Here is a 139,655-nt window from a genome sequence, read left to right as displayed (position 1 = left end):
CACCGACACACAAAACAACAACCCTGAATAAGTAAAACAGTCATCACTGATATGTATAATTCCCTAACTGAGTGGATGCAGGTAAATGCTGTGTTATCTTTTCCAGGCGCATTAGTTTTGTCTTCAGTCCTGCCAGTAATACCGACATGAATGATTGAGTCAAGTGCAATGTGAGTTGCGGCCAAAACAGTCGATTAATGTGAAGACGTCTGGTGCCACGTTCAAGTTCAGGCGCCACTTAAAGCCTCATCAATTCTATTAATCACGCTGACTAAAAAGACTCCCACTCCTCACGGCATTGCATCAGTGGTTCTCCTTATCGCCGTAAGTGGTGTTTACATAGGTGTTTTCACAGGCAGTTATTCAATGACATGCTTATACTGACGCACACACGCACACGCACACATTAGACACACAAATGCACACACAAACGCGCACACTCACACACACACACACATGCACACACACACAAAGGGTGAGTCAGTGTTATTGATTTGAAATCTTGACCATGTGACGGTATGGATTGAGGCAGACCAAGACACACACACACACACTCACACACACACACACACACACACACACACACACACGCACACACGCAGACACATACACACACACACACACACACACACACGCACACACGCAGACACATATACACACACACACACACACACACACGCAGACACATACACACACTCGCACACACACACACCAGAGAGGCCCAAAGGGGAGGTTTGACTTGTGCTGACTTCCTGCAGCACCAGTGTTATCTAGCGAGCCTGTCACCCTCTTGCACCCACCCAGTGGACAGAGAGGGTGGGGAGGGACACGTCTGCAGACTCCACTGTTAGCTTTGCATTGACATCTTAACACGGCAGTAGGCGGAAGGGACAGGTGAGAAGCCTGATGAATGTGTGTGCGGTCTGCTTGGACTGTGCACATGTTGCCTCCCACTCTGCTGATAGGTTTTAGTTTGTCAATTGGCTGCAGCCGGGGCCCTATCTAAAGACTGAGCATTACATTTGTTTAAGCGTCCTCAACCACATGCTGTTATTTACATGAAACCTCCTGATAGTGTGTGGTAGTTATAAGATGCCTGATTCGTGACCAGCAGCAGAATGACAGCCTCGTCGTCAACATTATTTTAACGAGGTGTCTCATGGGCTGAAGCGTCAAACATTTGGCAAAAGCGGTATTTAATTTGATGAAGCTAAATGTTATTTGTCGACCCCTTATTCAAATATCCCAGTAACATCCTGTCACCTCTGAGGATAAATTAACAAAAATAACACTTTTAATAGAGGAAACAACATAAAAACCTCAAGGAGAGTCACTTGAATGCATGGTTTCGAACAAATAAGAGTAGGAATAGCTTTTTCAAACCAAATTTCATTTGCATTTAATTATGGAAATTCTTTTTTTCATTTTATTTTCACTTTCGTAAGTATTTCGATATTTTAGCTCTGTTTTCAAAAACAGAACCAAACCATTTTAGAGAACATCGATTTCCACAGAAAAGGGAATCGCACATTTCAATTCCATATAACTTTGTTCATACATTTGTCAACAGTCCTAGTTACAAATACTGAGCAGAAACATGATCTGATAAGTAGCAAGGTGAATATTATTGATTCTAAATTACAAAAATGATTCCTTAGACTAAAAGCCACGTTGACCTCTGTGTGTGTGTGTGTGTGTGATCGGATGAAATCCCACCTGGAGCGGACGGTCGGAGGGGCTCCTGCGGCCTCCCCCTGCAGTTGAACGGGTCCTGTCCGGAGATGAAGTTGTAGGGGGCGAACGACCCCCCTCCGGCGGTGGTGGGCGTGCCGCTCAACTCCACGGGGGTGAAGCTGCTCACCTGCCCAGCGCTGGGGCTCGATCCCGGGTAGCTGTACGCGTACTCCTCCCGCGGCGCGTAAAGTGAGCTCCAGGCACTCGTCGGCGACGGGTCACCGTGGTGATGGTAGAAGTCATACGGAGGCGGGATGTACTGACTGCTCATTGACAGAGCCTGAGCCGGGTGTCTGGCCGACTGGGAGCTGGGGTACATGCCGGTGTCCTGGTCCCACAGAGGGGGGGGTGATTCTCAGGTAGACCTCGGTGCGTCAGACCTCCTGGAGCATGTTAGGCCTCCTGTGTTTTACTCCCGTGGCTCCTCTCCTGTCTAAGGTCCAGGACACCTGCGCTCCAACACTACACACCTTTATAGATTTACCTGTGCTGTGACGTCACGCCGTGCCTGCGCCTGCTAGTCTTGGCGACGTGAGGCCATTGACCCTAACTTGCACCTGCATGGTCCACAGGCCAAACTGTGAGGTGTGGCTGCACCAGGAGAAACATTTTACTGCTCCCAGTTGTTGTCTCGTGAAGACTGAAACCAGATCATTTGAACTGACTTCAGATCTGAACCCCTCTTAGGAGCAATCGTGTACAAATGGCCCTGCTCTGCTCATTGGATTCTTCGCGTTATCTTTAGGATAACATTTTGTTCACTTAGACAAATGTCAAATACGGTGCAGGTGTAAGTCAATCAGGTTTTATTTGGATCATAAATGTTCAGTGTGTGAGATTTAGGTGAAAGGGATCTATTGGCAGAAATTGAATATATAAATAATCCAATAGTTTTCACTAGTGTTTTTCATCTAAATTTGTACGAATAGTTTTTTTCTTTGCCTTAGAATGGGCCCTTTATATTCAAATTATTTATCTTCACATCGGTAGCAGATCCTCTGTATGGAGGTCGCCTGTTGTTTTTTTTATAGTATCACAGACTCGACATACTTAACACCTTTTGAGTTTTTATGACCACTGAAAGCTACAACAGGTTCTCTTTCATGTTTTGAAGGGGAGGGTCAGGTGAGGGGCGTTCAGCTGCAACATGCACCCTCAACTTCAGGTGCCACTAAATTCTACACACTGAACCTTTAGGTCTATATGAAGACACTCGTTCAGTCACATCTTATCATGCCAGTGCCATATCCATTCTAGGGCAGTGTTGTTTATCTTCTTCAGGTCATGGAGGATGTGTTCCGTGCACAAGGACACAGATCGTTGGTGTTGATTCCCTACTTCTGGTTCAGTGTTACAAAGTCCTTTCTGCTTAGAGTTGTCCCACATTCATTTGGGCTTGGCAGGGCCTTGTTGTGCAGCCAGCTGTCGATGTCCCTCCACATCTGCAGACTATAGGCGGCTGCCTGTGTTGAATGCTGGCTCTCAATCCACTGTAATGATTCAAGATGAGTAAATATTAGGAGAGGGAGACAGGAATAGGAGCATTTTAAGATCTTAAATAAGGATCAGGCTGAGACCAGAGGAGGGAGCTCAATTTAAGAAGTATGAGAAAATAGTCTAAATTTGAATATCAGACCCTGTTTTCTTTCCTCAGGACTGACTCTAGACTGGACTAAAAGGCTAAAAATCTTATTTGTGTTATTAATGTAGACATATTTCTTGATGTGAAAAGTGAAAGCTTGTAATCAATGGTGTTGACACTTATTACTACTGTTATTGTATTGTATGTTAAACATGTTTTATTTTTTATGGCTCATTTTCAGTTTTCATCCTGAACGACATCATCTCAATCGACTTGTAACAACTGCAATAGCTGTTTTATAGCTTTATCCATCCTCATCGGTGTTCATCAATCCTGAGTAAATGTAATCAGTTACTATCCACCACTAACACAGTAATTGGTCCTTCAGACCAAGTCATGGCCAAGTCGAGGTATGCAGGTCCATTATCCACTACTTCAATGCTAAAAACAAGCACAAGAGGGCAGCAAAACCTAAATACTGGCAGGTAATGCCCTTACTGTTTTCAAACATGTTAAAGAATCAATCGTTTAGTCTTAATCCCCCTTGCTGCTGGATTCACACACTTTCCACCTTCAGTCGATGTGCACGTGCAGGGATCTGTGTTTTTCTACTGGTCAAGCGTGTGCGTATCACTCTGCTCAAGCAGTCATAAAAGATTCATGCCAGTATGTTGGTCAGAAAAGTCATTATCAGTCATAAGAGCTGTCAGCGGGCGGGCAGCTTGTAGGAGGCTTACGTTAATGGAGAGTAAAGTCTCACAGGCCTGAACGAAGAAGCCAGTGCAACATAAACAACGAGCCCTCATATATCTGATGGAAATCTTGATGTACGTTAGATTGAATGGCTAAAATAAAGGAATGTGGTTTTTACAATATAAATGAGAGTACAAACTGTACTGAGCCATCTCTGAACCTTACGTTGAAATAGTAACAGAACTGTCCCCATACACCCTAGAAAAGACCCTTGCACTTTAAATTTAGGCCACTTGTCTGCTGCTGATTGCCAACAAATAAAAATCTTTACCTTTTTTTTCAGGCTGTATAAATCTTTAATATTTATCTAAATGAGGGTTTGCTGCAGGGGAGGGATCCATGTATAGTGATTAAGTTGAAACAGCAAAACATAAACATCGTTCCCGTCAGTCTCCATGCAGCCGTGCAGATGTTCAAGTTCATCGAGGGGGACTTATAAAGACTTTTATCCTTTTTTCCCCCCACTAATTCTAAAAGCTCACATATGTTGGAATGAGCGCTGTTGTAGTTGCCCAGACACACCCAGAGCTTTCATCTTCCAAAGTCAGGCTTCCACTTAAACCTATTACAGTTCACAAACGACCCCAGCAAACAATACTAATCAACTCCTAAACACTTAAGTTCTGTTTCACCCTGATTATCAAACACACAAAAGGATTTATGTAATATTGATGTTTCACAATAAGGATTATTCAGCAGCCTTTGGCATAGGATTGTGATAAAAAACAACGGAACAACAAGTTGAGTAGCTAATCAACATCAAATTAATGAAATTTAAGTTCTTTGATTTGATCATTGTCTGTGTTTAGACTAACTAAAGATGAAAAGGGTTTTAAATGGATGTAGGTATCATATTCATTTATGCAGGGTGGACGACATCGAGTTGTTTTTTGATGCACAAAAATAACATTATTCTTTTCTTCTTTTTTTCAGGGAATCCTTAAAATTAAAATTATTCACCTTATTTGAAGATGGACGACATGGCTTCTCCGCCCCCAAAAGTTAAATTAAAGTGTCTCGATGGCCCCCTGGTGGCTGGCTGCAACATAGATTGGACATGGATTTTTAAAAAAGTATAGGTCAAATAAATTTTTCTCTAAAGATGTTTCATTTTTCTTGCTGAAAATAGTGCAAGATGGCAATGTTCCTATCTGGGATATGTTGCCTTAATTCTGGATAGTGGGAAGAATCTTTATTTACAGTCTATTCTTTAAACCAGATGAAAGTGATCTCAATTTAATTAAGATTCTGTTTAGTCTGAGCGCTACGGAGCCAATCTCACCAAACAACAAACTCGAACAGACACAGTGAAAAAAAAAAAAAAATGGAAATTTAACCCTTTCTCTATCTGTTGTTTGTTGACATCTTCTGTCATTGACACTTTGCAGACGGAGCTGACACTTTGGAGGGATGAAGCTCCCACTGCAGGACGCCATTAGTTTCTCATGTTGGACTTTTAGTTGTTTTTTTCATCAAGTAGTTGCCTATTAATTATTCTATTAATGAGAGCATATTTTTTGCTTTGAATTGTGTTGATCCATTTTAAGTGGCATTATTTCGTTGAGGTGATATGAACAAGGATGATGATGATTGGTGCAAATGTTTTTATACTATATGTTCAACAATTTCTTATTTCTGTGGCTCGTTTACAGTTTGGAGGAGCGTCCTTCATCTGAACAACTTCAAATGGATTTGACTCCAGATCAAACGGTTTATGACTTCATCCATCTTCATCTATCAGGGGTGAGTCGGGTTCAACTCCAGGTCCAGGCCTCAGCCCCCGATGCTTCCTGCCCCCACCTCCCTCCCTCCTCTCGTGGGGGGGCCTCCAGGGGCCCGGAGAAATAACTTCCAACCTTATCCAAAACACAGCGAAGCCAAACTTGTGACCAGCATACAGGGTAGGTGCACCAGTAGCACTCCGGCCGTGGCAACGATCCAGATGAGCGGGGAGAGAAACGACTCTGGAGCTGCCAACATACGCTGGGTCTCCTGCAGCGGGAGGATTTGGCATCTAGTTTGTCACATGTTTGTGAAGATATACAAACAAACAAGGACAGCAGCCAAATTTAAAGCCATATGTGACCCATCGTGCTCTCTTTTTATTCTAGTATAATAGATGACAATAAAATGCATCGTCCGCATTAGACGTGTCAGTCTTTGCTCCCTTAAAAACTTCCACCTATAGTGTGTCCAGTTGGAGCGATGGTTTGCTGCAGGATGTTTGGACAGAGAGTGTCTTATCTCCAACTGACAAAGGAGGGAGTGTGGGGGAGTATATTTGCATACGTGAATGTGTTATTACTTGCGATCTCGTGTGGCTATACATTTTAATTGGCATGGCACTGAAAATGTGTCGTTTAACGGGGGGGGAAATTGGTGGATTTAGAGCAGATTTACTGCAGAGTGGTGTTAATTACACGGGCAGGATTATAAAGAAGTTTAGGTGGGACAGTCCTGTGTGGTGTCCCCCCCCCCCCCCCCTACACACACCCCCTCCCCCCACCCTATCTCAAACCTAGGGCTCTGTCATTACTTTTAGATTTTACCCTGCACAATTAGAGGAGAAAAAGATTACTGTCCCATTTAGCCCCAGTACCCCCCCTCCAACCCCCCGTCTGCTCCAGCCCCTTGTTGGAGAGAAAAAGACCTTGGTCAGCTGCAGGGTTGTGTTATGAATTTCAAGCCATCCACTCATATCCTGGGAAAGGAGGAAATTAGGAAGAGAGCCAATGTGGGGAAAGTGTTTGCATGGTGTGTGTGTGTGTGTGTGTGTGTGCACGTGTTTAAACGAGGAGAGGAAAGAGGCAGAGGCGGGAGAGGACGGAGGGAGGTGTTGACGTTTTTAATGTGGGTGCAAATAAAGATAAGGGAAACAAGTACGAAGCAGAAGATGAGATGCACCACATGAGAAAACTCAACTAGAAACTAAAAGTATAAAACCAAACTGTTTTTCCACTTGATTGTTGCAGAGCGATTATATAAGTGAAGCGATTTTCCTGAGAAGCTTTCATGTTTTGTTTTCAAAGCAGGCCACCACAAGCTCTGCCAAAAGCTTTTCTTTTTCTTTTTTTTTGCCAGGACCTCTCTCACTCTTTCTCCTCCTTTTCATTGTGTTTGTTGTTTCATGGAGGGGTTAGATGCGGTCCAGATTGCCTGTTGCCAATAGAGACTGTCTCAGTTCACCTCCAGTGGCTGGTCACTCCATTCATAAACAAATCCCTCCAGCCCGGGACCTCTGAGCTGCTACCTAAAGAACAACAAGCAGGACCCCCATCTGTAGTTGGAGGTTTTCTCCCTCCGCTTTTCTCCTCTTTCTCAGCTCACTCCGTTTCAAACTTCCCTCTATTATGTCTTCAACTCCCCTCCACTGTTCCCTCCCTCCTATCCTCTCCTCTCCCTCTCTGCTCTCTCTCAGCTCCAGCCGGGCCGCACTGCTGACACTCCCCTCGGTGTGAATCTGTCAGGGAAGGAGCGTGCACGTCTCCAATGGGAACACTTTTTCATGTTTGGGAGCAGTGGGCAGGCTTTGTAAAAGTGTGAGAGTGGAGTGAGAGAGAGGGAGAGAGAGAGAGAGGAGACCCCCATCGTGCTGTGATTTGACTAAAACAAACAGCCGGACCCAGAGTGGTACCTCCTCCAGCAGACTGCCGGGACAGGACGGCAGAGATTAACCTCAGACTCTGAACATCTGAAGGGATCTGTACATCTGAGGCAGCCGCCCCTGTAGAGACGACCAGCTGGAGATCTCTCCTCCGGTTTCAGAAGGAGGAGACCGACTGCTGGCCTGGCAAACCTCCTCGGACAGAGACTCGTCTGTGTGTCCCGGGTCACTCTGAAGGTAAGAGGTCTTAATTCTTCATCACTGTCAAGGGTTTGGGCAGCTGCTGTGATGATGTGCTGTACAAAATGTGGAGAATTCACTCAGCCTGCACTGGGAAACCCACTGTGACAGAGGGAATTTCATGGCTGTCTGTCTCAGAGAGGATGCCCCTCATCCTTACATCCTTCACACTGCTGCGTCATATAGAGCCTCTGAGAAATCGATCAGATTCAATACCTGAAAACAAGCTCAAAAGTCTGCTGCTGAAGTCTGTTTGGTTGTTTGAGGTTGTTGCTGGTTATTGCTAACGTGTCTGTGTTGGTGGTATTTGTAACCTGCATACTTGAATGTGTACACAACAGGAATTACAATGTGAAAGAGTGCAGAGCAACCTGTTCAAACACGAGCCGGTGATGACTTGCATCTCTGTACATAGACACCTTTTCACACTTAACATAGTGAAACTCTAACAATGTTTATCTTCTCGCTCAGAGAATGCGTTTGACAAGGCGTCCCAGGGTCCCCCCCCCCCCCACACACACACACCCACACACACACACACACGCTGGGCTTTATAGCACAAGCTGTTTGTATGTGCTCCACTTTGTGCTTCGCTGCTAAAGGGCTTGTTTATACAGCCCTCCTCAGTCACCCTGAGTGAACTGACGGTCCTCAACACCCAAGCCATCAGTCTCTTCCATCCTCTGTCCGTCCCCCCTACATGGAGAGTCTTTCTGGACCGCCATGATGGTGCAGCGAAATCAGACCCAACATCAGTCACTGTCACCAGCATCCTCTTTAACTCTGGATGGATGCCCTCTTAGTGATAACACACCGTGCGGTTTCATAGCTTCATGCCTTTGTCACCAATCTGGCATGAACCAGTGACCCGGTCTCGTCTGAGGATTGCAGAGCCGTAAAGACAATCTGTTGAATCATCTCCTCGCATTCATCACATGAGAAGGTTTTAGTACCTGGAATGAGCTACATTATGGCAATGTGAGCTGTTTCACGGCCGAGACACATGTGGCACGCATGTCTCCTCGCTCCAATCCGCCATGTGTTCTGCACCTGAAAGCTTCGCCACTTCCCGGCTGCGTACGGCTGCGGTGTGGTTAAGTTGTTAGCTCAGTTTGTTGTGTTTAGTCTGGGTAACTGCACCGGGCCTTTCTGTTTACACATTTCTAAAATGTGAGAATCTGAATTAGCATCAGTTGTGATCATAACTGCCTGTCAACACTCTTGAAGTCATTGATCATCTCTGGCTTGGTGGATATTTCTGGTCCAGGCATTGTCCAGTGCTGTTGTTTCAGATGAGCTGCTGGGAAACTGCATACATATCATACTTTTGCCATCAATGGTATTAGCCTGTACTGCATTCATACCATAACTCTACCATCAGAGGGGATGCCTGCTGCAAAACACTTTTCACAGAAACAACTGTTAAATACAATATCTATTCTGATGGATCTTAACTGAACAGACTTGTGGAGATTGTCTTCTGAGCGGTGGGGATTTTTCTGCGTGTGCGTCAGACTGCTGGTATGTACTACAGCAGAGCTCTTCTCCCTGGGCCCCGGCGCAGTGCGGCCCATTCGGCTCCATTCCCCTGGCCCAGACCTTAATCCTCCGTCATCAGCTGTTTCCTGGTTCCCCGGGCTCCCTGCATGCCAGTCGCTCTGAGAAAATGTGCTTCGCATTATGACCATGCAGAAAACATGCCAGGAGTCTGATTCGGCTCCCATGTGCTCCGATGTGTAACAGTTTGAGCTCAGCAGCGAGTTTTGAAACACAACCACTGTGAAGTTGTTTATATCCTGTTGATGAATATGGTTTAAAATCCTCTGAGCTCTCCGACATCATGCCACATGGTTATCCTTAAATTTCTTAATGAGAGCGTATATTTCATGTTTGACTATGAACATCTCTGACTCATTTCCTGGTGATCTCTCGATGTCTGATTCACGATTCCTCATTCATACTTCTGAACTGAGTCCTTGTTTCTTTGTGAGGCCATCAGCCTCTGCTTCTTTAGTGATGTAGTCAGACACTGAACTTAAGTCATATAGCTTTAATAATGAAGAGCACTAAGTGGTGCTGTGATACAGCATCCTGTACGGCTGCCCGGTCCATCTGGCCTCCCCCCCCCGCCCCCCCCGCCCTTCTTTCCCTCCCTCCCACCCACTCACATAGAGCTGACAGGCAGCTGCATCTCATCTTCAGCCGGAGAGCACGGCCACTCCTGCAGGTCCACTCCTGGAGGAACTGTTTCTGTTTTTATGAGTTGTCATACCGAAACCTTACGGGAAGAAAATCTACCAGAAAATGCAAAGAGTGGTATCATTTTGACACATGTAAAAAGAGATGCTGTCAAAATATGTGCATACAAAGGTTGGAGCTAACAAACTATGTTTACGCCGTTTATGTCAGTTTACACATCTGCTCCATAGACTGTGTATAAAGATGGTAGTCATGACTGCTCCCCAAAAGTGAAGCCAAAGCACCTTGTTCGCCTCCTGGTGGCGGACTGCAGTACAGGTCATAAACCCGCCTCCTCCGCGTTAGCAGATGGGACTGGGATCCTCTGTATAGGTCCTTCAAATGTATCTGTTGTTTGTTGTGGTTATAAAGCCTTTACTCCTGAAAAGGGTCCTCCACTCCTGTGTAGCTTTAGTATGATGATCGCCTCTCTGATTTGACCACATAAGGAAGACTACAGATTATTATCTTTTTTAGCAGGAAGTTTTGGTCTCCATCAGATCCTGTTAAAGCAACACACTTTATCTTCGGAGCTTTGCTGTCCTCGCTCCAACTAAAACAGGCTGGAATTAGTGATACAGCACAGTGAGGCAGGAGGACAGGGGGCTTTAACAAGATAAGAATATTCCACACAATTGAAAGCTGAGAGAGAATTTGGATTTCTCTCGGTTTGTCTTGAAGCTACGAGCTGCTTTCGTTTGAGGTTCAATAATGTTTAACATTGGCGCTACTGTCGATACCCATTCATAGGAAACAACACTCCAAAGAGCTTGTTGCAAATGTTAACGTTAGCTTCCCTGTGCACAGATAGTATAAATTATCACCCAGATTTATGCTTCTCTTATTCCCCCGGCTTTTTTTCCTGTGTTTAAGGAAACAGTCCTAATTGTATTCAGCTGTTTCTGGATCTGTCTTGTTGGGTGTGTATAAAGAGCAGAGGAACTGGGAGTGTGTGTAGGCGTCCTCCATTTCTCACGAGGCAGGCTGGGGGTCTATTACCCTCCAGTGTTAGTGGAACAGGAGAAATAGTCGGGGTGCGGGACCCTACGCACGGGTGGGCGATGTCTTAGAGGAAAACGTGGGCGGATGCATATGCCAGTAAAATATCTCTGATATTTATGTATTCCCACAGTGCAGAAACTGTTAGCATTGGCTGGGACTGGGACAAAGCACACACATAATTATAGCCTTAAGTGGTCAACAAACAACTCCAGGATTTACTGCTCAAGAAAAAAGGGGACATTTTACTTTAGTTACAACCGCTTCTGAAATTTTTGGTGTTTTAATCCTTTTTCTTTAATTTACGTTCTCAAATGAGGAGAAAATTAGATCGTTAAACTGATATCAAACACTAGCCACATCTAAGGATGTCATTCCACAACCGTCAGTTTTACCCTGAAGCCCCTAACGCCCCCCCCCCCCCCCCCCCCCACTGCCACTACAAACAGCATTTACAGCGTTGTTTGAAACAGTGCAAACCAAAATCCACAGGTTTCCAAACACGTGTTGCCTCAGCAGGAGCCCAGTCACTTTGGTTTGCCGGGGAGCAACGTATGGACTGAGATTTATGGAGAGGAATAACAGAGGAGAATTTTTTAATGCTCCGGAATATGATAGTACAAACTTGAGATGGCTTCGGTGCAGCGTCAAGCTCTGAAATTACAGGAAACAAGCTGTTTTTTGCTGAGACAGAACTTTTCAAAGTCCTGCAGTGCAGCTGTGTAACTGCGAGATCCAGTTGTGCATCAGTGTAAGAGCCAAAAATCTTGAAAATCTTTCTGTCAGTCAGATGACAGGATAACAGATGAAGACTTTGCCTCAGCCTCAGCCTGTCCTGAAAATAGTTACACAAAAACTTCTGGAGTCGAGAAATATTCTATGTTAATAAAGGATCAATTGACAGCCGGTAATATTAAATTAAATGTTCAATATTTGCAACTTTGGGGCCTCTTAATCCCCAAAATCCAAACAAAAACAAAAATTCAAATTTTGATGGCTTTGCAAAGTAGCATGGGATCATGGGAGTTGTGTCTCCACCACCATTGATGAAAATCTAGCTTATGCAATTCATGTTCACAGATGTGGTGATGTGTTCTATTCACGTAATGCAGCAAATGACAATGAATAATTTGGATAAATTACAAGTGACCAAGGATATTCCCACGGATAAAGCAATTATGACCCAATTAAAAGGCAAAATGGAAGCCAAGGAGATATATAAAATAGGATTTCTCATTGTTTTATATTTTATATGTTATCATACATAAATTTACCCTTTTTGGGTCTCTCAGCTCCACTGCTTGGTTTTCTGATCCATAACTTTTTTTGCTCACTTTACATTACGTACAAAGGTCCAAGTGTTTCAAATATCAGAAGTTGGTGGAGACTAAAGAAGGAGCTAGCAGAGAGTGAATATTGGGACATATCAGTTTCAAAAGTTGTTTTTAGAGCTCGTTTCTGCTGCCTCAGAGTGGGCAAAAATAGTTGATGTATCTGTAGCTTTAGATATATAAGGTGCACACACACACATATTTAGGAAAATTGTTATCTTTTACAAAAAAGAAAGATGGTTGACTGCGACACAAACACAGGCTCCAGAGGCATTTCCTGCTTACAGCAACTCCCAGAGTCTGACAGCATGTTGGTGACATGTGTGCCGTCCCAGCTGAAATCGCCTTTTACCCATAAACCTGCAGATCAGTCGGTTTCCCGTCACGTTGGATGACGGGGAGCGCTCTCTGAGGTGGGAGCACTGCTTTGCTGGGCCGCTGCCGAGGGACCAGAAGGTTCTCCTCAGGGGAGGGGGGGTCGGGGGGCATGTTGGCTGGCCTGTCCAAGAAGGGCGATAAAAATGGAGGTTTGTTTAAACAGAGTCGCACCAGGTCATTTTTTTCCCACAGAGCTCGCCAGGGCCCTGCTGCTCGGAGGTCTGTCGAGAAAACCTGACATCCTTCTGAAAAAACGAAATACAAAGACAAGCATGACCTGTGTGTGTGCGGTGAAGATATTTTAGTCCTATGATTTTAAACATGTCTTAATAGAGTATCAATGACTCTGACAGGTCATATTTTGTCTTATAGGAGCTGATGATTGTTTGCATTGGAAAGAAGTGGTTGCTAAATTGGAGATGTTTGTTTTGCACAGCTTCCTTTGCACTGGAGAGTGTGTGTGTGCTCCCTCTGCTGTCCCATTCGGTGCTTTCATGTGGTGTTTCCCATAAACTGTGCCCTGTGTGTCTGCACACTCACGTCGCTGTTCTTCCCCTCTGTCTGCTGCTTTGTGCACTATTCTTGCGGTGTGTCCATGGTTTGTCATGCTTTGTCACTGGTCTTATTGGTCTGGTTTTTCTTTTTCTTAGCACTTTGTTGGTTTGTTTTTACCCAAGATGACACAACAAAAAAACAGATTTCCATTAAACCTGGTATAAGAATGTGATGTGTCAGAAAAGAGCCAATAAAATGTTGGTCTGGATCCAGATCCAGGATTTCTTTTCATTTTCTTTTACATTGCGAGATTGGGTATTAAGGGAGCTGATATCTATGAGTGTGTGAAAGGAGGTGCAGCTTGATGAATGTAAGGGGACTGTTGGGCCTTAACAGAGGGATGGGCTCTACTGAGTGCTCCTGACGCAACAGCTACCAAGGAGGTTATGTTTTCACCTGTGTTAGTTTGAAGAGTTAGGAAAAAGTACTTGACCGATGCCATGGAATTTTGTACAGGGTTGGGGCATGACCCAAGGTAGAATCCATTACATTTAGATGTGGAAGCTTTCTTCAACCTTGTGAGATAATGCTGCTGTAACATCCCAAACTATTCAATAAAGTACATCGATCTGTCTGTCTTTCTGTCTGTCTGTCTATCCAGCCTTCCTTCCTTTCTTTCTTCCTTTTTCGTCTGAGTGCTCTTCAACTTTAAAGCTGTTTTCTTCTGGGAAAGAGTTTCATGATGTGCTGTGTGATCCTCTACTCATTGTGGCATCTGTTGTTGTCGCCGTGTGTATTTGTTTGGTGGTAGTGGTGGTCTGCTGTGTCACTGATGCATCACCGACATACACCCACACAATTCCAGAACATTTTCTCATACAGGAAGTCAGAACTCTCCAGCTGCATGTTTGGACATCTTTTTCCCTTTTGTTATAGATTACTCCTCTTTTTCCCTCCTTTCCCCCCAAATGTAACCTCCCCCCCTCGGGACACACTAAAGCAAACAGTTGGCTACAAACTTGGTTTCCCACCTCATTGAGGACTGCTTCATCACTGCCAGATGTTTAAATAAAACATGCACATATAGTATACATAGATAATCCCACAAGTAGGATTACAGGGTGCGGAGGGACCAGGGTTTACACACTCAACTGTATCCTGAGGCTGCGCGTGGGCTGTGTGCGCCCAGCTGAGGTGGATTTTAGCATTCTTCCTCATTAGCCGGCGACACGTTGAGTGTAGCTCGCTTGTTTATGAAAACCAGGAAGGGTCAATCAGCCACCAAATTCCCAGCATTTGTGGGAAAACTCGGTACAGCACGATAACAGTTTAGCCCTCACAATGATTACTGTACCATCACCATCATAAACGTTGTTTGTTTTTCTCAGACCTCCGTGATCATTGTGAGACTGAGGTATCCAGTTTCGAAGATTAAAAAGACAACAATAAACATCTGGGTTAGAAAAATGTTTTGCTGATTCTGCACAAGCCGCCCTCCTCCGACCGAGAACCACTTGACTCGACTGGACTTGATTTGTGGATATTGTGGAGGTTTCTTACTGTAATTTGTCTCAAGCACGGAATGCTTGATCGTCTCTTTGGTTCAAACACGGTGCAGCTCTTGGTTTTAGGGGGTCAAACTGCTGATAAGTGTTTTTATTTAGTGGGAAACAGCGTCACTGAAATGCTGCCAAACTTTCTTGGCAGATATCATAGTGTCCTGACTCCTTTGAATGTCTCAAATCGTTTTTTTGGTTCTCTTCTCATCCTCACCAGGATAGAGCCTGAAACAGCCATGTTTCCAATACAGTTTGAAACTACTTTGCACAACGCCTCATACATCTTTCGTAGTCTTCAATCTTGGATTAAACTCTGTTTGAAGCTCTGTGATCCCAGTCAGCACATCCCATTTCGAGGGTCAGATTCCACCTCCGAAACCCCCGCTACCCACTGGTCAACACAAAACCGCATCGTGTTGCAGTAGCCAAACATTATCTTTCCGTTCCCTTCAAAGACCCCAAACGGATACTTGAACACACCTAGATTACTGTTCAGCAAAGAGTGAGCTCTCTTTTTTTTTGGAGCTTTAGATTTCAGATGTAATTCACATCCTGTAGTAGCGCTAACACAGCAGCAGTCTGGCTTGTTACAGCAAATATCACGGTTGCAATAACATTTGTTTCTTCTCACACGGCCAAGTGACGCATGCCTTCGGCGCCACTGCGTTTGGCTGTTGTCGCTCAAAGTCATCATCGTTGACACCGAGGTTGACCACTACTTTTAGAAGCACTGATGCATGGCTTCCGTAGCGGACGGGCCCTCATCGCTGCCTGCTGCATGGGGCCCCCCCCGGGGACGAGGTGACCCCTCCGCTCTCCACCGTCATCACCAGCAGGGTCCCAAGGGTATCAGCGATCCTGGGAAACTTTCAGAGGAATACTGTGGGAACATGAACTGTACACAGGCAGCAGTGACAAAAGGGGGAAGAGAGGCAGAGGTCTGTGAGTGTTTGTGTGTGTGTGTGTGGTGTGTGTGTGTGTGTGTGTGTCTCCAGAGTTTGAGGAGGATAGGTGGGGGCTGGGATGCAACACAGCGCACGTCGCTGTGTACAGTGTGAGTTTCAGCATTATGCTGGCTCGCAGCACCAAGAGAAAACCCCTCTCTCTCTCTCTCTCTCTCTCTCTCTCTCTCTCTCGCTCTCTCTATCTCTCGCTCTCTCTCTCTCTTTCTGTTTGTTGCTCTCTCACCCCTTTTTATTAGAACCAGGAGGCTGCAGGGGAGGAAATGGACCAGTCATGTTTTTGGAGCAACTCAAGAGCTTTTGGGAGCGGAAGTGCCAAAACCAGTTAATTTAGGGAGCAACATGTATCTGGTTTGAGTCACTGGCTGTGGGTTAAGGGTCACGTATCTCATCACCACTGTCAAACTGATCACAAAAATTGTTCTCCTGTTTTAAACTTGGAGCTAAATCAATAAGGAGAAAAAAGCCAACTTGGTCCACAGTTATGGATACAAAGGTGATGCTGCCAGACATGTTGGGATTAAATAAACTGAGAAAACTCGTCGTAGTCTCAGTTAAGCTTTAGAATCTGTGTTGAATTACAAAACCCATTTTGCCTATGTTCTTAAAATAGAGATCGTAAAATTAAATTATCACGTAAATGGGGGTGAGATTTCACAAGGTGCATTTCACAATTTTTCCACCGCCTCCCCTCCCCTCGTCCTCTTCCTCCTCCACCCTCGCTCTTCCCAAGGCTCCCTCTTCCGCCCTCTCTCTCTTTCCCACCCTCTTGTGTGCAGGCCTGTGATCCATCCTTAACTGTTTCCAGACGCCTGTGCACTGCAGGCCCTAACCCCTGTTCCAAACATAACAACAAACCACCACTACCCTCTGCAGTTTTTTCCCCCTTGTGCAGTGACATCACTATCAGAGCATTTGAAGGTCTTGGGTCATGGTGGTTGACGCGAGGGTGAAAGGTATCGGGCACCTCTGTCCTGAAAAAAGCTGCTGAATTCATTCTGTGATGTTGATATCTCTCTTTTGGTGTATAACTTGATATCTTATTAGTAATAAAAAACCACAGCAACCTTTCCAATCTCAGTACACTCCTGTGTCAGCGGGTTGGGTGAATGCCCTCATTTTCACTTCTTGTTTACACAGAAAACCAATTAATGGCTCAGCACGGCTCTTGAATAGCTTGGACGCAGCATTGTTGCCAGAGAGCGTGTTGCAAAAGCTGCACACAGTGACCCGCTTGTTATTGGTCAGAATGCTGGTGAACCGGGAACAAAAAGAGCCAGACATTGTCGCTCTGTCCCGGTGCAGTGAGGCATCAAATACCTTCAGAGTGAGCTGCATCTGGACCTCAGACTCATGTGTGCCGGCCAGAAACCATTAAAGACGGCAGCCGGACAGCAAACTGGATGCTATGTGTTTGTTTCCTCTCGGTATGGGCTGAGAAGAGTTTTGTGTCATTTCCTCTGATTGGAAGCAGATTTTTTCCGACAACAGAATGTGATTTATCTCCTGAACTCTTCCAAACTCAACCCATCCTGCTTGATTTCATGAAGACGGGAACCAATTCCTTCCTACGTCAGGCCTCTTGAGATGGAGTTGTGTGTTAACCGGGGTGAACACTTTGTAGCTTTATTGAATTTTTCTATTTGGACCAAATAATCTGTGACCAGGTTTGAGAACTTTTTTTCTCATCTGCTTGTTTCCAGAACAAACCATCTGAAGACGTCCAACATGACGAGGGCGACGGCGTCCATTCTCCATCTGACAGTTACAAGTGAGAACTAACTTTTTATGAGAAATTTTTCAGGACCACCGGGAGAGAAGAATGTTAAGCCAACTATAATGTCAAGATTGGATACTTGTATGTATTTTGATAGATTTTCTAGCTTGTGACTGTGATGACTGATGTATTCAAACTGACCTCTGCTGTTTTAGATATATCTGTCACTGACGAGGCGTCATTATCCTCCCACTTACCGCTCCAGACGGCTCATATCTTTCATCGTTAAGAGATAGAGCAGGATCCGCCTTGTATTGTTGATATAACCTTTGACCTCATGCTGCCGTCTCTTTGACCTCCATCCTGACCCTTCCTTCCCTTGTTGTGTTGTGTCAACTCCAGCTCTCCTATGCCTCTGCGCGCAGCTGCATTGCCTGGAGATAACACCCAACGACAAAGAGCTGGTCCTGGCCGAGGGCTCCTCCCTCACCCTTACCTGCTCCGGCTTCAGGGAGACGACTTGGGAGTTCAAGAGGGACGATGTGCCGTATTTCCAAGTGGAGCAAGTTCAAAATGCAGGCCAAAGCTATCAAATCGTGCAAAGCGGCGCCACATCTAGCATTTTGACCCTGAAAAATGTGAGCTGGAAGCACACGGGGGTGTACCTGTGCGTTGATCGACACACTGGAGAAACTACGGAGGTTGTCGTGTTTGTCCCAGGTGAGATCTGATTTACGCAGCAACACAGTTTGTAGAAGATATCTGACCCTAACCCTAACCATATCCGATTAGATGCTATAAAGATTATTTAGTACATATTGACGTACGACTCATCAATCTTGTAAGTAATGAAAGTTGTCATGTTTCTGTCCATAGACCCTGATGTGTGGTTCATAGAGAGGTTCCATGGCATGGTAACTAAGACCAATGAGGAGAGCAGCATCCCCTGCGTGGTCACCAACCCAAACATTAACGTCACCCTGTACGAGAGGGACACTGACATGCCAATCAGAGGACATTATGTCCCCAGCGAGGGGTACGAGGCGCCGCTGGAGGAAAGGACCTACGTGTGTCGAGGAGAGCTGAACGGGGACGTGGTGGAGTCTCAGGCCTTCTACGTTTACAGCATTGCTGGTAGGTGTTCAGGCTCCTCTTCCCAAAATAAAAATGGTGATTATTGACTCAACCCCCTCCATGTGTGCCGGCACCCACAAACACATGCACACAGAGTCTTGGCCCTTTAATTCAGTCGCAGCATACACCCAAGCTACCAAAGTTAATAACGAGTCTGTCTTTTTGAAGCACCGTAAAGGATCATATAAAATGTTTGTTATGCTGAGGAGATATTTTGATAGAAAACTTTGAAAAATGCTTCAAAAGCTGTTTGAAGAAATCTGAAGAACATTTTATAGCTACGATGCTGCCCTGTGGGCGAATAACTCTGTCAAGGCCCCAAAATCTCCTCACAATCATAAAAATCAGTCCCCTAAACAGCCCTGATTTCGTATCGTCTAAATCCAAGAATTATTCTCTGAGAAATCAAAGAAAATGCAGAGAAATACCCAAACTTGAAATGTTGAAAAAGTTAAAATAAAAGTATTCATGGTCCCACCCCCCAATCTGGAGCCACACCTAAAGGTTATGGGCTCTTCCCTTGGTCATGCTCCAATTTCAAGGAAATCGGTTGAGTAGTTTTTAAGTCATCCTACCATCTAACAAACACAGATGAAAATATAACCTCCTTGGCGGAGGTAATGAACGGTTCTTCCCTGACCCAAACAACATCCGTCGACCAAGTATAATTGTGATCTTGCTAATTGCTACTAGCTAACACACACACAAACAGAAATTCCGAAAAGAAACATAACCTCCAGAGTAAATAATGTGGAGTTGTAAAATAGTTTATCTTTTTTTTAGCTTGGATGCAAACTCAGGAGCCAGCAATCAACTTTTGACACATATTAAGAGTTAAACATTAATTCAGGGTTTGTATTTGACCAGATTAGTGGCTCATCAGAACTGAAGTTTCCCACATACTGTTTTAATTAATCCTCTTCCTCCTCTCCCCCACACTCTCTCTTCCCGTCCCAGTCCCGGAGGCCATCAACGCCCACATCAATACGTCAAAGACGGTGCTGAAACAAGGCGAACCGCTGACAGTCAACTGCACGGTGCACGGAGTGGAGCTTGTGTATTTCTCCTGGGAGATCCCCAACAGACATGTGAGTAGGAGTATGGAGCAGAACGGGCGCTTTTGTTCAGCTTCTCCTTCGTGTTGACTCTCCAAGCTTCACGGCTGAGCCTAAATTGCATCAAGATGTAGAGACACACCTCGAATTTTTATCCCCTTGTGAAATTGTACTCAAAGCACATGGTGTTGGTTCCGAAAGTTCTGCTATGGTTTATTATTGAAGATGATCTACTGGATAGTTATAAAAACTGTTTTGGAGGCAGCATCGCCCTGTTTAATGGGTGAATGTTTCATGTGACCTTTGCTACAGATCAGACAATATATCCCAACACTCGTATCCAGGGGATTATACATTTCCTGTGGAATTTTTTTTTTCTCGAAGCTCCACCTTGCAGATGTTAGATCACACAAATTAAAATCCCATTCTACCTGATAATAAAACGGCAGACCAGCAGAATCATGTTCTTTTAATCTCTCCAAGCTGATTGAGGTGGAGCCGCTCACAGACGTCCTGTCGTCCACCAACATGCGCTCCTGCCTCATCTTCTCTCGAGCCACGGTGGCCCACAGCGGAAACTACGTCTGCCATGTCCACGAGGGCATGCAAGAGCAGAGGGACTCTGCCAGCGTCAACATCACTGTGCTCGGTTAGACACACACAACACACACACTCACACACGCACTCACACACGCACACACACACACACACACACACACACACACACACACACACACACACACACACACACGCACACACAACTCAAACAAACCAATGCTGCACAGATTATTATTGGGTTTCGCTCACAGAGAGGAGACTGCTTATTATCTAGACCGAAGTCAAGGTGAGGGAGTTGCTCTTTTTAAAGGAAGTAAAGATCACCACTATTTATTTCTGTTCAAAGTGTGAAATAAACCTTCAACATTGTGTGGACGCCCTGAGTGATACCTTGAAAAACCACGAGGTTGCAGCAACTCTGCATTTAGACTTTTGGAAATAAACTCCAAGTTCACAAGACGTGATCGTGTAACCGAGCTTTGACTTGAAACATTAATATACAGTAGGTTCGCATCTGAGCAGCTCAGTTGTCTTAAGGGCAGCAGACTGAGAGGGGGGAAGAAATGTTCTTCATTTCTGTCTCCTGACGTCCTCTGAATGTGTTTGGGTCTGTGAATGCTTATTCTGTACGCAGTGAGGTGTGAGATGTTTATGAATAACGTGAACCGCCATGCTTCATGGAGACTGGGACATTGTACAACTGTGGCCTGGAAGTCCCAGTGGAAAAGACAGAAGCTTACAAACAGGGCCAGTCCATGTCTATAGCCCACTATCCAGTGAAGTATAAAAAAAAAAAAAATTGTCAATCAATCAATCTATTAACTTTGTTTTGTGTAGAGCGAGAATTCTTTTTTTTACAAATCACAATTTGCCTCCAGGGCAAAACAAGGTGCGACAGCCTCTGCCCTTAACCCTCGACAAGGGCGAGGAAAAACAACCAAAACAAGACAAAACAATTAAGGAAGTGTAATTAATGCATGCAACACAGCACGTCAACAACATTTGCAACATTCATGATAAAAGACAGGGTCTGACATAAATGGAGCATTGTATCAATGTTAAACAGAAAAAAAGAATAAAACAAGTGAGTAGAAAGAGATGCATTTTGTTCTTTTTTGCCCATAGAATGAATTTGTTTGACATTATGTTCCTGATGATAAACGTGGTTTTTCAGAGCGAGGCTTCGTGGACGTGAAGGCTGCCAAACAACAGAACATTTCAGCCAAGCTGCAGGAGAACGTGGAGCTGAGAGTTGAGATTGAGGCCTACCCTCCCCCCGAAGTCCGCTGGAGCAAGGACGGTGCCACCATCAACGGAGACAAAACCATCACAACCAGAGCAGAGCATGAGATCAGGTCAGACATCCAACCAGACTCCTCAGCTGACCTTTGACCCTAAAAATACCTTGAATACCATAATGCAATTAAACACCTCATTGGCCTTGATGCATTTTAACAATTAGCACTGGTGCTGTGTGAGGGTGACGGCCTCCAGAGCATCCAGCCCCTGTCAGTCATCACCAGATAAGGCCTCCGCAGAGAGAAACACTATCCTCTCTGGAGGGCAGGACTCCGTCAATCATTACACAGGAACCCTAAACACAACATATCTGTCACAACTCACTAATGTCTCACAGAAAAACAACAATGTGGTAGTTTCAGGAACATGTATTTCACAGTTTTGCCAAAAAACACTCAAAAAGATAAAAAATAAATAAAGGGATGATAATCTTAAATAGTTAATGAATATATTAATAAAGTACAGCGTCCATCCAGTTCACTATATTTTCAGTTTAACTTCCCTAATTTCCTGTAAACATATTCTTTCTGGAGGATCTAAGACAGAAATGACATAATGCGTTAAGAAATAAATGAATAAATGTAGAAATATGTAAATAAATGAGACAATACATGTAGAATTACAAAAATATGAATATTTTGTGTAGAAATTACATATAAAAAAGTGAATTGTAGGAAAATGAAATTTTCCTCACCAAATCATATTCATGATCTATTTATATTATTTATTATATATTCATGCATTTTGTGTGTATGTTTGTATCTATTAATGTATTTAAATATTTGTTCATTATGAAGCCTCCTAACTGCTTGTAAAAGCAGTTTAGCTTATCAAGAATTTCCCAATTTTCTTTAATATTCCCTGATGATAATTTCTGGATGTAGAAAGTAGTTTAAAGCATCTCCACATCTGAAAAAACAGCATAGTTTATGTTGTGCAACCTAACAAATCTGTTGAGAATCTGCATGAAGTAGATTGAGTCGAATATCTTCAAAGAAATATAAGGCAGCTTATACACATTGAAGCAAAAGAGTAGTGAATGTTCATATTTCATTTTTAATGTCTTCACATGTTGTCCTTCTGTCTTAGGTACATCACTACTCTCACCTTGGTGAGGGTGAGGACGGAGCAGAAGGGACTCTACACCGTCCTCGTCACCAACGGAGACGACACAAAGGAAGTGACCTTTGACCTGGAGGTTCGAGGTGAGCGGTTTATCACAGCATAAAGGTGTTTTTATTAATTTCTGGTCATTCTCAATACCATTTTGGGTTCATGAAATACAGACAAATTGTAGCAGAGTATCATGGACATGTTTTTACTCACGTCAGCAGTGATTAATGAGTTCTGCACCCCCTTTGTTTAGTTCCCTCTCAGATTAAAGACCTGACCGACCTCCACCTCCCAGGGAAGAGACATTTGGTGACCTGTGTAGCTGAGGGGGTCCCAACCCCGACCATCGAGTGGTACAGCTGTGACAGCATGCTCAAGTACGCCTCCACCCGTCTTCACTTAACTGTCACACAGTGAACACCAGGGGGCTGACCATACACACAAATGTCTCTTTACTTTCAAATCATGTGCATGTGCTGCTTGGACTTCACGCCAAGCTGCTGCCACTTAAGTGAATCCAAACGTTGATCTCGTGCTCGGTTGCAGGTGTAGCAACCAGACAGCGGTTTGGCAGCTGCTGACGCCAAAGCCGGAGGAACTGAGCATCGAAACCAACGTGGGCTACAGCGAGACTCGGAAAACCAGTCAGGTCCGCAGCCAGGTGACCTTCCAAAAGCCCCAGCAGGTCACTGTCCGCTGTGAGACCAGCAACCAAGCAGGCCTTGTCGACAGGAGGGACATCAAACTGGTGTCCGGCAGTAAGTGTCATATGAATATTGTCCCGTCTCAGTGGTTTTCATATTGCCAGATGAAAGAGAAGGTTCATGTTATACTGCATGTTGTTTGAATGTTTTAAAAAAAAATCTTTAGTGTATCTCTCTTTTCAATCCTTTGTCAAATATCTTTGAGGTGTTTTTTTTTTTATTATAATATGATATATTTTTCACTATTTATATGTGCACTGAACTACTGTTAAAAAACTTACGAAGATTTATGTTGAATATAGTTTAAACTGAACAAACTCAATCAAAACAACATGTATTTGAAATCATTTTTTTTTTTTTAAATCAACAAGAAGCGTAGTTTTATTTTAATTTGAGACAACTCAAATAAAATGATCTCTGCCCCATCCTGTCTGATGCTCAGTGTCCTCTCCCCTGTAGCCACGCTGTTCTCCCAGGTGACAGTGTTGGCTGCTGTTCTCGCCCTGCTGGTCATCGTTATCACGGGCTTCATCATCCTCATCGCCGTGTGGAGGAAGGTAAGATGGACGAATTCGCCTGTCAGGTTCCTCTCAAAAAGTTGCATGTAAACCGGAGTGATGGTGAATGACATGTGCAAAGGAGTCCTTTGGTTTTGGTGTGTCATGTTTTTCCTCCTCGGTGCTCCTCAGAAACCTCGCTACGAGATCCGGTGGAAGGTGATAGAGTCTGTGAGCCAGGACGGTCATGAGTACATCTATGTGGACCCCATCCACCTGCCCTATGACCTGGCTTGGGAAATGTCACGAGACAACCTGGTGTTGGGTGAGTCTTCAGGCAGTCGGGCACCAGTTGAAAGACCCCGCAAATCTTATCAGTGTTAATACTTTGAATTCCTAAATCAGATTCATAGACATTTATAGCTATGATTAAAATTATACTGCAGCTCTCGTAGCTGTAACTTCTCACTCTTTATACTTCAAACTGTGGGGAAACAGTGCGATAACTTTAGTGTTAGGACTTGTGGTTTTTAAATGATGAGCCCTGGAGCAACAGGAGGAGCATGCAACTGTCCCATAGACCCTAATGTTAAATCAACTGAAACATCACACCATTTTTAACCCGAAAATTCAGAGGAAAACAGAGAGAGAGTTATTTTTGTTTTTTAATCTCTGTATCTCCCAAATGTTTGACACCACAGACAGACACTTTTTTATCACTGTGTTAAGCACAGTCTCTTCTCTCAGCGTTCCAACAGTCGGCCGAGCGCCAAGTGTCAGGCTAGACAGACTATTTTGAAACGATAACATGACCCTTTAATAACATGTTGACGTGTGTAAAATAAAATAGTGTACAAATATGACATTAGTTTCTACATTGGTCATCTAAAGTCAGTCTTAAATCCTCTTATAAAATCCTAAATGTGCGTGAGGTAAATGAAGCATAGACTGAAAGTGAAGCCAAACCTTCTTTTAACCTGCGTTCATTCGATTGGGTCAAGAAGTAAGGTTATGTCCTCATAAACCTCAATACAAACAGGCAGTAGAGTAGCCCCACTCTACTGCCTGTTGTATTGAGGTTTATGAGGACATAACCTTACTTCTTGACCCAATCCAACTTAAAACAGTCTCTTAGTTTTTCAGGTGATGAAAGTAATTCTTTCTCTGATGTAAGGCTACTTAAGGCTGCAGGCTGTAGACTGTTCATCATATCTAAAATTATGGTGTTCATTCTAACTAAATGACAGAACCCTGAAAAAAGACCTGTTATGTCCTCTGTTGCATATATTTTATATTTTAGACTATCTGACTAATAATTAAAGAAATTAACAATGATGTGGGATTTGAACCCCATGTCAGAAAGGAAGGTATAGAATATGATAATAATATCAGCCGATATGAGCTCATGTCAATGTTTTCAATGCTCCTTTTTTATTGTTGATCAATGACTTACGAGTCACTCTATATCCTGTTTTACAAATGATACAGCTTTTCTTTTGCGTCTGCCTCAAATAAAAAAATTCAAACCAGACTTCTATTGAGTAGTCTGCTTGTCCAGATGAAGGCAGACAGATTCTCCTGCTCCTCTCAGCAGGGGACTTCAGTGCTGAGTCGAGGTTAGAATAATAAACTATGTTCTGTGTTAAGCTTTTCTTCTTGGCCTTAGTCCCTCTTCATTCTTAAAGCTCCTTTTAAACCTTACCCCTCTATTGCCGCATTGTTGTTTGTCAGCTGCTCCCGACAAACAGCTTCCCAAGCCAACTGAGTCAGACGTCTACTCAACTCATCATCTGTACCACCTTTAATAAGCTACAGCTTCTAATCTCACTCTATTAGAAACATATTTACAGTAGCAACCGTCATGAAGTGAATGTTGTTCTTTTTCAGCTCTGATGTGCTCTGTTCACACTCTGTCCTCCTGGGATCTCTCTTTGGATTTCAGGTCGCACTCTTGGATCAGGAGCCTTTGGCAGGGTGGTCGAGGCAACTGCGTACGGTCTGGCTCATTCCCAGTCCAGCACAAAGGTGGCAGTGAAAATGCTGAAGTGTAAGAAGCACACAATGCAAAAACATAGTAATGAGCCATGTGTGTGTTTGGGTGGACCGTGCAGAGACCACAGTGGAGTCCTCCTGCATGGCCGTCAAACACTGTGACCAGGGTGGTGTGCTCCTCTGAGCTCGGAGAGCAGTGCCACGCAGAGCTTTAGTGTGGCTGCCACCCTCTCAGCCAAAGGGTCATTCAGCAGTTTGGCAGCGTAGTGTGTCCTGGTGTGTCCTGGTCTCAGCATATTTAGTTCTCCTGTTCTCACACCCGCCTCACACTGCTCTTCTCTTACACATGGTTCTCTCTCTGTTCCTCCAGCCACAGCCAGGAGGAGTGAGACCCAGGCCCTGATGTCCGAGCTGAAGATCATGAGTCACCTGGGACCTCACCTCAACATTGTGAACCTGCTGGGAGCTTGCACTAAAAATGGTGAGCGTCACAGTGAGCCACAGATTTTGTGTTCAGATTTAATCAAAGTTAAACATTATATCTAAAATATCAATGTAAAAGCTAACGGCTGAAATTATCAAATCAGGAGACAACAGGAGACAACACGTCAGTTACAATTTGTGACTTCACAGGTTGTTGGGCACAATACAGATGTGAACATATGGTGGAATTGCTGCTAACAAACCATTGTCATAATGGGAACAACAATTAAATAAATAATTGATTTATCGTGACCATGTAATGAAAAACTATTCTAATTTAATTAACCCTTTATTGTAAAGACTAAAATAAGTATGTAAATAAACATTGTATATGATTTCCAATGAAAACTTGTGTTGTGTGACAAGCTAGGTGTGGCCTGTCGAGGCGACTTGTTAGTGTTTCTTTGTGAAATTCCCATACCATGAATTGCTCCTCCTCCACCAACCAGGGCCTCTGTACCTGGTGACGGAGTACTGTCGCTATGGCGACCTGGTGGACTACCTTCACAGGAACAAGCACACGTTCTTGCAGGACTACGCTGAAAAGAACCAAGATGACGGCTGCCTCATCTCGGGAGGAAGCACACCGCTTAGCCAGAGGAAAGGGTGAGAAGAACGAGTTGTACAAAAAAATCCCCATTCAGATTCACACAAAGGGGCGTTCTGTAAGATTTACAGGGGGGGAGTTGGGGGTAGTTGGGGGTAGTTGGGGGATTTCTGAATGATATATCTGGGCTGTCTCACACTAAGAAATGAGCAGAGTCAACCTTATTATATACAGTTAAGTTTAAATATGATGTGCAACCATGAATAAATGTGGATTTAGTTCAACTAGTGCATTTTTATCCGTATCCATCCAGCTATGTATCTTTCGGAAGTGAGAGCGATGGAGGCTACATGGACATGAGTAAAGATGAGCCCTCGATCTACATGCCCATGCAGGAGCAGATAGATACCATCAAGTACGCAGACATCCAGCCTTCTCCATATGAGTCTCCCTACCAGCAAGACATCTACCAGGAACAAGGTTTGCTCTGAGCCACATGTGTCTCAGTTCATGTAACCCTCACGAGTATTGATGATGATCTGATTACTGATTAAAACAAGTGTAAAGAATTTAAGCAAGCGAACACAGGAATAGTTTGATGATAAGAGGCCAACAGTAACAATCTGTCTGCCACTCACAGCAAGAGGAACTTAAAATAATGAAAATTGTCTGTATGTTTGAAAAGCTTTAGTTTTAAATCAGTAAAGTTGATAAAGTATTGACCAGATAAAAAATGCAAGCAGCAGTGAATGAAGGGGAAACAGGCAGGACGCTGGTTGATGCAGCTGCGTTGGATGTAGAAGACTTTAGGCTGAAATCTGGGTCAGATTGGAAAACAAATTGACAATGAATAAAGAGTTAATAAGTAAACTTAAAAAAGTGAAATTCATGAATTGTTTTGGCCTCATGTATGAGTGAATACAGTTGTTCTTTTAATCAGATTACGTACAAACACACATAATAAGAGCACCAGCTCCATTTGAGCCTGTTAAACTCTCACTCAGTCCATGAGATTCTAATCTCTCTCTCTTCCTGTTGTGTTTGTTGTCTCTTCTTGTTATCGAGTTCAGATGACAGCAGATTGGACCTAGCCATCAGTGACTCTTCCATCCTCACCTTCGACGATCTTTTGAGCTTCAGCTACCAAGTGGCGAAGGGGATGGAGTTCCTCGCCTCCAAGAATGTAAGTTACTGAAATTGAAGTTTCATAGAATTTAGCCAGTGACTAATCATCAGAAAGTCAGATGGAGAAGTAATTTACTGTTGTTCTGAAATTTGGAAGCGAGGATTGTTACAAACACTACACGTGTGTACAAACAAGTGTAAAAACAACAATGTCATTATTTGTTTTATTCCTACACAGTGTGTCCATCGTGACCTCGCTGCCAGGAACGTCTTGATCTGTGAGGGCAAACTGGTGAAGATCTGTGACTTCGGCCTGGCCAGAGACATCATGCATGACTCCAACTACATCTCTAAAGGCAGCGTAAGTACCAAAGTAACTGCGGGTACACACACATGCACATTTGTTCCACTAACCCCATGCGTTCACTCATTGACATGATCGATTACTAACCTTAACTATTACAAATGAAAGCTAATACTCGGCCTGCCTCTATGTAGTAAATCTAAGGCACTTTGCTACACAGAACAATGCACAGTATAAAGACACATACATACACACACACATGGAGCATCCCCAATGACTTCAAACATCTGTGAGCTGGACTGTCTATAGTTTAGAAATAGCTTTCAATCTGTCATGGAATGTTTTTTTGTTTTGTTTTCGTTCCATCAGACCTTCCTGCCCCTGAAGTGGATGGCACCTGAAAGTATTTTCCACAATTTGTACACAACCCTGAGCGATGTGTGGTCGTATGGCATACTTCTTTGGGAGATCTTCACACTGGGTTAGTTCAAACACACACACACACACACAAACCTTGTCTCTCTCTCTCACACACGTTTTATATCTACATAGTGCGGACTCTCTTTGGCATATTGCCTTCCCTAGCCCCTTACTCTAACCCTAACCAATCCGTACTAAATGCCTAGCCCTAACCCTAAAAACAAATCTTAACCCTGAAACAGTCCATTAAAGGGGGGTCAGAAAGTGAGGACCTGCCAAAATGTCCTCACTTTCTCAAAATGTCCTCACTCCGTAGGTTGTAGGCTCCCCACTAAGAAGCTGTACAAGAACACACACACACACACACACACACACACACACACACACACACACACACTGACAAACAGGTTTCAGTTGGTTGTAATATGATCACTCTCCACTAGATGTCAGTAAACCCTTCAAACTCTCACAGTATATGGGTCACACATAAGTGTCTAAAATGAGAGCAGCACAAGTCGACAGCCAATTTGACACCAGATGGTTGGTATGTGCTTCAGCTTGAAGACTCATAAGGGGTCTGAATCTTATTAGGCACAGTCAAGCTCATGAACTCATTTTCTTCCCACGATATTTTTGAAACTAGCATCAAAACAAAGGGAGCTGTTTATAGTATATGCAGTGTGAGCCCGAGTGAAGGGAAAACAAACTGACAATCCAGCTTCTGTGAGTGATAACCAAAAGTTGCCTGTGCTTCGCTGCTTCACTCTGACCTTCAGTGGACTGTTCAGATCCATTCCTCATTTGAATCGGGGTCAGAACAAATACTCTCAGTACACAACAGATGTGATTCAGATAATGAATCTGTGTTTTTTGCTCTTGGGGACAAACTGATATTCACTAATAATTGCAGTTTCTCCTAGGTGCATGGCTCTTAAATATTATGGTTTCATCATCACAGTTGTCTTCTAGCCAGTGCACGACTTGAGATCTCTAACGGCTGAATTATTTGAACTGCTGTCTGCAGGAGGAACCCCCTACCCTGATCTGCCTATGAATGAGTTATTCTACAGCGCTCTGAAGAGAGGTTACCGAATGACCAAACCCGCCCACGCCTCTGATGAAGTGTGAGTCTCTCTGTCGTTTATTGTTGCATCTCCATCAAGTCTTCTGACCGTATATAACAAATACGAAATAAACACATTTTTATTCTGTTTGTGTTGCAGCTATGATATCATGAGGAAGTGCTGGGATGAGAAGTTTGAGACGAGGCCTGACTTCTCCTTTCTGGTGCACAGTATGGGGAATATGCTGGCAGACGGCTATAAAAAGGTACTTTATTTATACATCGTGTCCTTACAGGCCTTCTGGGCTGCCTTATTGATGCTGAACTGCGAAGTTGGATTTGGAATATTTCAGATTTTTTAATGTAACTTTATATTTTTGGCCATTTTCTTTATTTAGTATTTTATTCACCTCCTCACTGTCAGCCTGTCAGTCCCCTACAGGCCTATTAACCAGGACACTTTCGTAAAAAAAAAAAATGGAAAATCAGTTATGACTTTTAAATATTTAAAATAAATTTACATTGTCATAGTATTCGTTTCACTTCAGAAAAGGATGCAAATGCTTTGACTTTGTTGTGTAAACAACCTTTAAGTGTTAAATAGCTCATATTATTTTGTGTGTGTATGTTCTGAAGCTGTTGCAAAGAAATCGAGATACACACCGTAAAGTTAAATACAAAGTCCAGATGTACAACGCTGGTGAACTGAATCTACTGATCATATGTCTGATATTCCGAGTACATATACCTGTGAGATAATGCAAACCCCAGTGTCACCACTCAAATGATCGAACCACTGTCTCCTACATAACAGAGATACAATCAAGTCAACGACAACTTCCTGAAGAGCGACCATCCGGCTGTTGCCCGCACCAAGCCCCGGCTCTCCTCACCCTTTCCCATCGCCAATCCATCATTTGGCTCCCCCGCTTCCCCCGCCACCCTCTCCTTCCCCCCGGACCCCTACAACCAGTACCCGGGAAACTTTAGACAGCAGGCCGACGCGCAGGACGTCATAACCTCATACAACGAGTACATCATTCCAATCCCAGACCCCAAGCCGGAGGAAGCTTTCACTGACGTGCCATCAGAGAGCCCTGCCAGGTACCCAGCCGCTGACAACAGGACGCAGATGTGCACCAAATGCTGCGGCTGCAAGAGAGAGGAAGATGTATTTACTTAACAAGAACATTTATTTTCCAACCACACACCCACTCATCCAGATGTTGAGCTGGGACAATAGCTGCACTATGAAGGCACACAGGGAGAAGAGTTTTCTATTGCACACATTTAAATACACAGTCATGCAAAGTTGACTCTTAAGACCAAATGAATGTCTGACCATACAAAGTCTGGGCATATTCACATGTAAAATAATTTATGATTTCATAATTAATTATTAACTTTCCTCACTGATAACTGGATCACAGATTATTCTTCTAACGCTGTGTGTGGGAGCCCCTGGACTTTGGCCTCCACCAGAGGAAAAACTGAAAAACTGCAAAACCAGGAAAAATAATACATTTTAAATCAAAACTGGAAACCTGAGCAAATCAATAAAAAGATTATTCCATGAACATCCTTCCAATTTTCTTTAAAAACTGTGAAGATGTGCCCAGAACTGAAACAGATCATCAATTAATCGATAAGTAGATGAACGGAAAATGATTTAATATTTGTCACAATTTAATGGACCAAAACTTGTTTAGATAATCAACAATTTAATAAGAAAATCACTGTAAAAACATTGCATTAGTTTCAGCTGCTTTATGACCTTTCAAAGTCAAATCTTTTTCATTTGAGTTGTATAATTTCAATTAACCCATGTGAAGAAGTCAAGTCGGATTTATTTCAAAAATGCGTATAAAGAGCAAGAGTTGAAAGTGCTATACAAACATGGAGAAGAAAAATAATACAAATATGGATAAAAATAAATAAAAACAGTACGAGAAAGATGCAGACTCACAACATAAAAGTTAATGTAATAAAGAAGACAGACATAACAGAATCCTTACACAAATCCGACTAAGTTCAAATCAAGATTAAAACAAATATTTCTTTATACAGCCATTTCAAAAATGAAAAATTTAAGACAAACAATAAGAAACAATTTAAAGCAATTTGAATATCACACAGCAAGAAAGCACAGAAACATATACATTTATTACAGATGTAAAAAGTGTGTGCTTTTAGATGAGAGTATTAAAATTGTGTTTAAAATTATCGACATTAACTTCTACAAACAAAAAAACCTGATCATTTTGTGCAAGCGTACAGCGAACATTCTTCCACACAAGAGATGACATTGAAAATAAGCATTTCTTTAAATGTGATTAAAACAGATCTGTAGAATCACTTCATATCAAAAAGCAGAGAGCAGAGAGAAAACAGGGACAATAGATCTAATGCAATTTAATAAATTTAATAATGTAAGTGAACAAACAGCGTCAGTTCCCTGCATAGTAAAGAAGTAAGACATATGACTTAAGCTGTTTGGGCTGAAGAGAAGATGATGAAAATTGGAAGAGACATTCATAGAGACTGACCCTGGTGACACAGTACACAGAGTAAAGTTGTGTTTTGTTCTCTCCGCTCTCAGCTCTGAGGCTCTGGAGGAGGAGAGCGACTCCGTGTCTCAGGACACGGCGGACACCCTGCCAGAGGAGGACAGGCTGGAGGAGACCAGCGAGAGAGACGCTCTGCTGGGCTCATCCGGGACGCCTGAGGTAGAGGACAGCTTCCTGTAGCCACACTAGCCTGAACCCTGAGAGAACGCAGCCCTTTTATGGGGATTTCTTTTTAACATGCCTGAAAAAGGGAACGCGACTAAACTAGAATGTAGCAAAATGGAGACCGAGAAGGCAACCTCTGTATTTCCACTAAGCACTCTAAAGGTTTTGTCCTTCTTTGAGTTTTTGTTTCACACCTAATACCTCTGGGATTACAAACGGTTACAGATAGCGAGCGTGATGTTATCAACCAGTCATTTATTGAGAGTTGAATGCGGTACACTCCTCACACTCCTGTAGAATCAGTTTACAGTGAGTGCAGAGGTGTTCACTGTATCCTCCAGTTTAGATTTATGAGGCCTTATGAGACATGTGCTTTATTCCTTGCACACATTTAGCCTTATGCCCTTCGTTGGCTTTTCACATTAAATCCCTCCCACCTTCTCAACCGGTGTAGATTTTAATGAACAGTTTTATCAGTTGTAATAATACAAAAATGATTAACTCAAAAATAGAAAATGTACACACGTTCAAAACTAAGTAATAAAAGTTCAATATGAATGGGAATCCTCAATATTAATTAAACTTTTAGTAAACCACCACCATTAGTCATGGAATTTGGATAATTAAATCAAAACTTATTTTTTCCTCCACAGCTGTTGTAAAGTATTTTTGTAAAATCTTATTCCCGGTATATGAAATGCAGACAGAATCTACATGCACTGTTTTACCATCAGATTATGTTTTTTTTGTTTGATATGCATTAGAGCCAGCATTCTCCCATTTTCTCTTTTGTTTTCAGAGATTTTTGAGATGATATCAAATGTATATGTCTTTCGTGAAGTTTGAATAGCGCCCTTTGTCTTTGAATACTTGTTTCTGTGTAGGCTTTAATTCATAGTCCTGTGCCAGATTTGCACTTTATTTAGAAGAGACGCTTCATTATAAGGAAATATAAAATTACACAATGTTACAAAAGAAGAAGCTGAGAATTTATTGAGGGAGATTGAGTTTTGCTTTTCAATGTGTGGCTGTGAGAGATAGGTAATGACTCCCGGTGTCTTGGAGGACAGGCGGTTGTCAAGTGAAAATAATAAACCCAGCGTATCACTGCCTTAGCACAAGATGGCACACATGGACGCCTTTGTACAGACTGAGATATTTGTTTCTGCAGCTGAAGCCGCGCGCTGATATGAAGGGCTATACTGTACTCAAGGAACCTAGATAGCCATATGTGCACATGTAGAAATTATGCTTCTGTTGCAATGTTTAACATTCACTTACACGATGTCCACTTCCATTACATAATCCACCATTTAAAACGACACTAGTTTTATTTCCTGTAGCATTTGTTCCACATTATTAAATGCACATCACAGTATCACAAGCTACGGTACCAAAGCTCTTGTTAACGTTTACAAATGTATTTTTATATATATGTGTCATTTTATATGTTGTAAATGTCAAAATAAATGTGTATTATCATAGTATTGCTGGTGGTATTGTGAGTCTTTTTTTTTAACTCGTTTAACTGCAGAAAAATACTAAATCACTAAAAGTCTGAATTCTGGTAAATATAATAATCCCTGCTTCTCTTAATGATACAAAGCTTCAGTCAACTGCCCTCCACAGCTCCTGGTTTACAGCTGACTCTTTTTGAAGAACCCTCCTATAACTTACTGATAAGATGCTTCTTTCATGATGTGAAGTGCAACTCAGAACAGATCCCCTCTATCCACAATGACTTGTTCTCACTCCACACTCTCAGATCTCTCTGCGCCGCTCTCCTATTCCTGGGTCAGATTTCTGAGAGCCCTTTGACTGTCCTCCCCTCTCGAAAAAAACCCCCCACATTATTTCCGCCGAGAAAAGCCTGGCAGCCATGGTTCCACAGTGATGGAGGTGATTAGTCTCATCTCCATGGGTTTCTCAGGAGAATTGTGCCTTTCTGTGGCAAATTGGCACTAGCTCATTAATTAGTTGAGCGTGATATGTTGATCCGCCTCCGCCCACACACACACACACACACAAGGATCACTCCACCCTCCACGCTCCACCACTTGCCCTCTGAAAGATTGCATGTTTGCTGTGTGACTCCTGCGGTGGAGACACTGTCAACAAGCAAGAGGGGACAAGAGGAACAAGAAGAAGTAGAAGAAGAGGAGCAGAGGAGAAGAGGGATTATTATGCTCCTCTGCTGAGCTGCTACTCATCAGCAGGTGGGTACATTTTCGAAATAAATGAGTGATGCTGTAGTGTAAATTAAACCAGTGCCATATTCCATACACTGGTCTGCTTTGTTATTATATTGTTCACCAATGAGAATAACCATCACAGTGGACTGCGGCTCAGCATAGGTTCATTTCTTTACAAGGCGCTGCTGCTCCGACCAGTCAGAAAAGAGGAAGGTAATTAGGGGGATGACCGTTGTGTGGTGGCGTTCTCATTTCTGCTTCTCCAACGCCACAGATCATCACAAGAAGAACTTTTTTTTTACCACAAACATCAACCTTCAGGCTGCAGGTTTGGAGCTGATCCAGGATGCAGCCCTACCTCGCCCTGCTGCTGGGGATCGTGGCCTCAGCTGCTTCTGGTAAGGCCCGGAGAACACTGACTGTTAATCCTATTGTGACTTTCATTGTTCTATTTAGTTTTTAATTGAAAGCTACTGTAATGATAAACCAATCCAATTCAAATATAATGAAATGAAATGAAACAAAAAGAGAGGCAGACCCTTTAAGAAAGGCCACGCCATGAAAAGTGAGTTTTTAACACGATGGTTTAAAAGCTGTAAAGTATCACGTGTTGTCAGTGATGGAACGAGCTCCTAAAAGTTTTGCTAAGTAGTAAAACCAACTTGAAATTAAATCCAGTTGCATTAAGATGTTTTTATTTCCATGACGTGTTTATCTGTGCCAACACAGACCAGTGATTTATGTCTAGCTCCAAAAATGTCCTGTTAAACGTTCTTTGTGAATAAAGCTCTAATGAGTTTATCATACGTTTCATGGCATAAACTCGTGGTCAGTGCCGAGGAGCAGGGAAACAGTGTGCGCTTCTCCATCTCACATCTGACACGCTGTTGTGTCTAATGAGCAGAACAAGTGCAGCATCATGAGTTGTTTCAGGGTCATTGTTGAGCTCTACTGTGTTTCTCAGTCTCTTTGTCCCGCTCATGTACACCACACACGTATATGCGGGCCTCGGCCGTCTGGCTTCAAATTGCAATTTCATGTATTTGCATTCAAGGACATAGAGGCAACTGTTGTTGGGTGTAATTATGGCTGAACGAATCCACCATGGCTCCACTGCTTTGCTTTCTGGTGTGTTACTGTGTGAGGTGTAATCGGGGTCATTTTGAGGTTGGATGAATAGTTCATTTAGTCGAGGGACTTTGGGTGAAAGGTGACTGTTTACTCGGGAGTCAGGAAAGCCCAGACGAAAAAAACTGAATAAAATGCTGATTTCTGGTTTCAGACTACATTTTGTTCCTTGTCTCTCGACTTGATTTTGTGTACTGTGGTGAATAAAAAAAAATGCTGAACATTGAATCTCAGTTCTGCTTCAAGCTCCGAAAAGAAACTGAACGAATAAATGGAAACTTTATAACCCTTATCAGAATCAGAATCAGAATTCTTTTTATTGCCATGTATATTTGCACCTACAGGAAATTGCCTTGGTGTGATTGGTGCATCAAATGGTCATTTCAATACTAAGTGATGAAAAAGTGCACATTATCAATTGCGTTTCAATGCCTACATGCTGAGTTTCCACGATATTCCAAAGCCTCAACAAAGTCATCAGCGAGCACTTTGTCCTTCACCCCTAAGACTAACTGTATTATTCTCTGAGAGATAGAATTATTGATTCACTTTAACATTCTCTAAATTGGTGTTAAATGTTAGGGCCTAAGTGAAAATTTAACAAAAAAAATATGAAGCTTTCCATATTTATTTTCATTTTTTCATTTTTCAGCTTTCCAGTTTTTATACCACTAATGTTGTTATGGCCACATGGTGAAAAGCAGAAGTGAGACGGTTGGAGGGATGTTATTCTGGTCCAAGTCTTCAGTCTGCTTTTCAGAATATGTCCACTTCCAAACTTCCAAAGATTCCTTGAGCAGACGAGACGTATCTGAGATCTCAGTTATTTTAAAATGACCAAAATCAGAAATTATTATGGAGCAACAACACAATGGAGCAAAAATACTGTCAAGGGAACTTATGCTGCTGAGTCTGTTCTGAGTCATTTGTTGTCATACTTTTCCTTCTGTGTTTAATCCCTAAAAAGTCAACAAATATATTTCTTTCCCAACTCCTCCTCCTCAGCAGTATGGAGGCGTCCAGTGATAAAGTTCAACTCCAAGGTGGTGGGGACGTCCGAGGTGGTGGTGACACCCGGGAACCCTCTGGATCTGAGGTGTGAGGGCGACGGGTACGTCAACTGGCAGACCAGGCTCACCAAACACAAACGCTTTGTGTCGAAGGGCAACGGGAACGTCCGCACCTTGAAGGTGGAGCGTCCCTCTGGAGAATTCACCGGAACGTACAAGTGCTATTACACGTCCGGGTCCCTGCACGGTGGCCTGACCTCCTCAGTGCATGTGTACATACAAGGTGAGCTCAGATGAATGAAAGTCTCACTGTCCCATGCTTTCTCTTGTTGTTTGGAGCATTGTCCCCTCCGCTCATACCTTTGTGTGATTAGATTTCCTTTGTGCAATTGTCACATTATTAATTCGTTTTTCAATCTAATGAATTCTCACCATTTCTCTCCCACAGATGCAATCCGTCTGTTCTGGACCAGCAGCACATCCCTGCGGGTGGTGAAGAAAGAGGGTGAGGACTACCTGCTGCCCTGCCTGCTCACCAACCCGGCCGCCACACACCTGGGCCTCCGCATGGACAACGGCACCAGCGTGCCACCAGGCATGAACTTCACCGTCGACCGGCACCGTGGTATTCTCATCCACAACCTGCACCCCAGCTTCAACGCTGACTATGTCTGCACGGCCAGGGTCAACGGAGTGGAGAGGACGTCCAAGGCCTTTTCCATCAACGTCATTCAGAGTGAGACCTATCTGCCTGTCAGGAGTGTTGTGGTTATCGGAAGGGTATGAGGGTTTTCAATTTGACCCACATTTATTGTTCCAGAGCTTCGTTTCCCTCCTTACGTCTTCTTGGAGACGGATGAGTATGTGCGCATCGCGGGGGAGGAACTGAAGATTCCCTGCACCACACACAACCCGAACTTCAACTACAATGTCACCTGGAAATCCACAACTAAGTCGGTCAGTAGCAAGAACTTTGGGGACCTTTCTTGAATGTGGCAGCAATCATTGATTTTAACTTTTTCATTTCTTTTTGTCGTAAGAAACCAACCATTGAGGAGCGGGTTCGCTCCAGTGGAGAAAACCGCCTGGACATACAAAGCATACTGACCATCCCCACCGTGGACCTCGCAGACACGGGAAACATCTCCTGCATTGGCACCAATGAAGCAGGGGTGAACAGCTCAACCACGTACCTGCTGGTTGTGGGTAAGACTCAGAAACAGGCACACTTGCAGCGACTGATACTGAAACGCTCGGAGCACGTTTCCAGCACTGATGAATGACAACAAGCTGACAGTATGCACCTTGATTCTCCTGAACAGACAAACCCTACATCAGGCTGCTGCCCCAGCTGTCCCCTAAACTGTCCCGCCAGGGTCTCTTGGTGGAGGTGAACGAGGGAGAGGATCTGGAGCTCACGGTGCTCATCGAAGCGTATCCTCACATCATAGAGCACAGGTGGCACACGCCAACGTCTCCCAACAGGTCCACACATGAGCAGAGGTTCATCCAATACAACAACAGGTACGACACCGCGGCCAGAGCTGGTGCAGTTCAAACCAATGTGTGTGAAAGCTGCTGTCTTACATGCTTACACAGTGTAAGTTTAAGAAAACAATCCAGTGTACTACAGGAAGGAGAAGCTACTCTGAAAAAGTGCTGTCGCTGCATTTTGGGTGAATTTGACAGGGAACGCCAAGGTCACTGTATTTCCTCAGGTCATGAAACCGTTTGCGGAGGGAAGAGTTGTTTTCTCCTTTTAGAAGGTTGACGTACTCTGAGTCGATACATGGGAAATGTCTGAACTCAAACCGCAGAATGTGTCACTTCGGATTCTGCAGACATTCCTCTTTTTCTCAGCTGGTCTTTTTTTCTTCTTCTTCTAGATACCATGCAACTCTGCAGCTGAAGAGAATGAACGCACAGGAGCAGGGCCAGTACACATTTTATGCCAGGAGCGACTTGGCCAATGCATCCGTCACGTTCCAAGTCCAAATGTATCGTAAGTGATGGACGAAGTAAAAACAAATGTTTTACTGTTTGTTTAAAGGACGTTAAAAATGTCTTAATCCGATGGAGGAGTCGCCCAATTTAGCAAAACTGAACATTACATTTTCCCTCATTTGTCTTCGCTGGCAGAGAGACCTGTTGCTGTGGTGAGATGGGAAAATGTAACCACACTCACTTGCACTTCATATGGATACCCCGCGCCCAGAATCATCTGGTACCAATGTTTTGGGATACGGCCTACGTAAGTATCCCTGCCCTGGGAACGACAGTAAGTTTGGTGTGTTGCATGTATCCTCTCTCTGACTGAATCTGTGTTTCAACGAGGCAGGTGCAATGAGAACAACTCGGGGCTGCAGTTGGCGATCCCTCTCCAGGCTCCCACCGTGGAGCTTCAGAGGGAGGAGTACGGCGCCGTGGAGGTGGAGAGCGTCCTCACCGTGGGGCCGTCCACTCAGAGGATGACGGTGGAGTGCGTGGCCTTCAACCTCGTCGGAGTCAGCAGCGACACTTTCGCCATGGAGGTCTCCGGTGGGTGTTTGGAAGATGTGAAGCCAGTCTTTGTGCTGTGTTAATCATGCTGTCACATGGACCAGAGTCAAATGCAAATCTAATTTCTCCATTGAGAAATTGTTTTTCTAATGGTCAGCTGCTCCCTTCCTTTGTAGCCGGACGCCTAATTAAACTGTATGAATCCATTCTAATCTAATCTGATCTATTTTTGAAAAATCATACTTGCAAATAGCATAAAAATTCCACAAAGGCGATTAAGATAAATAAGCTTGCATGAAACAGGGTCAGCACATACAAGTTCAACTGTGTATGAATGTTGTTTTTTCTTGGAATGGACAGATAAACTCTTCACTTCCACTCTGACTGGAGCCGCAGGAATCCTGGCCATCCTGCTGGTGCTGCTGGTTTTCCTCCTTTACAAATACAAGCAAGTAAGATACACGTTTATATTCTATTTGATATATTTATACAAAGTAGTGGAATAGTATGTAGATATTCTAATTTTCCAGAGAGATGTGCTTTTTGTTTTGAGAACACTCTTGACTGTGTCTTCACTTTTCTTTTTTTTCAGAAACCCAGGTACGAGATCCGCTGGAAGATCATAGAGGCCAGAGATGGAAACAACTACACCTTCATTGACCCCGCCCAGCTGCCGTACAACGAGAAGTGGGAGTTCCCACGAGACAAGCTGAAGCTAGGTTTGCAGCTTTTCTCTTAAACTGACTCAATCAATCTTGAATGTTAAAATAAAAAATCCTGGATCTGCACCCTGAACTGGGTCGGAACCAACATTTTAAGGGTTTTACCCTGACCAATGCAGCATCTGTCCATTTCCATCCAGTTTCCTGGTAATCTGTCCATTAGTTCTTGTGCAGACCTTTCAACTAACAGAAAAACTCTAATGGAGACATATCGTCCTTGGCAGTGTTCTTGTTGAATTTATTAAACAATTAGGTACATATTATATTAGCTTTAATTGAATAATAATAATAATAATGATCACATATTATGCTGAATATGCGACTCCACATGACTGACGGTGTCATATTTCCTGTGCGACCAGGAAAGATCCTGGGTGCTGGAGCTTTCGGGAAAGTCGTCGAGGCCACAGCTTACGGTCTGGGAAAGGAAGACAACGTTTTGCGTGTGGCTGTGAAAATGCTCAAAGGTTAGAACCACGACCGAACAGAGACATATTTGTTTACAGAAGTTAGAGGTGACTGGAAAATCCGAGGATGGTCTGGTCAACGTGAGGAAATATCTGATTTAGGCCTTTGAAAATGTGCCCTAGCAACATCCTAAAACATTTGTTGTGCGTGATCAGATGCAATAATATGACTCTACGATGACAATCTGTATCATGCTTATGCAGCCAGTGCCCATTCCGATGAGCGGGAGGCCCTGATGTCTGAGCTGAAGATCCTGAGTCACCTGGGACACCACAAGAACATCGTCAATCTGCTGGGAGCCTGCACCTATGGGGGTCAGACACGTTTCTGAAAGATTCCTCAGAAGCTATTGAAACATCAAGCACAGCAGAGATAATTTGTTGGAAGTGTCATGACGTGGTGTGTTTCCTCTTCAGGACCAGTGCTTGTGATCACGGAGTACTGCAGCCTCGGCGACCTCCTGAACTTCCTTCGCCAGAAGGCCCAGACGTTTGAGAATTTTGTCATGAACACGCCCGACATCATGGAGAGCTCCAGCGACTACAAGAACATCTGCAATCAGAAGCATTTCATCAGGAGGTACATCCCTAAAAACATCTGCATTAAAAAAAAGGGACTCTGGGTCAAAATCTGTTCCTGATGATGTTTCTTTCCTCCCACAGTGACAGCGGGATCTCCAGCGAGGTATCGAGCAGCTACATGGAGATGAGGCCCAGCCAGCCGCAAAGTACGGAGCCAACTCAGGGTAATAATGAAAATACAGTCGCTCAGCCGAGTGCTGTTCAAAATCCTTGGTATGTTTGCTTCCTGTTTCTAGGGAGTTACTAATATTATACTTGTGTGACTCATGCTTGAAGACACTGTGTGTGAGGAGACGGGCGACTGGCCCATGGACATCGACGACTTGCTGAGGTTTTCTTTTCAAGTGGCTCAGGGCCTCGACTTTCTAGCTGCCAAAAATGTGAGTTACATTATCGTAATAGTTTTACAATTAACTTGATCATAAATCTTAATGCTACATGTCTCCCTCCACTGATCCCATTGTGTGTGTCTGTGTGCGTGTGTGCGTGCTTGCAGTGTATTCACAGAGACGTGGCTGCCAGAAACGTCCTGTTGACCAACCGCAGAGAGGCCAAGATCTGTGACTTCGGCCTGGCTCGTGACATCATGAACGACTCCAATTACGTGGTGAAGGGCAACGTAAGCATTTGACTTCATTTGAACCAACGTTTGCTGACAACACACACGAGGTGAGCCTGGTAAAGAAAAGCAACACTTCCTGTCTGCAGGCGCGTCTGCCAGTGAAGTGGATGGCTCCAGAGAGCATTTTCGAATGTGTGTACACGGTGCAGAGCGATGTGTGGTCCTATGGAATCCTCCTGTGGGAAATCTTCTCTCTAGGTCAGAACACAAACAAATGCTTCCCAATATACACACAAATTCACTTTGCTAAATTAACAGTGTGTGTCTCGTCTATTAGGCAAGAGCCCGTACCCCAGCATGGCAGTGGACTCCAGGTTCTACAAGATGGTGAAGCGTGGCTACCAGATGTGCCAACCTGACTTTGCCCCACCTGAAATGTAAGTTCTATTCTTCAGCAATAGGAAGCCAGTCAACGTTTATGTCTTCTCTTATAAAGGTTCTCATCACATCATATCAGGAGAGTTGTTTTCAGATTGAGAGGAAACATTAATTTGGAATAACTGCAACAAAGACTGATTCATAAAAACAAATTATTCATCCTAAGATGACTCCACAGTTCAAACAGCATGATTCCCAAACGTCCATGATAACGGAACAAAGACCCTCTTCTCTTTTCGTCTGCTGCCCCCCACCCCCCCCATCCAGCATCTCAAATAAATGACAAATGAGGTGAACTCATGAAGTGCGTCCATTATACCTGATGCAAACACCAAAACTCCTCTTTACCAAGCCTCAGACTCCAAACTTATCAAGTGGCCGAGACGAGTAAAATAAAGGGAGAGTTCTTTCCCAGTATCAGGAGGCCTTAACATCTGTGTGTGCTGATTTGGCATGTCTGTCACACCACCCGGAATAACTGGTGCTGTGGAAACCGAGGGGACTGAATCTGAGTCAGGGCCTAATCATCTGTTGTTCTCCTGTGAGTCAGGCCTCAGTTCTGCCTGTTAGCCACATGATCTCCAAGCTAGGGAGCCATGTAACTGCTATTTCACGGCAGCAAAATGAGACTGGAGGGTCAGGGGCTCTTATGAAGGAGGCTCTCTTATCAAACTGCGTCACCGCCTCCATGAGCCCCCCCCTTATTTATTTATCTGATTCGGCTTCATGCTGTTGCTCAATTTCTCCGCAAAAGCTGAGCAGTTCGCCGTGGAAATCGAGTGCATCGAGGCCCCGGCCATGAAAACATGTGTAGTGCAACATCACAGTGTTTTGTGTGGTGGATTTGTTCGGCAGGAATCGGCCTCTTATTGTACGTTCTGCTTGTGTTTCAGCTACGGGATCATGAAGATGTGCTGGCACCTGGAGCCCACGGAGCGCCCCACGTTCAGCAAGATCAGCCAGATGATAGAGAGGCTACTTGGGGACCAGCCCGAGCAGGAGCAGGTGAGTTAGTGGGAGTTTGGTTTGGCTTCATCAAAAAGCTTCCAAAAGGAACATAGCAGGTGATGCTGCAGCCAAGATGTCCTCAGGAAACCCAGAGTTTCAAAAGGGAATTCTCCCCCAAAAAGGCGACAGTTCTAGCCACGTTTAATTCATTGGATTTTTTGTGATTAAACGTGTTTGGGTGTGGTTACCAAAGGAGATAATCAGTTTGAATGCAGGACTTCTTTCACTTGTAACACCATAATATTTAGATGAAGATGAAATTTGGCCTTTTCCGTATCGACTCTCACCGTCGCAATGATGCTTCTCCACAGCTAATCTACCAGAATGTTCAGCAGCAGGTCACAGAGGGTGAAGTGTGTGACGAGTCCAAGTGCTGCAACGGCCCCTGTGACCAGTCTTGTGACCACGAGGAAGAAGAGCAGCCTCTGATGAAGACCAACAACTACCAGTTCTGTTGAGCCCGGGCCCCTGACCACCGCCAAGCACTGACCCGAAATCAATCGCTCAATCAACGACAAGCCTTCAGGAGAACGGGGTCAGCTGCCGTCTGTGGCCCGAGCGCGACAGCTTGTTCCAGCCGCTGCACGGTCGCAGAGAGTCGCCTCCACAGCTTTTTTCTGCTGCTTGTGCCCGAGCGCCAGACAGACGAGCAGCTGCAGCGAGCATGTGACTTGCTTCTTTGCAGACCATGACTAGATATTGCCGCGTCTCACACCGACTGCAGACGGGAAAGCAGGAAACATGTCGACAAAACCACACAAACATCCCCAGCAGTGCCTTACCCTAAACGCGACGCCCTCACGGACTCTTTATTATTCCCCCTGAGATGTATTTTCTGCATAATCAAGAAGACAGTTTGTCCTTTCTTCCGTGTTCTTAATTATACATTGTACACCATGTTTATCACTTTTTCTTTTTTTTACTACTGCCCTCGAGAGTGCATGTGTTGTTCCAGCTCAGTCACTTTAGTCAGCAGCTTCACTTCCTTTTCATCGTTGTATCGTATGTATGCTTTTCTCAGTGGAAGCAGCCAGACAGTCGCGAACACTGGAGCCATTGAGCCACGTTTTCATGTGGTGCAGACAAACCCGATTTCATTCCCCGATCACCTTAATTGAACATCTGAACAGTGCAAGTGTTTCTCCCTCCCCTGGTTGAAGCGCGCCCAATCAGCCATGGAGAAGGCAAAGAAGGACCACGTTGTTTTCCCCCTTTATGCTTTGATCAGAGCCGCATTTCTTGTGACACACTTACAGTAGCTGTCAGTTGGTGGCAACATGTGATTGTTCCACTTCAGTCTAATTAATTAACCAGTGTTTAGTCTGATTTAGGAGCAGGGAATACAATTGAACTGAGCAGGGAGATCGGTGGATCCACGATGGCTCTGAAAATGTGAACGTTGTAATTATTATTTTTATTATTATCATTACGTGTGTGGCACAACTCAATCTTCTTATTTCCTGTAAAGCAGAAGAATGTTACGCTTCACTGATGTCTATATGTAGCGGTCAGCCTCCACTGCCATCAACCTTCACTGCCATCTGTATGAACGTTTTAGGAATAGTATATAAGCTATGTGAGAGATACAGACGTTTCACTCGTGCTTGCACCTGAATGCAGCACGAGTGACACGCCTGATAATGTATATATCTCGTGATGTAAATCAAGTGTCCACTTTATTTTCGCCCGGACATTGTGGAGAAGATAGTAGTGCGTCAATATTTCATATGCTGTATGTGTTTTTTTTTGGAGCAAACATGACAATCAATGCAAAAGCTGCCAATTCAAATCAGAGAAAAACTGCAGAGGTGTTGAATAAAGTTTTACCCTTGAAGTTTACTGGAACAGTGAGTGTCCTGTATGTCTAACTCTTATAGTAGTTTTCTTTGTGTCACGCAAATGTGCTGATAGAAGCTAAGTGACCTTCTGTCCTCACTTCCTATTTTTATTGGATAATGTCCAATCTGCATCTGATCCGGGACATTTCCCACAGTATCTGTCTACATTGCACAACTCTGAAATCTTTAAGGGGAAGTGTTTGTCCCATCACACAGAGTCGAAATGCTTCTCCTCCTCCTCCCCCCTTTTCCGAGGTATATGGTCTTTAATGTGTCTTTTCACAGTTATTACTGATTGTGAGTGAGTCTTTGTTCCAGTATTCTCCTTCCGACACACCCTCTGTCTAAGTTATTATTTCTTCTCATCACTGTCCAAATCACATCCCACATCACATGCCATTTTAGTGGGAGCAACAGCACAAACAAACATTCCTGGGCTTTGTCGCTATGCGTCCTCTTAATGAGCCTCTTGATATGACTTTAATTTCAGTGTTATACAATAAGAGAAAAGTTTAACAGAGTTTTATAGATGTAGGAGTTTTCTAGACGGAATTCGTAAATTCAAGCCATGGTTCATTCTTACGTTGAGTAAATATAAAGACTTATTAGCAGTGAATAGACAAACAAACAAACAACAACTGAGGTCATGTGTCCTCCATAGTGATGCTTCATATTGTAAAGAAACCAAGTATCATAAAACTATGTTTCTCACACACTCCTAAATATCAGTCCCCTAAACATGTCTGTTTTCATCAGATCGAAGAGATCAAAGACAATTTTTAGAAACACCTTTTCTCACAACGTTTAAATAAAGTGAAAACAAAATTCCAGGTCCACTCTATAAAGTTTTTTTCGAGTTCATCCTTGGGTCATGCCGCACTCCTCCACAAATTCCTGCTAATACACAAACGCAAACAAAAAGCTAATCTCCCTGACAGAGGCAACGATTATTAATCAATATAATTGTCATCAATAGCTATATTACAAAAATCTATAATAAGGTTATACAATTCTTATGCATTGAGCAAACACATGACTGATCTAGTTCAGGTTTGGAAAAGTTCTGTCTGTCTCTTCTCATAAAGAAGAGTTTAAACCAAACCTTCACTCAGGGGAAAAGGTAGTCTTTAAACTTCAAAGAATTAATAATATGACTTTTATTGTGATAAATATCCACCCGCCAGTCTGTTACTCCACAATCCACAGACTTTGCAATTAGGAGCAGTTTGGTGCTTTGACTATTGTCCTTATAGAAGAAACTTAAGATCATGAAATATATGGTAATCATGGTAATTATTGATGCAACAGTTTCTATTTGATTCAACAGAAGCATTTTCCATAAAATGGAGAGAAGTGAAAGCGTCTCCGCCAATTTAGAAAAAGCGTTGTACGTGTCGGAGGTTACTCTGCTTCAAGTTAACATCAGAGGCCGAGAGAAGCTTCCTGATCTCCTCTTTCCACAATCTGGAGCTTTTCCCGCTCTACGCCGCTCAAGACGACCATGACATGTGTGATTTTTTAAGCCTCTCATCACGCGACTGATGCAGGAACTACAGTGATTCTGGCGGCCAGCTTTGATGAAGATACGGGGAAGAAACCCACTTACTGCTGCTAAGCTTCGAACCCACATGGGATTATGTGTGCGTGCGTCCTGCCACCACCTCTGACCAGTTATAAAAGTGTATTTCCCTTTATATTTTTAAATGCTTCTAGAAGCTTCATGTGTAACTAACAGTAAATTAGACAATGGTTTATATTAAAGTAGATTGGACTCCATTCATTTTCTTTATTTGAAGCATCCGCAGCTTTCACTTACAGGACTTCACTGATGCAGCCATTTATCCACACAAACGGTTGTGCGATGGTTTCCTTGAAGCCAGATGTGTCTCTAGTGAACACCTGAAGCTTCAGTAAATGATCCATTCGGTAGATTAATCATCAAAGCACTTGACGATGGCAGGTCCACTACACGTCCTCAGATTATTCTCCATGTGAAGATAACTGCATGTGTCCTTAAATGGATCTACACAGGCCAGATGAGCCCAACTAAAGCAAAAGGCCACGAGGTCCATCGTCATATTATGGTATTAAATAAACAGATACACACATATTTAATCAAACCTTTAAAAAGCAAACATCGCTCACAAAGGCAACAATTGGCAGGTGAGAGGTCAGAGTGTGAAGCACAAAGCAGAAATGTCTCTGGACTAATATATTAAATTAAATACAACACACTGCTCCGGATTAAATATTTACATTTATACTCAACTTTAAATTAAAATCCTTTTTAAATCCTCACAGTCACAGAGAAGCAGGACTTAAACTTAAACAACCGATACATGCACTTTCACTTAATTTAACCCTGGGTACCATCCTGCTGATGAATCCAGAAACATGCGTCTCACTGTCCTTCGAGTGTCCCTCCGTTTATAGAACTGTTAATACTTTGAGGGTCGTGGGGGGGAGCTGACAATCCCAACTGACATTAGGCGAGAGGCGGGGTACAGCCTGCACAGGTGGTCAGCGTATTGTCCAACACACACAGACTCACAACCACTCATTTCCACTGATCTGTGTGTGTTTGGACTGTGGGAGGAAGCAGGAGAAACCCCACAGAGTCACTGGGAGAACATGCCAACGCCACACAGAAATATCCCAGCTGGGATTTGGACCAGGAACCTTCTTATTTATCTATTTCTTTTTTAGTACATTCACTCTCCACTATTAATCATCACAGCAAACACCACTGATCACTCTACAGTTTATCATCAGCAGTTCAAACTGTCAACTCTTTCACATGCAGCCATCTTGACATTCAGTCCATCCCTGCGCCTGCTCTGTTGATACATCCTCAACATTTTTATTCAGACACAACAACCTGATATATCTCTGTCCCTTCCTCTTGTGTCTGTGCTTCATTTCCAGATCCTTCTTCTTCTTCTTCTTCTTCTTCCTCTTCATGTTCTTTCTCCGTGTTGATCTGTGCCACTCCCAGTCGGTAGAGTGCATCCCTGATCACCACCTCTCCCGGCTGACAGGCCTTCACCACCTGGTTGATCTGCTGGCTCACGATGTCCCTGCTGGTGAGGAAATCGACCAGACGGTTGTACAGGTAGTAATAGGCTGTGTTGCTGAACACCACCGGTGGCCACCGCGCACAGCTTGACGAGGAGCAGTTCTCTGATTTCTCTGTGGAGTCTTTGTCCAATTTCTCTGTGTGTTCCTTCTCTTTTGCCTCTTCATCGTCCTCCTCTTCCTTCTCTTTCCCCAGCTCAGCCACCAGGCTGACATACGGCTCCAGGTCTCTGCAGAGGGACATGGAGTGGTGCTCTTGAGAAGGAGGCTCTGTGGGCTGCTCTGCTGCAGGAGGGTGGACCAGCCAGCAAGAAGAAGATTTGGTGATGGGGTGGACCTGCTGATTCTCCGCGACCAAGGACAGGTCAGCACTATAGGGCTGATCCTGTAGCTCAGCACATGACACAAACTGAGAAAGAAGATGGAGATCAACACTAATGTCCTTCAACATTCAAAATAGATGGATGCAATTAAAGCAAAGTCTTTGATCTAAATGTAGCAAACATACGGAAATTAGCTTTTTTCCACACATGGTCTAAAGAATGTTTTACAATTATAATTTTAACACAAGATGAAGACTAGAGTTACCACCCTGGGGTTGTATGACTCCACCAACCATTGCAGTTTCAGTCTAAAATATTTTTTTCACACTCATGTGACCTTGACCACTGAAATCTAAACACTTAATCTTTGAATCCACGGAACAACTGGTCAAAATTTGAAGAAATTCCCAGAATGTGATATTCAAGAGGCCAAGAACATGTTTACTGAGCCCACCGTGACCTTGACCTTTTACTACCCATATCGAATCAGTTAATTCTTGAGTCATATCATATCAGGTCATCCTCATTTATAGATGTGTTTTATAAAAACTTTTTTCTCATCAGAAATTACAGTTCCTTAACGGATAAGTGTGAATACAATGAGGTCACTCACCTCTGGCTTTTCAAAGGGGTCACAGAAGCAGCCTTGGTTCCTGCCCCACATCTGTGTTGCCAGTTCTGGATACTGCATGTCTGTACAGAGCGCCACCTGGCGGGCACAGTCACTAACATAGACCGGGGGCCAGTAGCGCGAGGAGAGCAGCAGGTCCACATGATCTCGAGCTGTCTCTCCTCTCACCAAGTACTTAGAGCCGGACACCACCTGATAACATGGATAGGAGAGAAGAGGATGATGGTGATACACAGGGGAGACTTTAGATTTTTAGGTTTAAAAGGGGATCTATAAAAGGGTGAAAAAATGTGAACCTCTGCAGAATCTGAGCTTTGGCGTAGAGAGGTTGTTCGTTTGAATAATGAGTCGGTGTTTTTAAATATGGTTTTACCTTGTGGGGGCAGACCTTCGACAGCTTGCCAGCGGTGAGGTGTGGAGGGGGCTGAGGGGCGGTGGAGAGACCACTATGAACAAGTGTGTACATGGAGACCAGAGACGCCAGCAGCTCATTCTGTCAAAGATGGAGACAGAGAAGAGGCTTTTATTTAAACAGACTCACACAGAGATAAGTCATAGATCAGAGCAGCTGAGGCTGCTTCCAGACATGCACTGAACTCTGAAAGGGAAGTATGTGAGAACACAAATGTTCCGGACATTTTCCAGAATATTACCAGTATATCATTGGAATGTCTGAGTGAGCCCATGCGAGAATACAACAGTTTAAAAAAGAGGTGCCATACATGTAGAAGATGCTGACAAAGACGTGTCATTAAAGCTTTTAGTGATAAGGATGCCAGTCTGGATGTGATGTAAACAAAAACATGTCATGTTCTTCCTTCTGCATGCTCTAATTTCTTTGAGGAACACCAGCCCTCACCTGAATGTTGTGAACATTTTCCTTTGTCTATGAACGTGCCTATCCGGGACTATCTCCTGCTGCATTCTTCATAGGTGAAAGGAAAACCTCGAAAAATGACTGGACCCAATTTTCTTGAGTTCATTTGTGAAAACAGAATTAAATAAAAGGATGAAGAAAATGTTTTCAAGCCAAACTCAAGTAAACCGACTTGCTGAAATACCTCTGGGACCTTTGAGCAAGTCTCAAAGCCTCATCACTCGAAAGGTGCGGGGGAGGGAAGGTGGATTCATTCTTCTTTAGAGCAACACCTTATCACATGATCTGTATCTTTGTTCCAACAGGATCACTGGTTGTCTACAAAATCATTTGACAGTTTACATACTCACTACAAGTCTCTAACATACAACAGCAAAAACAAGAAAGCTTAACAAGCGCAAAGGCACATGCTTCTCAAACACACATACCTTGGTGGAGCCTGGGGGGGCGCTCGCCCCGCAGCCACTCAGTATTGTTCTCAGCTCGTCCTCGTTGTGTTCCTCAATCTTGTCGAGTCGCAGCTGACCGTCATGAATGAGACGCACCAAAACTGATGGATCTCCTGAAACACATGATGGAAACTGTGAGTTAAAAAAAGAAAGAAAGAAGAAAAACAGGATCCGCTGCGACCAAAACAAAGCTTATAATAGCTATGCATAAACCAAAGCAAAACAATTATACACATGATTGTCTCGTTCTTATAACTGATATAAAAATGTTTAAGTGTTCTGAGAACCTACACGATCTGGATAATCCTGATTCTGCTCCTTAATCTGCTTCCTCTTCAAGGAAGCAGATTCCTCTTCAAGGAAGCAGATTGTTAACACAATTGAAACACTTCATATCTTAACAAGTTGAATGAGTGAAATTCAAGACCGATGTCAGGCCCCAGAACTATTGACACTTCCTCATAATAGAAAATAAGGTGATGTAGCCTATAGAATTACCCTTGAAATGTTATCTCATAAACTACAGACAGAGAAGGATGGTGTCCAAGTGTTTGTTGACTCAGTTATCAGTCAAGACGTTTTAAGACTCTGATCGGACAAACAAACAAATGGGTGAAAACCTAATAACCTTGGTGGAGGTAAAAGGTACACAGCTTATAGAAATCAATAAATAATAAATTAGTACAGCATGAAACAGTAAAGTAACACAACGCTAACAAGGTATTAGTTGAAACTGGAAACCCTGAATGAAATGTAGATACAGTATAAATGTATATGTGTATAATATTATGATCTTCTACCCATAATAATCAAAGCATATCCGTGCTCTGAAATCAGCTATCTCTATCTCCTATTTGAACTTGTTTCTCTCTTAGTCATCATTTGCAAACAAAAAAAACTCAGCAGTGACAGGATGAGTTTGTATCAAGGCAGATTCAGTAGTGGTTGAAAAGACTCTGTACCTGAGGGCTCTGGCGTGTGTGACGAGGCCTTGTCTTTCTCTGTGTTGATGACAGCGGGACTCCTCATCAGGGGGGGGATGAAGGGGGCGATGATGGAGGCGTCCACACGTGTGATGGGGATGTCGGTGGGAAAAGCCGCCTGCTCAATAGCCTCGCTCTCCATGGTCAGCCAGAAGTCATCCGTGTGCACCTCATCGGCGACTGTGTACTCTGGCCAGGTAAACTATAGGAACAGTTCAGAGGAAACATAAGAAGCCGTCGCTGCTAAATACACAGATGTAACAATTGGGTTTGATTTTGCACTAATGCTGCAGTGAATCTGTCACCTCCACATTCTTGAGCTCCAGCACATTGTTCGTTTGTCGTTGTGCGATCTCCAGCTTGGGAGCCACACCACAAATGCCGCAGATCATGTCATTGTAATCTCGCACCGTCAGACACTCAAAGGCCCAGTAGCCGCTCAGGAGAAGCTCTTGGATTTGAGATGACTCCTCTGGACTCAGTGCATGGACTGATGCAACAGAAGAAAGACCCAGTGAGAGTCATAAAATACGGATGGATCAAAAAAGGGCTAATTACATTCAACACAAGACATTTGGAGAATTCATGTGAATGCAATGTAATCCAGAATTTACCAGGGTGATTGGGGAAGTGGTCTAGTAAAGTCCTGGCTGCCTGAGAGGGGGCGTGGCCCAGTTTGATATTTGCCCTCATCTTCAGGAACAGGTCGATGCTCACCAGGACTTTGTTCCCAATGTTGAACAAACCTGTCAAAAAACAACACCGACAAAAAAACAGGTATAAAAAGTAAATAACTAGAACGGTACTGGGTAGAGCACACACCCATCAAGATGCAACAAATTTCATATTCAGAAATATCAGCTCCGTGAATCATTCCCTTGGAAAACTGTTGAATCAGGGAATGTTAAAGAAAGTAAAAAAAGAACTCTGGATCTGGATCTGTCCCCTGATCTGTATGTTGATCACTTAGATTTCAGAGATTCTTTCCTGACTCAAACCACATCCTGCAAAGTTTTGTGATAATCTGTACTGTTTTTTTTGTGTAATCTTGCCTAGATACAAACAAACTAACAGAAAACAAACAGAGAGGGTGAAAACATATGAGATGTAATAACTGTTCTGTGATCTTTTCTTTCAGTGCCCCCTAAATAGCAAAACACACACAAGAGTGAAAGTACTAATATTGTGGAGAATGTCCAGGTCTCATATATCTGACCTACTGCTATATAAGTTTACATTTTTTTTTCGGAAGTGACCATTTAGATTTTGAATAAATACCTGTTTAAACAATTAATGCTTCTTTGTAATCGATTTATTCAAATATGTGGGGACCAATCTGCCATGAGAGCGGCATTAAATGGTTTGATAATGTCGCCTCTTTGCTTTTCATAGCTCCCACATTTCAGGTCTGTTTAGGGACCTATAAAAAGGTATAAAGTGTTGAGGAGCAACAACCAGAGCACATCAGAGACGAGTCTATTTGCATTAGAGAAGCAGTTTCATGAATCAACAGCTTGGCAGGGATCTGGAAAATCTACTTATTTGGGGAGAAAAACAAATGATGTAGTAAAAGATTTGTCTGTTATCCTTTCTAGAAGCTAATAAAGCAACATTTTACACAAAGCTGCCTCTGTCTAATTTTGTTTATGTCATCTATATTTATTTTTTAATGAAGTATGTGCATATAAGAAACCCCAAAGTCCACAGAGGCAGCGCTGTTGTTCAGTGATTGTCGCCAACTCTGGCATTTGGTGTGAGACGCCCACTGTCTGGCTTTGTCTCATGCTCTCACGCTGCCTGAACAAATCTCACGCCAAATAATTTGAAGCCTTAAAACCACTGTGGAAATACAGCATCATTATAAATAGACTTTCCGAACATCAGACCTTTTTTTCCCACATTTCAGCAGCAATATTGGTCTATAAAGAATACAGGGTGTAAAAAAATAAACAAAAACAAAACATCAGGCCTCCAATTGTGTCACTGTGTCTAATGGAGACTCAAGTGTAAATTTTTGCTATAAATACAAATTTGAGCTGAACTTGCTGAGTGAGTGTGGAACAGGTTAGATGAGGCTCATCAATCATGTCTCCTTTTGTCACTGAATTAAAGAAAAAATTGTCAGAGGAAGCTGAAGTTTAGTGCGTCCGCTTGCACAGAAAAGAAAGACATATATAAAACCATATGTTACTGTGGTTAGATAAACTGTCCCGACACATTCTTTTAAAGTTATTCTGATACCATTTTTCCCTTCCTGATATGGACTTGGCATTTGGACAAATACCGAGAACAGTTTCAATACCAGTTTATTTAAAAAAAAAAAAAAAATCAACTTACAACCAGTCTCAATACAGCGCAAATACTCTTAGCTTAGTTTAAGCTGCTGGTTTGGGCATTTCTGATGCTGGTATCGCTATATGAAAATCTCTAGTTTTAAAATTAAAGATTAAACGACATACTCTGTAGAGAACACACCTCTCCGCCAAGGCCCAACAGTTCCTTTATGAAACCACTCATAAGTATCAGTCCCCTGAATATGCCTTAAAAAAAAAATCCAAGTAAATTGTATGCGATATTCCTGAAAATGTGGGGGGAAAAATGCACTAGCTCACTGTTAAAGAAAATAAAAATAATGACACCAAAGGTTAATGGGTTCTCCCTTGGCCTGTACCACACTCTGGTTCAGGAAATCTATTTGCATGTGCTTTATCTATTTATTTGTATGCGTCAGTATTTCTAGTTTTTCAGTTTTTCCCCTTGTTTTTGCAGCTGCCACTGTATTCTGCCTACAAACAATGATGATGCCTACTTAGAAGTTTCTGTCAATACACTAAAGATAAATGATGATAATATTATAAAATTATAATGATATAATAGTTGCAGTGTTTGCATAATAATGACAGTATTTACTTGGCACGTGCAACAGCTAAATATTAGAAAAGACTCAGCATTTTCCATAAAAATAAGTCTTCTTATCTTGATATCTGTTGTAGTTCATAGTTCATAGTTGTAGTGCCCCCCTGTGGACAGTCAGGAAACGTTTCAACAGAAACACTGTGTTTGGTTTGCAAACAACAAGCCTAAACAAATGCAGGGTACCACTGCAAATGGTAGTGCTATATATACCCATAATCTGATCTTTGGGAACAACATGTACAGAGTCATGTGTGGCTAGACAATGGACAACAGTGAAAACGTAGAAATAAAATGTACAGGCTGTTGTGAGTGCTGATAAGTGATTACCTGGATGCAGGTCAGTGAAGCTGTGCAGAGCCAGACACTGAACGTTCAGACACACCTTGAGCTGGAGAGAAGCCGTCTGCATCAGTGTCTCAGTCAGCAGCCAACAGTCCTCCTGTCCCGCTACAGTACTACAACACACAAGACACAAGACACAATGCACAAGACACATACACCAGTTTACATTTAAAAACCAAGAGGACTTGCTACTAATAAAATAAGAGTTGTAGGAACAAGAAATATGTCAACCAATAAAAGTCACAATAAACAAAAACACTGGCCTCTCTCTCATTGTCAGACGGATCAAAATCTCTCCTTGTTTTCATCCCGATTCCCATTTCCTCACCTCTGACCTCCTTTGAACAGAGGGTAGTTACACAGGCCACAGTGAGTAGCCGCTGATTCATAGAACTGAGGCCACCCAGTCTCCACCAGTGTCTCCGTTCCGACGCCGTCTTCGTGTTCCTGATGAGACGGTTGAACCAAGATGATCTGGAGACTGTTGAGCTCCTGGATGAGGTTTAATGTTTCCTGAAGCTCTGCGTCACTTTCAGGAATCTGCAGGAAACGGCGCAGGAGCAGCAGTGTGTTTTGCCTCTGCATGTCCCTCTGGGCAGGATTCAGGGCCTGGTATGGATCCAGAAGAGTTCCAGACTGATGAAAGGCAGAAAAGCAAAATTAGAGAAAAATAAGAAGCAATTTGCTGATGTGTTTCCATTAGGGTATCTATTTCTGTAATATTTTATCTTGATGTCAGGATTAATATAATTATATTCACTAGTACAAAACTAAATATAATACTTTACAAATCTAAATATAATACACAAAGAGAAAGACAGTGTTTTTAATGTTAAAGACAGCTTCAAAGCCTCAGAGAAAAAAAGCTAAGATTTATGACTCAGCTCCAAAGGCCTATTGTCATTGGTATTATATCTAGATTTATGAAGGCCAAGAGGAAGCTGCTCTGGGTTTCAAGGTTGTGCTGAGGCTCATAAACGGGGTCAGGAGGTCGGAGATAGAGCTGGAAACTAATCTTACAGTATCTGCACTTCAGAAAAACTTGGCGGACGTAAGCTTTCACCTTCGCTCCCTTGGTGTTCTTCGGGGTCAGCTCACAGCCACATTTAGGGCACGTCGCAGGTTTGTGTCTGTTCTTGTACATGTAGTCACAGGAAGGGTTTTTACAGCGCCCCCTGCCTCGCGCCGTGGACAGTCCCAGGTCCTACGAGAATAAAGACGAGAAAACAAAACATCAACAAACAAGACAAAATAGCATCTCACTTAAGAACATTGATAAAGAAGGAGACAACACAAATAATAGTTGTGTACTGACAAAGCTGGAGACAGTGTGCTGTTTGAACGGCACGACTGACACAATGTTCACCCTCCCGTCAGTCAGAGCGGAAACCGGCTGTCGTCCATCTGCTGAGTCAGGAGAATCCTATGGAAAGACATGCTGAGAGTGAGGAGACTGGAATAGATCTGCATCTTCTGTGTGTTGACGTGTTTGTGTGTTGTGTGTTAACCTGCTTGGCTGTGGTTTTGGGGACCGTCTGGCCCAGCTGCTTCAAAGTGCTGGGTTTGAGACCTGAGAAACTCTCTCTGGGAGCTGTGCTTGGAAAAACAACCTCATCAGCTGAGAGAAGAAACACTCCCCTCCCTACATGTGTTTACAAATACCAACAATAAACACTGGAAATAATAAAGATAAGACTAGAATAAAATAAAAAGATAAGATTGAGAAAATAGATTCAAAGATAAATTATGCACAGTACCAGGTGAGGATTTGTTGTTGTTTGCAGTCTGGTGTTTTCCCTTTTCAGGTGGGACAGTTAGGATCTGAAACAAAGCTCGTCCTACAAACATAATCACAAGTAAATATCTAAATCCATATGCTGACAGATTCTGTCACACCATGTAGCAGGTTTAATCTGACCTGTGTTGTAATAGGCTGGGAGGATGGGTCTCACAGGCCTCTTTGGAACAGTGGCTGCGCTTCTGTCTTGAACTTGGACTGAAGCATCTTTTGGGCTGTCATCCAGTGGTCTACTCCTAAACAAAAGGGAACAAGTAAAAACAAGCTATTCTCAAACGTCATAGTCCTATTAATCCTATCCAATTAATATTTTACACTTCTACGCATTTCAGCTTTTTAAATAAACATAAAAAGTTTTGAAGAGAGATACAAATAAAGTGAATATTACCAAAAAGATGATCTAGACACATGGAAACTGATCTATATTTTTGTTTAACAATTTACACCAGCATTAATGCTTCAGTCTGCAAATAGGGTCCTTGCACATTGTGAATTGATCTCTGTCCACAAGTAAAAATATATGACATTAAAAGCTTTTACATGGACTCAAAGCTTAAATCATAATGGAAACTTACTTCGGTTGTTCCTTTGACTTGGTGCTGCTGCCCTCTGGTGCCTTTCCACTGAGAACTGCACGCTGCTTTCTGGAGCAACCGTGAACTTTTCCCTCTTGTTTGCCCCCACCAGCGTTTGTTTTACTGACATCAGCATTCCCGTCCTGAGCAGCGGGCTGTGTGGGTTGACAGCCTTCACCAGACTCGGTTTCAGCTTTCTGGGGAAACTGCTTAGATGCTGCTTCTTTCTCTTGTTTCTTCTTTGCCTGATGTGATTAAGTTGATAAACATAGCACGCAGGTCAAAACTGGGGCAACTCACTGAAACAATACTAAAAGATTTAGCTCAACACTCACTGCAGGTATCCATTTTCCACCCAAGCTGCTCCCACATTCAGGGCATGTTGGTGGCTTGTGGCGGGTGACGTACACAAATGAACATCCGGGATTCAGACACCTCCCTCGACCTCTCCTGGTGTATGTCTTCACAGACTAGAGAGAGGAGGGAAAGGACTTAATGTCTCTTACAACAACACACACTAACAGGACTGGTATTCAATAGAGTGCACACACCTCCGTGGCAATAATAGAACTAGAATAACTGCTCTGGGGTTGTTTGCTTCTGCCAATCAGTGCAGTTTCCAACAACAGCTTTTTCCGGACTCAATTGATGTCACACTAACCTTTGACCACTGACACCTTATCAGTTCATTTTTTAGTCCAAGTGACAAGTGATCAAAATGTGATGAAATTTCCTAAAGGCAAACATGTTATGTGAGGCCACCCTGAACTTGACTTTGGACCTTTGACCACCAATCACTTTATCTTTAAGATTAATTGATCATTTGGACCAAATTTGGAGAAATTCTGTTTCAGTGTTCCTGAGATGGTGAATTCTCAAAACCAACCATTGTTTTAGACAACCTGAAAATGTGTGAAGCCACCGGCTGTTGCGGTGGAAAAGAAATTAAGTAATATGATTCATGATTTTTGGTGCAAATGAGCTCAGCGCTTTGTGTTATCCTGCTGACAAATAAAGAAAAACGGACTGACGGGGTGAAGACATAACTTCCTTGTCTGAGGTTATAATCAGATTATTCAGAAATAGATATTTAATTTTTCTAATTTTCTTTTTCTGAACACAACCTATTCCTATGCGGATATCAATAAAGTGCATGAGTACAACAGGTTCTTACCATTTTATATGAAGGTTTGTCACTTTGTTCCACTTTGGCTCCTACAGAGACCATCATCACAGAGCCAACACCTGCCTTGGGCTCCAGTAGATTCTGAAGTGAAGGAGAAATCATTTACCTATATAATTTAAACAGCTTTGTCACTTAAATGGTGAAATATGTAAATTTCTACATGTTAATTTGTGATAATCTCACCTGGGAGGGTATAATGGCAACCACCTGCGTATTCTCCCCCTGTACTTGTTGCACCATGGCCCAGCCATAACCACTACCAGCAGCTCTTGTCTCATTTCCTTTCAGTGTGACCCCATTTGCCGTAAGGTCAGCGGAGCCCTGGGCCTCTGCGGAGGATGGGGAGGAAGGTGGGACTCCTTGTTGGGCTGTGGGGCAAGACACCGTTGCTGATTCCTCTGCCATGTTATCAACAGCAATGGGCAGCTCAGAAAGTTCCACCTCGCCGGCCAGACCTAGAGTTGTTAACTGGGGCTCTTGGGTGAAGGAGACAGAGGACAAGCCTCCTTCAGCTGGAGGTTCCAGAGATTCCAGGGTCCCCTCCGACTGAGAGCCTCCAAGATGCTGATTTGAAGAGCAGCCTTTGGATAAGAGGAAGTAGCTGGCTCTGGGAAGGATCTTGCGGAAGCCGGGCGGGTCTTTTGAGGAGCTGAGTGATGACTGAAGAGGATAAAAGAACCTATTCATATGTAATGATGTTGCATTACAGTAGACACCAGTGAATCAGGCTGGTGCAGAAATGCAGCAGGAAGACGTATCTTTGCTGTGATAATTAGTGAAACGGGTCACTTCATTCTGACTTTATCTGTAGTTGCATGAGCCAAATCTATTGAAACAAATAAAATACTTTTTATTGCATATGAGTGCACTGAAGTGGTTAATCATTAAAAAGGACTCAGCAGCTCAAACTAAAACCAGCCCTCCATCACCCACAGACCTTTTTAAAGAAGATTGGCTTGGGTTGACTGCTCAGCAAAACCATTAATGTACCACTATATGATCTACATGTTTTTAGCAAAGAGAAAGTCATCATACATACAGGCTCTATAAACATTATTTATTTTAAGTTTTAATTATTTGTTATTTTGTTGATATTCCCTCTTACACATCTCTTGCACTTCTGCCAACCTGGGAGAGTGATTCAGATTCAGATTCTCACAGAAACTGCTAAATGCCATTTAACTATGAGCACAACAATAGCATAGACATTCATGGGGACACCCAAATGATTGTTTACATTACAAATGTTTGCATTGTTAATGATTTGTAACAGGTCGTAATGTATAGTTCAAAATTTTCATTAAAATAGGCCGGTCTATTCTAGAATTTGTGGTTATACAGGAACTTTTTATGTGGAGGATTAGTGACAAAGAGGCTGCACAGGTACAACACTGAGTCAGTATGTATTAAAAAAGTTGGTGCAGCTTACTGTATCCAGCCCTTCCTTCTCAGTCTTGGCCTTTTCCAGGTAATAGGCTTTTTCAGCCACACTGAGTCTTTTCCAACTCTCGCTGATTCGCTTGTTGATCTCCGACTGTGGCAGATTCGGTACTTCCTGTTGCATAAGCTGGTGAACATCAAAGTAGTAGAGCAGGTAGGCAGACCTAAGACACACAGATCCCATGTGTACAGTCAGTGCATGAGGATGAGACAGACAGCTTGGACTTGTGGAGGCTCAATCCCTCCAGAGCCCTTCTCTCTGCTGAGATGATTTTAACAGTGGTGTGTGAAAGTCCTACAGGCGATGTTATTACCTGGGCTTCTTGGTTTTTTCAACATTGTCTTCCTGAGCTTTGCTTTTCCTCTTTTTCGGGGTGGTCACCTCTGTTGGGTTGTAGCAGCTTTCCACCTCATACACTTTCTCCATGATTTCCAAAGATCTGGGGACAACAGCATGTGATCATATTTGTTGGAGGCGGACATTATCGCAGAGGTGTTGTATTGAAGTGCATTAAATAATATCATGCATCTAACAGACTGAGTTGCCTCCCCTTTAAATGCCAGCAGCAGTGAAATTCTAATGCTTTTTACAGGAGCCATATAGACACACAGAACATAGGGGCTAATGAAAGCTGATGAAAGTAGGACAGGCTTGTTCTTCAAGCAGACAAAAAACAGCTCTGCAACATGACACACAATGGGAACTCTTCAGGAGACACAACATGTCCAACCCACTGGTCCTTCCCTGCTTAAGAGTAGGTGTAATGGCGTGTGTTTATACTGCCTGTACCGTCTCCTGTTATCCAATGAAAAGCCTTCTTGTTGAAACCTTACCCACGACGGCCCGAGCCTCACAAACTTCTGTCAACAACCTTTAGGAGTCGCGGAAACACTCCGACATGATCTCGAGGGCCGCTGCAGCTGAGCAGGCTCCATTCTCCATGTTGTGTGGAAGCTTTGAGGAGAATTGGAGTCTGTTAACGGGCTGCGTTTCTCTTCGACTTGTGCTAAACATGGCGGCTTCGTTGCTATGGTCCTCGGCCAATCAGAGGCAGGAATGAACAAGTGCAGGCCAATCACAGGAGACGTTTTTGACACGTGAAAGTACGGCGTGCGTTCCGTAACACGACGGTACAGATCGTGGCCACCAGAGAGCGCTGTTTTTATTTATTACCATTATTATTATACTAATAATTTATTACAATGAAACGCCATCAAAGAGACCAGGTAAATCAATGGTTTTCACCGAGTCCATAAAATTATAAATTAAATTCTGAACGACCTTCATATGTACATATGCACACTACTTAAGTTTTTACTAATAAGACACATTTTAATTTATATGTTATTGAAATCTTTGAGAAAGCTGGCACAATAATTTCGTTAGTAATGTCAGTATATCTTAATTTGATTGCATTTATTGCATAAACAGGGGAGAGGTAAATAAAACTATATTGCAATTAATTTCAATATTTAAGTAAAAGCGCCATCCAGGGCAAATGCGTCGCTTTATAAACACAGATACTTGTGAGTGGTATGGAAGCTCATTTCTATTATTAATTTCTATTTGTATATATATAACTCCTTTATTTTTCTCAAAATCTTCATTCTTTCAGGGACACACTTTATTTCCTACAAGACAAAACTGCGGGCGTAACTACTAGAGTAGACCACACTAGTCGAGCACAGGCGGTAGCTCAGGCCGTATGATCCGAGCACCGATCAGCCCACTGAGCAAACATGGCGGATGACAAGGTGAGTGAGTGTCCGTGCTCCGGCTTTAAACGTCTTCTCCTCACTCAATCGCACCGCCTTATTTTGAGGAAAATACCCGAAAGAAAGACGGTTTATTCCAGAAAGAGTTGCTTCTGTGTTGGAGTCAAATAATCCGGACGAGGCCGAGTCGCCCCTGAACGAATCGGTCGATCCCTGATCAGGCTGAAGTTTTGCTGTTGTTAGCTAACGAGACAACTTGGAGAAATCCTGCTTAGTTGGACGAGCGCTTCGTGTTAAAGTGTGTCATTAGCTGTATCTGTGTACACACAAGACGGGTGTGTGGTTCTGCAGCAGCGTTAGAGAGCCTCATTCTCAGCAGTGTTGTTCCTCAGTTGCCCTTTACACACACGTGACCCCCTGTGTTGCCATGTGTTTCCCTGTTTTCCAGGATCCTCTGAAACAGTTGAGAGATCTGACGCATCTCAAATCTCAGCTGGAGGAGATCCAGAGGCGAGTGGAGAGCGAGGCCTCTTTAGGAATTCCTCAGGTGAGCTGGCTTCACAACTTTTTATAACTGATCTCAGAACAAGTTATTAAAAGACACTTAATGGTTTCTGCTCGTAGTTTACAGTTTTATAAACAATTTGAAATGACATGTCTCAGCTGAATGTTATAAAGTCCAAAAGTGAAGGTATTTGCTTTTTATATCCTAGTTTAGATGTGTTTATCATATTAAAATCTTAAGAGAAAACAATAACACTTTTATATTTTGTTTATAAATCATCCAAAATGTTTTCAACAATCCTAAAACCCTGGTGACCGAAATTACATATTCTGCGTTAAACCATGTGAATAATTGCCTTGTTTGTTTTATTGCTTTGACAATATCATGAGATGTCCCCTAACTGTACATATGTCCAGTTTTATACATCTGTATTTCCTGTCCTGTGCAGGGACACTGCTGTAAATCCTGTTGTTACCTTTTGTCTTCTCTCTCGTAGGGAGGCTCAGTTTTGGGATCTCCACTTCTGAAGGGCTTCCTGGCCGGCTATGTGGTGGCCAAGCTACGCTCCTCTGCCATCCTGGGAGTGCTGCTGGGAACTCTAACTGGCATTTACGCGGCACAGAGCTATCAAGTGCCCAACATCGAACGGACAGTAAAAGATTATATGAACACCTTTAAAAAGGGACCAAAGTAATCTGGGCCGACTGCTCGTCCTCACCGTGGCAGAGCAGACACGAGAGGAAGTGGTGTTGCAGCTGCTCGACCGTCAGTGGCTTGTGGCAGATCATCAAGATTTCCTGATATAACTGGATCTTCATTCGGGACTTAAAGAGTGGGGTGCTGTTTTCTTATCAGTATTATTGCTTCATTTTTCCAGTTAAATGCAGATCTGTTACTTCTTCACTTGTAATCGTTTGATCTTAAGACAATATGTAATACTTTGTGCCTACAAGGTTTGGTCCAGATAATTTCACAAATCATCTTTGTTTTGTTGCCTGGAGCAACTTTCTTTAGCCCATTATATTTAGAATCAGCCATTTTAAAACAGGCAGCAATGTTTCCGAACCTTTTTAATTGTTGAGCTGAAGTAACATAAACAGAGTTATACAGATAATGGTACGTCTAAAGTATATTATGAATGCTTTTTAACTGGTTGAGATTTAGAGTTGTCCATTTTTTTTAAAAAGATGGTCTGAAGTGTGGGGTTTTGCACTGTAGCTAGAATTTAGATTAACTAGGAAGTATTTATTTAGCATCGCTGAGGATGATCGTGATCCCGAATGTGGGGACGAGTTCCCCGGCGAGGATCAGGAGATTTTGGGTGAAAAGGATTCAGTGGGGTCTTCTCCTCGGGCTGATGGTCGTCATCTATGGCTCTCACGCGCCACTCATCACTCTCACCAAAGTAGACGGTCGAGTTCCTTTCAATCCGTCGTCGTGTGTCGTCATGATTGAGTTAACCAAACTCCTCATCTCGCTGGCGACTCTTGTTCTGACCGGGGGCACGTCCGCCTTACGCGCGCCTCCTCATCTAGTCCTCGTGGCTCCCTATGCAGTCCCCGCCATATTGTACGCCCTCAACAACAACCTGATAGTCGTCATGCAGGCCCACATGGACCCAAGCTCGTACCAAGTCCTCTCTAATCTGAAAATTGCCTCCACTGCTCTGCTCTACTCGGTCTGCCTGGGTAAGAGGCTCCGGGCTGCCCAGTGGTTAGCCCTGGGGCTCCTCATGGGGGCCGGGGTGTGTCACAGTTACAGCAGCTTGGATACAGGGTACCCTGAGAGGGCGGAGGAAGGGGAGGGTCCCCGGCTTCACATCACAGCTTGGGGGCTTTTTCTTGTGCTGGTGTACTGCTGCGTCTCAGGGCTGGCAGCGGTTTACACAGAGCGGGTGCTGAAGAGCCAGAAGCTGCCCCTCAGCCTGCAGAATCTCTACCTCTATGTATTTGGTGTGGCCATCAACGGGCTCTCCGCCTTCTCCTCTGTAGCGAGCGATAAGAGCTTTCTGGAGGGCTACTCGGGGGCAGTTTGGCTCATCATAGCAGGGCAGGCAGCTAACGGACTGCTGATGTCTGTGGTGCTCAAGCATGGCAGCGGGATCACTAGGCTGTTTGTCATTTCCTGCTCCATGCTGGTTAATGCTCTGTTGTCTTGGGCGACTTTAGGACTGCAGCTCACTCCTCTTTTCCTGCTGCCTGTTTCGATGGTTGCACTGGCAGGTTACCTTTACTACATGTAGATGAGACCGGAACCTCCAGGGCCGTTCAGCCCAAAAAACAACTCATCACATTTCATGTTTTGTTTCTTCTGCTGTCTCTGCCTTCTGAGTCTTGGACTGAACGGGAGTAAATAATCCAACACATGAGAATTTGCATCACATTTCAGAGTTTTATTTATAATTCTGTTGAACTCAATGCAAGTAAAGATCATGTTATCTTCAGTAAAACGTGTCTGGAGAGTGCTGCTATCGTCATGTTTTTTCTGGTTTGTGTCACATTCTCGTTCAACATCAAAGATAAAGTGTGACATGGTGTATAAAAAATGTTTTTGAAACAGTTCTGTGTTTCATGATGTGCAGTGAGCGTGCTCTTTTATTATCAGTCATTGTTTTGATAAGGGTTCAGTCTTTGGATCAACTCTCACAGCCAGAGCATCCTTTAACTCTCCCAGTGCTGTAGAAAGAACAAATTATCATCTCTGGGCATTTCTTCGATATTTTACATCAGTATCTGTAAATTTACAGTCGCTCTGGTGGAGGTTAAACCCACACTGACCTCTGTGGAGTTGTCTGTTGTCGGCCTGCAGCTGCTGGTTCTGTGCAGAGAGGTAGACGGCGTCCTGCACAGCCTCCAGCAGCACACATCTGTATCTGCCCTCTGACGTCTTCCTGTGCTCCTCGCTCACCTCACGAAACGCCCTGAACACCTGGAGACCAGTGAAGCGAGGCGCCGAGAGGCCTGGGTTTAGTGTGAGAGCGATAACAGCCACGGTGCTTCTTTTTGCAAACATTTAACGGCTGTCTTCATGATTTACAAACAATCAGACAACAAATGAGAATCTGTGTCCTTGACGTAGTGTTAATTTGCAAAATCCTGTTAACTAATTATATCCAGTGCAATTCAGTCCTTAGATTTGAGATTTCAAGGTGCGCTCTGAAGACTTTAAATTTCAAATGCCCTTTCTCAAGCACTGAACCCGCTAATCTACCAATAACAATACTATAAGAATATGAGACGAAAGCTAATTGAAGATATTTTTCCCAATTTATGAGATTCAATGAAGGAAACGATAAATTAATACAATTGAACTGGTGAAGTGTTGGAATCACTGCTGATCCAACAGCCTCCCACCTGCAGACTCTCCTCCCTCAAACAGCACAGCTCCTTCTGCTGTCTGCGATACTGGTCCTGCAGATCTCGCTCTGCCTGCAGGGCCTCAGTGCGTAGGGCCTCCATCTGCAGCACCAGGACCTGCCTCTCTCTGGTCAGCACCATCAGCTCTCTCTGGGGACCCTCTGTCTAGCAGGTGAATGGATCCAATTTATTTTTTATAAATGCAAGGAAATAACAGAATTAAGTTGCAAATGCAGTGGTTTCCTCCATCCGCCATAAATCTAACCCTGCATTAATTTAAACTGACTCAGCATCCCCAGCTGCGATAGATCACAAGCTGCATAATGTCGAACAAGGGCATCTCATTATCTCACCGGTAGCTGCTCCTGCGCCAAGTCTCTCTCCATCTTCTCCACCTCCTCCTGGATTAATCTCCCATGATCCTCTTTAAGTTGCCTCCTCCGCTCCTTTGCTTTATTATCTTCCAATTGAGACTGGTCATTAAATCGGCAAAACAAACAGCTTAGCGTGCGTTGGCCACTCAAGCGCGCACAGATCTCATTTGTATGTTTGATGGGCTATTCACACAGCAGTGCATGCTTTCCAGTCAGCTGTAAAGGTTTAAAATATCAAATAAAAAATGGCAGAAATTATACACAATGCTTTACTTGTTGACACAGGTCAGATTTCTCTGTAAGGGCCCCGTTCTTCAGTGTCTCCTCTCTGAGAGCCTCCTTCAGCTCCTGGATTCGAGCCACTCTCTCCATGACCTTCTCCACGTTCCCTTTACCCTCTGCGAGATATAAGAAAAACACGATATCATCAATGTTTCCAAAATTACACGCTTTTCATTTATCACGGCACATTACCTCTGATGTGTTCTTGCATCTCTAGTTTCAGTTGGTCTTGTAAATACTTCTTTGTGTCAGTTCCCTGTCTGTGATCACTGCTGTGCCAGTTGGGGTTCGGGGTCGATCGACGCTCCTGACTCAGTGAGAAACAAAACATGAAGCTTATCTGGTTAGACTGGAAACACATGTCAGATGTTACTGTTTTGTTTAACTTGTGAGTGAAGAGGAACCTGTGTTTTGCTTTTTAATTTCTTCGACTCGTCCCTCCTTCTCTCCCATGACTGATTCTTCACAATCTGTTGGACAGATCACAGACTATGTTTCAGTTATAACTAATTTGGTCCCTACAGGTACAGGTATATGTATACGTGTATGTATAGGTATAATTATAGGTAAAGGTTTATGTATATGTATAGGAACAAGTATATAGGGACATGTATAGATACTTTAACAGGTACAAGTAGTGGTCAAGTTATAGGTACAGGCACTGGTAGAGGTGCAGGCATACTGGTACAGGTCATGGTAGAAGAAGAGACATATGTATAAGCAATCATAAGTATAAATAAATGTGTATAGGTGTAGCTATAAGTATAGGTAGAAGTACATGTACAGGTAGAAGTAAAGATATAGATTTAGGTATTGTTATAATTATAGATATAGGTATAGGTATTGGCTCATGTAAAGAGTTACCTGTAGGTTTTGAGTCAGCTCTGCCAGCCTGTGAGTGTTCTGAACTTCACTTCCACACTGTGACATCATCATGTTTTGCAGTCTCATGATTTCCTCCCGGATCTCCCGTTCGGCCGCTCTTGGACTCCAGCGACCAACAGTGGCTTTATTCACTAGGCCCCTCACCTTCTGGGCCAAAGCTAAGGCAGAGGGGGTCTCATTATCCAGAAGGCCTGGTGGGTAAGAAGGAGAAGAGGGAGAAGAGGGAGTTCCCCATCAGTTCAACACGCATGTCCATGTATAATGAAGTTGAGGATTACTGACCCTGCAGGTTGATGCAGTAAATGAGGACCGCTCTGCTGTTTCCTGTCAAGGCCTCGTTAAGGAGGAGAGGGAGGAGCTGGTCAGCTGTCGATGCTCCGCAGGTGATCTGGTCCACAACCTTCACCAGTGGACTGACTCTGGGGAATATTCAGCTTACCATTGAGTCCAACACATTCTTATGATGAGCTCATCATTTCCCTCTGTGTATTGTATTGCGATAAAGCAGTGTGCATGACTAGCACATACCTTTGGGTACACACACATTCAGACATTGCTTAGAATTAGTATGTAGTATGGGTGTGCGACACAGGGAGGGGTGTGAAGTGAGAATTCTTTTTTTTTCATTTTTATGTTGCATGAAGTTGCAAGGCTCCTTTATGCAAATAAATTACTTGATTTGTTTGAATGTCACAATATCTGGCAACATAACTCTGTTGGTGAAGTAATTAATGTGACCTTGTTGCCGATTTCACTTAATTTTGACTTGACATGGAAGGAAAAGCACCGGTGCTCTTTAACAATGGCTCTGTTGTATTGCAGTGAGTCTGCATGAACAAAGCCAGGTCCCTGAAAGTGACGCACCGATAAATGTAATTTAATTATTATTCTGTTTTTTTCATTTGTTTAGAACTGGGTCTCTCCTGCTGCGACAGGTCTGCCATGAAAAAGCCTGTTTTAGTTTTCTGTCATTTGACTGGTGTGTTTATCCTCCTCCATCATCACTGTATTGTAAGGTTTCTATAGGAATTTTTGCTATATAGCAACAGCCAAATTGACAATGATTCTTGTGATGACGTTATCAAACCCAGAAACAAAGAAATGTCATTAAGGTTTGATTTACCTTTATTATAAGTATAGTGGCACATATTGGCACACATAAAAGCACATACCAATATGTCTATAAAAGCCAAAATCTTCCAATTTATATATGAAGAGGATTCTAGTACCTAATATTCTTCAGTGATGCAAACGTGCAAATACATTTTTAACATACTAAAGGATAAAGTGTTACCGGTGCCCAGAACAGAGCTGAGCAAGCGATTCTGGTATGAATCCAGATATAAGTTATCACAGCAGACAACTGAACTGTGTGTGAGTATCAAACTGACCCTCTGAGGTCCGTCCTGCTCGCTCCTCCTGCCAGGCTGAACAGCTGCAGCCGGCTGCGGCACATCTCCGACCCCTCCTCCTCCTCCCGATGAAGTTTCCACTCAACAGCCACTGAGAACAGGAAACTACATCTGAGGGAGAAACACAAGTTCACATGTTCGTACATTTCAGGCCCAGAGCAAAATGGCGATGATTAGAAAACTCCTCACGTGCAACAGTAAAATGCTTTGCTCTGTTGAAATGAAGCCAGTTCGAGGTGATTCAGTTGATGTTCTACATGGACAGAGTTCATGTGAACTACCTGTTGGACATGGAGTCTGCTCGGGCCTTCAGTGTCTCCCTGCAGGTTTCATACAGAGCAGAGGCTTCCTCTTCTGAACACACACACACCTCACACACACCTCCTACAAGACTGGGAAGATAAACACACTTGGGTTATGTTTTATACACATGACAGTGCATACAGGGTATAAGTTTTAACATAATCCATCCCAATTTGTATTTGTTACTCTGGGAGCAGGGTAATGTTTTCGCCCCTGTCTGTAATCGAGTGTGAGTGGCCGTACGAAATACCTCAACACTGCATGGACAGATTTAGACCAAACTTGGTAGAAATGTTGTAATTTATCTTATTGATATATTGGTGCCATCATTAGGACTCACCTTCCAAGGACTGGGTGCGTGACAAGTTTTAAAGTCTGTCTGTTGGGGCTGAGCACATCCACAGCACTGCCATCTGGATAAAACTGAAACACCAGAAGTTATCCTGCACCACATTGTGCTCAATAGGGATTTATAGCAACGCCGTGTCAGACAAGGACAAACCTGGAGGAACGACACAGAGATGAGCGACTCCTCTTTCACCTGCGACAAGATGCGACTGAACAGCTCTGCCAGGAGCTGAAGGGAAGTCAGGAGGAAGATTAACGGACAGAAAATATCTCATCTGGCGACGTGACTTGCAGTTTGGATTTTGGGGGCTGCACCTGTTTGATGACGCTGTGGTCAATCAGAGAGCGAGTCCTCTCTGTGGGGACTCCACATATCTATGGAGGACCATACATGACATAAGTAAAAATAAATAAATAAATAAATGTATAAATAAATACAGAAATAAATAAATAAATGAATAAATAAAAATGGAAATAAATAAATAAATACAGAAATAAATACATAAATATGTTAATACCAAAAGAAATGTCAAAAGAAATGTCTTAAATATATTTTAACATTTATTTTTTCCCTGATACATTTCCTTTGCATTTGCAGTGTCCTTATGCTAATGAGAAAGGCGGGCCTAACCGCAGTCTCATGCAGGATTGGTCACAGGAGTGTAATGATCCAGCCCTACTACTTCTGCCTTTCAATGCTGGTGTCCAGTAGCTGTTTGCAGCGTTGAGCCAGTTCACACTCAAAATGAACTAGTTCAAGTTCAGAGGGTTAGTTAAGGTTATTTTTTATTGGGATGATTTAGGTGTCAGTAGTCCTGACTGTGAGCGTCACGTCTCGTGTTGTACTGAGCACAAGGAGCGAGCCGAGAGGAGGAGGAGGAAACAGAAACTCCAGCTCGGTACAAACCACCTGCAGCTTCTGCTGTGATCATGAAGCCGCTGATCTCTGAGCAGATGTGACCAGAGAAACTCTGTGTTTCCACTGTTTCCACTGTTCCACAGAGTCACTAACTGGCTGTTGCATGGTGAAGAGCTCAAGTCTCAGTCACTGCCCGTGTCTCTGAGCGAGTGTGTGGCACAGCGCAGGGGCTGTGTGTGTGTGTAGCTCAGTTGACCAATCCTGCTCGAGACTGAGGTTAGGCCCGCCTTTCTCATTCGCATAAGGACACTGAAATCGAAAAATAAAAGTTGGAATAAATGTGGAAATAAATAAATAAATATGGAAATAAATGCAGAATTAAATAAATCAATGTCTTAAACTTATTTCCACATTTATTTATTTATTTCCACTTTTATTGCAACTTTTATTTATTTCCACATTTATTTATTTCCACATTTCAGTGTCCCTATGCTAATGAGAAAGGCGGGCCTAACCTCAGTCTCGAGCAGGATTGGTCAACTGAGCTACACACACACACACAGCCCCTGCGCTCCGTCACACACTCGCTCAGAGACACGGGCAGTGACTGAGACTTGATCTCTTCACCGTGCAACAGCCAGTTAGTGACTCTGTGGAACAGTGGAAACAGTGGAAACACAGAGCTTCTCTGGTCCCATCTGCTCAGAGATCAGCGGCTTCATGATCACAGCAGAGGCGGCAGGTGGTTTGTAACGAGCTGGAGTTTCTGTTTCCTCCTCCTCTCGGCTCGCTCCTTGTGCTCATTACAACACGAGACGTGACGCTCACAGTCAGGACTACTGACACCTAAATCATCCCAATAAAAAATAACCTTAACTAACCCTCTGAACTTGAACTAGTTCATTTTAAGTGTGAACTGGCTCAACGCTGCAAACAGCTACTGGACACCAGCATTGAAAGGCAGAAGTAGTAGGGCTGGATCATTACACTCCTGTGACCAATCCTGCATGAGACTGCGGTTAGGCCCGCCTTTCTCATTAGCATAAGGACACTGCAAATGCAAAGGAAATGTATCAGGGAAAAAATAAATGTTAAAATATATTTAAGACATTTCTTTTGACATTTCTTTTGGTATTAACATATTTATTTATTTATTTCTGTATTTATTTATTTATTTCCATTTTTATTTATTCATTTATTTATTTATTTCTGTATTTATTTATACATTTATTTATTTATTTATTTTTACTTATGTCATGTATGGTCCTCCATACATATCAGCAGAGCTCCGTTATAACCCGCGGACATGCAGTCAGTGAGAGGCTGCAGGAGCTCAGCATGGACACTCTGCAGATGGCAGTTTGCACCAACGTCACAATATTTAGAAGTGATGGAGAGATGTAGAGAACTTTGGTGGATTGACATGAATCTGAGGTCAGAAGCTGTTTGGTACCTGGAAGTTGTCGACAGTCACAACTTGGTCAAAGGAGAAACACGATTCTTCCTGGTTGAAAACAAACATACAGCAGTGAGAGTTTACAGAGGAGCGCAAATGGCTCAAAGCTGATTGGTGACTGTGAGGAAATGTTCTACCTTATTTCTTCCTGGCGTGTAGCTCAATTCATGTCCGTCTTCACTAATAACAACACAGGCTTCAGCCTCTAACAACACAAAAGAGCTTTAGAGTCAAACCTCCAAGGACGGCGTACAATATAATATATTTCACACGTATGTTCTTACTTTACCTGAGAGTCCACTGAGTACAACTCCCACTCGTGCGGTTTCAGCTCCCTCCTGCGTGAGGATCACATCAGAGCGATCAACGAGAGACTCGTGAGATAACATGACACACTTCATCTCCCTATGTTCTACAGTCCATTCACTGACACACACTTTCTGAGTTGTAAAAAGAAGACAGTACTCACAGGTGCAGTCATGTTCACAGTGACGTCCCGAGCTTGTGTCTACTAGCTGCAGGGTCACCTGGATTCCATTACACAGGGACTGGATTATTAATGAGCCTGAGTCCACTTTCACTGGTCTGAGTGATCAGGGTTCAGTTACCAAGTGCCTTGCTAGTCTTCATGACCACTCAAAGAGCGTCACGGTACAGTTTTACATTCATACAGTGCATCTACATGCAGCACTTTCTGTGGAGAATAAAACACTTAATGATGAACTTGAACTTTTGCTATTGATGAAAATAGCATTGTGATAATTATTGATTTTGTTTAATTGCCCAGTCTCAATCCAAACACTTGGTTGAAACAGTCCAATTTGCCAACACTTTTCCCAACCTGGCTTTCTTCAATGTTTTACCTTTACATCATAATTATATTATTAATAAACTTGAGTTCAGCCTTATAGAGGTGTTATGTTTTGTCTCTCTATACATTGCAATTTGATGGTGAGAGGTCAAAGGTCAGGGCCGCTGTCAACAATCTCATTTTTGAGCCATAACTCAAGAATGAATCTGCTAGTTTCGAATGATCACAATTGCATGATGGGTCAAACCGATGAAGCGATGATGTTTTCTATCCAAAGGTCACCCACACTGTGATATAGTGTTCAGCAAAAACACTTTTCAGACCATTTTCCAACGTCATAACTCAAACAGATGAGATTCGGACCATATTTTCTGGGACTTGACTGTTTGGTGGCGGCAAACAACTGCGGGGCAATAATTCTGGTTGGGGCATTAGTTTCACCTCATAAAGTCCTGATAAAGGCTGCCTTGTTAGAACGGGAAGTGGAGAGGTGAACATTAGCAAAAATAAATCAGGTCACAACAGTGAGCCAATAAATGGCATCAAACGAAGAGGAGAGAGAGGGTGTGTTGTGTTCCAGTGTTGAGCTTCACACTGAATATTTACACACACACACACACTTCCTACTACTTACCTTAACTTCAGAAAATACAAATCTTCAAGTCGAGCCTGAAGTCACTTCTGCTTTTTATGACCATGTGTTGTGCTTGCTACATGCATGACTGAATATTCCCTCAAGATAGTTTCTTTATAGATGGGCGACATGACTGCTGGACTGAAGACCGTGATGTTTCGGAGAACTTTATTCATCATTCTTAACACAAACATCTTCATATAAAGGTCACTGTCTCATATGTGCACAACCCGAAAGGCTTCCAGTTTCCTTTCTGTCCAAACATAAATATCAATCTACTCCATCCGTCCTGTCGGGTCAGGTATCCACACTCTGATGTGAACATCATTAAACAGGTTGGATCATGCAATTACAGCCAGTTTTATTGAAACTACTTTAATTGGAATCGGTGCCAGTGACAACTTTCACATGTGAGGTCTACAGATAATCACAGTAACAGTGGACATTGAGTCTTGTTTCTTTATGTGAATTTTTATTACTGTAAGCTCCTTTAAACAAACACATTATGTAAGTGGTGAGAGGCAGACATGTTTTACCAGGGTGACCTCAATGACTGGACAATGGTATTGGACATTGAGAGAAGATGTTATTTTTTGGGTTATCCGAGTCATCAAACTATTTAAACATTTTTCAAAACACATCTACTTTAATTTGCTACAGATTATATGAATATCTAAGTTAAATTGTCAATGAGAAACCCCCCAAATAAATCAGAGAAAATCAACTAAGTTTCACATCCTGACACAGCAACAGGCCTTTGGTTTAATTTCAAGCAGAAGGAGAAGCAGAGGAAACCCAGAGATTACATGGAAGGAGAAGCGATCAGGTGGTTAAACCATTGCTGTCCGTAGCAGAGCCAGATCCAGCGGCCGAGCCGTCGTGTCTGTTATGATTGCTTGAGGAGAAGAAACCCTTTGCTGCGGACTTTGCTTCATTGGATTCACTGACCTGGGGAAATTAGAAACACAACAAATGACGTGTAGCAACCAACGGATCACTGAGAATAACCACACAACACTGATCTGATCAAACTACCGAACATCCAAATGTGTGCATTTAACTTTGAGGCTCTCACCATCAGTGCTGAGGGCCTCAGGAATCAGCATGGGAGCGAACTTCCTACTGCGAAGAGCTAAAGAGACAAAACAAATAGGACAATTAAGAGGCTTTCATGAGCTTCACATGAAAAGCAACAGATGGAGCCATGAATCAAAAGCCCTTTAATCGGTGTCCTCTACCAGTTGGGCAGTCGGGATGTCCGCGGACGTTGGTGCCAGGAATGGGGACGCCGTTGACATCCACACACCAGCAGAAGCCAATGGAGGACCAGCACTGAATGGGCAGGTAGCGGCCGCTCTCGTCACACCTGGGCTTGTAGGCACCGATCTTCCCGTGCGTCGCCTCCATCTGGCATTTGCTCTTGGTCTTAGAAGCTGGAGAGATGGAAAGAGAAGAGGACATTTAATTAAGAATTGAATTATAGCAATAGTTTGACTTAAAGATCAAAGAGAGTGGTTGACCTCTAATATTCACACATGACGCTGACAGATGAGCATATTTGCTAAAATGCCAAACTATTCCTTTGAGGCTAAGTATATAAGAAAGGTGGATTTAATACAGCTGTTTATTTGTCTAGAGGCAAGATATGTTATATATATATATATTTGTGTATCATATTGGACTCAAAGCTGAATTTTTAGGATGTGTTATTAACTGTATTAAATCTTTTAACTTTCACCAAAGAAATGAATCCAAACTAAAAAATTATATTGAGAGTTATCTCAAGCCAGTGGTATCCATCTTGTTATCACACTCAATATTTCTTTATTACATTAATATTGTCCCAGTATTTGATCACATCCTTACATCCCTTTAACCCCCCTGCTACTATATAATGGAAATGTATCGTGTGATGTCACAGCACCGGTGGATAAGAACATCAGGTCGAAGAGGAAGTTGCACTAACCTGGCAGAGAGGTGGGGGCTGCAGGCATCTGCTGGGCCAACTGGAAGATGAGCCAGTGACGCATCCAGGACTCAAAGCCCTGCAGACACACAAGATAATGTTGTTCGTTTCCTATTTATTGTAATTCTTTGAGTTTGAGTGAGTGTGAGGCTTCACCTTCCACTCGCTGTCCTCCATCTGCTCCTTCAGGCTCTGCAGGTTGGGTCCGAAGGTGTCATTGAACTGTGGCAGGTGGGGATCCTGCAGGAGATCCGTCAGCTGCTTCTCCAAACTGACAATGGTCGTGTCCTGAAGTTTCTGATGGGAGAGGACAGAGGAGTCAGATAATTCAGTTTACGTTCATCGTGCACCAGCCAGGACAGATATGTGATCACCGGGTTACAGTTATGTTGTAAATATTCTCATTTTGTTAAGGTTCTTTGTTACACACAACATATTTGCACTTCTGTCCATCCTGGGATTCCTCATCCCTCTTTTTTTCCCTTTCAGTCAAATTCTGATTAGTGAATATGGGCTGTTCAAATAACATTGATTTGTTGATTGATTGATAAACTAAGCAGATGAAAAAACCCTCACGGTCATGGGCGTCTTCGCTGCTGTGTCGTCGTCGGCATCCAGAGTCAGATCCATCATCAGAGGCATGTTCTTGATGGGCATCCTCATTGAGCCCACAGCTGAAAACAAAGAAATCAAATGAATTCCTTCATAACAAAGTCAATAAATTGGAATTTTTTTCTTTTTTTTGTGAATTTGTGAGAACATTTGAGAAGAAGAAGAATAAGTTATACAATGGGGTCAAAAAACATTTGGAGCCAAGATAAAACATTTGAGCTAAACTTAGTTTTTTGGTATAAAACATACACACAAATACCTGGTATATGATTATAATAATGATTAATATACCTAAAGCTCCACAGAATATGTATAAGCTGAGGTCAAAGCAACTTTTGGACCATAAATGTTTATCGCAGGAGCAGTGGACGTGTTAAATGCTGACTAATAAACTGTAAGATATATTGTATGAGGGGGAACTCCATATGACACCACCTGAATTCTTATAATTACAAGATTGAGTTAAATAAAGTAAACTGATGACTTCTCCCCTGTATGATTCACCAGAAAAACTTTCATTTCTCTGTCTCGTGTTCAGGTCAAGTTCCTTAAAACCAATCTCTCACTTCCATCTCCACGTCATTTCTACAACCCGCACCCCCCCCACACACCTCCCTCCTCCTTTTCCTCGTCCGGTTCTGAGGAAAACTGTTGTCTGATGATGACGTCACTATCGGCGATATGTTGGGTTATTCAATGGCGTCCTTTACCTTGGGAGGAGCGGGTCAGCTGCTTGGCCATTTTCTCGGAGTCCCTCTCCAGAGAGTTGATCTGCTGCTTCTGGCCGAACACCATGTATGCAGTGAAGACCTGGCTGGCCAGCAGCAGACACGCCAGCGTGGTCAGGCCAGCGATCTTAAAGGCCCGGCTGTTGGAGCCCCTGATGGAGGGAAGGGAAAAGGAAAAACATGTGACCTGAAGAGGATGACGCAGTCAGGGGAGGGGGGAGCAGGATACTAATGAAAGACACTGGAGCTGGGTTGGAACTTTGAGGAAATATTTCAAGGTTTAAATGTTGAAGTGTCACTAGTTACTTGGCAGAGTACACAGCCAGGTGATTGGCTGAGACCATTTAAAGCAGGGGAAAAACTGTAAATTGATTATTCGCTCATAAAAGGACAAAGGTCACAACATCTGTCATCCACTTATAATATCAACAGTAAAAGTTAAATACACAACATCTTCTATGTATTGTCCATTAACAATGTATAAGGACGTTTTTGAATTAGTTTTGTTTTCTCTCTCATGAGAATATAATCAAAATATCAGATTAACACCTCTGGAAGGAACGTCGTCATCGTAGTGAGGGACACAACAGGTTTCATTTATCTCTCACAAGTAACACCAAATAAATGTTAAGAGAAATAATTACGTTCTAACACCTCTATGTGAAAATGTCTAACTTAACATTGATCAGGATTGATATTAAAACTAACATATAAAAGTTTTTCTCTGCAGTTGATTATGAACCAATAGGAATGACAGCAGCATCATGAGTTACTAGGTAGACAACTTCCCCCGGTGCAAAGGAGTTCTATAGTAAGAAAGTAAAGATGCCTTAAGGAAAATTTGTCAACTCAATAAAAAGTGATGATAGAATAATTTGATTTGACTGCATTATTTATTATTTATTTTATTTTAATTTGATTTATAACTATTGCAAGAAAAAAATTGCTTCACTAGCAGCGATTGTTTTTCAATGGCACAATCGAACAAAAAGCACTGGTTATAAAGAAATGGATTATTACATTACAGGTTCCTCTCACCTTCTGGGGGCAGCAGGGTTTAAAAGGCCCACATCACTGCCTGCCAGACTCCTTTCTTCCTGGGAAGGGTTTTCTCTGTCAGCCTGGTCCATCGTGATCTCTGAAGCTTCTTCACAGCAACAAACTGGAGAAAAGTCCAACTGGTCAGACTAATAAATGGTCTGTAAAATGAGGAAGGAGCAGTGGACAGGTTCCTCAGAAAGGTGAAGGGTGTGGAAAGTCCCTCTAGTTATAAAGCATTGTGGGACGGCGCAGTGGAGCTGTGGCAGAAAGGGTGAGCTCTGATTGGTCAGACCCAAACAGCATCACTTGTTGATAGAGGCAGACTACAGTGAGAGGAGCCGAGGTTTATTTACAACCTGTATTTCATACTTTTATCATAAAGTGTGTGTGGGGATCTTACTTTGGTCTATTAATGGAATTGAAAATGTGTTAAAACTTTTATATTTAGATACTGTTTCAAGGTATTGTATTTGCATTACTAAATATAGAATGAACTTATAAATATATACACACTTGTATATTATTTTTCTCTGCTGTACTTACAAAGTGCTTTATAGAGTAACATGACTAATATGCCCTTTTCCTTCTGACACATTTGTCAGTAATGAGTAACCAGAATGTGAATTACTTCTATTTTTCAATATTTATAATCATAGTAATTTATTGTTTACTCCCTGAAACAACAGGGGGATTGCTTGTTTGGCAGATTAATTCCCCCCCTCCCTTAACTATGACTAACAAACACGGCATTCATGTACATTTCTTGTTAATTTTGTCCCAAAACTATCTCATCAGGAAGTGAAACCAAAAGAAGAATCAATCAAGCACAGTAAAAAGAAAAGAGAAATGCTTCTACAAATGTCCTCACCAGTTGCAACCTATTACAGCAGTTCTTGCTCGTTTCTTTTGTTACATAGTCACAGCCAAATCAATTCAATATCATTCAACTAGAATGATACAAACCTCTGACGAGACCAAACTGTCTCCTTAAATTCAATCAGGCTGAACCAAATAGCACAACCTATAAAATATCAGTTCACTAAATGTGAAAAATATAAATCCACGAATTATACCCTGGGTTAATGATTAAAACATTGTGAAACTACTTATTTCTGAATGTTGACAAAAAATTAAAAAAATCCTGGATCTGCCCCCTGATTTGGATCCACACCAACAATAAATGGTTTGTTCCCTGACTAAAATCACATCCTTCCTCATAGGTTCCATGGTAATCTGCTCAGATGTCTCTGTAAGAATCTTTCTCACAGACACACAAACACATGAAATGCCCTTCACAGTGGCAATAAAGTTTGGTTTGGATTCAACTTCGATGAAAAAAGCACACTTCTGAAAAATACAGTGGTGTTTTATTTGCAAATTAAAAAGCACCGACAATATTAGTTACACTGTAAAAATTATTGACAACAATTACAAATCTTTATCATACAGTCCAGGAGATTAGTACCATCATTGCTGTTATGTGTTATCACTTAATACTTTATATGGAGAGACTCAGTACCTCTGTACAATAGTTGGCAGTGAGAGGACATGAGAGGAAACAATCTTAGCGACACATGAAATGATCCAGACTCCCCTCAGCACAGCACTGACGTTTCACACTAGAGGAATGGGCCGATGGAGAGCGTAAACCCAAACACATTCAATAATTTAGGTCTACCCAGGGGGGGTTTGCGTAATATGTACATTACAAAGTCAGGAAATAAAAAGGACCGACATGTGCATTTGTTATCACATCAGGACATTGTACAAAACTATTGCAGTAAGAGCAGCTTCTTGTTTTCTATGCTTGACATCTAGTTGCAGTGGTAACAACTTGACCGACAACCTAACATCCGAACGGGGACATTGTCGGTTTGCCTGGCAACTTTACATGTTTTTCCCAGAGACAGCCCCCCCCCCCCCCCTCTCAAAAAACAAAAACGAATATAGTAAAAGAAACAAAATAAAATATAAGACAAAATATACAGTTTTGAGGGGAAAAAAAGAAAAAAAAACATGCCGCAAAGGGATTTTGAGAACCACAGTCTGGTTCTGTACACTGTCTGAGTCTGTTGACTCAGATTGCTTGGATTAAACATACAGTAGCTAGCTTATGATCTTCTTCACAGATTATAGTAGAAGCCGGTTTTGTTAGTGAGTGTGCTTTCCCGTAACCTGTATACGCTCAGAGTCAATGTTCACTTAAATATTGTGCTTTCGACGTCCATCCTGCTGCTCCGGCTTCCGCCAACTCAGTTGGAAGTGACATAAGAGGCGGCTGAGGTGAACAGTTGAACTAACTGTACAGTACATGTGGCCTATAGGGAGAAGACTGAACTAAGATGTTTAGTTGTGGTACATTCTACAATAACGCATTGCTGTCAGAATTACAGAAACTTTCAAATTAAATCAGAGAAAAAAAGAAAAAAAAAGGAAAACGTCTAAAAATTGTAAAAACAACCCCTCAGACGTCCATGTGATAATAGTTAAATAAAGACTCTGTCCTGGCACTTGTAAGTGTGATAACTAGATTCTACTCAGGCCTATCAAGGAAGGCTACAACATGCAGCCTGAGTCAAGACGCCAGATCTCCCATTCTCCGCTCATAAAAACATATATATCAAAGGCATTTGCAACCAATGTCTCTCTAGTAAACCAGGCTCTCATATATTTAGTCACTGTTACGTAGCGTGTTCTCATGAGCTCCAAACAACGCAACTCATAGCCGGAGACAGCGGCGGTTCTCGTTCGCTGCCCTGTCTTTCCAGAGCGGACGTCTCCCGACTGCTCAAGCTTCAGACATTTTTATTCCCACCCTCTGATTTTCCGGAGGAAGTTCATGCGAAGAAAGAAGAGCAGGGAAGTGATTATCAAACACTGAAGGTCCCTCCTCCTTCAGGACACAGTGGAAGCCGCCAGCGTCACCATCGGATACCAATGGCGTCTCGAGGCGGGAGCGGTCAGCCGCTCAACGCAGCTGTGCTCTCCTCCACCTCGCCCTCCACTGTTTGCTAGTTCATTTTGGAAGATCACAGTAGAAGTGTTGAGTTCTCGTGTGGAGTCCATTCCTCAACTCTCGAATTATTTCCGTTTCTTTAGAAAGTGTTCGGAATCTTCAACAGTTCAGGACCGCCTGGCCCGTGTCCGTCAGCAGGGAGAAGCAGGGGTTCAGTGTGTTGAGCTGTAGGGCTGCCCCTTACGTGGTGCTGCTACCTGGTGTGGACCAGCTCCTCTCTGAGCCAGCTGGGCAGCGGCTGGCCCATCCTGTAGAGCAGCTTTGACAGCTCAATGTTGTGATCCCTATAGTATTCCCTGAGGAACCCCTGGGACTGAAGGAGAGAAAAAAAGATGAAATCAAAAAATTCAGCAAAGAAATAACACAGGTGAAATATCGAGACATAACATTTATCTCTTGCTAAGGATCTTACCTCAGCGTCCATGTCAGGGTACCTGCGCCCTTTACTCTTCCCCAGACACTTGGTCTTCCCTCCCTCCAGCAGCTGACACCAGAAACCTTTCTTAGGATCGAACCTGTTCACAAAAGAGAATAAATGAAGTAAATAGGGGAAGTCTTATTCAGATCCAAAGCAGCATATTTCACTGCTTCCATGTTGTTCTACTTCCTGCTGGGGTCTGAACGCCAAAGTCTATTCCTTTGTTCACAATACATTTTATTTCCTTCTGATTCACTCCTGATTGAAATTACATACATGATTACTTATTAATGTCATCCCATAGTTCCTTCACAAAACATTTTACGACAGTGACCTTCTGGTTGTGTAAATTTTTCCATGGGCCAAGGAGAACACTCAAGGTTCTTTTTTAAAATCATCACGTATTGAACAGTGACTCGGATCTAACAGATCTGAACAACAGCTAATATAACCCATAGAGCCTAAAGGTATAAATCAATCTGAACATTCATTTGTAAACCTGCCAGTTGGAGACTTTAAACTGTGAAGGAATGAGAGTGAAGGAGGATACTCACGCTAGGATCTTGTGGTAGTTGATGATGTTGGTGAGGCTTAAAAACTTCTGGATTTTATCCATGATTGAGGCGGGCTCCGTCTTCAGCATCTGTCCATCTAAGACCAACAGCTGAGTGAGACACAAACAGAAACATATATTAGAACAGAAACAGGAGTCGAGTAGGTAAAACTGAAGAGTTTCTCTCATCTTGTTTTCCTCATGTTCAAGAGGGTTTAAAGCACTGGTGGTATCCACAATGTGCATGGAAACACACACTGTACCTGGCTGGAGTGGTAGTGGCTGAGCCAGCGGTCCAGGTGGATGGCGTACCAGCCTGGCAACAGACAGCGATTCTGGAGGACCCGTAGTTTGAGCGGAGCATCGTGGCCTGCAGTGATGACGTCGTGGAAGGAGTATTTCAACGCCACCTGATCATCGTGGGCTCTTTGGTGCTGAAGGCGGACGGGGATGTGAGTCATTTCAAGAGGTTAAGTATGAAATCAATTCCTGATACATTATATCATACTGACTCTTATTTAAACTAGCACATGCATTCATCTGGGTGACCTGTGTCTGTGACTGACCTGGTACCAAGAGTAAGCTCGGTCTGCAGGGTTGATGAGGATGGTGACGATCTTAGCTTTGGGCAGGAGAGCTGCGGCACGCTGAGCGGCCACTTCAGAGTCAAAGTAGTTGGCACTCTTCTCAAAGTAGTAGTCTGAACTGGTGTTGGAGGGCAGAGGGAAGTACTCCATGTACCTAACACAAAACATGCAAAGTGTTGCAAGCAGTTAATCTGGTGATAAGTTGGCTCTCCGTAGATCAGCATCATTTCTCTGCTGCCTGTGTGGGTGACCGGCCATGTGCAACCGCTCGGCACCTCACGTACTAAAATACATCGAGCAACACCACACAATGTTAATGTTTGGTAGCGGCCCACTCACAGTGCAGCCTGCCATGTGAATTTTGCATTCGACTCTTCAGGTGCTGAGTGTGTGAAGTCACTGATGCATCTTTAAAAATCAATTCAACCTCCAGGAAACTCAAAATAGATAATAAAAAAATAATAAAGTTAATTGTTTTTGCAGCTCTCGTAGCGGTTCTGTTGTTGTGTGGGGTCCTGGCATCATTTGCAATTTGATTCTAGATTTTATTCATTTAAACATAAACATTCCATCTGTTGAATGAGAGTCAGATTAAACTATAATGTTTTTAACTCTAAAGGATTTGCACAATTTCCTTAATAACAGTTACTAATAAAAAACTGTATTCTGAACATTTAAATTACATTGCAGCAAAATGGGTGTCCATTATTTATAGCACCTAAACAAGACCTTTGTCCTCCATTACTTAATGTACTTGTGCTAATACAATATTTACACATTTTGCATTTTGACAAACATGTTGTGAACTCATCAAATTAAAAGCAAAAGAAAGATTAAAAACAATCATTAAAAGGTATAATGTGGGCATTTCTAACAGTGTAGCTAAGCGTAGTTGATGCTAACTGCTGCCTCAGCACAGCCACGCTACAAAGTACCGAGGTGCCTTTGAGGTTTCTTACCAGTCGATGCCTCTGTGGTAGTTGTGTCCATTGAAGAACTGGATCTCCTCAAAGGTCTCCTTGCTGGGGTAGTTACTGGTCAGGTCGGGGTGCATGCCAAGAAACAGGTAGAGTGCTGTTGTCCCTAAGGGGGCGAAGACCGAACGGGGTGTTAGATAAGAGGGAGAAAATAAAGGAATAAAAGAGCAAGATGTTTGACACAGTGCATATTCTGTCATCTATGATATTCAGGCCTGTACAACATTATTCTCTTTGTACACACAACAGTCACTCTACTGCACTATTAGTGTGTTTTTTTTCTTTCAAAGAAATAATCTCAAAATAAAACTGCTGAAAAAACTGTCAATCGACTTCTACTTTGAACTGAATGAGAAGCCTCGTTCTAATTTCCAACTCTGGCCTATAGGGGGTGCTGAAGTACCGCGCCTCACCTGTCTTTTGAGGGCCGATGACAAGCAGTTTGGGGAAGCGGTCACATGTTTTCTCTTTGGACCAGATGTCCTTGTGCCTTTTGTCCTCGCAGGGATCCTGTAGCCACAGAAAGATAAACAATCCTTTGTTTTAAGTCTGGTTTCAAGCAAAAGTGAAACAAATATGTGAATTATTAAAACACAAAAGTAACATTGTTAACCTCGGTTTACCCAAATGATCTCCAGGCACAACAACAAAGGAAACACCCAGGTTAGGATGAGAAAGGGCATCTATCCAGGCCCAGCGACAAAGCAATGCATTGTTCATGACCGAAGCCACACACACACTGTGTCTGGATATGATCTGCATGCAAAGGCTTCAAGCTATTTCTGTGTCATGTCCTATTTAACGTGTTCTCTAACAGAAATATAAATCAGCTATATTCTATTTTTATTGCAGCAATCCATTACCGAAATGGAGGCTATCCACCTTACGCAAACTTTGGCGTTAGTGAAAACTAAAATGTGTTGGTTACATTATGTCATCGTCAGCCCGTTCTGCTCACCTGCCAGAGGGGGTCCCTCTCAGAGGGGAACAGGCTGAAGTACTTCTGAGCCAGTTGAATAGGAGGCAGCGTCTGCATCTTTAAATTAGTCCACGTCTGCACGAACATCACCAGGCTTTTAAAGGTGTACAGGCCGAGGCGATCGTTCCCATAGTTGGACAGATGGGTCATGAAGATACTGATCTGTGGATGGACGGAACGAGAAGAGAATGTTTGATTCAAGGAGATGAAGATGTTCCCTGGTAGAAGCTGTGCGGTGTCACACTGACATTCAATCATGTTTTGATTGAATCATTTTTGTTATGTGCCTCTTGCACCTTCTGTGCACAGCATTAAAAGACTGACAAGACTCTAATATTTAGAAAAAATACCCCCCAAAAAATAAAGAAACCAGAAACCAGAGCAGGAGCATTAATAACAAAAACAAACAAATAATCCATCCTGACTTTGATTTTTCCAAGATTTATAAACAAAGGTAGCCAACTTATAAGCATTAAAATTAAACCACCATTCCCTTCTGTTGTCAGTACAGCAGAGCATTTCTGGATTTTGACATTTAATGCAATATAGATTTTCTTCACTCCCCCTCTCCCCTATCTCTCCCCTCTTTCCACCCATCTCCTCCCCATTTTCCTCTACTCACCCCAACCGCCCACATTGAATCTGGTTGCTCATTGTGGGAACTGATGGTTTCTCTGAAAATGTTGAAGTCTTGACCTTCTATGTAAAGTGTCTCGTGATAATTATATTATGGTTTGGCGCTATACAAATCAAATTGAATTGAATAATAAGGAAAACAAACAAACGTTTTCATCAGTGATAAATAGAACGACAAAGTGCTGAATATTTGATGGTTCCAGCTTCTCAATTCATTATTTTATTAGCCATATATCAGAGCACATTTATTATTTTATCTTTTCTTTACAAGGACCAGCAGATTATGGAGGGGTTTGAAAGGTGTTGCACATATGGTTATAATAAAAGTAATCTTTTTTTTTATCATCCGACAACAAAACATGCTGATGAATAACAGTCATTTTACTGGATGTATTTTCGACTCAAATAAAAGGAACTTTACCACTGGTGAAAAATGAGAAAGCATGACATCGACGTCAGTGAATGAGACACCGATGAGTCACTGTTCTCTCGCTCATCTGAATTTTACTTTAGACCACCATATAATGGGTTTTCTATGTGCATGAGACAAATGCTTTTGTCGTGAGCTTGTGTTATTTCACTCACTGGATTCAGCAGAACGGTTTGGAAGAGTTCTCCTCCGTTGATGAGTTTGTCTAGTTCATTGGGACTGCTTGGGTAGTCTTTGTAGAAGATAGTGTGTGTGAAAAGGCCGCACGTCTGCCTGGGCAGCACCTGTGATACAAACAAACACAATGTCACCTAAAAAAGAACAACAAAAACAAAACTAAAAACTAAAATCACAAAGCAGCGCATTCAGCAATAACACACAGAGCACCAGGCCTCTGCTGGGAGCGGAGCGGAGCCGTCACTTCTCCAGGCAGTTACTCCACACATTGTTTGCCTTCAATAAAAACATTCATATTATGCAGCTCATCTGGCCAAAGCAAACCCTTTATTCACTGAATCTATATGAAAATTCATGGAAAGGCTTCTGCAGTTTAAAGTGTCAGGGGAACTGAATATCAATCATCAGTGAGCAGTGGAGACTGTCCATTCATACAGCACTATCTCAAGGACGGGGACAGAGCAGAGAGACCACACAGGCCGACTGAATGCCAACGCTACAAAGGAGTTGGACTGAGGCTGCACTGTTTCCTATCAGTGCTGAAGGTCAACCTGGGAAAAAGAGATAAGGATTTTTTCTCCCTTCCTTTGAGCCTCATGAGTATAATATTCAACTTCAATTTTGTTCTCATAACTGTATTATTCAGCACCAGCTACTGCTGTGAAGCTAAATAAAGTGCAGTTTTTTTGCCTGACATTTCGCTGTTGACATTTCGGTGAGTTGTTGTGTGCACGCTCCACCTATGCTGTTGCCAGAGATGTCAGTCTCTGTTATGGCGCTGAGGCCTGCTAGGCAGCGCGACCCAGACAGGTGTCTCATGCAAGACTGGTTCACTTGACTACATTACGTCTCCCGCTCCTTGGAAGAATACAACAGCGCGGCCAGACTAATGAGATGATTCGCTTCTTTTGGGACTTCTGTTGTCTCATTGATATATGGTAAAAGAAAACAAGATTCCACTGTGCGTCTTTGGGGACCAGACGTAGTCAAGGAGGAATCGAGGATGATGGACAAACGCAGGATGGAGAACGACCGCTGGCCTTGGGATAGGAATAAATACAAAAGAACTGGAGGAGGTGGAGATGGAGTGATACTTAATGAATGATGGATAGCATATGGAGATGGTAAAAAAGAACCCTGAAAGGGATTACTGGCTGAAAAGTAATGGGTGTTGAGAAGCAAAGTGGAGGAAAAGCAACAGGCTGGAGGTAACAAGATAATGAGGCCTGATGGATGCCAGGGTGTATGAGTGGTGATCTTACACTAATGCCGCTGTGGATGAAACCTCGCCGGAAGCGAGCAGGCTTCAGGTGCGGGTACTCCTCTGTGCTCGTCACTTTGATGCCCCACACCTTCTTCCAGGCATCGTACAGCTGAATGTGGACAGGGTAGACGCCTGAGTGGTGTGGCGCTACCGCGTAGCCCATGTTAGTGGGGATCCCGTGTTCCTGGGGGATGGAAATACACAAGCGACAGTTAAAGAGACAAGATGAGGAGAGAATGGAAATGTGCCAGGAGCAAGACTCACTAAAAACCATGATATTCACCTGTGAGTAGGCTAAAATTATTTTCAAGGCATCTGACCCCTTTTAATATAATTTATGATCAACATTTTATTTTGAAGTGGCCATTCTAAACTGGCCTGCTTGGAAATGGTTGGTTATTTGGCCTGTTCTGATGCTGGTTGCAGCTTTGTTTCTGTAACTGTAAAAATGACCTGCAGTAATTGAGCCGTGGTGAGTAAAGACTCCGAGGTCCACAGAACCCTGAAGCTGCACCACAGCTGATGAACAAAGAGCTGCCAGACAGTTTATTCAAATTCCAATGAAGCAGACATAGTACAAAGAACCCTGAACTGGAGAATCAGTTGTCATGAAGACGCTGTTGTTGCGATCGTCAATGTCACTCACAGTGATGAGTCCCAGCCACCGCTGCTACAGAGCGCTGGTCGCCTGATTATTTAAAGTTTATTGACATGAACATGAATGTATCATTCAAAATTCAACATTGCACTTCCTCAAGCCCTTGACAAAACACAAGTCAGGTGTGAAGCCGATAAGATATGTGAACCACATTCAGACAGACATAGATTTCCAGACTTATAAGATAGATAACAGGTTTTAACAGCAGTGGCAGATTCCATCATGCCCGTGCTGGATTCACACTGCCGAAATAAGTATGAGGAAATCAGATGAAGAATGATACAGGATGTAATCCTATGTTATTTGATTTTATTGATACAAACCTGTTTGCCGCCTTTATGCTGCACCTGAGCTGTTTCACAGCATCAACTGGCCTTTATTGTGAATCTTGCTCTGCATTGCACTTGTCGCCACAATTTGGGTTGACACTGATCGTTAATCAAAAATAATTTTAAATACTGAAACAAGTCATTTTCTGCAGTGTTTTTAGTTTGAGGATCATTTTTAAATAGTGCACGTGAGAAATTGAACAGGAAGCAGCAGCCAGGGTGATGAAGAGCTGAAGGCGACAGAAAACACACCTCCAACTCCGCAGCAAAGTAACCAGCTCCACTGTGCTGCTTGCCTAAGACTGAACAATAGCATATTGCTCACCCAGAGCTGTGATCTGAGCCCTCACCCCCCTCGACTCACCATAGCAAATTTCTTGTTGAGCAACATCTGCTCAGCCAACACCGACTGGTTGTGGAATAGATGTGGTTGCATGTGGCTCCACATGTGAGGAAACCACCAAAACTCCTTTACGTAGGAAAGCAGCAGGTCGTCTCCCAGGTCCTCCTCATCAGAGCCTAGAGGGTGGACAGTCACACGGGAAAGGAGGAAGGAGATAGAGAAAGAGACGAAGGAGTGAAAAGATAAGAAACGGTCAGATATAGGGAGAAGCAAAAGGTGAAAATGAGTCCGTGATGATAAAAAGTGAGGCAGTGAAAGTCAAAGAAGAAGTTCAGATATGGAAGGGAGGAGTGTGGGGGATGACACGAAGTAGAAGAAAAGCAGTAGAGATATTAAACTATCATGAATCCAAACTCTATAGTGTCAGAAGTTTTATCTCTTTCAGTCTACTGCACGCTCATATATTTCCGCTTGAGCTAACAGCAGTAAAGGTTCTCTTCAGAGGCCACATCTTACCAGCGTGAAAGAATTTCCCTGAGAAGCCCAGATTGAAGGTGAAGTTGGGCACATGGGTGCGCAGCTCCCGCTGTGTCTCCAGCAGGGCCTGAAACGTTGGGAGAAAAGAGCAGTGGGTCAATCCATGGTGTGCGCTCGCACTGGTGCACGATCGCATTGATGAGGAGGCGAGAGCACGCAGGCAAACGCATGCCCACATACATATTTCATTCTGCAAGTTTCTTTCAGTAAACATCCAACATCCACTCCCAGTTGCTTCACTGCGCTCCTCCATTCTGTTTGATATTTTGCTCTCTTCTGATTTGGGTGTTTGTTTCATTTGATCTCCGCGCTGGATAATACTCCCAGCACACACCCTCTCTCACTCTCTGCGTCTTGTCGGGGGGTGATTTGTTCCTAAAAGCTGTTGCGAGTGAGGAGGCCTTGATGCTTTTTCCATAAGTATTTCTTACACCCTCTGCCGCCACATGCGAGGGGGGTCTGTTTTGCTCTGAGGGGACACAAGCAAGGAACTTTTCAACATTCTTTGTATGTGTCTGAGCCCCTGAAATATTCATTGCTCTGGAGCTTCTGTGACAGCGTGAGCAGTGGGGCCTGTCAGCTTTGAGCAGCCTACTGGGATGAACGCATTCAAAAGGAGAAGAGGAGCAAGAAGAAGGGGGTTTCTTTATGACTGGCTGAGGATAGCACATGCAATGTGTGAGGCACTTCTTATTTTTCTGCTAAGGGCTGTTGAAAACACTGTTGATGAATACATTAGTGGGTTCAGTTCTTATTAAATAACTTTCTTAACGATTCAAAACGGACGCAGCGCACTCACAAACTCACCTTTACATCAGGCACCTTCATGCGTGTGCCCTCTTTGCCCACAAAGATGTCATCTATGTCCACCAGCATGTAGCGCTCCAGGGACAGCGAGAGGCGCTTCCCTGTCAGAAAAGCAACAGCATCCACAAACACCAGCTTGTGCAGCCAGAAGACCAAGTTGTTACCGAACAGGACCCTCTGGATGCCATCATGGAGTCCAAGGTCCTGCACCACAGATGGGAGCAGGGCGGCGTTCTGCCCCATCGACGGAATGCTCTCGGCCGATTGGGTCTTGGCCAGTAGCACGGGCTCGTATGTTGAGTGGTTGGACTGGAAAACGGTCCAGTCATCCCCTGGGAGAGGACCTGGCAGGGGCTGCCCCGATCGAGTTATGAAGAGCAGAGGGGACTTGGGGTTGACCGTGCAGTCCTTCAGACCCAAGTTAGAGTGCAGAAAGAGGGGGAAGCCTTTCAGTTGTGCACTGAGCAGACTGTTTTCATTGGCCTGATCAGAAGAGAGACAGAAACAAAAGAGAAATCACACAAATTCATCATACACCAGAGTGATGAAGACAGAAACGTATAAGATATAATTCCCCCAATTTCTCCAATCACGTGTGAAATAAGGAATGTCAGGCCTACTCATATGTGAAGGCATGAGGCAGCTTCTACCTGCTAAGCTCAATCTGCTATGCTCCGAGATTGCACTCAAAATGAATCACCTCCTGCCGTGTCCTTTAAGATTCAAAGACGGTTGGTTCGGTGATTATTCATTGAAATTTTCCCTCCTACATTTGTCATTCTCTGCGTCTCTCTCATACCACTACAACCGAGGATATACAAATTCCACCGTCTCTTGCTATTTCACTTTTGTATTACTTAAAATTTCCCCACTGTGCGTGTGGCCGTTGGTGACAGCATCATTAAGTTAACACTGATATGCACTGGTCGGTGTCCACACTGGGGCTGCTGATGTTTGTGCATTGCGGAGACCAACCATACTTGATTTCTGAGGCACACAACAATATACATATTATACTGTAAAATAATGCATTCTTTTATTTTAACTTCAACTTTCTTTCATCATTACTATAGCCCCGAAGCTGCCATTGTTGTATATTTTACGAAAAATCCAATATTTCCAACAAATAGGACAATAAATAACGTTCCATGTTGTGCCATTGGTTGTTGTTTTTTTTTGTCAGAAATGAATTTCTTCTATTATATATATGTTTTCACCCCCGGCTGTCATTCTGTTTGTCAGCAAGATTTCACAAAAAATACTAAATGGATTTCCATTTCTAGTTTAAACCAATTTTATATAAAACAATAACCATACATAAAGTAATTGAAACACCAGACAACACAGATTAAATTATCATACAGTTGAATCACAATCTCTCTTTAGTTTCAACTAAATGGAATAATCTTCACAATGGTAGAATTTGTATCAGAACGCATTTATCTTAGGTGGGTGTACCTAATAAACTGAACTCTACACTGCTCCAGCTCCACTGCAAACAGTTTGTTCAGAAACAGAGCTCGGTGCTGAGTCCAGGTCATTGGGATGTACGCCCTCGCTCCGCTTCCTCCTCTCCCAATAGATGGTAAATCCCACCAGGCTTTCCTGACCTTCACCTACACTGCCTGACATCTCTGCACCACCATCTATGCCTCCATATCTCTCGCTATATTCTTTCTAGGGCTCAGAGATGGTGATTAAAACCATAAGACCTGAAAAGTGGCCTTGGGCAAACAGGCTCAGCTAAGGATTACTGATAGAAAAAGAGAGAGAAGGAGAGGGGAGTGAATATCCAGAGCAAATAAAACAAAAGAGAGAAAACAAGGAACGAGAAACAAGAGACTGGGCGAAAAGAGGGAAGGAGGCCAGACTACAGAATAAACAAGACAGATTGAAAATAAGAGAAATAGTGCAGTGGGATTGAGGCAGGTCCTGTGAATCCCATCTCCTTAGAGACTGTGCAGCCAGATGGATAGGGCAGAAGGTGTGAGAGGAGGGAGGGAGGGAGGGAGGGAGGCAGAGTGAGTGTGCTGTTGTCCTAACCTTGAAGAAGCCAATGATGCCCACTCCATATTCCACGCAGTATTTGTCCAGCAGCTCTCGGTTCCAGGCGTCCAAGTTGACATACTTGAGGATGTTCTCATAAATCACCAGTGTGAAACGGCCTCGCTCTTTGTCTGTCAACGTGGGCATGTCCCCTTTACCGGGAGAGATCTCAGTCCGGTACCTGAACCGGCCGGACTCCAGAATGGCCACAATCTCCTGACCCAGTTGAGAATACTGGCTTTCCACAAACACCAGAACCACAGGATCTGTCCTGGCCCCTCCGGGATCCACCCCGGGGCCCCCGGAAATGCCCTGGAGAGGCAGCAGTCTGGACGGCGTGACCCTCGGGTCATCGGAGTCGGCGGACGCACCTTCGGCTCCGGACACGCCCCCTCCCGATGGCTCCAGCTCTCGCTTGACGCCATAGAGGAAGTAGGCAGAGATGCAGACGCTGACAGTGCAGAAGAGGAAGAGGAGGAGGAGGGAGGTCTGCAGGGGGAGGAGACGGACCAGCCGACGGAGGCGTGTCACACATCCCAGCATCGTCTCGCGCCCACACCGCTCCGCCCCACCGGCCCAGCAACACGCCTAGGGGGCAGTCTCTCTCGGTGTGCGTAGAAAACAGCGAGCAGCGATTTTTCACAACAAAGCGAGTCTTGTTATGGAGCGAAATACAAATGGCGTTAAGGTAGCAGCTGCAGCAGCTACTGGAGAAAGAAATGAGACGGTCTCACGTTGGCTCTCCCTCATATTGCAGCGCTTCTTATGTCACCATGGCAGAGAAATGGGGGGCCTCAGACCACTGGTACACACTGATGCCTCAGAGGGAGGTATGGCAGGGCGAGTCACTAGTGCAGAAAGATGATGGAAGACTCCATCACCTGTCCATCATGCGAACCTGCCAACCATGTGCCGACTAGATTTTGCTGCAGTCTTTTGATTGGAGAATGATCTCGGGAGGAAAGTGAGGTCACCCAGGTCATCTCAGCAGCACCATTTCCTCAGGATTGAAGCTCCTGACCTAGAAAATAGTGACACAGACGCAAATAATGTTAAAATATGAAAATATCAGCTTCTATAGAACAAACAACATATTGCTTTCTTTTATTTTGCAGGTTTAGCAGCGTGTGGGAGATGTGTGCATGCTGACAGTGCCAATGCTCCAAAAATTACTCAAAAGTAGTCCTTGCTTTCACCTACACAAAGTAAGAGCTGCCAATATCCCCCCTACATGCAATCACCTAACCCCTGTACACACACACGCAGAGAGAGAGAGAGAGAGAGAGAGAGAGAGAGAGAGAGAGAGAGAGAGAGAGAGAGAGAGAGCGAGAGAGAGAGAGAGAGAATAAATCACCCACTCATGCAGCCTCCACACAATCAATAAGCAGAATGTGAGTGACAACAAAGCCTTAGGGCAAACCAATTCCCAATTCAGTCCAGTGGTGAAGCCATCACCCGTGCGGACACTCGTCTTCCATTTCCCTAAAATCCTCACAGCATCGTGACACAAATGGAAGGAAAGGGACGGGAGAAAAAAAAAAGGTGATGGGAGGGAAATTATCCAAGATCAGAGGAGTGGGTGACAGTGACAGACAGACCTGGCAACAATAAGGGTCCTTCACTCTGGGAGAATTACCCCACCCCCTTATCACACTCTATATACACTCCTAAAAACCCCTCTTTGCAGGCCTGTGGAAATATACAGACCCTTTAGTCCGTCTTCATCAAGCAGAGTGTGAAAAGTACAAGATGCAGCATGAGAACAGTGCGAGCTAGTCACTTACAAAAACATCATTTCTCCATTTAGAGGCCTGTAGGAGAGAATGAGACCAAGCACACAATACCGTTGCATGGAATTACTCTGTCTACACACTCACACAAATATACACACACCCTTTTATAAAACCCTAGATACCACATTAGAGCAGAGTCACAACCCTCTCAACACAGACACATTAAACGGTGACCACCAAGCCCATAAAGACTCTTCAGACACAAATCAGACATAAAATGGATTTGATAATGTCATCAAAGGGTTTATTCGTTTCTCTATAAACCAGGATTTGATTAAAGGTGACCATCATTAAAAATACAAGAGTGGCCATACTGTGCTCAGCGTAGCAAATCCTGTGGGCAACGATCATCCATCTGACGGCATTATGATCAATACAGTATTGATTTTACACAGCTTGATAGGAGATCATACCATACATTTTGTCCAACAGAATTCCAGAAAGATAATCCCTGGATCGCTGAAGTTATCATTCATTTGCACACAGGGCTACGAGGACCAAAAATCGAACTCCCATAGTGTCCCTTTAATGTGATGGAGGTCAGCCTTCTGCCGAACATATCTGCCCCCTCTTGGCCTTCCAGCCAAGCTCAACAGGACGCCTTAAATCTGCTTGCCAGTGCAGCAGGAGAAACTCTCACCCCCTTTTCTCTGAGTCTCGTCCAAGTCTCCTCTTCACAGGGAGGCAGAGTCTAATGTAAAGCGAGGCCGTGAAAGAAACAGTGGGCGTTCAGAGAATGTATCGCAGTGGAGCCGACAAAAACCAACAGCCCTGGTCGCTTAAAGATCCCCCGGTACCTTGTTTGTTCATTTCGGAGGGAGCCGGGGTTCGTGCCATGGCATATCAGCGAATGATTAGTCACAGGAAGTGGCCGCTGCTCCAAACAGTGAAGCAGAGAGAAGACGAAGGGAATAGACTTTCAACATTACAGGCTCAACTGTTATTTCAGGTCACCTGGGTCCAGAGCATGTGCTGTTGCCTAAAAAAATAGAACAAATTCCATCGATAATGTTTATCTTTAACAAATTATATTTATAAAGTCTGAGGCAACAACTCATTAGATATTTCAATAGCACAATCTATAGATTGTTATTTTCATCAATCTAATCTGGTAGCTATTTAATTGAATGGTTATTTATCTGTTCAGCCTTTATTATAAATGGACTGCAACAGAAATGGAACTAAACAACGGTAAAAAGAGAAAAGAGCCGCTACTGATTACATATGAGATGCTGTTTGGAAAAGTTCCTTGACAAGTGACAAAAAATAGTCAAGTGTCAAGGTTGTTGGTTAATTTCAGTTTAGTTTGATTAAGAACCTGATGATTTACCAGTTGGCTGATAGGAGTTGACCAAAATGAGCCTTTAAGGCATATCAATATCAGTTTTTGTTTACCGATATGCACCAATATGAAGCTCTAATTTTACAGAATAAACAATGCAGGAAATATGAGGATTTATGTTAATAATCATTGCACAGAAAAATTAAATGTAAAAATATCAAGCCTCATATTTCTTTCTCATACGGGTTAGATATCACCTAAAGAATCATCAATCTATTTTTTATCTAAGCCCCAACATTCAAGAAAGAATGTGTTTAGGTTCTTAATGATTAATCAGAATGAAGATATGGCCGACGTCTGCAGAAAGACATTGGGCTCTGCCTTGACTTTTAACCACACTGCTGACATGGCTTGGGAGCAGATTAAATGGTGAGACAACCCAAACACAGCAGGGACACAGAAAGGCTCCTTTCTTGCCCAATTTGCAGCAGTGATTACGTCCTCCCAATGTTGACCTTCAGTCTGTGATGCAGAGAGCGACAACTGAAGGAAAAAGAGGAGGGGGAGATGTGTGATGCTGGCCAGAGTGTGGGGAGCAAGAGAGGAGCTGACACTGAGAGCTCAAGGCCTAAAGTGTGAAGCAGGATGGCTAAATGGAGACTATAATACATTAGACTATAATGGAGATAAGGATATAGCACAGCCCGAACAGAATAATGGCTAATGGATCTCAAATGTCTGCTCTTCTATACAACCTAATGCGTCTTCTACTTTATGTGCCATGTATAATATACACCTTAGAAGTCGAGATACAACCACAAATGCTCCTCAGTCTTCCTCCTCTCCAAAATAATAGATGCAAAAATGCAGAGCAGGAAGAAAATGGAACATGAATATTTCATGTTAAGCAGAAGCTCATACAAGGTATATCCAGCAGACATAGTCATAAGGTATAGAGCAGCCAAAAGGTGTGCAGAGCCTGAGACCCACATTTCAGTCTGTCAACGAGAATCAGTGTTTTAAGTCATGCATAAAGGAGTGGCAGATGGAGACTAATGTGAATCGGATAGCCAACCTTTTCATTCCCAATGATGGAAGGAGCTCGGACTGAATATGAGTGCTGTAATTGCACAGGTGGATTATAAGTCTCCCTAAATGGAGCCGGCAGATCGGCCGATAAGAGGAAATAGCAAATGCAAAGCAAAAAAAAAAAATATACTCAAAAATATTAAGTGGAAAGGAGACAAAGGCTGAGGAAAGGGAGAGGATGATGCATAACAGGAAAATGGTGCGAGATATAAGCGTGAAACTCAGCCCCAAGGGCGATCATTAATCTTGCAGCTTTGAAAACATCAATTAAAATAAATACCTCCTGATTTTATAGCAGCTGAATGACGGTGACGGAATGAAGTGGCGGAAGAGTAAACAATAGCAGGTGACGGCCGAGAGGACGGACAAATGCATTTCCTCCTGGTGGGTGGTCACTCTAAACCTGCTCGCTCTACATCATGGGAAGCAGGCCAAGACCATACTGCTAGATTAATGAGAGGCGATGAGGAACAGGAGGACGGAGCCTGGTCCTCAGCTGTAACAACTCTCTAGATAAACACCGGTAAGGTTGGCCATATGTAGCTTCGCACATCCCGTCTCCTCCGTCCCCCTCCCTCCATGACACTTCTTTTTAACAGTGTGAATAACACTAAATGCCCCAGGGCTTTTGAGGAGAGCCAGTACATTAACACTGTCAGGCGAGAGTCTGCCTGGCTGGAGGTGATCCCTTCAACAAATAAACTTGTAAAGTAGAGCTGGACCCTCTGAGCCCCTCGGGTCCCGGCTCTTCCCCCTTCTCCCCCTGTTTCCCCGCTGCCCGATCCGTCGCCTCACCGCTGAGTGACAGAAATAAAACGACGACCCTCTGTGTTCAATCTCCACAGGCCTTGGCAACCGCACGTTCTCCATGGAAACACTGAAGTTGCGTCGTGTTCAGTGGCATGAAGAACGCGCAGAAGGAAAAAGAGGGAGAACGGCTAATCCACTCATCAAAAGGCTACTGTTGTTCCTGCTACTGTCACTTTTCTGCCTTTGTCTGTGTATTGATGCGCTTGCACCAAAGTGGCTTGATCACAGCGGACACCGACCCGAGAGACTCATTAGAAGATCTACAATCCAAACGATCTCAAAAAAGAGCGCACAGGTTTTGTTTGTGGTTATTCCTGAACAAATATGACTTGATCTTTTGTGCAAACACTCAGGTCTCACAAACACACAAACAGGCTCGGGATGACCGTATGAATTGTTCCAGCGGGGGGCAGGGGTCAAGGTTAAATGGGTAGGAATGACGCCAGTGTAATCCCTAATCTGTAATCCTGTTAATCTCGACACTGCAAACAGTACCAAATGTGCTTATGCCAGCTCTGTTACTGTGTGCGATGCCTTGAGGGGATTAAGAAACAAGACACAATCGAATGAGAGGAGGCGAGGACCGAACATTATTTTAAGAGAGGTGTCAAATGCTATGAGTCTTCACTCCTACTCTTATTTTTATGGTGCATGTGTTGTTCATTTAGAGGCCTTCACTAAAACCCAAGGCGACAAACTCCACAGTCTGAAGGGTTGAGGGCTGCTGTCGACATCTACAAGAGCCACTGTGTTAGAATTCTCCACCATAAGCAGTAAGAAGCAAAGCTAAAGCAAATTTCTGCATTTGCATTCAGCCTCCTACCCTCTCTTGTGAGAGATTAAACTTCAAAAAGCAAATTTTTCATATTTCTTTTGAAGCACATTTGAAGCAACAAACAGGCACATGAGAGGAGCAAGAAATCGGCTTCTTTAAGGGGTTTGCTTTATTTTCCTTCGTCTTTTTTATGCTTAAGCCAGCCCTGGCAGTCATCAATATAGAATCAATCAATCTGAAATTTAAATTCCATTTCATGCATTCATTGTGCTTGTTGTGATTAAAGGCTCAGGCCGTGAAATAGCGAGGAACGTGTGGCGGCGTATCCTCACTACGGCTCCTGCCTCCCACCCTTCAGCAAATCTGAATGCTCAAGCAGGCAGTTTCATTTTAGCTGCAAACATTCACACCGACACTTCCCCCTCTCTCTGTCTCATCAATTCATTTCATGCCACTGCATGAAGGACAGTGGACTCGGGAGGGGAATATAGTTTTGCCTTCTAATTCTCTAGAAAGTGACTTTCAGACCATTTCCTCTACCAAACCATGCGGCTGAATTATCACATCATTTTTCAGTACCTCAATTTACTGTCCCCAAGACTGAGGCAATTTCACAGAAGAAAAACGCCTTTTCTCAGTTCGCCCGTGCCCCTCCAATTACATCTCAAGGCCCTACTTGAAGACCTCGATCCCAGCGCTGTCATAATTAAAATGATTGCAATGTTATTCGTCGAGACACTAATGGGACAAAGAGGCAGAATCATCTTCAAATCCAGACAAAGGAGTGCAATCTTTTCCCAAAGAGCAATTAACAACAGAACGGAAGACCGCAGAAGTGTGTTCAAACACAATCGGGAGAGAAGTGGGGCATCTCTGTACATTCTCCAGCAGATTCCACCTTTAGACTTCCATTAGAGGGATCATGTCAGATCCCATCATCACAGATATCCTCATCCAAGAGGATAAGATGAGCAGGCAGGCATAATGGTGCAATCCTTCATTCATATAATGTGGGGATGATTAGGACCAAGATGAATAAAAACAGAGGGCAGAGAATAAAATATACATGGCACTCTCCGAGTCTTTTTCATCTTAGATAAGACTCCCAAACCTCCCGTCCTCTTCAAATCTGGGCTCTCGAGCAGGAGCTATAGGAACAGGAGGGATCTGAGAGTGTAAGGTAGTGTAAAATGGATTACCTCACAGTGGGAGAAGCAGAGTGGATGAGCAGTGGGAGCTACTGGGAAAAATGTGGATGTGGAGGGGTGGAGACTAAGCAAGGACAGGACGTTAGGGAATGGTAGAGAGCCAAGATGTGAAATGGAATCTTTCCTCAATGGTATTACCCCCCTGGGCTGAAGAGAAGAGTGGCTAGAGAGAAACCATCATCAATAGCCACGGCCACCTCCATACAGCCCATAAAAAGAACCGCACACACATATACACATAAACACCTAACAACCAGCAGCTCGCTACCACAGTAAATCTATTTATAGACACACTGTGCCCCATTTACAAGCATGGGGACACTGGATCTGTACAATAAAAAAAAACAGTTGAGAACATGGAAAACATCATTTGTAAACTGCAGCCATTTATTAGCAGTTGTGAGGTAGTCAAGGACGACACAGATAGAAAACACTGCAGTGAGCTGAAACTCCGTGAAGATGAGTCATTATTCACACATGACGACAGATCCCTACAAGCAGAGGTGTCACCTACGAATCTATCTCGGAGCCCATCGGCTACCATTCGATCACCAATTAGCGTCGGTGGAGGGTACTGCCAATATGTAGGGCTTCCGGTGTAAAGAGTGGATATCAAGGCCAACACTCTGTCTTACAATCGCTGTAAACCGGTATCAGTTGGTTGAGTCGTCTGTTTCTCTGCACAGAATACAACACACATGAGGATACTTTGAGATGTTTTCGATCCAGATGACATTTTGACTAATCGACATCAACATCTATCTGCATATGAATGCAGATAAATTATAGAGGCGATGCATTTCAATTTGTTGTGTTCCGCTTCTTTTGCTCTGCGCCTGCGGGCAACCAAAGCCTGCTCAAACGTGATTGGTCAAACTGGAAACAGAGACCAGAAGGCTTCCAGCCCCTAAATGTTGTCCATCGTGTACAGATTCCCATATTCACATGTAGCATCTGTTTAAACTCCAACTCAATTCATGTGATTCCACGCTTGACAAAGTCATCACACACATATGGAGCGGATGGACTGCATGGGCCGAGGACAAAAAGAAACAATTGACCCCACTTTGATGCCTCCGCATATGATTTCCTCTGAGTGACAATGCAGACGTTTAGCCAGCAGCCACCCAAGTTAATGTGTCACTGAAATAAATAATAATTACCTTTATTCGTCCCTTTCGATGGTTTGACATCATGCATATGGATGTCCTGTGGCGTTGAAATTACACAAGTGACATGTTTATGTGTGGAAATTATAGGAATGACCTTAAAGCAATGAATTACATCCGCCCCATCCCCTCCGCACTCAACTTCCTCCCTGCTAAAAAATTAAAACATACACTTCCGTGATAAAGGGGGAGCTCACTCTATTGGGTTTGTGAAAGGAGAAATAGGCTTGTAGTGTGTCGGACAGCCAACGCAGGGCGCAGGGAGGTGGTGGCAGAGGGAGGAAGGGGTTGGTCATTTATCACTTTTGTCAGTCCTGGTGGAGAGGGGAGGTGGGGCAGAGGGGCTTTCATATAAATTGAGTGTAGGTGGAATCAATGTGGCGTTGTTGGCGAGAGCAGGGAGGGGTGAGGGAGCCAGATCAATGCTGCGGGGAGTGACTGTTTGTTCGCTTTGTTTATCTACCGTCATCTCAGGACGCGGCTGAAGGACAAGGGAGCGTGGCGGGCAGCACAATGTCTCCGATGGGACTGAGAATTCGTAATGGTTCTCCCCTTATACAGACAACATACATCAGTCAGAGGTGAAAGCTGTACTCTTCGTGTCTGTGTGAGTGAACGTGAAGGTTCGGGGGGGAAGGGTTCTAAGTGGGGGAGGCCAGTAGAGATAACAGCAGTTGTCAGTTTGGTTTCATTTCACACTGCTGAGTCTGCCGATCAAATCAACTGCCTATTCAGCGCAGAGAACCCATGCAGGGAAACTCTGAATTAAGGCTAAATGTTTTATTAAGACTGTTACACCTGCAACGGGAGCAGCAATGACGGACGTGCTGACCTGACGTGAACCAGAGATGCTATCAAACGACAACAATGCTTATGGCGACCGCATGTGAATAAAAGCAGATGATCAAACAAATGATAAAACCCCAGGCATGCTGTAATATGAGCTGTAGCACACACAAACAATTCAACTGTCCAATTTACTCAATCGGTCCGTGAGAGGCTGAGGGAAAAACAGCCGAGCAGAAGATGTAACCTCGGCCGTAATAGGGATAAGTATAATTCCTGCTCATGAAATGATGATGAACTAGATTCCAGAGGCCGCCCAGTGAATTTCAGGTATTATCATTGCCAGAGAAGCCCCTACCTCTCTTCCTCATCCCCCTCCTCCTCCTCCATCTTCCCTTCTTTCATGTCCAGATAAGAAACAGCCCACACTGATCTGACCGTGATTCGCGCAGCAGAAATGCGTCCCCATGGGAAAATCACGGTGCGGAAGAATAGCTGACACAAGAGATGAGATTCTGTTTTGCTGGCCATATTTTTGCCTGCGAGATCAAACAGATACGATTTTTCCTCCTGCATGAAAACGTACTGATGATCATCAGCTCGCTTTTCAAAGTGCATCAGGAACAACAGATAAATGGGTGGAAGTGGACGTGGACATCTGTTTAGAGGGCTGTGTATATTATGTTTTACATAAACAAACAGTACACACTTGACACATGCCCCCATCGAGGTAATTGCAGGCACTAAATGCGTGAAAACTCCCAACTGCAGAGAAATACCCAGCCTTATGATGGTCTCATTGCAATAACAATAATTATACTCCCAACTGCAGCACCAGTCATGAATCCTATTACAACTCCTGTGGAGTATTTAACTGAGGCTCAGCTCCGACATCTCAATGCTCTCTTGTACTTTCTGCTTTCGGTCAACACTACCAGAGTCAACCTGCGCTAAATACAGTTTTCCCAAATGACAGCATTAAGCCGCCTTGGACTGTATGGCATTCGTTTAACTGGATGGCAGTCACTAACCACAGTGCCTTTAAATTCAATCAAGCTGCACAAAATTGCAAACACTCTAAAATCCATCATTTATTTAATGGGAAATTGGTGAAATAAAAAAACAAAAACACCTTATCTCACAACGTTAAAGAGAAAAAAGTGAGTAAACACACCCCTTTGTCCAAATCCACCCTAAAATGTTCTTTCTTGAAACATGTTATGTCATTAAAATGTCATTAGAATGTGAAAAGGAATTAAGTACACACCCATTATTAAATATTTATTAAACACACCCATATCTGGATGATACAACAACCCTATTATACTAGGGAAAAGGACACTAAACTATGCTTTGTTGTACAGTGAGGTCAGCCATTAGGAATGTCTAAATCTGTGTATCACAGCTGTGGAAAAGCCTTCTTCAAAATCTGACCATCTCTGCTCTGAGTACACCAGTGTGAAGGCCACCAAAGGGTCTGTTGAGACTCCACAGGGTTTCATGGCTGAGAGATGGGAAGACGAGTGTTCCACAACAGTTGCCTTGGTGATTAACCAGTCACTGTCACTGGCAAAGAAAAAGCCACAGTTAAAAAAAACACTGACCTGACATCTCAGCTAGTTTTTGTCTGGAGGCATGTGGCAGATTCTGAAACAAGGCTGACTTTTATTGCGAGGAGACCAAAATATTGACTTTTTGACAAGACAAGGAAGATTGTAAAATGAATGCAACAAAAACAATGAGAAACCTGCTGTAGTTTGATGGAAAACTGAGATTTAAAAGACAAAGAGACCTTGGGCTGCACAGTAATACCACAAACACAACAATGAATTAACATTAGGACTTCAAACTTGCAGTTTAGGAGGCTTCACACTGCCTATGCATTTTTGTACTAGGTCTATATGTGCCATGACAGACCTTCCACATAGGCATAAGCCTTTGAAAGTGATAATTATTTCAATCAATATTGTTAGTCCAATAGTTGCATAGGCATAGTTTTGGGATTGATACAGAGGTAATCTAGGGATATTAATTTATCTTGAAGATGCACAGAGTTGAGAGATAGTGACATCTTATGTGCTTTTCTTAACACTCAACCCTAGTAATGTGGATAGATGCTGCGTTCACAAACCAACAGACTCATCGTCTTTTACATGGCTGTGTTTATTGGCAACATTACATCATGGGTCTCTATAATAGCTGCTTTTATTAGTTATACATTAAAAAATTATATTTGGAGAGAGCTATAGCAGCAAGGCAGATCAGGAGCTGGTGCTAAGAAAAGGCTGTCGGTTGTGTGGTTGTGGTTCGGGTACAGATTCACATCACAATTAAAAAATGCACAATAGCACAACAACAGCAAAACAAATAAACAAAACAACAGCGTGACAGTTTTAAAATGTATGATGTCCGTCAAGGTGAACTTCAAATCGTAAACGGACAAGGCCAAATTTTGTCTCAATTCCCAAAATGACCGTCTCAAGTTCTCCAAGCAAGAAAATAATGGAAGCCATAACTCTTCAAAAGCATGTCCACAATTTTATTGTAAGAGTTTATCACACTAGAGAGTCTGAGAGTCTTTTGAGATTTGATCCGAGAACATTGTAAAAGTTGCAGCAAGGGAGTCAGACCATTCTTAAAGGTTTAGTTTGTTCAATTATTCTAACAGTGAACTGTCAACAATAATTCTGACATAGTAAGTCTATTAAACCACCTTAAAAGGAAGCAGCCGAAGGAAGTTGCAGATTGTTTCACTTAAGTCAGAATCCCGACACATTCGAAAAACAACAATGAAAGCAGAGATTACTATGCCACCAGTTTGTAACTCTTTGGGAAAAAAAGAGTTAGACTCAGGTTTTAATTACCGCCTTGGAAATAATGCCTTGAAAGCGATATCGAGTTGAGATAAATGCATCGTTATCTAATGATTTGGATTCTAACTACTTTATTCAATCCATTGTGGTTTAAAGTGCTAAAACAAAATAATCGTGTACACTTCTTGGTGTGTACCACTACCTGCTCTCCCTTAGTCACCCCATGTTGCCGAGAATAAACATGGCTCTGCCATATCTCGCCGTTATCCCTTTCTCAGCTTTAGTCTTCGCTCTGCCATTGCTCCAGACTCAGGTCTATTTCGGCCCCTTGCCTACAAGCCCCTGTATTTTTACAGCCGAGCTGCTTTCCCCTCCTCTGGTGTCATCCTGGACCAGAGGGTGAGGCATGTGCAGGTGTCACGAAGCTGACAGGTCTATCAGGCTTCTGTCTACTGTGCTGGCTCTTACCATTTCCCCTCTTCACCGCCGCCTCTACAGCTGCTGTGCATCCTACCGTGACACACACACGTTTAAAGAAGGGGGGAGCTGAAGACTGCCCACAGGGTCAATCCTCCATTGGGCTGAATGCATGCCACAATGCAGCATCATACACACAAACTGAATTACACACAAACCTAAACTTCTCATGTATATTTGTGGTCATGTGTGTCACAGACTCTGAGACGTGGTCTGTTTTACCCACATAAAATCTAAAATCTGCTTCCTGCCACCCTTCCATAACCAACAGCTGCCAAAGCCAGTGCAGTTCAGGCACACGCCGTCACCATAAACCCTATGCAACACATTTCTCATTTGATACGCCTCACAGCCATTTGCTCAGTCACAAGCCCCTCTCAAACACACACACACACACACAGAGATTGGTGGTGTGTTTTATCTCCTGCTAGCTGTAACAGGTGTGCTGAAGGAAGTAGGGGGGCAGGATGTAGTAAGCTGATCCAGCTATGAAGAACCGCTCCTCACTCATACCAAAACATCCCCAGCAGCTCCAGCCTCCAATCAGTGTGGCAGATCAATACACCCTTGCCTCAGGATATGAGTCTCCAAAAGGTAACTAGAGGCACTCAGGGAAAGGCGAGCCTGCATTGATCACAAAGGGTTAATGAGACCTTTGTGCTGGCTCCGCTTTCTTGGTCACTGGAAATGCCAGAATCAGTCCATTTATTGATACAAATTGGTAACCGACCACACATACAACTTGACTGCTGCTGAGGATTTATTATGACTATTCCACTTATCAAAGGCTTGTGTTTCAACATTATCAGTATACGCAGAAGGTGAGGTATGATTCTAGCTTCTCAGAGGCAAGCATGGTGCCACAATGAGCCAGCGCAGACTGAATCAGACAACTAGAAGAAAAGCAAACTGATGAATCTTTAATCTGAAAATACTGCGTACGATAAGGTTCAGGATGCCATGACATCTTTGCTCCGGTATCTATTATTCAGCATCGCCTTTTCTAACCCTTTAATTATACATCAATGTTAGAATAACAAAGACGAGGGACACTCACTATGTTTCCTGCTGACAAAGGCTGTGACACTGAAACCGGATGGGAGAACTTTAGCCTTTGGGTGAGGGTGAGAAGAAGGCAGAAGCACAAAAAAAAAGGCCTTCAGGCTGCTGCTTTCCTCTGCTGTCGAGCTGTCATTTATGATGTGTCCGCCTCACCCACTATGTGATCAGAGATCAGAGGGTTAACTGAAACTCTGGCCTATAGCCCTGTGCTTACATTATTCAACAGCTTGTTACAACAGCCTGCTCCCTGATCTCACACACTGGGAGACAGAGCTGGAAACTCCAGGGAGGGGAACGCTGGGGACGAAAAGCCAGATTAGGGAAAAGGGGGATGACAGAGAGGCAGCGAGGCAGCAAGACCGGAGAGAATAAGGCTTGGACCTGAGAGATGTGGGAAAAAGGTAACATGGGGGGGAAGGGAGGGCGGGGACTCAGTGGGATAAAAAGAGGTATTGATAAATAACAAGGATGAGAAGTTGGTAAAAGACAGTGAGAGAGCAGTGGACATAAGGGAAGGGCTGTCCATCCAAATCTGCCGGTTTCCTATCAGAACAACTAAATGTGGATGTTTAACCTTTGGCCACATACATAATTTGTGAGCTCACCTCCACATTTTGTCTGCGAGGAGGAGAGGTTTTCAAACAACATCTGAAATGTTTATTTCGCGGCGCAGTGGAGAAAATGCCACAGTCCATTCATCTCAAATATGATGAAATATAATAGTGAGAAAAGGCGTTTTGTGCTTTTCTATCAAAAAAGTTCAAAATCCATCCCTTTCTTATACTCCTCCCTGTCAATATGAGACATGGATGCATATATATTGACTTGGTTTTGGGCTCCAACAGGTAACATATAGTAGCTTTCTAGTCTTCTGTACTCAACAGTGCTCAAATAAACACATGTGCACAATAAAAAATCAAAACAACATCCATCCGATGAGCACTCAACTGACAGCGACCATGTTTTGGGGTGCACCCTGTTTATAGTCCTAGACTCACACCGCCGCTCAGTGAGCGGGCTCCTTTGTTCATTAATTGATTGGCCTTGCCTGCTGGGCCTCAGTAACTAGGTTACACGGATCCATGAAAGAAGAGGATTGCGCCCCCCCCTCCCTGCGCTGAAAGGCGGACAGATAGACGACTCCAGGGGAGGAATCTGAGTGTTAATATACTAATGGAGAGAGGATGACAGTGACTTTATTGAAATAACCCTCATCTAATTTGAGCAAGAAGCTGATGAGAGCAAAAGAAGAAGGCTGGATGCCATTATGCAAGGGGTGATGTCACCATTGCATCAAGTGAATGGGTGAGACTGCTGATAGGTGAAGTGATGTGGGGGGGGAGAGGGGAAGGGAGAGAGAGAGAGAGAGAGAGAGAGAGAGAGAGAGAGAGAGAGAGAGAGAGAGAGAGAGAGAGAGAGAGAGAGAGAGAGAGAGAGAGAGAGAGAGAGAGAGAGAGAGAGAGAGAGAGACTCATCATCCAGGTGTCTTGTATGCACTTGTAGCCTCAGCAACAAAGGAAGGGGTGTTTTCCTAAAATAATGGATGTTTGAAAGCAGCTTATTTGGGCCTGTGAGACAAGGGAAGAAGCTCAGATGTAACAACGAAGATCCAATGACTGTAATAATGTATCCAATTCCAGTTTGTTTCATTATAATGAAAAGGTAAAAAATATTTGCAAATTAAAATCATTTGTAGGTCCCATCCCCTAAATCCATTCTGCTTGTTAAAGTAAGTTGTTATACAGTTTGTTTATGTACAGAATGAATAAGATCACTGCGACTCCTTGGAAAACTTCACTTGTTGCTTATGTCTGATGTTGCTGGGCAAAAAAAACTATTTTGTTTAGTAGTTTTTGGTCAGAAAAACCCAAATGTGTTGATGCTGATTAGTGGGAAGAAAAAAGCCACCCAGTCGTCTGCAGCACATATGAGCTGACCTCAGACAAACCACACCGTCCAACGAAACCATGACCACAAACCAGCATCTTTCAAAAACTTGGTTAGAGTTGGGACTGTTTAGCGTGAGGACTTTGTAAGAATGGAATGGAATGGCTGTTTATTTATCAATAAGCAACGCATATGGATTCAAACAAGGTCAAATAATATTGCCCCGGCTAAAGGACCACCAGGATTCTGACTTGAGATTTACGAAGGCATTACAAGCTCCTTGCAAAGAGTAAACATCTTGTCCAGCTTTATGACTCCTCCAATAACAGAGACGGAGACATGCTGTGCCCACCCCGTCTGCACAGGCAACAACAGCTGAACCAACGGAGGATCGGTATCTGCGCTGCATAACTCGAGCACACAACGTATCCCTCAGGTGACAGCCATGAGCCCTCTGAACAGACAGAGATGGACGCAGGCATGCAGGGTGTTGGGCAATGTGTGCTTATGCCTGTCAATACAGGGGTGGAGCGCTGTGTGGACATCTTTGGCAATAGGTCAGAATCCAACATAAAATCAAACTCAGCCTTGGGCAGCCTTTAAAAAAAAAAAAAAACACTCCCAGAGTGTGACTCTGCAGAAATTTCTGCTGGCGTAGTACTTCTTAACCAAAGTGGCGTGTGACAGCTCGCAACACAATCTTAATATATTATTTGATCTACCCGCCCCTGAGCGATGGAGGAGTCATAATGCATTACTAGCTCCAGCGAGGCTCGAGACCCTGAGTGGCAGAACAGTTTGACCACTCGTCGCTGGAGACGACTCTGCGGGTCACGCGAGGATACCGCCGTGGAGATGAGGTTAATATCTCTGTCACCAGTAGCCGGAGGGAGACAGACAAGAAGAAGAGTACAGGAGCAAAAATGAAAAAGAAATCAAAAAAAATTCATTTGTATTCCTTTAGACTTTGACTTTCTCAGCAAATTGCAAGGTAAAAGCAGTCCACCTCCTCCCGTCCGCCCTCTCCCTCTAATGGTGTTGTCTTTAAAACCTTTATCACTAATTCATTACTTCTGATTTTCCAGCAGCGAGGGCTGAAGCTTTGTCTACCGTCTAATTGAGAGCCAGATGCTACAGGCTGTAATCAGTCAAACCTACTAACAGCTTTCCTCAGAGGAGTATGAAGTCAAAAACAGCATTATTGTATCAGTAGGCCATTTGCTATGTTTGCAACTTAAATTACTTTGATTTCAGACTCTCCCAGATGGTGATTTGTGAGAGTGTGTGTAAAATGTCAGGCAGTAATGAAGGTTGAGGGTTTTCCCCCCAGTTGTCTCTTACAAGGAAGTGGATGTTGTCATTAAACAGCGCGACATTCAAAGAATAGGCCTTGTATTGATGTTTTTGAAGTAACTTTCACAAACCGTTCACCCAATTAAAAGAAAGCAATTTTCTTTCTTTCTTTTTTTTTTGGCATATTACGTCCCGCTCCCTCTTGCTTCGCCCCCGGCGCTCCCCTAACATGGAAGCATACACAGGTCTAATTAGCTGTTGTGTCCCTTGATGACTCTGCCATTTCCTCGCACTGGGAAGACTAACCACCACTACACTAATATCAACCTCCAAATCAACACAATTAGGTGAAGAGTGAAATGTGAGGAACGTTGTCCATTTTCGCCCCGGCTTCCCAGGGGCACCCAGACAGACAGGCTTAGGTGGCACTCAGCAGGTGTACATGGCAACCTAGAGTGTCGCCATGGGATGTGGTTAGACATTGTTCTAGAATACATTATGGCCAGGATTATTACTGGAAGTGGACATTATAAAAGCAGCTCAGAGGCCAAGCTCAATTAAGGTCAGACTCCTGTTTGACTTGGTTTGGACCTGGTCAGGATGACTGCCAATTATTAAGAAAATACCTAAATGGTAGGTTTGTGTCTACGGTGGTAATAGCTCATCCATCTTCATTAAATGTTGCAAAGTACTGATAACCTTTGTAGGGGTTTATGCATGTTTCAGATCAGGGTTAGACCTTTGCACTGAACCAAAGTGATTAGATTAGCCATTCAGTAAAATCCCAACATCATTAGGTAAAAGCTACCCAAAGCTGATACCAGTGGAATGAGGATATATCCTCAGGTTTAGGGCTGACAGTCTATGAAATAAAACTAGTTTTTGACTCATGCTATTTTCAGACGTGAACTTTGTCTTTTATATAAAAAGAACACAGCAGGATTGTAAAAGTCAGACGAGTAACAGCAATGGGAAAATTTCAGCGACAATCACGCAAGGGGTGATGTCTGGGTAGAACATACAGGAGGCAGAAGCTGACGTATGAATTCCGCTGCGGAAATAACATTGTTTGTGTTTACAGGACATTGACAGAGGCATTGCCAAAAGCTCTCGAATCTAACGTTAACAACGTCATCAACACGCCCTGACTCGTAGGAAATTCTCTGGACATTTTCTTGTTCTCACATAGGCTCCTCCGACAAACATTGGTAAAATGAACAGATTTCAGCTGCTTGAGGGTCCATAAAGAGTTTTAGGTGACTATCATTTCGAAGAACTCCACGTTGATCATTCCACGTCAAGAATGTTCTCCACAAGTCATCTCAAGAGGCCAATACTTAAGAAAGTCAGGAGAGAGGCATCCATACAGTTCAACATGGAGCCTGCTGAAGACAACCCATTGTTTAAAATTGCTTCCAGATGCTGTGCTTTAAAACGTTGCATTTTCTGGCGACGATTTGTCATTCTTTCAGTCAATCTTGGGGCTTTTCTATTAGTTCCCATCAGCCAAGTCACCACCCAGTGCAGTGTCAGTGAGCAAGGGAACTTCTCCGACCTGACAGTGAATACCTTTTCCTCTTTTGTTACAAGAAATCATTCGACTACTGCAAATTATGATAATCAGTGAACACAACTAAGCTCTGACACACAAAATAAGAAAAAAACACAATCCCCCATGGTCCTCATGCTGTTTAATAAACAGCTTATTTGTGCCAAGAATACATTTCTACAAGAACAGTGAGTGTTTGTCATTTCATGGAATATTCTTTTTGGCATGTTAATCTACAAAATTACATATGAGGCTCAGAATCCAAAATCTACTAAACAGATGGACAATGTTCCACCATGATCAACATGATATATTACGAAAACATGGCCAGTTGCACTAACGATGTCATTAATTAAAAAGGCACAATTTGTCATGTAAATCCAAACCGGAGAATAGCAGCCTCATCATTAAATCTCAAACACTGAAGTGGAACCTTCCATAAGTCATTCATTAACAAGACATAAACTACACTGAACAGCAACGCAGCCTGACCTGTTAATATCCAGTCATGGTGTTTTGTTTACATCAGTGTATTAGCAGCTTGAATAATGAGTTGATTGATTATTTAATTTCGAGGCATTTTTCAAGGAAAACTCTCAAACTTGCAGATTTGCTAGTTCCAGCTTTTTAATTGGAAAATGTTTCTGTTTACCAGAAAGCATATATTCAGGATATCTAGATTTTTAAACTGTTGCTTGGACCTTTATGAAAACATCAGCTTTGGGTTGCTGAACGTACAATGTGGTAAAACTTTACAGTTCAATTTATCAACTGTGGGGTAAATAATGATCAGCTTACTAATGTGGAGTTAAATTATGGACTTGTTGTACCCTGGATGAAATGGCCAACAATTATTTCAAGGTTAAACATTTTTATATTAGCCGATATTGATAATTAACATGATACATGTCATTGACCAAATTTAACGTTTAAATACCGACTTTTGCTTATGAGTGAAAGTTGTGGTTTTAAACTCTTAGTTATGAGCAGAAAATGTGAGAGAACAGTCAAACACTTTAAAAATCTGAGATAGAGTAATTATGTGTTTCACCTCCTCACTGGTCATAATACATTCAAGCAATACAACAATGTAAGTATTGAACCTGTTATATGAGTAATAATGAAAATTGTATGGACATAATTATTGATATTGTTTTATTGTCCAGCCCTAAAGATATCTGTAATGTTTATGTTCCAAAACAATATTAACTCGATCACTATGAAAATGACAGACTTTATATAAAGTTTGTTTCTTAAAGCAACAACAAGATGCCACACCAGCAATATAGAGTCCTGCCATGTACTATGATGACGGAAATATCTGACTCAACCTTCAAAATTTGTTGTTGCTTGCTCCCCGTGTGATGTTTTCATTTATACCTTGAGACCACCTAAAAATGGTTCCATAGCAGGGAAAACTTGGCTTCGCTGCGAGAAGAATTGACAGGAAGACAGGGATATCCTTACGATCGGATAAGCTGTCAACTGACATTAGAGCACACAGCAGATATTTACAGCTTTCTGGAAACATCTGTAGGCTCGTAAAGGACTGTCAGACAGGCAGGGTAAACAACATGCTTACTAGCATCTCACACCCCCATGCTACCAGGCCTGTCAATCACATGAATCAAGCAAGAGCCTGCGATTCAGATGTGGATGAAAGAAGCTGGTAGAACAGCCCGGCATGCATCTCCGCCGCGTGACTGAAAAATGCGGCAATTAATTGCTTAAGACAAGATGTAGAGATTGTAAGACTGAAAGACACAAAGAAGAACACAACAAATGTTCGGCTAATTGAGATGTTTTGCTCAAAGAACTTCAGCTGATCATTTGCTGATAGCTCGACTAGCAAGTTCAAAAGTATGTAAGACAAGAAGAAGAAAAAACAGAGAGATGAGAAATCCGCCACTAAATAGACACATACGCAGCAGAGAAGAAAGCACGCAAAGTGGAAAACAAGAGAGCAGGAACAGAGGAAGCCTAACAAAAGACAACAGAACATAGTCGGTACACTGTGGAGTCGAGCACAACACACTGGAACAGGCTGTAATTGTGTTGTGCGGGACTGACCCCAGCGCATCCCAGCAGGCATTGCATGATGAATGGGCCTGGCGATGACTACATCCCACATCCCTCCACCTCCTCCTCACATGCTCTTTTCTCTCCCTCTCCTCTGTCGCCACTATTAGCCCTCCTTCTGTCCCTCCCTTCGCTCCCCTCCTTTCCCCAAAACCCCACTCTTTTCAGCTGCTGCAATCCCACAAGATTAATTTGCATTCAGTGCACTTAGTCCACGTATTGTGCTCTGACAAAATGACATATTACAGTGCACAGCGCACCTATTAACCATATAGTCTAGCTTGAGGGACAATGCTTTTTTTTTGCAAAATGGTTATGATCGAGTACAAATGTAGAGCAAGAAGCATGAGGGTACGGCTTGATCAGATCTGAACACAGAGAGGCACTGACACACGAGTCACAGCGGAATCATTACAGGAACAGTTAGATAACCTCAATTAATGATTCACTAGACCCAAACTAATAAACTGGGTCAGACTGTGTTAGCAATGGTAGAAAGAGCAAGGAGACCTTTAGGTGAGACTGCTTGAGAACGAATAGCTGCAGTGAGAGCAAGATGGGGGGGAGAGGGCGAGAAAAAGAAAATTAAAAAGAGGAGGGGAAAAAGCGATAGAGGTGTTGGTGTTATTCCGCGATAGACCCTCAGGAAGGAGACAGTAATGCATGGGAAATGGGCTTTTTCCTCCAGCTTTCTTTGCTCCTGTCGTCTTTCTCTGTCGTGCCCATGTCCAAGGGGTGCAAAAGAAGGAGACCAAATTTAATTTGTTACACCGTCTCTAGCCATCACCCTTTGTGCCTGGGGGCAAAATATATGGATACTGGAATTTTAAAAGCTCTGTGACATAAAGAAATAAAACAGGGCACTCATGGAAAGGCATCAGAGACAATCGCACAGGAGGTGGTGAGGAGAAATGAGAGCAGAATTTGAGGGGATCAGTGTGTGTGGAGGGAGGGGAACGTTATGTATGCCAGATATTAACTGTATGCTGATCATAAACCAGCACAGAGGCTGGGCCATCTGGGAAGACCACAGGGTTACTAAAACAATCAGATTAGGGTGCCGATAGCAGCCACTGCTGCCAGTACGACGTCCAAACATGGAGGTGGCTGAGGGGTTAACAACCCATTACCTCACTCGGCTGAGCTCCTTAGGGAGACACAGTATGGGGTTGCGGCACCGGAGTGCGAATCTTCCTCAGAGCCCAAAGCGCACCTTTGGGCTGTTAGTCAACAAAGCGGAGCTCAGCAGAGTGACATCAGCACAGAGCTGAGGCCTATGTGCCGAAATAGAGTGGGAAACCAAGGTGTAGAGGATGAAGACTAGGGTGGCAGTGGACTATGTGGGAGTCATGTTACTCCCCTCTAGCTCTTCTATACCTGTCACATAAGCACTTTGAGGACTCAACAATGAAGCCAGAGACTTGACAACTTCAAACGCCTGCTTTGCTGAGGAAGATCAGAGGCAGCAGAGGGATAAAGGCAAGAACAAAAAGGAAGAAAGAGGAATCTAAAAAAGCATCAGACTTCCTCAATGTGTAGCCTCCACATTGTGTTGTGGGATTTCATTATCAGATCTAGTCAAAACGAACTCAAATTCACCCACTGCTCAACCCCACTGCAGAAGAGAATAAGAGGGGGCCTCCAACCAGGCCCATTGAGAACCAAGAGCTTTGGTCGAGCCACAGCAGAGAGTTCGGGGGCCATTACGAAGAGAAAACAAACAGAGACCTCTGGCTAGCCACACACAGTGCGGCCCAGACACCTGTGTCCCATTCACCAAACATATCCGGCCACTTAACACTGCACAGAGGGGGTAGGGAGTTTGTGTTTGCAGGCTTGCACATCCCACTATGGTTCCCTTAGTTTTGCTTCTTTGCCCAAACAACCTCTGAGTGTCTCTGTATGGACCAAATGTTTGCGGCTGTGGCAAGTCTCCCTGAGAGCAGCCAGCCAACCACCTGACCGTCACAACTGACCCCGTTTAAAGCGGCACCCGCCCTCTGAATAAAACTGTTCAAGACCTGGCAAAATAAAGCTCATTCATCCTGTTGTCATTTGCGGTTTCCAGCCATCCCCCTGTCTAGGTGCCCTAACTGCACTTGGACTGACCTCCGGGTTGCCAACACCTGTCCTGCATAGACAGGGACAGACACACACACACACACACAAACACACACTCACCTCTCTACCACCCAGGATGGATGAGAGACAGCAGGCTGGGCAGACACTGCATCGCCTCGGATCAGTGGAGGGGGATACACTTGGAGCTAAAACTCGGGTCAGCACCATTACAGTTCTTTCCACCACAGCAATTCAAAATGGAGAAGAAGTATGCCATCAGCTGTGGTCAGTTTGCTACGGTGGATTCACAAGGCCCTGGTGCAATTTAATGAATTGAAATAGAGACGACCCAGAACCCTGGCAATGCATTCCTAGTTTCCACCCAAAGATGGAGTAAGGTAGGCGGGCAGATCTGTTTAGATGTTGAGGATGTTCACATACCACAATGCTTTGATTGCAGCGAAGCCAAATGCACTCACAGATGGTAGCAGAGTGGTCACCAGATGACTTTCTGTGCTGTGGTGGCCTGGTCTACTTTGGGGCTAAGAGGCAGGGGAGAGAGGGTAGAGAGCAGGGGCACTGGACACCAGATGCCCTGCTCAAGTTTACTCAGCTCTGTTGTCCTGGTGGAATGCCATAACGGCCCGGCCCGCTCTGCTCTCCTGCATCAGGACAGAGGACAGGGGGAGCGCGTTAGAGACGTGCCTCTATTTTGTAATGTACCATCGTCCAGGATAACAAGAGCCTCTGTGATCATGAGTTAACAAAGAAAACCTGGAACATCTATGTGACCTTATGTAAGCGCTCACTCGCCAAAACTGAAATGTGATGCAAACACAACCTTTAGCAGGTGAACACTGAACATGGGTTTCCTGACAGCATCAGGTTCACAGCTGTAATCTTGTTTAAGCACCGGGAGGAACAGTCAAACAGTGAAAGCAAAGGCCACTGTTAAAGTCAACTAATATAAATGTAATAGGACACCTCAAGGTGACTTTAACATCACGATTAGAGGCTGTTGTACTGTATTACATTATACAACTAAGTGTAGTCATCATGTACCGTCATTATTATATAAGAGACAAACATTTCAGGTTCAGAAATATATAATATTTTACTCAGTAAAACTGATATCGACCCCTTAAAATCCATATAAGTCAGGCTTTAAATAGTCAAATGTGATCAAATATTTGACTAATTAAGCTTCCAATTCTTGCTATTCAAATATGTGTGCAAAACTGAGGATTTTGTTCTTGAATACAATGTGTTACTAAGTGACAAACACACAAACAATTTACATTTTCCACTTTGGTCTGCTGTATACTTTAAAACCACAACACTGTATACAATTTGAGGCATGCGTGAGTGAAGGTGTACACACTTCAATTTTACAGAAGTTATCCGTGGTGCAGTCAGACCCAGTGGCGGCCACCAGACAACTGGGTAAACATAAAGATCCCCCAACCCCCCTCTCTGACCCACCACCTGTCTGCCCTCGATGCTCATACGGAGCTTTTAGCACCATGCCATAGGTCCAGTGATGTTAGGCTAATACACTGGGAGAACAGCCTTCGTCACAGATTTCCTTTTTTTTAGTGAGAGTACAAAACTCTTACACCAATGCAACATGCTCAAAGTTTCTCAGTAGAAACACAGTGCATATCTCAATGCAACCCTGAGGCAGCAAACACACGTATCACTACCTGGAGTCTGGAAAAGAGGCCTCTGAATGGCTAAATGGACAAAGGAGATTAAAAAAAATCTAAATATCAGATGACTGATAGCACTTATGTTGAGGATGGGTTTAGAATATCCTGCAGTGGAGTGGTGCGTTCCCATTATTGCATCTCTCCATCTCTGAAAATGGCTTCATTAACGGACCAGTGCTGAGAGCTCCCTTGCCGAGCATATGAGCATGCCGTACCCCGAGGGTCCGCCGGAATGGCTGAGGTGAAGTCCATTAACACCCGACAGCTTGTTTTTTGACCACTAAATAAAACAGGGTATTTTTTTCCTGTGGCAGCAGCAGTATAAATAGCTTTCAGCTCAGGGGCTGGGGAGGACTGATTTCTAGGGTTGAAAACTCAACGAAGAAAATTGGACCCACAGATTTGGCTGCTGATACGGTTTCGTCACAGGTGTTGGTCTTGAAACAGGCAAATCTGTAAAATCTCAAGGTGCATGCCCCAAGAAAACAGCTTCATGTCTCAACTTGTCTAGAGCCAAGCCAAGCCGTACCTAATGACTTTTTGGTTATTCACCATCAGCAGGCATTCTGCTGTCTTAAATTGTATTATTAAGTAAAAGATATGGGCCTAATCAGTGCACAACAGAGAATAACGTTATAGAGAGAAAAAAGGGTTTTCCCACTGTGTCATTCATTGTAATTTGATAATGATCAGAGTTTTCACTTCAGTGTTTTAATGTCAATCTCTGTATCTAAATGGTAGCAAGGGAAGAGTGGGTTGTCTTCTACAAGGGATAAATCCATATCACACATAACCCATCCTGCTCCTCTGACATACTTCCTGATCCCTCCAGGCAACCAGAGCGAGCTACCTCTGAGCTTGTGACATAGCTCTTACTTTCCCAGCACTTATGCTCCAATCACGTGTCACCTGATGAAACACTACACCCTAGTCACCATTATTCGTCTGGATACAGGAGCCTCTGGAATGTATCAGATTCCTGCCTCAGGGGGTGAGCACCTTGGAGACATGGTCCTACCTCCACCAGCAGCTAGCCTGACCGGCTACCCCCGCACTCGCTCTCTTATTCCATCTTTCCATTCTGCAGAATTCCACTAGAGGCCTGCTTGATTTACGCCGCATCATTGCCCATCTAACACGTGCTCACATTTCTGATGTACATCTCGAAATAGCAGGGACATTTTAGAGCTCGGCGACCGTTTTGCAGCTTCCTGCTGGTCCCAGCTTAAGTGCAAAGATCACATTAAACGTTACCCTTTGCCCCCAGCCACTGTCGATGCTAGGTCATCCATACGCGAGAGTAAGCACCAGAGCTTAACCAGAAATTCAAATTGAAATCTATTTTGTCCTATCTCCCCTCGCCAGAGAGCAACAGTTACGGGGTACAGCGCTCAGGGCTGTAGTATTGAGTATCTGTGAGTCACTGGCCTGCATAATTCAGTCTTGGGAATTATGACAGTGGAAAATCATTTCCCTGGGATGGGGATAGAGGCCATGGCTAATCGTTCAGTAATCTGATCTGCCTGCATACTGTAGCATTCAGCCGAGCTGCTAGCCTAGCCAGCCGGTCACACATGTGGACACCCCCGGTGCCTGCCAACTATCTGGTGGAGGCTAGTACTATTCAAAAACAACTCTCCAGGTTTTCCTGAGGATTACAGATGCTATCGGATAATAATTTGCTAATACTCAGCTGTGCTGTATAGAATATATTTACACTGCTGCTGCGCTCCAATATCCCTCACGATAGCACAACCTAATCCAAAAACTGCTACAGCCACATTCAAGACAGAACAGTACATCAATACAAACTTGATACTTTTACATGGCGCAATGGTACAATCTGCTTCTTGCATTCTGGCATATTAATCCCCAAAAATGTACTTAATCTGAAAACAACTGGGTTTGCTGGTTAAACAGCAGGCTATATTGGGTCTACATCCCATTGTAGAGTCCAGTGTCTTGTGGAACCAGTAGATTTTGTCGTAGTGTATGAATGAGAAGAACCATAGGGAGCAGAACTGTGTCACAAAGCGATGCTTATACCCAGCAGAGAGGGTTTGGGGAGGGGGTGATGACTGCTGAGTTTTGGAAAGATGCCTGGTTTTAGCCCCACTCTAAAGAGAGGACTGCGACCCCCCCAGACACACACACACAAAGTGTGGCTACAAGGGGCACTGAAATGAAAAAATAAAAGAGCCGACATGTGTTGGCCACTGCAGTTTCCCAACAGTTGCCTTGTGTGGCATTAAATGTGACGGTATAGTTGCTGCAGTACAGTTAAATTTACATCCTCCTCTGTGCGGAGATACGAAGCAGTAAAGCAGTCGAAGCTGTGGCTGACAACCAACCACTTTCCCTCTTACTCTCCCACCATTCGATCCTAAAACCTGAAATGATGAATCGTCTGTGATCATGTCTCATTCTGATAACTGGCCAAACCCCCGCTCAGTGACATGATCTATCATTCACCTCATGTTATCTACCTCTATGTGTAGGCACTGTAACCTAGTCGCTGCATTTAACCGGCATATCTAAGTGTTGAGATGCTGATATACGATCAAATGGCTGCGGCAGCAGTGGCAGCTTTCGTCAACTGGGAGCCCTACATCACAGCATGTTTGGCAGCCAGCGGGAGCAGTCAGATGGAGGGTTAGAACAAGCAGACCAACAGTTGGCACGGATAAATAAAACTCTTAAGGTTCAGCTCTCCACAAATTTGACAAACACATGACAGCCCGGCGGACACTCTTAATTTTAAATCAAATCTGCAAATGGAATAAGCCCCTACATTTTTCTGTGTGTGCGAATGCAGGATAGAACATGTGATAAACAACACATGGCCTGGGAGCAGCAAAAAAATGTGAAGCGCTGGTGAAATTAATCTCATGATACATAAAAGCAGAGGGACAGCATTTTTCACTTACAAGAATGTCTTGTGCAGCCGGGGCGAAACGCAGGGAAAGTCCTTACGACTTTGCCAAATACATTCTGAGCGTGAGTCATTCTCCTTGAGTAATCACTTACTCACATAGGTGCACGCTTGCTTGTGTGTACAGCCCGAGGCAACAGATTTCAGGCAGGTCTGAACTGTTCCACCCTTCCTTTTTTTCTCCTACAGACCAAGTCAAGTGTTTATAACATTTAATAGACTCAGCTGTCGTAGTGGGGGCCGACGTTTCGTCTGTTTCAGACCACAAGGCAGTCTCCTACAGTGAAGAGCAGACGCTGTGTGACTCGTGCATTGTGCAACCGATACACACAGAACACGCTTAGAACTGAGTGCATCTTTTTAGACAGTGCCTCCCAATCTGTGAATGAAAATTCAAATTGGAGAAGAGCATTGCAAAGTCAGCATTATTCATTTGTTTGTGTGTGTGTGTGTGTGTGTGTGTGGTTTGAGAGAGATTGTTATGAAATCGTATGAGCCTCATCAGTAATAACCCGTTTGAAGAGGATCCCTACACATAGTAATCTGATGGACCATGTGTCATAACACAGCGTGCCACCATCACTGCTGATAATGAACCCAAGTTCCCAGAAGTGATTTGGACCCAGTCATGTCAGGGGCAGTGCACGGAGCTCTCCCGAGGGGATCTTTTGTCCGACTCTGTCAAGTGCACTGCTGTTGGATCGGGTGGCAGACAGTCCCATCGACCTTTCATTACAAATTTGCTCAGAAAAATCGTTTGGCCTCATCACCGCGGGTAGAGACACATTCGGAGGGTAGATTGCTTCATGGCTGCAGAGCAGTCGAAGCTAACTTGAGGCGAGGATTTCTCGACCTGGCTGCCGCTGCTCCGAAGTTACACAAACAAGTTAGTCGCTGGTACCGGGGCTGCAACACGGGATCCGGCCGGAGAAAGGAATTCCGATATAAACCCACAGAGCCGAGCCGCCGGACATGGCTCTATCCTGGGTACAAACTTCGACATGGTAACGCTAGCCCCCCTCCACCGCTCCCTCCGTGCTGCCTTAATGGAGCCGAGAGCGGCACCGAGCCCCCGCCACACACCGCCTGGGCTTTATGCTTCCAGCCATCGGGGAGAGCCAGGCCGAGAAACCGGCCTCTTCCGTCTGCGCCAGAGAGAGCTCACTAGCCGGGCCTGGGAGAGCGAGCGAGCGGCGGGGCTCTCGGTGCTGGGTCGTGTACCGAGCGTTGCTTTAATAAAAAAAAAACACACAAAACCCGCGGACCACGCTCGTGTTGTGTTCGGTTTAACTCACCTTGTGTGGGCCGAGGGGTGCTCGGGACAACGCGGGCCGCTCGTGGAGGACGTGGGGCTGGAGCTCACCGAGCGCATGCCGTCGTCGTCTCGGTTCGCTGTCGGCCGTGATGTGGAAGCGGCGCAGCGGACTCGGCCGGGAGAAGCAGGGAAATCTGAGAGTGCCCCTCTCTCTCTGCAGCCACCGGCAGTGGCCCATAACTGTCGACAGGAGGCGCCAGCACCGCGCGTTTATGACTGACGTGCTCACACATGCAAGCGCGCACCACACGCACGGCTCCTCGGAGAAACGTGAGGTGGGTCCTCTGCAGGGGTTTGGCTGCTCTGAGGCTTATTAGTTTACCTTGTGAGTTATTTCCGTACATGCACAATTCAATTGGGCTGTGATTACAGTGGAAGTTTATGATTCCTGTCTCTTACAGGAACAGTAAATCACAAGATCACACAGATTGCACAGTTTGTTCCCTTCCAACATGTTGTTGTCACATTTTTGTTTGTCTTCGTTGAATTTACAGAGTTGATCTTTCAGTACTCTGCCTCTGTTTGTGTCTTTCGTTCACCTTAAACTTAAAATGTATTGTCAATATCATTTGAGAACATATTTCTCATATATGAGACTCATATTAACCTTTTATTATGCTTATGCTATTGTGTTTGATTGTTTTGTGTGATACTGGATGCCTAAATTTCCCTTTGGATCAATAAAATGTATATCTATTTATTTGTCTATCTATCTATCTATCTATCTATCTATCTATCTATCCATCTATCCATCTATCTATCTATCTATCTATCTATCTATCTATCTATCTATCTATCTATCTATCTATCTATCTATCTATCTATCTAACTAACTAACTAACTAACTAACTAACTAACTAACTAACTAACTAACTAACTAACTAACTATCTATTTTTTATTTGAATATGTGTAGGCTTTAACCAGTTCTGCATGAATTGTCAAATATAAAAATCACCCCAATATTCCCTGGGGAAATGGTATGTCTCTTTGCATTTAATAATCGTGGTCTTATAATACTAACGCACTGATACTTTTCCTTCAGCGAAATGCAGTTTTCCTCTGATCCACTTTTACTGAATATGGTAATCATCTTTAGAGGTTAATGTATAACATTGAATATGTCAAAATATAACAATATTTATGATTATTATCATAGCTACAAAAAACGAACAACAAACATGGTTTTATGGTGACAAACATAAAAGAGGCAGTGGTCTAGTGGCAGAAACTTGGACTATGGACAGAGAAGGTCTCTGGTTCATCTCTGGTTCGACTCCACGGAGAGACAACAAAAGACGAACCTGGATTGATCTGTCCAAAAATCCAAGAGGATTCTCCCTACCCTGTCTAGTGCCCCTGAGCAAGGCACCTTACTCCCCCAACATCTGCTCCCTGAGCGCCGTACATGGTTGCTCACTGCTCTGTGTGTCCTGCACCAGATGGGTCAAAAGCAGAGGTTAAATTTCCCTACCTGCATGAGTGTGCCTTTGCAAGTCTGTGCATGTGTTTGGGACGAATAAACGCATCTTAATCTTAATCTTAAAACATCCTATTGATGAATGAGAACTGTTGCAATTGACCTGAATATATGAAATATACCTCAATGTAAACTATGGTGAGTTTCTGGTGTAGACATTACAACCCTTGATGCCAGTCTGAGAGTGCAACTTGTTTCAATTGAGGTCTGAAACATCTACACACCTCCATGTCCCCTGACCCTGTAACTCATGAGGTTGGTGATTTTGATTACGGAAAGGGCTAAATCCAAGACAAAGCCTTCCTTCAAAACGCTCTGGCTGTCTCTTCCACATCACATGATAGAGGAGACAGGGTCAGACAACTCATTAAGAGAATAGAGGCGATCCCCACAAGGTTTACTTAAGTGTCCCAGGAAACACAGGGCAAGACGCAGACAAGAGACATTCAAGAAGGAGATTCAAGTTCAACCTTTGTTCATGAAATATGATCAACTGTCGATCAATGCCCATGTGAGCCGATGAGCATGATGCAGCTGATTATACCTTGATTCACTGCATCTGAATCAGCCATCAAAAGCAACAGAGGAGAGTGGTGATGTTTCCTTTCATTCACATATGGGGGTAGCAGCATACTTTCGTTATGACCTCTCTGATGGCAGCTGCAGTATGAAAGAGGTGCCAGCTCTTCAGGCCTGCGTTTAATCCCTGTCTTTTGACTCCACAACCTCAGCCTGACCTTAACTAAACATTAGAGGCTCAATGCTCATCCGTAATCTCAAACATCCGTTACCCAACTAATTGGAGTTTCACACAGTAAAGACACCCTGACCTGATTTGGAACAGGTGGGTAGATAAACTGTAAGTGGACTACACAATTGGCTTACACAAACTCACTCACACGAGCCCATCAGTCAGTGTTTGTACACACACACATACACACACACAGACACACACACACATACACAAGTATTAGTTGCACCACCACAAATTAGTAGGCTGCTTTGTTAGTCAAGTACAGTCAATGTTATTTTAAAATCCGCTGTGTTAAATATTGTAATAAAATAAATTTCTGTATGCAGAACTTCTCTTAACAGCATACTATATACATTTGGGGCTAGGCAATAAAATGAATGAATAATTATCACATTGCTATTTTCAATAATAGCAAAATAACAAAGATATTCAATATTTATCAATATATCGCTTATACATTGTGCACAGTGAGGAGGTAAAACAAATAGTTGATCTATCTCAGTTTTGTAAAATGTTAATCCACAACCTTCACTTAGGAGCAGTGGAACCTATTTTAGCAACTTTATACTTTAAGAACTATAGTTTTAAATATGAAATATAAATATATTACTGCAAGTGGCGGCTTTTTCATAGATTGATACAATCAGTCAGACAAACATGAACTCTGTTTTAATTTAGAAAGTGCTTAAAAATGCATTATAGACTGTTGCTGTTATTACAATTGTGCCATAATTTACTTAATATGGTTTTCAATAAATTAACAGAAAACCGTAAGTCTATGACAGTGGTTAGTAATCTCCACACTGATGTGACATTCATTCAGTTGAGATTTGTTTGCTACACCTAAAGTTTAAAAGGACAAACTCTGATTATAGACTTTACTGTATCAAGGTGGCCCCACCTGGCCCTACCTGGCCCCCCTTAGCAGCACCACTGCACTTAGGCGCATGACTCCGCTGGTCAACAAGTGACCCTGGACCTCTGATGCTTTCTAATCATCACACGTAGAACAGATCTTTCTAAGAAAATCTGCCGAATTCATATTAATGTTCCTGGTTAAAAGGGGCGTCATTTCTTCTGCAACAAGGAAGTCAAAACACTGTGTTTTGTCTTAATCTGAGGGTCAACGCTAAAACAATGGAAGTAGTGGTACACATGAATCAACTGGGACTGGCCTGAACTATCCTGGTCTTCCAGTTTAACTGGGGATCATGGCAACTGTTATGAAGAATACTCACGTGTGGCCAGCTCCATGCAAAGTGCTTTCGTTTGACGCTGGTGATCGTTACAATGCACAAGCACCAAACCCACGTCATAGGAAAACATCCCTCACATCGATGAGCTCCTGCAGGGTTTTTGTGTTGTCAAGTTGGTGAACGTGATTTTATTGGACGTGTCAAGCTCCATGTGTCCTCCTATTGTTGCTGGTTAAGTCAACAGCCGTGGTTAAAAGATGTGCTGGATGTTTTCGATATTGAAGTTCAGTCATCTGAGAATGAAATCAACCCATAAGCTCACCAGAAAATGCTGTAGTTGTTTTTTTGTATTTTTGATAATGCAGGTGTTGTTTATCTGTGTGTAATCAACAGATGATCTGTCTGAAGTGTGTCCAGCATGTTGTCAACATGACAGGTGTGATGAGGCAAATCTGGAAAAATCATCAAAGGCATCTTCAATGTCATCAAAGGCTCCTTCGATGACATTGAAGATGCCTTCTGCATTGAGGAGATCTGGATTCCAAGACATGCCCAAAACTCCAGGTTGATCCTAGCTTGATCCATGCAACTTAGTATGGTCAATATTTCTCTTTCTCAGTAGTTATGGTATGTATAATAAGAGTAACATCAGATGTGCAAAAGCAGCCTTATGAAATGTATGGTAGCCATATAGTGAATACATACTGTATGGGCCACCTCACAAGCTTCCACCTCAGAGATGTGAGGGATGCATGTACACGTGTTGGATGTCTGTACAGTCATTTTGGTGGTAAACTACCAAACCAATGTAATCCAGAATTTGAGGTTTTGACACAACTACCGGATCTTGCTTTTCAGTTCACTGTTTGAACATCAAGCAACTATATTTTTCACCTACCTACCTCTTGAATGTTCCTCACACCTAATATATCAAGTCGTTTTCTGTGCTTTTTATAACAGAGTAGGATAAAGTATGGGAGCGAATGCACGGTATGTTTCTTTTAATATTAAAATCATGATTATGCAGTACAAGTTACCTAACAACATGTATACATTTTCCTTCTTTGCACTTCAGAACTGTGCTCGACCGTTCACTGTGTTCCGAACGTGTCGAGGGACACGGATGCGTTTCAAGAAGATGGAGGTCTGTCAGACCTGCAGCCAAATGAACAATGTTTGTCAGACACGTCTGCTAGACCTGGAATATGGTAAATCTTGGGAAGTGACTCATTTAAATCTTTAAATGTAATTAGATCTGCATTCAACTACGGTTTGTTGAAGCATGAATCTATGTGAGCTCAACCCTCCTGTCCTCCTTTCTGTTGTACAGGTTTGCCTATCCAGGTGCGAGACACTGGGCTTTGTGTTGAGGATGAGGTTCCTAAGTCAGATGTGAACAAAGAGTACTACGCTCAGAACATGGAGAAAGAGGTTTAGTTGTTTTCTAATGCTTGCAAACGTTTTACACATCCGTAACTATTGATTAGGGAAAACAGCCCGGTCCAATTTAATTTGATCTTTCCCTTGTGAAAATTAAAGCAATAAGAAAATATTTCCTCCATCACACTTTTCCTTTTGAGTCTCATACAGTAATTTCAGATAGGAGAGGTTTTGTGAATAATTGTAATAGTAAAGTATTTTCACACTGACAAAACACTGAAAGCAAAGGCATTTTTAAACACAAATGGCATAAAAAGGGATTGTCTTTATATGGACATCTTTAACTTGGATATGATTCTGAAATTGAGATTTGTCTTTGATCTTTTTGCATATTCCAACATTTATGTTCCTAGATAGCAAAAACTGATAACACACGGCCGGTGGGCCAGTTGGGCAAGGCTCCTAACTCCAGTGATATGTTGCTGAAACTGGGCCGTATGATGACCAATTTTAAGAAGAACCGGGCGCACATCTGCTCCTCCTGGGTGAAGGGAGAGTGTAAGAGAGGGGAGGGGTGTCCCTACAGGTGAGTGATATTTTCTTGAAAGTGGTTACAGATGCTGTGAGTTAGGGGACAAATTTGAAGCTGTGAGATAAATTGTGAATTCTGGAACCGATTGTTTCTTATGTTGATATTAGTTATTAATTTAAATATTAATTTTTACATTTTTTTGAAAAACTTGCAAATATTATCAAAGGGGTTAATTTGTTCTAATGGCTCAGTTTGGCTGTAACATCCTAATATAAGTTTCAGTTGATGCCCTTTTTTGTATTTTCTCATTAACAATCAAATTTTTTCCACAAAGCCATGAGAAGCCCACGGACCCCGACGATCCTCTGGCTGACCAGAACATAAAAGATTGTTACTACGGTATCAAGGACCCTGTTGCAGACAAGCTGCTGACAAGGGCCTCAACCATGCCACAACTCGTCCCACCAGATGACAAGTCGATCTCCACCCTCTTCATTGGGGGTTTGGGTGATACTTTCACGGTTAGTGACCTCAAGTAAGAATCCACATTTCATAATAGACTCTTACACAGCTTTGTGTTTGTCCACAAAGAGCAAGATTGTCTTATTTTCTAGATATAGTGTAGATGTTACAATTTTAAACCATAATATCCATTGTTAAGGTTCCATTTGACATTTTCCTGTATTATTACAGGAGTTACTTCTACCAGTTTGGTGAGATTCGTACCATTACCATCGTCCAGCGGCAGCAGTGTGCCTTTATCCAGTTTGCCACACGCCAGTCTGCTGAAACGGCTGCAGAGAAGTCCTTCAACAAACTGATCATTAATGGACGAAGGCTCACTGTCAAATGGGGAAGGTAAGAAGTTGATCGAGAAGGTGAATTTAATCCTTGGTGTGTCCATCTCTGACCAGACCTCCTGACTTGGAATCCATTAACAGCAGCTCATGTATTATCTGCACACGATTAGTGGTAGTTCCCAGGATAGCGTGCTTGTGCTCCAGAGGCAGTAAAGGTCCCATTCTGGGGGTAAATATTAATCTTACTATGCAATCAAAACAGCTCCTCTGCCATCTGGTTACATGTTTTAGCTTACATATGGTGCACTAATCAGGGTTTACTTGGGAGGTGAAGTGAAGGTTTAAAGTGATAATTTGCTCATTAGCACCAGGTAGTGTTCAGAGAGTCTGTGTTTTGAAATTACTAATTAATTATCATCTCAGTCATCATAACTAACAACAAACTGAGATCAGGAGTGTTAAGTCTGTTTTATACACATACTGTAAGGTTTTTACCACAGCAAAGACTTAGAGCTGCAGAATAGGAAACTCTGGGCACATTTGTGCTGAGGTATTTAACAGAGTGATGTGTTGAATATTTACAACTTGTATGGTTTGTGTGTTTTTCAGGTCTCATGCAGCAAGAGGAAAGGAGGGTATCAAAGAAGATGTCCGCGAGATGGGCACCAAACTTGATCCTGTACCTGGGCTGCCTGGAGGTGAGTCTGCAACACAGTGACGGCTTACATAAGATGACATAGTATAATGACATAGCCATATACTGTTAGTCTAAATTAAAGTAGTATCTACTTTGTACTTGTCATGATTTGTTTTGATAACAGAATCATTATCCTGATGTACAGTCATAAAATAAATACATACTGCCACTTAAAGTGGAACAAAGTAACGCATTGATATCTATTGAAATATATTTGATAGATTGTTTTTACTAATTCTGAGTTTTTTCTTTTGTGCTTTAGCTCTCCCTCCACCACCACCTTTGGATGAAGAGATTCATGCAAATTACTTCAACCTGGACCCAGGCATTTCTCCTGCTGTCCTGAAAATAGCTCTGCCCCCAACACCAGGAATCAACCCACCTCCCACAGGTGAAATTATTACCTTGAGCTCACAGATGAGGCTGACATCAGGTCCATACCCAAATACATTATCTATTAAACATGAAACAACTATTTATATAATCTCTTATTTTATAATGGTATTTCGTTTTGTAATCATCAGCTGTTATGTTTTTAAACATTTACGTTTATTCACTAGCTAAGAAGATTTTAAGAAATTGGTAAATTATTGAAACACATTGAGAAAAATGTATAAAAATTTTTTTTTTCACCTGCTCATTCAGGTTTTGGGCCTCTAATGTTTCACCCCATGGCTCCACCTATGCCCCCTCCAATGAGCATGAGACCTATCTTTTTTATTCACTACCCCTCCCAGGATCCTCAGCGCATATTTGCCCATGCAGCACATGGCGCACGCCCTGCAGAGTAGCTGGTATTGAAATCATACTGTGATTAGCTTTCATTCTTTTGTGATCTGTGACCTTGATCTCACAAATAAAGCTGATATCACATCCAAAGCCAAATATGATATCTATCAAATATGAAACAAATATTGAGATAATCTCATTATTTTATACTCGCATTTAGTTTTGTAATCTTCCGCTGTTATGTTTTTAGACATTTAAGTTTGTTCACTAGCTGCTGAGAAGAATTTATTAAATGAGCTCAGGGGAAGGGAATGAAGTAATCAGAGGTGTGAGAGGAACTGAACTGACTGAGGAGACAGGATGAAAAACCAGGCATGGCAGACTGCTGTGACAAGAGGAGTCTCTGGCAAGGATAAGTCATTAGATTTTTTTGTAATTTTAAAACAGTTCATGATTTACCTGTTTTGAAAAGATTTCTGATCCCTCTGATAAGGATAATAAACGTATTTATATTGAACCCTTCAAAACACATTTACAATTGAGCTTTAGAAGTTGCAAATTAAAAAGCCAAACAATGTAGGAAAATTAGAGGCAATTTGAAGATCACACTAAAATAAAAGATAAGAGGATAAAAGTAGTCAGTAAGATCCAAGCTAGAAATCACACCTATGTAATGTGTCTGTAAAAAATGAGGATAAGCACTTTGCCATATATAAAACTCGATGTCACTCAAGGGCGTAGCCCTGGACCGCATGTGCCAACTTCAACAGGGCACCCAGGGGATGGGGAGGCTATTACAGTCCTGAATCTAATGAACTATGAAGGACTGATACGAGAAATACTACAAAGTGCTAATCTACGCTTGCACCTCTCCTCCTTTAAAAATTATAAATATCACTGATACGTTCAGATTTTAATAAACTTATATTGTTAACGTGAATGGAACCTATTTCAGCAACTTTATACTATAAGTGGTATCGTTTTTTATATGGCTGTGCATCATGTATGTTCTGATTGTAAAACACACTAATAGGAGCTACACTCACTTCAGAAATAAGGTGGACTATAAATGTGAATTTGAAACAACCGTAAGAAACGACAGAAAAAAAAATGCTTCAGCGCTGCACAGCTAATCTGCAGATTTGCCTGTGGTATATTACAGACAATGTTTCCAGGTATTTATTATTTGTCTCCCTGAGGAGATCATGTTGTTGAGCATCATCTTGAAAGAGGGCGACACCTTAAGGTGACGTGTGGCTCTCTGCCGCAGTGCATTCTGGTCCAGACACTGGCCCGGCTGGCTCGCATTCTGCAAAATGGCGACGTCCCTTGGCTCCAACACCTACAACAGACAGAACTGGGAAGACGCGGTACGTTAAATCGACATCTCAGTGTTCACAACAGGGAGGGAAACTGAAAGGCAACATTTTCCTTGCTAAGTTTTAGAAATTAACATGTTCGTGAAGCCGACCCGCTCACCACAAACACGGCAGCTTTGCCTGGTAGCTTGTTAGCTCCCCGTGAGCTAGTAGCCGAAGCGTGGCTATTGCGCTATTAGCATGTCGGGTGTTAGCTTCGCTGCTGAGAATAATAACATTAAGAATATAAAATACTTTTTGATCGGAAACCAGCTACAACGAGCTACATATTATGTACCATATTACTTGAGACCGGGCTCAGAATTATCTCTCGGTCACTGGGATGTAAACGCGTGTTGTGCTAAAGTTAGCTGCTATAGCTAATGTTACTGAACTAGCCTAGCATTAGCAGGTTAACAACACTAAAACGCATCCTCGTACTCTTACTGGAAGTGTCATTGTAAAACAAACAGAACTGCTTCAAGCTGGACAGAACCGGTTTCACGTGACCACTTGAAAAAGCGTGTTATGAATATATCTTTTTATCTCGTATCACATAACAAGTTTAGCTCAGTAGCCGCTGTGGTGAAGACGACCCGCTTGTTTGACGAGGACAAATCCTAACGTGGCCCTTAGATTAATGGAAATACCACAGTATTGTGGTCTGTTTTATTGGCATCATTCAGTTGTGCACACATGCGTGATGTTATTTGAGTGTTCTTTATAAGAAAGGATAAATCAGCCTTTGTGGTGGGAAACTACCACACCCATGTAATCTAACATATTAGCCAAGTTGAGGTTTTGACGCAACTACCTGATCTTGCTTTTCAGCTCACTATTTGCGCATCAAGCAACTATATTTTTACACAGACCACTTTAATGACCCCCACCCTTCTATATATAGGCCTCAAATCAGTTTTCTCTCCTGTAGCTTGACACAACTTGGACTGTGACCAATGTTGGTTTTTATTAACACATGAGAATATAAACTTTTGCAACCTTAGTCAATGAAGATGACGTTTTTGCCACAAGAGCTGCTTATATTTAGGTGTTTGACTGATGCCGTCAGTGGGTTTGGATTAACGCATGGTCATTTTTCTGCAGTTAGCACCTATAGTGAAACAGCATCCTTCAACAGATGGCAAAGTCAGAGAGAGCAAGTCCATGTCACACATGCACCTTCACTAAGATGCCCTCGGAAGAAATTAAAACCCAGAATACAGGCCATGTTACTGCTACACAAACTTGTTGGGTTTTTAATTGACTTGGAACTTTATTCTATTTTTAACATCTTTTTTTTCTCTGTCCATCAGGATTTTCCAATTCTGTGTCAGACATGTTTGGGAGAAAATCCTTACATCCGTATGGTGAGTGAGCAGAACTTTGTCATTGCAATGAAGAGGAGGTAGATTCTTTGCTGTGTAAAATTAATCCGTGCTTTGTATTACAGACTAAGGAGAAGTATGGGAAAGAATGCAAGGTAGGTTTCGTATTAGTATTTCAAATCATGATTATGCAGTACAAATCACATGTCCGTTACCTTACACTCTTAAATGTAAGAACATTGATACATTTTCATTCTTTGCACTTCAGATCTGTGCTCGACCCTTCACTGTTTTCCGATGGTGTCCGGGGACACGGATGCGTTTCAAGAAGACGGAGGTCTGTCAGACCTGCAGTAAAATGAAGAATGTTTGTCAGACATGTCTGCTAGACCTGGAATATGGTAGGTCTTGTGAAGTGACTCATTTTAATCTGTGAATGTCATATGAACCGCATTCAACTACGGTTTGTTCAAGCAAGAATCTGTGAGAGCTCAACCCTCCTGTCCTCCTTTCTGTTGTAAAGGTTTGCCTATCCAGGTGCGAGACACTGGGCTTTCTGTTAAGGATGAGGTTCCTAAGTCAGATGTGAACAAAGAGTACTACACTCAGAACATGGAGAGAGAGGTACAGTTGTTTTCTAATGCTTGCTCACTTGTGAATAAATGTGACAGTAAAGTTTTCACACTGACAAACACTGAAAGCAAATGCATTTTTAAACACAAATGGCACCAAGAGGATTGTCATTGATCTTATGCATATTTGTGTTCCCAGATAGCAAATACTGATGGCACACGGCCGGTGGGCCAGTTGGGCAAGGCTCCTAGCTCCAGTGATATGTTGCTGAAACTGGCCCGTACGACGCCATATTACAAGAGGAACCGGCCGCACATCTGCTCCTTCTGGGTGAAGGGAGAGTGTAAGAGAGGGGAGGAGTGTCCCTACAGGTGAGTGACACTTGCTTGAGATGCTGTGAATTAGGGATTAGAAATTGATTTGGAGTTCAGAAGGTTGCTTCTTATGTTATTATGTTTGTTTATTAATGTGTGTTTATATATATTTAAAACTTTTCTGAGTTCTTGCTGCTATAGGCAACAGGGTTATTGGTATGGCTCAGTTTCAGACTGTAACCTATAATTCACAGTTGTTACAGTTGTTTATTTTCTCATTATTAATCAAACATTTTTCACAAAGGCATGAGAAGCCCACGGACCCAGACGATCCTCTGGCTGACCAGAACATAAAAGACCGTTACTACGGTATCAATGACCCGGTTGCAAACAAGCTGCTGACCAGGGCCTCAACCATGCCAAGACTGGACCCACCTGATGACAAGTCGATCTCCACCCTCTACATTGGGGGTTTGGGAGATACTGTCACGGATGGAGACCTCAAGTAAGAATCCCCATTTCATAACAGACTCTTACTGTGTTTGTCCACAAAGCGCCAGTTTATCTTATTTTCTAGATATAGTGTAGATGATGCAATCACTGTTGATACAATTTTAAACCATAATATCCATTGTTATGTTTCTATTTGACATTTTCCTGTATTATTACAGGAGCCACTTCTACCAATTTGGTGAGATTCGTACCATTACCATCGTCCAGCGGCAGCAGTGTGCCTTCATCCAGTTTGCCACACGCCAGTCTGCTGAAACGGCTGCAGAGAAGTCCTTCAACAAACTGATCATTAATGGACGAAGGCTCACTGTCAAATGGGGAAGGTAAGAAGTTGATCGAGAAGGTGAATTGAAGCCTTGGTTTGTCCATCTCTGACCAGACCTCCTGACTTGGAATCCATTAACAGCAGCTCATGTATTATCTGGAAAAGGATTACGGGTAAATCCTGGAGAATGGGATTCCCAGGATAGCGTGCTTGTGCTCCAGAGGCAGAAAATATCCTATTTTGGGGGGAAATATTAATCTTACTATGCAACCAAAACAGCTCCTCTGCCATCTGGTTAAATTTATTAGCTTACATATGGTGCACTAATCAGGGCTACTTGGGAGATGAAGCGATGGTTTAAAGTGATCATTTGCTAATTAACACCAGGGAGTTTTCAGAGAGTCTGTGTTTTGAAATTACTACTTAATTATAATCTCAGTCATAACTAACAGCAAACTGTTTTTACATGGCAAAGAATAAGAGCAGCAGAGCAGGAAACTCTGGGCACATTTGTGCTGAGGTATTTAACAGAGTGATGTGTTGAATATTTACAACTCTTATGGTTTGTGTGTTTTTTCAGGTCTCAGGCAGCAAGAGGAAAGGAGGGTATCAAAGAAGGTGTCAGCGAGATGGGCACCAGACTTGATCCTGTACCTGGACTGCCTGGAGGTGAGTCTGCAACACAGTGACGGCTTACATAAGATGACATAGTATAATGACATAGCCATATACTGTTAGTCTAAATTAAAGTAGTATCTACTTTGTACTTCTCATGATTTCTTTTGATAATTGAATCATAATCCTGATGTACAGTCATAAAATAAATACTTACTGCCACTTAGAGTGGAACAAAGTAACGCATTGATTTCTATTGAAATATATTTGATAGATTGTCTTTACTAATTCTGAGTTTTTCTTTTGTGCTCTAGCTCTCCCTCCACCACCACCTTTGGATGAAGAGACTCCTGCAAATTACTTCAACCTCGACCCGGGCACTTCTCCTGCTGTCCTGAACATAGCTCTGCCCCCACCACCAGGAATCAACCCACCTCCCCCAGGTAATATTATTACCTTGAGCTCACAGATGAAGCTGACATCAGGTCCACAGCCAAAAACAATATCTATAAAGTATGAAGCAACTATTTAATAAATGAGTAAATTATTGAAACACATTGGAAAGAAATGACTAATGCTGTATTAACTTTTATTTTTCATCTGCTCATTCAGGTTTTGGGCCTCCAATGTTTCACCCCATGGCTCACATGGCTCCACCTATGCCCCCTCCAATGAACATGAGACCTCCTGGTCATATTCACTACCCCTCCCAGGATCCTCAGCGCATGGGTGCCCATGCTGCACATGGCGCACGCCATGGAGAGTAGCTTGTAGTGCAATCATACTGTGATTAGCTTTCATTCTTTTTCTCCGGTTGACCTGGTCAGGTGCCTTCTACTCAGATGATGTGTCATGGCCTGCAAATAGCAAACTACAGGGAGGAATATACTGTTAAAAAAAAAAACAGTGATTTCTTAGAGGATATCATCTGTTTTATTATGCCACTTGCAGTAAAGTTAATGAACTGAAGGAGCACCATCTGTGTATGGAGCGAAGATAACTCTGTAGCAACTGGAAAGTTAAAAAGCACCAGAGCAGCATCTACGCAGTGGAATTTCACAAAGTAAAAGGCTTCAAACATAAGAGAGCTGACCAATATGATCAGGTATTTTAAAGGACTGGTGTGTTCAGCGCTGTTGTACATATAAAACTGAATACTTTAGGTTAAACATGTATCTGTCTCATTGTTTCAAGCATCACATTTACTTCTGAGGAACAATTTTAAACCTTTAAATTTCCAGTTACATTTACTTTTTTTATTTGACAGAATCTTAATTTTCCACAACATAAGGTATTTGGTATTGTTGGTCTTTCTTTGTATGATGTTTTCACTTATTAAATTGACCCAAATTTTGTCATTAAGATTTTTTAGTGTGTATAATTCATCATTATCATGTATGTGTGTTGGGTTGTGTGGGTGGTGGAGAAAAAAAAAGTAAGAAGAAATGACTCTTTTTGCTGAAGAATCGAAATGGGTCAGACTGAAAAGCCTGTGACAGTATTGTCCTGTACTCTACTGTGGTAATTAGCAGATTCCAGCATCCAGAGATGGTCTGAGCTGGTCAATCCACCCAGCAGCGGCACATTACTTTAGCGGTATAGCAGTCCTCTTGCAGTGCCCACTATTTAACAGGACGATCATTTTCGTAGGAGGAGAGGTGCAAGCATAGATCAGCACGTTTTCGTCTTTCTCTTATCATTCCTTCATAGTTCATTAGATTCAGGGCTGTAATAGCCTCCCCATCCCCTGGGTGCTCTGTTGAAGTTGGGTCGTCGGCACATTCGGTCCAAGGCGACGCCAGGCAGGTTCTGAGATTCAATTGCCTCGAAGTCGATGAGTGGTGTCACCCTCTTGCTGGACATAGCACCCCCGAATGGCACGGCAGATCTGAAGAACAAAGAAAGGTTCTTACAAAGCAGACTCAGTGCATCGTGTTGGGAGTTATCATCTTTTTGTAGGTTTCTTTTGGCAGAGTTTTTGGTGATGTGCCCTAGTTTATTTCCCAATATGTGATGTTAATAAACTTGGTATTAACATGTCATCGAATTTATATCTGGCAAAGTCCTTATCCTCTCAAAGAGACATTTTATAGGTGCGATTTCTAGCTCTGATCTTACTATTATCATTTTAGGTTTTATTTGATCGTATTTTCATCTGATCTTCAAACTGACTTTAATTGTTGCCCTTTCTTTTTCAATTTCTAAAGCTCAATGGTATATCTGTTTTGAAAGGTTCAATCTAAATAGCTTTTTTTATTCTTATAATGATCATAAATCTTATCAAAAGAAGTAAATCTCTGATCATCTGTTTTAAAATCAACTACATCCTCTTAGAAATTAACGAATTTAATGGGAATGAGAATGACATGTTGGTTTCAGAAATTATACCGAAAACAGAAGAGGCATCACTATTTAATACAAATCTGAATTTAATAGTGTCAACCAGCATTAGGGACACATTTGGGAAAAACTAATTAAAGCTTCACAATTTCTTCATAATCCTAAATCCTGAACAGAGTGGTACCGCTCTTCCAGAAAGTGACAGAAGCTTATTGATCGACAGCCTTAAATTACTGAAGTCTGTACTTGTCTTTCGTACATTCTCCATTTCTTCCTCTGCCAAAACCTAACCTTTGTCCTGCCTCGCCGATGAGATGCAATTCCTCGTGTGCCATGAGAAAGGTGATTCCCTTTCCCGCGCAATCAGTCTTGTGGGGACATTAAAAGCTCTTAGCCTCCAGTGGATCATCTTTCAAGAGGCAGGGTTCAAAATAGCCAGCGCATAGCCACAATTCAAGGAGGAGCGAGCCAGAGCCCGGATTCATTTTCAAACTGTGGAAACATGGAGTGGAGCCGAGGGAGAGGGATGATGGTGATGGATGACACGGTGAGGTCATCTGCGGGTCTATTTGAAGACTGGTGCTTCCCACTGAGCGGGATTGAGCAGTTTATGATTTATTTGGGTGAACTGGGCAGTGACTGGTGAAGTGAAGCAGCCGACTCTTACCTGTTGAAGCTTCTGAAGTTTGCGGGCTGGAGCCCTGGTGGGAGCTGGGGCAGCTCGGTATTGAGGGAGCTCAGGAGCTCTTCTTTGGTTCCCAAAGCTTCCCTCCATGGGGAGGAGTAGGACTTGGGGATCACTGTTGTGTTGAACTTCTCACGGGGGATGTCCTTTAGAGGACCAGAATAACCTGGCACGAATAAAAATCTCACATTGAAGGGCAAAAAGGACATACGCCTACTGGTAAAGTGAAAGCCGTAAAATTTCAATCAAGCAAATATAAGGTCTCCTGTGTCGAGAAAAATGGATTATCCCTGCGTTTTCAATTTAATCACAAAACCTATTCGATAATTGACATAAAAGCAAGATCTAACAACAACCGCTAGATCTAATTTACATATAAAATATCCTCCATGTCACTACTGTCAACAAAAATAGGAAGATCAGTAATTAAATCTCAGTGTGAATCCTTGATAATAAAAAGAGCTCAGTTGGACTTCTGTCAGAGCAAATGAACAACAGCACTCAGCAAAGATGCTCACAGATAATAGCTCTGTACAAACTGCCAACACTCCAAGCCCTGGCAACAATAATAAAATTCTATTTATTTGCTCAACACATGTCCATGTAAAAGCTGAAAAGTAGTTAGATGAACTATACGCTGGGGAGGCAATCATCGCTGTGTGTACAAGCATTTACCTGGAGCGAGGACGTCGGGACTGCCCTTCTTCGCCACAGTCTTCTGAAGGTTCATGACCAGGCTGTGCTTACCAGCGATGGAGAAACCCTGGTTTTCTTTGCCTCCTTGAGGCTCTGAGAGGATTTGAGGAGCATCGAGATGGACCTGAGGGGAGAAAAGTTCCATTTCTGTGAATTTATTTACTTCCAAAACACTGTAAGACACTTTTTTTTTATCAAAGAGGGACTCCACTATTTTTAGACTTTAAATGACTTTTACATGTCTTTTCTAAGTGACATGCTGTCACTTAGAAAGGAGCTTTCCAATGTGAGGACAAATCTCAGCTTTAGCTCAAGATCATTATTAATTCTTACTGACAGCCTGTATTAGAACCTGGGGGTGTTTAAATGTGGGAAAGAGGCTGAGATTTAGAAGGCCAGGTATCACACTTTGTATTACTCTGACCCCCTGCATTGGAATTTACCCAATTGGAAATTGTATTACCAACCGAAGTAAGATTCTGACACAGAAAGTCAGAAAAATATTGTCAAACCTGGCTTCAAAATCCAAGATGGCTGCCCTGCATGTCAACAGTCTTTAAAGGTTTTGTGATATTCTGTTTATAAGCACTTTGTCTCAAATGTGTTTCATTAAGTCAGTCGTGCTGTGTTCACTTGTGCACTGCTCCACCCAGTGAAATAAACAAAAGTCATGACTTGTACTGACTGGAACACCGTAAAAGATATTGTAGTGCATTGTGGGAAATTTTCCAAAACAAATATCCTCATATCTCCAACTCTGCTGTTTAAATGTTTTCATATATTTTTTTCAAATGTCCTTTTATGCATTTATGAAAGTGTGAATTGCCAGGGCTCCTTTACATCTCTTTAAATGTCTCTTTAAATGTATTTATTTTGTTTATCTGTTGCTCATTTGTTTATTTGAAGACACTTAATGACTAGCAGATGTAAAAGCTCTGTTTCTGTACTCCCCAGAAATTGGACTGCAGAAACCCTCCTGATTAATAATCATAGAGAAGATACACCCGCCACAGCAAGAAGCTTTTTAAAACAATACTGCATGTCGGAAACACAGGTTCATAAGTTCAAGTAGAGCACACTTATGTTAGTTGATGTCTCTTTGTGTGTTAAGTGCTGTGTGTCGTTTCCTTACAGTATTGGCGTTGTAAGCCATGTTGCCGGGGTTCTCCAGGGTGAACCTCTCCACTCGCTTTTGTCTCTCCTGAAACATGCGGGAGCCGCGATTGGACGGAAGATTCAGCTCCTCCATCATCACGTCCTTGGGAGTACTGATCTTCTTCCCCAGGTTCAGACCCCCTGGTACAACATGACAGACAAACGGAGGCATTTTAATAAGTGATTGCATTTAATGTCCCTGTGAATTTTCAGTATGGCAGCATCAGAGTGGAGAGGCACGCCCCAGGTTTCTGTGCTGCGTGCCGTGGCATCAGATGACTCCAACCTTGAAATACATCATGACGCTTGGTTGTTCGAGCGCAAGAGCAATGGTGGCAGAAGAAGGAAAGTAACACAGACTAATAGGGGCTGCTGGCAAATCCTGATATTTCCTTGGATCTTCCAGTTTCTGTCAACTTTCAACAGCTGAGGGGGGCTGATATTAAAAAGCCAAGCCGTGTCACAGCATCACTAAGATGGTATCCACAGCTTTTGCTGAGGGTCTCCTCTCGTGTTACATCATGTCACAGAGGAGGGTCTGGAATAGCCTCAAGATGACGTCAAGATGTGTAATGTTTGTTGTGGTCGGGGGTTGCACGGGTAACTGGGCATATAAATAGGATCTTTGGATGAAAAACCAATGTAAGAGTGGATGGGCCCTCTTTCTTCATTATAAGAATTAGGACAAGTCTGGACCTACGCCACCCTTTGATCGAGTCACATTTTTCTGAGTGCAAAGGGACGTTTTGTCAAACTCTAGCTGGCAGACAGAGCAGGAAAAACACACAGTGCAACTGGGATGCTCCCTGCGGAAACGTCTGGAGAATTTTAACAGCATACTGTCTCTCCTGGGATTCGGGTGTACCACGCTCCACATGTCCTCGGGCGATTTCTCTTTGATGTTTGGCTCAATTTCATCTGACGGCCCTCGGCTGTGATCGCATACCAAGGCAGTAGTTTTTTTTTAACGTCCACATTCATGTACATGTAAATCAATTCTGTGTCCCAGTGTTGTGACACATTCTGAAACTAAACCAATGCTTCCACGGTGCACTCACCTCCTTTGGCCTCTCTGGACAGAGCTCTAGCTTTCATCATCCTTTGTTTAGTCAGGTCATTTTGCCCGGACTGCATCATCATCATCATCGTTGCTGTTTTTCTGCGTTGGACACAGACAGTACAATCATTTGTACAAGGATTTATTTTAATTGTAGGATTCTATGTATAATATGGTTTATTTGTGTCAGATTAGATTTTAGTGACAAACAGAAGAAACACACACTCCTTTAGGTTTCTGTTTGTTGTTTATCACAAATACTAAATTATATCTTAGTCATAAATATTGATCTTATTAAGGGCACATCAGTTTTATTAGTTAATATCACAGCGTTTTGTTCAAGCAATGGATTGGCTCATAATTTGATTAAATCTCTCAATTTAAAATACTTAATATATTCATAATTTTACTACTATTATATATATATATATATAAGTATTTACAGTTAGAAGCTGCCACTACATTAACACAGAAATGTATGATTATATGAATTTACAGTTCTTTATATGATCCGATTATCTTACATGGTTATGCACACTGTAAACCACAAGTAACTAAACCTAAATTATATATTAAAGTCACAAATTCTAAATGTTACTGAGTCATGCACCATTTTGTTAAGTGAGTGTGACTGTAACAGTGTTTTGTTGAAGCAATGCATTTCCCCGTAATCTGAATAAATCTCTCAAATTAAAATACTCATTATTACTTTACTTGCACCACAGCACAACATGGAAATGTATGATTTACTGGTTCCTTGTTTACAATTCTTTAAAGAACCCAATGGCTTCCAAACCTATGTAACACTTCAGTGGCAAACTTAACGCTCCTCTCAGGGCCCTCCTGCCCCTGCTTGTTATGAAGGCCCACACTCAGCGGCTCCTTACCTGTGTCTCCTGTCCGTCTGGCTGTTAATGGGAGTTCCTCTGGATGGTTGTGTTGTGTGGCCGATCCGGGACTGGAGCTGAGATGCTTTGTCGCTCCACTCTGACTCTCCGCGGCAGAGCGGGGACCGTCCGTATAAAACTCACCCAGGGATGCCTGCGGTGCTTATCTCACTCAGTTTATTTTAGCAGAGGATTCCAAGAGAGAGAAGATGGATGGGGGTGGGGGGTTGTTGGTGGGTGTGGGCGGCTGGTGGTGGTATAAAAGGCCTGGCGAGGGGAAGGGGCCAGGATAAAGGGTTGCATCGTGACCTCGAGCCGCTTTGAAAATAAAAATCCGATCCCCTCTTCGTGTGAGTGTGTGTGTGTGAGTGCATCACAGCAGCTGTTGTCCAGACAGTGACAGCCATATGAGAGGCCAAGCATTCAACCTCCCCACGGCAAACATAGGCATATAAACACATTTTCTATTTTCTCTCTTTCTTTACACCCGTTAAAGCCTCAGTAACCCCGGTGCTATATATTAGCTGCTCATGATAGCTTTCCCACACACAGACAGTTTTACAGGGGAAGCTGTAAAATTGATGAGGTTGCCGCAATCAGAGTTTGTGGTGCTGTTTTCCAGTGTGGGGTCAAAGGTTAAACGCTAAAAGTTTTTGATGGTGAGACTTCTGGCGTCCATTTGGTCTGCACGGCCATGAGTGACGAGCGATCAACATACCTTTCAGTTATTTATGAGTTTAAAAGAACCTAACGACAGTAAAATATTCGTACCTCCGCCAAGAGGTTATGTTTTCACCCGGCTGCTTGTTTGAGTGATTGCAAGTAAGATTAAAAATTAATGGACGGATTACCACAAATCTCTTTGGAGCGATGGCATAAGGAAAAAAACATGTAATTCTTTTAGCAGAGCGGAATCATGTAAGAGTTTATTTGCATACAGGGAAGTGAAGTGAAATCTGAGCTAGGATCCGGTTATACAGGGCTTATAAGTGTGTGCATCTTGATTGAATTTAAGGTAACTATTAGGCCTTGGTGGAAATATGCACTACATAGTTTCCATTTTGTTTTCATTTATTAATGCTCTGAACCTACAGCTGCGATTCTCCATGAAGTGATGCCCTTTAACTGTGGATGTGGTTGCCCTTTTGGAACCCGACTTAGTCTTTCTCGAGCAGATTTTTCCCCCACAAATTGATTCATTGAGCTCAGCAGGAGCCGGGGGGGCGAAAAACATTTTCTTTATCCCTGTCGAGATTGGATATCGATTTTGCACCTGCCCTGCTCCACAATGTCACTATCCCCCCGTGGCAAGCCTCCCAGCCTCTGACACAAAATGTGGAGTCATCCTGAGTCACAGAAAATCATCTGCACACACGCGGTGGAAGCTGAGCAGCCGCTGCACTTTAAGAGTTTCTTCAAGTGTAACAAGAACCACATTAAGTTGTCAGATTTCTTATAACAAATAAAACATCAGCTCTGTGAGTCTCAGTGATAAGGGTCAATCTCTTGTTTC

At 43.1% G+C, this 139,655-nt stretch overlaps 12 protein-coding genes across 18 annotated transcripts in view; 6 read left to right on the top strand and 6 right to left on the bottom strand.

Annotated features, from left to right (window-relative positions):
- cdx1a (caudal type homeobox 1a) overlaps positions 1-2,167 on the bottom strand; it is a 5,408-nt gene extending 3,241 nt beyond the window's left edge. The window contains exon 1 of the mRNA XM_062394161.1: positions 1,717-2,167. Coding sequence (XP_062250145.1) covers positions 1,717-2,053 — 337 coding nt within the window. The 5' untranslated portion in view covers positions 2,054-2,167. The remainder of the gene's footprint in view (positions 1-1,716) is intronic.
- A 5,323-nt stretch (positions 2,168-7,490) lies between these two features.
- pdgfrb (platelet-derived growth factor receptor, beta polypeptide) lies at positions 7,491-34,105 on the top strand. 3 transcript variants are annotated; one of them, XM_062393337.1, is made up of 23 exons: positions 7,491-7,910; positions 17,579-17,646; positions 17,995-18,312; positions 18,469-18,726; positions 19,684-19,814; positions 20,265-20,430; positions 21,514-21,694; positions 22,728-22,843; positions 23,005-23,128; positions 23,298-23,509; positions 23,915-24,012; positions 24,145-24,277; positions 25,895-25,999; positions 26,315-26,425; positions 26,877-27,033; positions 27,288-27,454; positions 28,045-28,157; positions 28,338-28,460; positions 28,773-28,884; positions 29,848-29,947; positions 30,047-30,152; positions 30,701-31,057; positions 32,486-32,624. In XM_062393337.1, exons 2-23 carry the CDS (start codon positions 17,604-17,606, stop codon positions 32,489-32,491), a joined length of 3,237 nt encoding a protein of 1,078 aa, XP_062249321.1. In that variant the 5' UTR covers positions 7,491-7,910; positions 17,579-17,603; the 3' UTR covers positions 32,492-32,624. The 3 variants fall into 3 exon arrangements, with proteins under 3 accessions (XP_062249321.1, XP_062249319.1, XP_062249320.1); XM_062393335.1 differs by having other exon boundaries at positions 7,508-7,910; positions 30,701-30,990; positions 32,486-34,105; XM_062393336.1 differs by lacking the exon at positions 7,491-7,910 and adding an exon at positions 17,077-17,484 and having other exon boundaries at positions 30,701-30,990; positions 32,486-34,105.
- Positions 34,106-34,749: 644 nt separating this feature from the next.
- LOC133958499 (macrophage colony-stimulating factor 1 receptor 1-like) lies at positions 34,750-45,065 on the top strand. 3 transcript variants are annotated; one of them, XM_062393339.1, is made up of 22 exons: positions 34,750-34,834; positions 35,085-35,208; positions 36,947-37,231; positions 37,397-37,684; positions 37,769-37,905; positions 37,989-38,154; positions 38,271-38,472; positions 38,835-38,950; positions 39,088-39,199; positions 39,287-39,486; positions 39,808-39,899; positions 40,040-40,166; positions 40,532-40,636; positions 40,841-40,951; positions 41,054-41,216; positions 41,300-41,382; positions 41,495-41,598; positions 41,715-41,837; positions 41,927-42,038; positions 42,118-42,217; positions 43,112-43,223; positions 43,538-45,065. In XM_062393339.1, exons 2-22 carry the CDS (start codon positions 35,157-35,159, stop codon positions 43,682-43,684), a joined length of 2,937 nt encoding a protein of 978 aa, XP_062249323.1. In that variant the 5' UTR covers positions 34,750-34,834; positions 35,085-35,156; the 3' UTR covers positions 43,685-45,065. The 3 variants fall into 3 exon arrangements, with proteins under 3 accessions (XP_062249323.1, XP_062249322.1, XP_062249325.1); XM_062393338.1 differs by having other exon boundaries at positions 36,944-37,231; XM_062393341.1 differs by lacking the exons at positions 34,750-34,834; positions 35,085-35,208 and having other exon boundaries at positions 37,133-37,220.
- Positions 45,066-47,174: 2,109 nt separating this feature from the next.
- On the bottom strand, positions 47,175-60,663 carry hmgxb3 (HMG box domain containing 3). Of its 2 annotated transcripts, XM_062394019.1 has the most exons (21): positions 60,494-60,663; positions 59,974-60,099; positions 59,649-59,823; positions 58,403-58,879; positions 58,208-58,300; positions 57,369-57,503; positions 57,034-57,278; positions 56,579-56,694; positions 56,418-56,498; positions 56,169-56,251; positions 55,976-56,083; positions 55,724-55,864; positions 54,989-55,296; positions 54,646-54,773; positions 52,017-52,148; positions 51,708-51,892; positions 51,382-51,604; positions 50,399-50,532; positions 49,467-49,586; positions 49,076-49,285; positions 47,175-48,548 (listed from the first exon to the last, which is right to left on the bottom strand). In XM_062394019.1, exons 2-21 carry the CDS (start codon positions 60,084-60,086, stop codon positions 47,925-47,927), a joined length of 3,831 nt encoding a protein of 1,276 aa, XP_062250003.1. In that variant the 5' UTR covers positions 60,087-60,099; positions 60,494-60,663; the 3' UTR covers positions 47,175-47,924. The 2 variants fall into 2 exon arrangements, with proteins under 2 accessions (XP_062250003.1, XP_062250004.1); XM_062394020.1 differs by lacking the exon at positions 60,494-60,663 and having other exon boundaries at positions 59,974-60,435.
- A 619-nt stretch (positions 60,664-61,282) lies between these two features.
- Positions 61,283-63,057, top strand: LOC133959289 (SLC35A4 upstream open reading frame protein). The gene is made up of 3 exons (XM_062394407.1): positions 61,283-61,414; positions 61,824-61,922; positions 62,377-63,057. Exons 1-3 carry the CDS (start codon positions 61,400-61,402, stop codon positions 62,572-62,574), a joined length of 312 nt encoding a protein of 103 aa, XP_062250391.1. The 5' UTR covers positions 61,283-61,399; the 3' UTR covers positions 62,575-63,057.
- Positions 63,058-63,140: 83 nt separating this feature from the next.
- On the top strand, positions 63,141-64,438 carry slc35a4 (solute carrier family 35 member A4). The gene has a single exon (XM_062394404.1). The coding sequence runs from the start codon at positions 63,145-63,147 to the stop codon at positions 64,120-64,122; it is 978 nt and encodes a 325-aa protein (XP_062250388.1). The 5' UTR covers positions 63,141-63,144; the 3' UTR covers positions 64,123-64,438.
- si:dkey-201i24.3 (golgin subfamily A member 6-like protein 4) lies at positions 64,423-67,475 on the bottom strand. 2 transcript variants are annotated; one of them, XM_062394406.1, is made up of 9 exons: positions 67,060-67,475; positions 66,757-66,968; positions 66,297-66,362; positions 66,085-66,199; positions 65,884-66,008; positions 65,590-65,709; positions 65,234-65,401; positions 64,658-64,808; positions 64,423-64,555 (listed from the first exon to the last, which is right to left on the bottom strand). In XM_062394406.1, exons 2-9 carry the CDS (start codon positions 66,841-66,843, stop codon positions 64,485-64,487), a joined length of 903 nt encoding a protein of 300 aa, XP_062250390.1. In that variant the 5' UTR covers positions 66,844-66,968; positions 67,060-67,475; the 3' UTR covers positions 64,423-64,484. The 2 variants fall into 2 exon arrangements, with proteins under 2 accessions (XP_062250390.1, XP_062250389.1); XM_062394405.1 differs by having other exon boundaries at positions 64,463-64,808.
- A 5,278-nt stretch (positions 67,476-72,753) lies between these two features.
- cd74a (CD74 molecule, major histocompatibility complex, class II invariant chain a) lies at positions 72,754-77,161 on the bottom strand. The gene is made up of 8 exons (XM_062393631.1): positions 76,945-77,161; positions 75,889-76,058; positions 75,143-75,240; positions 74,723-74,863; positions 74,567-74,645; positions 73,839-74,033; positions 73,676-73,732; positions 72,754-73,548 (listed from the first exon to the last, which is right to left on the bottom strand). The coding sequence occupies exons 1-8, from the start codon at positions 77,034-77,036 to the stop codon at positions 73,541-73,543; spliced, it is 840 nt and encodes a 279-aa protein (XP_062249615.1). The 5' UTR covers positions 77,037-77,161; the 3' UTR covers positions 72,754-73,540.
- Positions 77,162-78,292: 1,131 nt separating this feature from the next.
- Positions 78,293-118,991, bottom strand: ndst1a (N-deacetylase/N-sulfotransferase (heparan glucosaminyl) 1a). The gene is made up of 15 exons (XM_062393384.1): positions 118,774-118,991; positions 90,702-91,725; positions 88,659-89,141; positions 87,831-87,918; positions 87,336-87,490; positions 85,983-86,168; positions 84,699-84,827; positions 83,457-83,639; positions 82,912-83,008; positions 82,481-82,604; positions 81,501-81,675; positions 81,198-81,368; positions 80,936-81,045; positions 80,376-80,478; positions 78,293-80,276 (listed from the first exon to the last, which is right to left on the bottom strand). The coding sequence occupies exons 2-15, from the start codon at positions 91,245-91,247 to the stop codon at positions 80,157-80,159; spliced, it is 2,670 nt and encodes an 889-aa protein (XP_062249368.1). The 5' UTR covers positions 91,248-91,725; positions 118,774-118,991; the 3' UTR covers positions 78,293-80,156.
- A 4,275-nt stretch (positions 118,992-123,266) lies between these two features.
- On the top strand, positions 123,267-126,421 carry LOC133959161 (pre-mRNA-splicing factor RBM22-like). The gene is made up of 8 exons (XM_062394257.1): positions 123,267-123,429; positions 123,552-123,652; positions 124,015-124,187; positions 124,468-124,668; positions 124,827-124,991; positions 125,543-125,631; positions 125,893-126,156; positions 126,276-126,421. The coding sequence occupies exons 1-8, from the start codon at positions 123,267-123,269 to the stop codon at positions 126,419-126,421; spliced, it is 1,302 nt and encodes a 433-aa protein (XP_062250241.1).
- Positions 126,422-127,596: 1,175 nt separating this feature from the next.
- Positions 127,597-132,686, top strand: LOC133958930 (pre-mRNA-splicing factor RBM22). The gene is made up of 11 exons (XM_062393963.1): positions 127,597-127,729; positions 129,031-129,084; positions 129,168-129,197; positions 129,311-129,443; positions 129,566-129,666; positions 129,814-129,986; positions 130,234-130,434; positions 130,601-130,765; positions 131,288-131,376; positions 131,637-131,765; positions 131,935-132,686. Exons 1-11 carry the CDS (start codon positions 127,676-127,678, stop codon positions 132,087-132,089), a joined length of 1,284 nt encoding a protein of 427 aa, XP_062249947.1. The 5' UTR covers positions 127,597-127,675; the 3' UTR covers positions 132,090-132,686.
- Positions 132,449-138,300, bottom strand: LOC133958931 (myozenin-2-like). The gene is made up of 6 exons (XM_062393965.1): positions 138,143-138,300; positions 137,257-137,357; positions 136,176-136,339; positions 135,023-135,167; positions 134,330-134,513; positions 132,449-133,210 (listed from the first exon to the last, which is right to left on the bottom strand). The coding sequence occupies exons 2-6, from the start codon at positions 137,342-137,344 to the stop codon at positions 133,027-133,029; spliced, it is 765 nt and encodes a 254-aa protein (XP_062249949.1). The 5' UTR covers positions 137,345-137,357; positions 138,143-138,300; the 3' UTR covers positions 132,449-133,026.
- Between the last annotated feature and the right edge of the window lie 1,355 nt (positions 138,301-139,655).

Source organism: Platichthys flesus, chromosome 8 (assembly GCF_949316205.1).
Source record: "Platichthys flesus chromosome 8, fPlaFle2.1, whole genome shotgun sequence".
Classification (NCBI taxonomy): Eukaryota; Metazoa; Chordata; class Actinopteri; order Pleuronectiformes; family Pleuronectidae; genus Platichthys; species Platichthys flesus.
This window is presented reverse-complemented; position numbering and strand designations above follow the sequence as displayed.

Excerpts from the sequence above, each read along its gene's own strand:
- slc35a4 (XM_062394404.1), top strand. The coding sequence starts at position 63,145 with ATGATCGTGATCCCGAATGTGGGGACGAGTTCCCCGGCGAGGATCAGG.
- LOC133958499 (XM_062393338.1), top strand. The coding sequence starts at position 35,157 with ATGCAGCCCTACCTCGCCCTGCTGCTGGGGATCGTGGCCTCAGCTGCT. Across the intron at positions 37,906-37,988 it reads GGAAATCCACAACTAAGTCG|AAACCAACCATTGAGGAGCG; the intron begins GTCAGTAGCAAG and ends TTTTGTCGTAAG. Across the intron at positions 42,039-42,117 it reads GTGGGAAATCTTCTCTCTAG|GCAAGAGCCCGTACCCCAGC; the intron begins GTCAGAACACAA and ends CTCGTCTATTAG.
- pdgfrb (XM_062393335.1), top strand. The coding sequence starts at position 17,604 with ATGACGAGGGCGACGGCGTCCATTCTCCATCTGACAGTTACAA. Across the intron at positions 18,313-18,468 it reads GGTTGTCGTGTTTGTCCCAG|ACCCTGATGTGTGGTTCATA; the intron begins GTGAGATCTGAT and ends TTCTGTCCATAG. Across the intron at positions 18,727-19,683 it reads CTACGTTTACAGCATTGCTG|TCCCGGAGGCCATCAACGCC; the intron begins GTAGGTGTTCAG and ends TTCCCGTCCCAG.
- LOC133958931 (XM_062393965.1), bottom strand. The coding sequence starts at position 137,344 with ATGATGATGATGATGCAGTCCGGGCAAAATGACCTGACTAAACAAAGG. Across the intron at positions 136,340-137,256 it reads GTCCAGAGAGGCCAAAGGAG|GGGGTCTGAACCTGGGGAAG; the intron begins GTGAGTGCACCG and ends ATGTTGTACCAG. Across the intron at positions 135,168-136,175 it reads TGGCTTACAACGCCAATACT|GTCCATCTCGATGCTCCTCA; the intron begins GTAAGGAAACGA and ends TTCTCCCCTCAG.
- si:dkey-201i24.3 (XM_062394405.1), bottom strand. The coding sequence starts at position 66,843 with ATGAGACTGCAAAACATGATGATGTCACAGTGTGGAAGTGAAGTTCAG. Across the intron at positions 66,363-66,756 it reads AGCTGACTCAAAACCTACAG|ATTGTGAAGAATCAGTCATG; the intron begins GTAACTCTTTAC and ends TCTGTCCAACAG. Across the intron at positions 66,200-66,296 it reads AATTAAAAAGCAAAACACAG|GAGCGTCGATCGACCCCGAA; the intron begins GTTCCTCTTCAC and ends TCACTGAGTCAG.
- ndst1a (XM_062393384.1), bottom strand. The coding sequence starts at position 91,247 with ATGCTGGGATGTGTGACACGCCTCCGTCGGCTGGTCCGTCTCCTCCCC. Across the intron at positions 86,169-87,335 it reads TCAACAAGAAATTTGCTATG|GAACACGGGATCCCCACTAA; the intron begins GTGAGTCGAGGG and ends TCCATCCCCCAG. Across the intron at positions 81,676-82,480 it reads TACCACAGAGGCATCGACTG|GTACATGGAGTACTTCCCTC; the intron begins GTAAGAAACCTC and ends GTTTTGTGTTAG.
- LOC133958930 (XM_062393963.1), top strand. The coding sequence starts at position 127,676 with ATGGCGACGTCCCTTGGCTCCAACACCTACAACAGACAGAACTGGGAA. Across the intron at positions 129,085-129,167 it reads AAAATCCTTACATCCGTATG|ACTAAGGAGAAGTATGGGAA; the intron begins GTGAGTGAGCAG and ends TTTGTATTACAG. Across the intron at positions 131,377-131,636 it reads TGTACCTGGACTGCCTGGAG|CTCTCCCTCCACCACCACCT; the intron begins GTGAGTCTGCAA and ends TTTGTGCTCTAG.
- LOC133959161 (XM_062394257.1), top strand. The coding sequence starts at position 123,267 with ATGTATACATTTTCCTTCTTTGCACTTCAGAACTGTGCTCGACCGTTC. Across the intron at positions 123,653-124,014 it reads CTCAGAACATGGAGAAAGAG|ATAGCAAAAACTGATAACAC; the intron begins GTTTAGTTGTTT and ends TTATGTTCCTAG. Across the intron at positions 124,188-124,467 it reads GGGGAGGGGTGTCCCTACAG|CCATGAGAAGCCCACGGACC; the intron begins GTGAGTGATATT and ends TTTTCCACAAAG.
- cd74a (XM_062393631.1), bottom strand. The coding sequence starts at position 77,036 with ATGGACCAGGCTGACAGAGAAAACCCTTCCCAGGAAGAAAGGAGTCTG. Across the intron at positions 76,059-76,944 it reads AACCCTGCTGCCCCCAGAAG|GGGCTCCAACAGCCGGGCCT; the intron begins GTGAGAGGAACC and ends TCCCTCCATCAG. Across the intron at positions 74,034-74,566 it reads AGCCCCCACCTCTCTGCCAG|CTTCTAAGACCAAGAGCAAA; the intron begins GTTAGTGCAACT and ends CCATCTCTCCAG.
- hmgxb3 (XM_062394019.1), bottom strand. The coding sequence starts at position 60,086 with ATGGAGAAAGTGTATGAGGTGGAAAGCTGCTACAACCCAACAGAGGTG. Across the intron at positions 56,695-57,033 it reads AAGTCAAAGGAACAACCGAA|GAGTAGACCACTGGATGACA; the intron begins GTAAGTTTCCAT and ends CCTTTTGTTTAG. Across the intron at positions 55,297-55,723 it reads AGAACACCAAGGGAGCGAAG|TCTGGAACTCTTCTGGATCC; the intron begins GTGAAAGCTTAC and ends GCCTTTCATCAG.
- LOC133959289 (XM_062394407.1), top strand. Across the intron at positions 61,923-62,376 it reads CCTCTTTAGGAATTCCTCAG|GGAGGCTCAGTTTTGGGATC; the intron begins GTGAGCTGGCTT and ends TCTCTCTCGTAG.